The 144,179-nt window shown below is 43.2% G+C and overlaps 2 protein-coding genes across 4 annotated transcripts in view; one reads left to right on the forward strand and one right to left on the reverse strand.

Annotated features, from left to right (window-relative positions):
• LOC135504324 (uncharacterized) overlaps positions 1 to 8,053 on the forward strand; it is a 96,104-nt gene extending 88,051 nt beyond the window's left edge. The window contains 4 exon segments of the mRNA XM_064922776.1: positions 1,488 to 1,649; positions 2,188 to 2,382; positions 5,527 to 5,576; positions 7,615 to 8,053. Of these exon segments, the coding sequence (XP_064778848.1) occupies positions 1,488 to 1,649; positions 2,188 to 2,382; positions 5,527 to 5,576; positions 7,615 to 8,037 (830 nt within the window). The 3' untranslated portion in view covers positions 8,038 to 8,053.
• Positions 8,054 to 23,283: 15,230 nt separating this feature from the next.
• On the reverse strand, positions 23,284 to 95,080 carry LOC135503855 (PDZ domain-containing protein 4-like). 3 transcript variants are annotated; one of them, XM_064922024.1, is made up of 11 exons: positions 94,615 to 95,080; positions 62,811 to 62,861; positions 60,258 to 60,595; positions 59,116 to 59,206; positions 55,666 to 55,764; positions 54,630 to 54,692; positions 52,157 to 52,258; positions 45,502 to 45,647; positions 43,701 to 44,735; positions 27,508 to 28,033; positions 23,284 to 24,369 (listed from the first exon to the last, which is right to left on the reverse strand). In XM_064922024.1, the coding sequence occupies exons 1-11, from the start codon at positions 94,654 to 94,656 to the stop codon at positions 23,881 to 23,883; spliced, it is 2,982 nt and encodes a 993-aa protein (XP_064778096.1). In that variant the 5' UTR covers positions 94,657 to 95,080; the 3' UTR covers positions 23,284 to 23,880. The 3 variants fall into 3 exon arrangements, with proteins under 3 accessions (XP_064778096.1, XP_064778095.1, XP_064778094.1); XM_064922023.1 differs by having other exon boundaries at positions 27,517 to 28,033; positions 91,835 to 95,080; XM_064922022.1 differs by having other exon boundaries at positions 91,835 to 95,080.
• Positions 95,081 to 144,179: the final 49,099 nt, after the last annotated feature.

Genomic DNA, 144,179 nt, shown 5'->3' on the forward strand with positions numbered 1-144,179 from the left:
CCTACCTACCTACCTACCTACCTACCTACCTCCTACCTCCCTCCCTCCCTCCCTCCCTCCCTCCCTCCCTCCCTACCTACCTACCTCACCTACCTCCCTACCTCCCTCCCTCCCTCCCTCCCTCCCTCCCCTCCCTACCTCCCTACCTACCTACCTCCCTACCTCCCTCCCCCTCCCTCCCTCCCTCCCTCCCTCCCCTCCCTCCCTACCTCCCTCCCTCCCTCCCTCCTACCTCCCTACAGTACCTACCTACCTACAGTACCTACCTACCTCCCTACCTCCTACCCACCCTCCTCCCTACAGTCTCATCTGACCTACAGTACCTTTTTCCTACCTCCCTACCTCCCTCCCTCCCTCCCTCCATCTGACCAGAGTACCTTTTTCCTACCTCCCTCCCTCCCTCCCTACCTCCCTCCCTCCCTACCTACCTACCTACCTACCTACCTACCTACCTACCTACCTACCTACCTCCCTCCCTACCTACCTACCTACCTACCTACCTACCTACCTACCTCCCTACCTCCCTCCCTCTCTCCCTACCTGCCTACCTACCTACCTACCTATCCATCTATCCATCCATCCATGGGGCTTTATTGGAATGGGAAACATATGCTAACATGGCCAAAGCAAGTGAAGTAGATAATATACAAAAGTGAAATAAGCAATAAAAATGAACAGTAAACATTACACTCACATAATCTATCTATAAATACATCAGAGTATACATTAGTTGATCAGATCACAATAGAGGAGGTCATTCCTGTTCAATGATGTGAAAGTGAGACAATTGCAATTGTCCTAAGTCCCACTTTGTGGCACCTTACCACACAAGAGTAGTGATCAGGTTTAGGGTTTAGTGAATGATTTGTCCCAAATACAAGTTTAAATATTTAGGACTAACATATTCTTTGTCACTTATTCTGAAACTAAATGCAGCTCTTTGTTAAGTGGTGCAGTTATTTCAGTCGCTGTTGTAGCTGATCTGTATAGTGTTGAGTCATCTGCATACATAGACACACTGGCTTTACTCAAATGGCATGTCGTTAGTAAAGGTTGCCTAAACAGCTACCCTGGGGAATTCCTGATTTTACCTGGATTTTGTTGGAGAGGCTTCCATTAAAGAACACCGTCTGTGTTCTGTTAGACAGGTAACTCTTTATCCACAATATAGCAGGGGGTGTAAAGCCATAACACATACGTTTTTCCAGCAGCAGACTATGATCGATAATGTCAAAAGCTGGCATGTCGTTAGTAAAGATTGAAAAAAGTAATGGGCCTAAACAGCTACCCTGGGGAATTCCCGATTTTACCTGGATTTTGTTGGAGAGGCTTCCATTAAAGAACACCGTCTGTGTTCTGTTAGACAGGTAACTCTTTATCCACAATATAGCAGGGGGTGTAAAGCCATAACACATACGTTTTTCCAGCAGCAGACTATGATCGATAATGTCAAAAGCTGTACAGTATGTCTCCTCTCTCCCCTGTAGACTATCCCCACGGTATCCGTCTGACGTCAGCCAATCCTGGCGGGGAGAGGAAGGTTCTGATTGTATTAAATGCTCCAAGTCAGCAGGACAGAACACGCTTCACCTCCGACCTGAGAGAGAGCATCACTGAGGTGACAGAGATGGAGAAATACAGGGTGGAGTGTGAGTAGAACTATACTATACTATACTATACTTAACCAATAAGGCCCGAGGAGGTGTGGTAAATCGGCCAATATACCACATCTAAGGGCTGTTTGTTTTTTGTTTTTTTACGCAACGCAGAGTATTGGCCGCATCCCACAAACCCCCTAGGAGCCTTATTGCTGTTATAAACTGGTTACCAACGTAATTAGAGCAGTAAAAATGAAAGGTTTTGTCATACCCGTGGTATACGGTCTGATATGCCATGGCTTTCAGCCAATCAGAATTCAGGGCACAAATCACCAAGTTTATAATATACTAAAAGAGACTGAGGTGCAGGAGATGGAGAAAACATGCTACGATACTAGATAGACCTCATTGTTCCATTGGGGAAAACTAAGGGATAGTTTAATATACAAATATTGTGATAAGTAATCCCTTCACACTCTTATTCTCGACTGACTCCTTTCACGATTGTCTCTTCTCTCTCTCTCTTTCTCTGTCGCGCTCTTCCTCACACTCGTCTCTCTTTCCCTATTTCTCTCCTCCCCCTCTACAGCGGAGTTGGAGAAGCAGAAAGGGGTTGTGAGACCTGTTGTGGGCGGGGCTGGCGGTGGTGGTCTGGGCAGTGGCTTGAAGGGCGAGGTGGTGAATGGCACTCTGGGTAGACCCAGTCTGGATGACAGCTATGCTTCCGCAGACGGACTCAAACGTACCGCGCTCAGCTCATCACTGAGAGACCTATCAGACACAGGTACACTGATTTGACCTCATCCATTGGACAGACACACTGTTCAGTCATATTTATACAGTCACTGAGACAACCTTATGAGATGCTTTTCAGAAACTTTCAATTACTCATTTATTTTAACTCTGGTCTAGACATATACAGTGGCTTGCGAAAGTATTCACCCCCTTTGGCATTTTTCCTATTGTCTTTTTTTGGGGGGGGGTTTGTATCATTTCATTTACACAACAGGCCTACTTTGAAGATGAAAATATGTTTTATTGTGAAACAAATGAGCATTAAGACAAAAAAAACAGAAAACTTGAGTTTGCATAATTATTCCCCCCCCCCCCAGAGTCAATACTTTGTAGAGCCACCACTCTATAAGCTTGGCACATCTAGCCACTGGGATTTTTGGCCATTCGTCAAGGCAAAACTGATTCATTTCCTTCAAGTTGGATGGGTTCCGCTGGTGTACAGCAGTCTCTAAGTCATACCACAGATTCTCAATTGGATTGAGGTTTGCGCTTTGACTAGGCCATTCCAAGACATTTAAATGTTTCCCCTTAATAAACCACTCAAGTGTTGCTTTAGCAGTATGCTTAGGGTCATTGTCCTGCCGGAAGGTGAACCTCCGTCCCAGTCTCAAATCTCTGGAAGACTGAGACAGGTTTCTCTCTATTTAGCGCCATCAATCATTCCTTCAATTCTGACCAGTTTCCCTGCCGATGAAAAACATCCCCACAGCGTGATGCTGCCACCACCATGCTTCACTTTTATGGACGGGGTTCTCGGGGGGATGAGAGGTGTTGGGTTTGTGCCAGACATAGCGTTTTCCTTGATGGCCAAAAAGCTCAATTTTAGTCTCATCTGACCAGAGTACCTTCTTCCATATGTTTGGGGCGTCTCCCACATGCCTTTTGGTGAACACCAAACGTGTTTGCTTATTTTTTTCTAGAAGGAATGGCTTTTTTTCTGGCCACTTTCCGTAAAGCTCAGCTCTGTGGAGTGTACAGCTTAAAGTGGTCCTATGGACACATACTCCATTCTCCGCTGTGGAACTTTGCAGCTCCTTCATGGTCGTCTTTTGTCTCTTTGTTGCCTCTCTGATTAATGCCTACCTTGCCTGGTCCATGAGTTTTGGTAGGCGGCCCTCTCTTGACAGGTTTGTTGTGGTGACATATTCTTTCCATTTTTAAAATAATGGATTTAATGGTGCTCCGTGGGATGTTCAAAGTTTGGGATATTTTTTTTAAACCCAACCCTGATCTGTACTTCTCCACAACTTTGTCCCTGACCTGTTTAGAGAGCTCCTTGGTGTTCCTGGTGCTGCTTGCTTGGTGGTGCCCATTGCTTAATGGTGTTGCAGATTCTGGGGCCTTTCAGAACAGGTGTATATATACTGAGATCATGTGACAGATCATGTGACACACAGGTGGACTTTATTTAACTAATTATGTAATTGGTTGTACCAGATTTATTTCACCAGATCTTATTTTTATTTATACAGTTGAAGTCGGAAGTTTACACTTAGGTTGGAGACATTAAAACTAGTTTTTCAACAACTCCACAAATTTCTTGTTAACAAACTATAGTTTTGGCAAGTCGGTTAGGACATCTACTTCATGCATGATGCAAGTAATTTTTTCAACAATTGTTTACAGACAGATTATTTCACTTATAATTCACTCTATCACAATTCCAGTGGGTCAGACGTTTACATACACTAAGTTGACTGTGCCTTTAAACAGCTTGAAAAAAAAAAAAAATCCAGAAAATTATGTCATGGCTTTAGAAGCTTCTGATTGGCTAATTGACATCATTTGCGTCAATTGGAGGTGGACCTGTGGATGTATTTCAAGGCCTACCTTCAAAATCAGTGCCTCTTTGCTTGACATCATGGAAAATCAAAAGAAATCAGCCAAGACCTCAGAAAAACAATTGCAAGTCTGGTTCATCCTTGGAAGACATTTCTAAACACCTGAAACAATAGTACAGATATAAACACCATGCGAACACGCAGCCGTCATACCGCTCAGGACAGAGACGCGTTCTGTCTCCTAGAGATCATGTACTTCGGTGCAAAAAGTGCAAATCAATTCCTAAACAACATCAAAGGACCTTGTGAAGATGCTGAAGGAAACAGGTACAAAAGTGTCTATATCCACAGTAAAACGAGTCCGATATCGACATAGCCTGAGCAAGGAAGAAGCCACTGCTCCAAAATCGCCATAAAAAGCCAGACTACGGTTTGCAACTGCACATGGGGACAAAGATCATACTTTTTGGAGAAATGTCCTCTGGTCTGATGAAACAAAAATATAACTGTTTGGCCATAATGACCATCATTATGTTTGGAGGAAAAAGGGGGAGGCTTGCAAGCCGGAGAATACCATCCCAACCATGAAGCACGGGGGTGGCAACATCATGTTGTGGGGGTGCTTTGCTGCAGGAGGGACAGGTGCACTTCACAAAATAGATGGCATCATGAGGCAGGAAAATTATGTGGATATATTGAAGCCACTTCTCAACACATCAGTCAGGAAGTTAAAGCTTGGTCGCAAATGTGTCTTCCAAATGAACAATGATCCCAAGCATACTTCCAAAGTTGTGGCAAGGCCTGCTGTGCTGTGAGGGTTAATTATAGAACAGATCGTGATCAGGGCGAGAGCGCGAGAGAGAGACAGAGAGAGAGAGACAGAGAGAGAGACAGAGAGAGAGACAGAGAGAGAGAGAGAGAGAGACAGAGAGAGAGAGAGACAGATACAGTTAGAGACAGAGAGAGAGACAGACAGAGAGAGAGACAGACAGACACAGAGAGAGAGACAGAGAGAGAGAGAGAGAGAGAGAGACAGAGAGAGAGAGAGAGAGAGAGACAGACAGACAGAGACAGATAGAGAGAGACAGAGAGAGAGACAAAGAGAGACAGAGAGAGAGAGAGAGAGAGACAGAGAGAGAGAGAGAGAGAGAGAGAGAGAGAGAGAGAGAGAGAGAGAGAGAGAGAACGGGATGCTAAGGAGCTGTTTACTGTGTGGTGCTTTGTCTCTACCTGCTGTCCAACAGAAGTACTGTAGTTTAGAGAGAAATAGTTCCCTCTGATATAGAAACAACACGGCCCTAGCCAGCCGGCTACAGCAATACATGACTTTTCTTATTCCTTGCTGGGTGCAGGGAAGCGGGGCCGCCGAAACAGTGTTGGCTCCTTGGACAGCACAATGGAAGTAAGTCTGGTATAGACGGGGAAGGGGGACGGACGGATGGCTCTCATATCCCCCTTCCCCAAACTATAGTCTACTTCATTAAATGGCATGACGCTTCTGGATGTTTCTCAATACCCTGCATGGTACTATTCATTACTGGTTGATATCGTTGTGGATTGAAATGACCAAACATGCATGTGAGTGCCTCTCCAGTTGCTGGTAGGATTGCACTAAAATAGAATTCCAATAAACTCACAGTTTTGGTGATGCTACTCTGAAAATGTAGTGTACCAATCTACCAATTACCTCATGCTGGAAGAAGTAAAGCCTCCTTTAACGATTCACTTAACTAAAGTTAATATCTAAATTTGAAATGTTATAGACCACAAAATTCAAGAACAGATGACTCTATAATCAGAATGTGTAATGTGGCCTATTAATTAAACACTATGTTTCAAGTGAGAATTAGGCAGATGTAATGCAGAAAATGAAAGGAATTCTTGCCTCCTTCACGCATACTTAATTTTACTGTTGCAAAAACAATAGTGTGCAATTCCAGTAGTTAGCTACACCACTACATGGTAAAACAGTAGTGTGTAGTTCCAGTAGTTAGCTACACCGCTACATGGTAAAACAGTAGTGTGTAGTTCCAGTAGTTAGCTACACCGCTACATGGTAAAACAGTAGTGTGTAGTTCCAGTAGTTAGCTACACCGCTACATGGTAAAACAGTAGTTATGTAACTCCAGTAGTTAGCTACACCGCTACATGGTAAAACAGTAGTGTGTAGCTCCAGTAGTTAGCTACACCGCTACATGGTAAAACAGTAGTTATGTAGCCCCAGTAGTTAGCTACACCGCTACATGGTAAAACAGTAGTGTGTAGTTCCAGTAGTTAGCTACACCACAACATGGTAAAACAGTAGTGTGTAGTACCAGTAGTTAGCTACATGGTAAAACAGTAGTGCGGAGTTCCAGTAGTTAGCTACACCGCTACATGGTAAAACAGTAGTGTTTAGCTCCAGTAGTTAGCTACACCGCTACATGGTAAAACAGTAGTTATGTAGCTCCAGTAGTTAGCTACACCGCTACATGGTAAAACAGTAGTGTGTAGTTCCAGTAGTTAGCTACACCGCTACATGGTAAAACAGTAGTGTGTAGTTCCAGTAGTTAGCTACACCGCTACATGGTAAAACAGTAGTGTGTAGTTCCAGTAGTTAGCTACACCGCTACATGGTAAAACAGTAGTGTGGAGTTCCAGTAGTTAGCTACACCCCTACATGTTAAAACAGTAGTGTGTAGCTCAAGTAGTTAGCTACAACGCTACATGGCTAATCCCTGCCTTGATTTGAATTTAGTTCAACGACTACCAAGCTACTGCAAAATGGAGTTAAATTACACATTGAACTATTTGTTGTTCACTACTCCCCAACACTGTAAACTCATTGATGTAAAGTGGTCTGTTTCTATGTTTCCTAACAGGCTGTGCATGGAGCATGTTATGATAATTGCATGTGGATTTTGTTATTTAACAGGCGTCGTCAGTGTCTGTATGTGTGTGATCTATCCACATAATGATCAAGTACAAACAGTACTTTACTGACTCTCCTATCTTCTCTCTCCTCGTCTCCTCTCCTCTTCTTCCTCTTCTCTGTCTCATCTCTCGTCTCCTCTCCTCTCTCTCCCCCCCCTCCATTTCCTCCTCTCCACTCTCCCTTTCCCCTCTGTCTCCTCTTCTTCCTCTTCTCTGTATCATCTCTCCTCTCCTCTCCCTCCTCCCCCTGTCTCTTCCTATTTTCTCTCCCTCTTCCCCTCTGTCTCCTCTCTCTTCCTCCCTCCTCCCCCTGTCTCTTCCTATTTTCTCTCCCTCTTCCCCTCTGTCTCCTCTCTCTTCCTCCCTCATCCCCTCTGTCTTCTCCTCTCCTTTCTCCCCCTTCCCCTCTGTCTCCTCTCCCCTCTGTCTCCTCCTCTCCTCTCCCCCACTTCCCCCCTGGATCCTCTTTCCCCTCTCCTCCTCCCTCTGCCTCTCTCCTCCTCCCTCTTCCCCTCCTCTGTTTTCAGGGTTCCATCATTAGCAGTCCCAGGCCTCATCAGCGCCCCCACATGGCTGGAGGTGTAATGCCACCCGGCAGCTATGACATCCAAGACTACCGGCCTCACCGCCCCATCCTGAGCCCCGGAATGGGGGTGGGGGGTGGGCCGGGGCTAAATCACAATACCGCTACTGGGACGACGGCACTGGGTCCCAGCAGCGGAGACCGAGGGGGGACGGGAGCCCTGGTGAGCGGGTCTGGAGGGGGAGGGGGCAGTGGAGGCTCCTTCCTGGGTTCCCTGTTCGGGAGCAAGCGCGCCAGCACCAAGCCCCCTGGTCCACTCCCCCCTCTCCTCCCACCTGGGCTGCCACACTACCCTGCACCTGTCCCCCGCCCACCACTGGCGGCCCGCCCCCACACTCCCCCTCCTCCCTCACCCACTCCGACATAGGAGGACCCTCCAAAATCCAGGCCCTGCACGCCCAATATTGCTACAACAGTACCGCAGGGCAGCAGCCTCCTCCGCCCTACCACCACCATCACCGCTACCATGCCCAGGCAGGGCCCGCTCCCAGCCAGCCCTCCTCCACCGCCCAGGGGGCCCCTGGGCCTCATATCCTCCACAGGGGCCCCATGGTAGGGGTCCCCAAGAGGCCGGACCCCGGTCCCGCTCCCTCCCACCCCCAGCTCCAACAGCTGTCCCAGGTTCAGCTGGCCCAGCTGCAGCAGCATGGTGTACAGTGTGTACAGGGCCCCGGTCCTGTTCCCTCCCAGGGTCACGGAGGGTGCTATACCAACATGGGGGTTACTATGGGGGTAGGCTGCCCCACTCCACCCCTTTCACCTCACCCACCACGCTCCCCGGGGCCCGCACCCCTTACCCTCTACCACACATACTCCACACACAGTCGGGGAAGAGGAGGAGGAGGCGCCAAGCTCCCTCTTACTCTCTCACACTCGCAACCCCACCCTCACGCCCACACCCACGCCCCTCATCGTACCGCTCTTACCCACAACCACAGCCCCCATCCCGGCCTGTCCCTCAGCCCCCACCCCGGCCTGTCCCTCAGCCCCCATCCCGCTCAACACCCCAAGCACCAGACTCACTTCATCTTCGCTGCCCCGCCGCCCCTGACCCCCGTCGCCCGGCACATCCCCCAGGCCGCCGCCCACGGCCAATACCACCCTCAATACCCCCCGCTCTCCTCCATACCACCTCCCCCTTCACACTCCCCTTTACCCCCCCCTTCCTCCCCCAATACCCCACTTACCCCTATCTCCCCTTACACCCACCCCCTCCAGCACCAGGGAGGGCAGCAGGGGTCTGGCGGGGGCAACAGCAGCACGGGGTCGGGCAGCACCACCAGCTCCAAGTCCAAGCCTATCAACCGCATCAGCACGGTGGTGTGAGTGTCAGGAGACGCAACAACCCTCCCAGACACCAGGGGGCACCGCTCGTCAGACTGAGGTCGACAGACCAGGACAACTACAGGTTTAAGAGTGGCCACGCCCAGATCATCCAATATGGCCGCCGGCGCTCTGGGAGAGGCAGGAGGCGGTACTTGCTCAGGCTGTGTTACTTCCACCTCCGGTTCCCTCACAGATTCACATTCAGGTAGAGAGGAAGACATGAATGTCAGCTGCAGGATAATAAACTTCTTAACTGTTTGACCGAGAGGAAATTCCCCCTCTTTGGGCCGTCACAGGCAGGGCTACACCACCACGAGACCATGAGCCTCATGTCTTCTACACTTACACACTGAAGAGGGAGAGGATGACTAGTCAGCTGTTAGAAGAGAGAGGAAGACACTGACACACAGAAACTCCACAGACCGATCTGCATGAAGATATTCACATACGGTACCGAGGTTGATGAAACCTGGTGAACCAGGAAGTGGACTGGAAGTGGATTGGTGAATCAGGAAGTGACATGGCCAGTGTCTGCCTTCTTACATCTTAAAATCTCCATGTTGTTGTTGTTGTTGTGTAATAAAACAGACGTGTGTACTTTCAGTCTGGTTTCATAGACTAGACGTAATAAAGTGAACGTATATCCGGGACACTCAAATTAGTATGATACGTTATGTTTGGTATGGTTACATAAGACAGAAGGTTACTTAAAAGACATGAACGAAATAAGGGTAATTGGTCAGGTGGATGGGTTTTTAACTAACCCTAAACCTTAACCATTTTAGCTAACCCTAACCCTTAACCATTTTAGCTAACCCTAACCTTAACCATTTTAGCTAACCCTAAACCTTAACCATTTTAGCTAACCCTAACCTTAACCATTTTAGCTAACCCTAACCTTAAACATTTTAGCAAACCCTAACCTTAACCATTTTAGCTAACCCAAACCTTAACCATTTTTAGCTAACCCTAACCTTAACCATTTTAGCTAACCCTAACCTTAAACATTTTAGCAAACCCTAACCTTAACCATTTTAGCTAACCCAAACCTTAACCATTTAACTAACCCTAACCGTTAACCATTTTAGCTAACCCTAAACCTTAACCATTTTAGCTAACCCTAACCCTTACCTAACCCTTAACCATTTTAGCTAACCCTAACCTTAACCATTTTAGCTAACCCTAACCCTTAACCTTAACCTCAAAACAAAATTACGCATTTCTATGTTTTGTAGTAAAAAAGTGTTTTCAATGGCATCATCGGTGTGCATCGTGTGATTTTTAACCAATTAAGAGTTGGCATTGCCTACTAATTGTTAACAAATTGGTTGATGATGTCATTAGAAACACTTTAACCCTTAGCCTAGCTAACATTAGCCACCTAGCTAATTATTACATAGGTTGATGTTGGGTTGGTGCTGGAGAGGTCCCTTTAACCCTTAGCCTAGCTAACGTTAGCCACCTAGCTAAGTATTACATAGGTTGATGTTGGGTTGGTGCTGCAGAGGTCCCTTTAACCCTTAGCATAGCTAACATTAGCCACCTAGCTAATTATTACATAGGTTGATGTTGGGTTGGTGCTGGAGAGGTCCCTTTAACCCTTAGCATAGCTAACATTAGCCACCTAGCTAATTATTACATAGGTTAATGTTGGGTTGGTGCTGGAGAGGTCCCTTTAATCCTTAGCATAGCTAACGTTAGCCACCGAGCTAATTATTAGAGAGATTGACGTTGGGTTGGTGCTGGAGAGGTCCCTTTAACCCTTAGCATAGCTAACATTAGCCACCTAGCTAAGTATTACATAGGTTGATGTTGGGGTGCTTCTGGAGAGGTACCATTAGCCACCTAGCTAACGTTAGCCACAACTAATAGGAATTTGTAACATATCATACCTTTAGCAAATTCTTTACATATTGTAAATTTGCAAATTCACAACATATTGTACGTTTTTTGCTTATTCACAAACTATCATGCAAATTGTAATTTGTAACATATCATACAAAATGGTGACGGACATCCACAAATTAATAAATACCATATGAAACGTAACATATCATACTAAATGGAGTGTCTCGGATTTTACGTACAGAATAATATGAAATACTCTTGAGACCAGGTTGGTTGAGATCAAGATCACAGGTCAAGTCGAATGTTTTGTTACCAACGAAACAAAGTGGCAAAATGAAGAGAAACGCAACATATGCAGAAAGGTGTAAGAATTGACATTTTTTGTTGTTGTAAAGATATGTAGGTTTGTAAAGAGTAAGGCTCGAGAAGTGTGTGAAAAGACCACCAGTGTGTTACTTGTTGACACTAGTGTGAATATGGCCAGCAGGGTTACTAACACACACACACATATATATATATATATATATATATATATATATATATATATATATATATATATATGTATATGTGTATATATATATATATGTATATGTATATGTGTATATATATGTATATATATATGTATACATATGTGTATATATATGTGTATATAGGTATATATATATGTGTATATAGGTATATATATATGTGTGTATATATATGTGTATTTATACATGTGTATATATATATATATATGTGTGTATATATATATATATATATATATATATATATATATATATATAATAGAGCATGTGAAACACTAGCATCATTCCAGGTATGTACCGATGTAAACCTTTGATGGACAGATTGTTTTGCCTTCACTCCCCGCTGTGTTGTCGAGCCAGCAAGGCCAGAGTCACGTCTACAGTTCCAGCATCATTAGGCCGGGGTTAAATCCCATCGTGCTTTGCCGGCAATGTTCTTGCGTTCGCTAAGACTGCATTAACAGTAAATCGCATATGTTGGCTCAATCGGAAATTACCTACCTTTTAAAAAGGGCACTTTAGCAACCTTTAAATGGAACCTAGCCACCTTTAAATGGAACCTAGCCACCTTTAAATGGAACCTAGCCACCTTTAAATGGAACCTAGCCACCTTTAAACGGAACCTAGCAACCTTTAAACGGAACCTAGCCACCTTTAAATGGAACCTAGCCACCTTTAAATGGAACCTAGCCACCTTTAAATGGAACCTAGCAACCTTTAAATGGAACCTAGCTACCTTTAAATGGAACCTAGCCACCTTTAAATGGAACCTAGCCACCTTTAAATGGAACCTAGCCACCTTTAAATGGAACCTAGCCACCTTTAAATGGAACCTAGCCACCTTTAAATGGAACCTAGTCACCTTTAAATGGAACCTAGCCACATTTAAATGGCGAAGGGATTGAATCCTGTGGGATTGAATCCCTAAGTCCACTGATTAGTAGCTGGAGTGTCACGTCATAAACCTTCCCCAATGAGTGTTAGTGTTAGTGGTGATTAGTGTTACTTCATAAAAACCTCCCCAATCACTCGGGACATGACAAAAGATGAAATGACCAGTAGAACTATCAAATATTTGTGCAGTATTTTCTTTGAATATTACTTTGGTACGGTGGAATAAGCCAACCAATCACATAACAGTTTTAATTAATTGTATTGGAAGTTTGTGAATAACTACTATCCACAATCATTAGACTTTAATGTAAATGACTATATATTCTTATATACATTTGATTGTACTTAAAACATGTGCAGTGCAATTTTGTCCTTGGCTATCTGAATATTACGTTTACACACTGACAATTAGCAATTGACATGGAATAACACATAAGTAGCAGTTTATGTATAGACTGTAGTTTTCAAACACAAAAAAACAATGCAATGAAGTCAGAATATGTAGTATAAGTATATTACTGTATATTACTATATTACTGTAAAATACTGTCAAAACAATCCTTATTCATGCATTAGCTCCCTCAATACTTTCACTAATTATATTAAAAAACTATTGTTAGTCAATGAAAATGTAACATTTTACACTTTATTTTATTTCATTTCCACGAATTGCTATGATTACTATATATTTTTTTACAATGCACCCAAGAAAAACTGCAAATCTCGAAAATGTTTTCCTTCTCAATATATATTGGTATTTTAACTAACACTTTCTGTTTACTGTATAAAACAGGCTGCTTATAAATATCTATTTTTGGAGCAAAACAAATATAATCAAACATTATGTCCACAGGTCCTCCTCTTAGAAGAACCTCTTAGACAGAGATCGTACTTGAGAAGAAACAAGTTCTCCTCTTAGACAGAGATCGTACTTGATAAGAAACAAGTCTTCCTCTTAGAAGATCCTCTTAGACAGAGATCGTACTTGAGAAGAAACAAGTTCTCCTCTTAGACAGAGATCGTACTTGAGAAGAAACAAGTCCTCCTCTTAGAAGAACCTCTTAGACAGAGATCGTACTTGAGAAGAAACAAGTTCTCCTCTTAGACAGAGATCGTACTTGATAAGAAACAAGTCCTCCTCTTCGAAGATCCTCTTAGACAGAGATCGTACTTCATAAGAAACAAGTTCTCCTCTTAGACAGAGATCGTACTTGAGAAGAAACAAGTTCTCCTCTTAGAAGAACCTCTTAGACAGAGATCGTACTTGATAAGAAACAAGTCCTCCTCTTCGAAGATCCTCTTAGACAGAGATCGTACTTGATAAGAAACAAGTCCTCCTCTTCGAAGATCCTCTTAGACAGAGATCGCACTTGAGAAGGTTTTCGTGGTAGATGAAAGAATTGTTAGGATTATCTACGACGACAATGAAGATTCCTACTAATGCTACTATTGCTATTGTTGGTGTGCGTGTAACAGCTACTGCTAATACCGTTAACTATTGTTTTGTGCTAGTGTTTTTTTTTAAATGTTGTATTGTGTTTTAAGATGCGATTTGTTTATTTGGTTGGTCAGGTAACCAATGGAACTTTTGGGCCATGTTCAGTTGCCAAACGTTATTGAATGTCGCAGATAGAAATGCCATTCATAGAGCCGCCATGATGCCTTATTCCACATACAATATCAGAGAGGCATTTGTCTGTTCTACATAGCATTATTTATATCTGAACGTTCCAGAACGTTGCATACTGTTGTCTGAACGCTCCCTGTATTTGATGTCGGTGTACAGTTACTCACTAGCCAGAGGCACTAATACCCGCTTGCTAAGTAACCTACAGTAGGTGATCGTATTAAATAACTGGACTAACACACAACACACACACACACACACACACACACACACACACACACACACACACACACACACACACACACACACACACACACACACACACACATACACACACACACATACACACACACACACACACACACACACACACACACACACACACACACACACACACACACACACACACACACACACACACACACACACACACACACACACACACACACACACACACACACACACAGCATCTCCTTAGTGTGGAGGTGTTGCTTCGGTCATACATTTTGTAGTTTTGCACACAGGCCATCCGTTAGTGCCTCTCGTCCAATCCCTCTGCAGTCCCGCCCCTGTTCCTGAATCCCTGCATCCCATTGGTCTCACTCTGCACCCCCACCCTCACTACCCTCTCCCGCTTTCTGATTGGCTGGCCCAGGGTTGACTGAGACTCTGTTCTATATCACAGCCTTTCATCTAAGACTGCTCTGACCCCCTCCACCCCCCTGCTGCACTTCAATGCATCCTGGCATTACACCCTCTTTACACCAGATGCTGTCATGTTCTGTGGGGAGGCTTATGTAAGATATAGGAAGGAGAGAGGGATAGAGGGATGGAGACTAGAGATCAAGAGACCATGGATCTAGGTTTTAAGTGGTCATTGTATTGATGTCTCTCTCTCTCTGAACAGAAATTAAACGTCTTCTCTATATGATATTGTGATTCCTGCATGTCTCACTGAATGGAGCTGTTTTACAAACATAATATCTATTAATAATAATAATACATTTACACAGGAAATGGACTGTAATTACTACGTGTCTGTAACTACACAGGAAATGGACTGTAATTACTAGGTGTCTGTAACTACACAGGAAATGGACAAATAGACATGTAATGTTGTGTATATCTCGAGGGAGGAGAGGAGAGGGGACGAGGATTGTAAAAGTCAACCGGAGAAGGCATTGTTTTAAAAATATCTATGTATTTTTGCTGTATATACATACAGTATGAATTTTGGTTTCAAATGAAAATGCAGATATATATATATATATTAAAAAAAGTGAATATTTATTGCTCTTATAATATAAAACCTGTTCTTGCTGTTGGAAAAATATAATGTTTGTGTTTTAATTTGTAATATCTGTAAAGAAACAATGGTATGTACATGAAAGGTGTGGAAAAGAGGACCAACCATGGCACGTATATAATACATGTGGAACAGACGACCCAATGGTTACCGCTTGTCATATGGTCCTTCAACATGGATTTGATTTTCAAGTTACTATTTTACAGACCAAGTGATGGGGGTTATGTATCTGTGACTGATATATTAACAGACCAAGTGATTTATTTATTAATTTATTTCACCTTTATTTAACCAGGTAGGCTAGTTGAGAACACCTTTATTTAACCAGGTAGGCTAGTTGAGAACACCTTTATTTAACCAGGTAGGCCAGTTGAGAACACCTTTATTTAACCAGGTAGGCCAGTTGAGAACACCTTTATTTAACCAGGTAGGCTAGTTGAGAACACCTTTATTTAACCAGGTAGGCCAGTTGAGAACACCTTTATTTAACCAGGTAGGCTAGTTGAGAACACCTTTATTTAACCAAGTAGGCCAGTTGAGAACAAGTTCTCATTTACAACTGCAACCTGGCCAAGATAAAGCAAAGCAGTTCGACACATACAACAACACAGAGTTACACATGGAGTAAAACAAACATACAGTCAATAATACAGTATCAACAAGTCTATACGATGTGAGCAAATGAGGTGAGATAAGGGAGGTAAAGGCAAAAAAAGGCCATGGTGGCAAAGTAAATACAATATATAAGTGTCAGGACCCGGTTACGAACCTGGGTCTCCGGAGTGAGAAACAGTCACTTAACCAACTGAGCCACGAATAGTCAGCAGAACCCAGAAGATGAGGCAGACACAGCAGTACTTAAGACGGTGTATTTAATAAAGTAAAAAGGAGAAGTCCTTCAATACAAAAATGGCAAATCCAAAAGGTGGTAGGAATAGCACAAAAAAGCCTCAAGAGATACTCAAAAACAGAATTCCACAAGAGCATCCACCGGAATCGACAAGAATACACAGAACACTAGGGCTGGGTGCTAACATACAAACACAGAGCACAGAACTGAGGGAAACTAAGGGTTTAAATACAATCAGGGGAAACGAGGCACAGGTGCAAATAATAATGGGGAACATGGGAAAAAACATAAGGTCAAAAAGCACAATGGGGGCATCTAGTGACCAAAACCCGGAACAACCCTGGCCAAATCCTGACATATAAGTAAAACACTGGAATGGTTGATTTGCAGTGGAAGAATGTGGAAAGTAGAAATAAAAATAATGGGGTGCAGAGGAGCAAAATAAATAAATAAATAAAATAAATACAGTAGGGAAAGAGGTAGTTGTTTGGGCTAAATTATAGGTGGGCTATGTACAGGTGCAGTAATCTGTGAGCTGCTCTGACAGCTGGTGCTTGAAGCTAGTGAGGGAGATAAGTGTTTTCAGTTTCAGATATTTTTGTAGTTCGATCCAGTCATTGGCAGCAGAGAACTGGAAGGAGAGGCGGCCAAAGAAAGAATTAGTTTTGGGGGTGACCAGAGAGATATACCTGCTGGAGCGCGCGCTACAGGTGGGTGCAGCTCAGGTGAACAACGAGCTGAGATAAGGGGGGACTTTACCTAGCAGGGTCTTGTAGATGACATGGAGCCAGTGGGTTTGGCGACGAGTATGAAGCGAGGGCCAGCCAACGAGAGCGTACAGGTCGCAGTGGTGGGTAGTATATGGGGCTTTGGTGACACAATGGATTGCACTGTGACAGACTGCATCCAATTTGTTGAGTAGGGTATTGGAGGCTATTTTGTAAATGACATCGCCGAAGTCGAGGATTGGTAGGATGGTCAGTTTTACAAGGGTATGTTTGGCAGCATGAGTGAAGGATGCTTTGTTGCGAAATAGGAAGCCAATTCTAGATTTAACTTTGGATTGGAGATGTTTGATGTGGGTCTGGAATGAGAGTTTAGAGTCTAACCAGACACCTAGGTATTTGTAGTTGTCCACATATTCTAAGTCAGAGCCGTCCAGAGTAGTGATGCTGGACGGGCGGGCAGGCAGGTGCAGGCAGCGATCGGTTGAAGAGCATGCATTTAGTTTTACTTGCATTTAAGAGCAGTTGGAGGTCACGGAAGGAGTGTTGTATGGCATTGAAGCTCATCTGGAGGGTTGTTAACACAGTGTCCAAAGAAGGGGCAGATGTATACAGAATGGTGTCGTCTGCGTAGAGGTGGATCAGAGAATCACCAGCAGCCAGAGCGACATCATTGATGTATACAGAGAAGAGAGTCGGCCCAAGAAATGATGGAGGGCTATTTATCTGTGACTGATATTAACAGACCAAGTGATGGAGGTTATTTATCTGTGACTGATATATTAACAGACCAAGTGATGGAGGGTTATGTATCTGTGACTGATATATTAACAGACCAAGTGATGGAGGGTTATTTATCTGTGACTGATATATTAACAGACCAAGTGATGGAGGGTTATTTATCTGTGACTGATATGTTAACAGACCAAGTGATGGAGGTTATTTATCTGTGACTGATATTAACAGACCAAGTGATGGAGGTTATTTATCTGTGACTGATATTAACAGACCAAGTGATGGAGGGCTATTTATCTGTGACTGATATATTAACAGACCAAGTGATGGAGGTTATTTATCTGTGACTGATATTAACAGACCAAGTGATGGAGGTTATTTATCTGTGACTGATATATTAACAGACCAAGTGATGGAGGTTATTTATCTGTGACTGATATATTAACAGACCAAGTGATGGAGGTTATTTATCTGTGACTGATATATTAACAGACCAAGTGATGGAGGTTATTTATCTGTGACTGATATATTAACAGACCAAGTGATGGAGGTTATTTATCTGTGACTGATATATTAACAGACCAAGTGATGGAGGTTATTTATCTGTGACTGATATATTAACAGACCAAGTGATGGAGGGCTATTTATCTGTGACTGATATTAACAGACCAAGTGATGGAGGGTTATTTATCTGTGACTGATATATTAACAGACCAAGTGATGGAGGGCTATTTATCTGTGACTGATATATTAACAGACCAAGTGATGGAGGTTATTTATCTGTGACTGATATATTAACAGACCAAGTGATGGAGGGCTATTTATCTGTGACTGATATTAACAGACCAACTGATGGAGGTTATTTATCTGTGACTGATATTAACAGACCAAGTGATGGAGGGCTATTTATCTGTGACTGATATTAACAGACCAACTGATGGAGGTTATTTATCTGTGAGGCGATTGTAAAATGCATTTCTAGAATCCTCTGTTACTTTACGTGGACTAGTAGAACAATATAATGTATTTTAATCCTGACTGGTTCTCTTTCCAAGCTGTCTACCAAATCAAGCGTCAGCCTCTTCATTAGGACATTGGGATTGACATTAAAGTCTCAGTACACGGTTACAACTACTGTATAATGTTGATATAATGGATGGTCGGTCCTTGGCGTCCGTAGCTCTGTCTATGAATTCTGAGAGTGGTTATATTTTCTCTGAGACCCACATCGTTTTACCAAAACAAACAAAAGAGACGGGGTCACCACTTTGTTATTGTTTTTAATGAAGGATTCTAGTTTAAAAATACACAATAAACCCACCCCAAAAACAACAAGCATATCTTCAGAACAACAAAGCTGGGTGTGTCGTGCTGCACATCATATGGGTCGGCAGGGTAGCCTAGTGGTTAGAACATTGGACTAGGAACCGGAAGGTTGCGAGTTCAAACCCCCGAGCTGACAAGGTACAAATCTGTCGTTCTGCCCCTGAACTGGCAGTTAACCCACTGTTCCCAGGCCGTCATTGAAAATAAGAATTTGTTCTTAAATGACTTGCCTGGTTAAATAAAGGTAAAAAATGAATTCTGAGAGTGGTTATATTTTCTCTGAGACTCACATCGTTTTACCAAAAAAAACAAAAGAGACGGGGTCACCACTTTGTTATTGTTTTTAATGAAGGATTCTAGTTTAAAAATACACAATAAACCCACCCCAAAAACAACAAGCATATCTTCAGAACGACAAAGCTGGGTGTGTCGTGCTGCACATCATATACTTTTAAACAATTCGTATTCATCAACCGTTGTTACGGACATGGAGGTTTTGATCAACAAACGAATCACCATGTACGTACTTATTGTAGTAAAAGGAAAGCTATATTTGCACTGAGCAGACACTGATGTGGACAGTGATGTCCACAGGAAACATTGAGGGCGAGATTCGATCTGATCTGCTTTGTCAATAATAGAGGCGGTCGGATTGAATCCTGCCCTGACGGATTAATTGATTGAATTTATTTGACAATTTGTAAAGCACACATATATATATATATATAAGCTCCAGCCTGTTACGCCTCCACAGAGAATTTAAGAAAATCATCAACACAATAAAGCTTAGGAGTATTTCCATTGGAGTCCTTGTGGTCCTAACGACTACTGCAGCCCTACCGCAGCCCTACCGCAGTCCTACCGCAGCTCTACCGCAGCCCTACCGCAGCCCTACCGCTGCCCTACCGCAGCCCTACCGCAGCTCTACCGCAGCCCTACCGCTGCCCTACCGCTGCCCTACCGCAGCCCTACCGCAGCCCTACCGCTGCCCTACCGCAGCCCTACCGCAGCCCTACCGCAGCCCTACCGCAGCCCTACTGCAGCCCTACCGCTGCCCTACCGCAGCCACCCTGGCAGCTCCTACAACCCCATCCCTGTGTGCAAACAGGTGAATGACTGATGAAACGTCTTTTAAGTTTTTCTCTCCCCTCTTTCTGTCTCTCTCTCGCTCGCTCACACACACACACACACACACACACACACACACACACACACACACACACACACACACACACACACACACACACACACACACACACACACACACACACACACACACACACACACACACACACACAAAATAAATACAACAAAAATATTCTGGTAAATAGAATACATTCTTACTTCTGTACGGTTCCATTTTTTTCCAAAACGGTGTAAGTACTTTGCTACATCAAACGACCCTTCTCCTATTAGCTGTTTGAGAGCAGTCAACTGGAATAGACCAGGCACTGCAGTCAGCATCCCAAATGGCACCATATTCCCTTCATAGGGCACTACTTTAGACCCTATTCCCTTCATAGGGCACTACTTTAGACCCTATTCCCTTTATAGTGCACTACTTTAGACCCTATTCCCTTTATAGTGCACTACTTTAGACCCTATTCTCTTTATAGTGCACTACTTTAGACCATATTCCCTTTATAGTGCACTACTTTAGACCATATTCCCTTCATAGTGCACTACTTTAGACCATATTCCCTTCATAGGGCACTACTTTAGACCCTATTCCCTTTATAGTGCACTACTTCAGACCATATTCCCTTCATAGGGCACTACTTTAGACCCTATTCCCTTTATAGTGCACTACTTTAGACCATATTCCCTTCATAGGGCACTACTTTAGACCCTATTCTCTTTATAGTGCACTACTTTAGACCCTATTCCCTTCATAGGGCACTACTTTAGACCCTATTCACTATATAGTGCACTACTTTAGACCCTATTCCCTATATAGTGCACTACTTTATACCCTATTCCCTTTATAGTGCACTACTTTAGACCCTATTCCCTTTATAGTGCACTACCTTAGACCCTATTCCCTATATAGTGCACTACTTTAGACCCTATTCACTATATAGTGCGCTACTTTAGACCCTATTCCCTTCATAGGGCACTACTTTAGACCCTATTCCCTTTATGATGCCCTACTTTAGACCCTATTCCCTTCATAGGGCACTACTTTAGACCCTATTCCCTTCATAGTGGGGCGGCAGGGTAGCCTAGAAGGTTGCAAGTTCAAACCCCCGAGCTGACAAGGTACAAATCTGTCGTTCTGCCCCTGAACAGGCAGTTAACCCACTGTTCCCAGGCCGTCATTGAAAATAAGTATGTGTTCTTAACTGACTTGCCTGGTTAAATAAAGGTAAAATTAAAAAGTGTACTAGTATACTACTTTAGACCATATTCCATTTGTAGTGCACTACTTTAGACGAGGACCCCATATGAAATAGGGTGTAACTGTAGAAGGAAAATGCTGTAATAAAAATGAAATATAATTGTTCCCCTGTTCAGACTGAACTGGGTTGTCATCTCTTTACTGCTGCCCACTGGGCACAGACTTTTCACAACGTCTATTCCACGTTGGTTCAACCACATTTCACTGGGCACAGACTTCAATTCAATGTCTATTCCACGTTGGTTCGACAACATTTCATTGAAACAATGTTGATTCAACAAGTGTGTGCTTTCTCTGTGCCATTATTTCAGTCAGGTTGTGCTTTTCTTTTGTCTCTCTCTGTCTGTCTCTGTCTCTCTCTCTCTCTCTCTGTCTCTCTCTGTCTCTCTCTCGCTCTGTCTCCCTCTCTGTCTCTCTTTTCTCTTGCTCTCTCTCTCTCTTTCTCTCTCTCTATGTCTTGCTCTCTCACTCTTCCTCTCTCTATTGCTCTCTCCCACTCTTTCTCTCTCTCTGTCTTGTTCTCTCTCTCTCACTCTTTCTCTTGCTCTCTCACTTTCGCTTTCTCGCTCTCCATCTCTCTCTTGCCTCTCTATTGAGCACATCTCTGTCTTTCTCTCTCCATCCCTCTTTAGCTTTCTCTCTCTTTCTCTGTGTCTTACTGACCCTTAATACAGAATACTCATTACACCAAAGCTTGTAACTCCCTCCACTGTAGAATTCTCCTCATCTCCTCATCTCCTCCTCTCGCTCGTTTCCTCATCTCCCCATCTCCTCCTCTCGCTCATCTCCTCCTCTACGCCTCTCGCTCGTCTCCTTCTCATCTCCCCCTCTCTTCCTCTCGCTCATCTCCTCTCGCTCATCTCCTCCTCTCCTCCTCTTTCTCATCTCCTCATCTCCTCCTCCCATCCTCTCCTCATCTCCTCCTCTCACTCATCTCCTCCTCTCGCTCATCTCCTCCTTTCGCTCATCTCCTCCTCTCCTTTTCTCGCTCATCTCCTCCTCTCGCTCATCTCCTCCTCTCCTTTCCTCCTTTCGCTCATCTCCTCCTCTCCTTTCCTCCTTTCACTCATCTCCTCTCCTATCCTCCTTTCGCTCATCTCCTCCTCTCCTCACCTCCTCCTCTCCTCCTCTCGCTCATCTCCTCCTCATCTCCTGATCTCCTCCTCTCGCCCATCTCCTCCTCACCTCCTCATCTCCTCCTCCTCCTCCTCATCTCCTGATCTCCTCCTCTCGCCCATCTCCTCCTCTCGCTCATCTCCTCATCTCCTCCTCCTCCATCCCTCTCCTCCTCTCGCCCATCTCCTCCTCATCCTCCTCATCTCCTCCTCTCCTCCTCATCTCCTGATCTCCTCCTCCTCGCTCATCTCCTCCTCCTCGCCCATCTCCTCCTCACCTCCTCATCTCCTCCTCCTCTCCTCCTCTCGCTCATCTCCTCCTCTCCTCCTCATCTCCTGATCTCCTCCTCTCGCTCATCTCCTCCCTCATCTCCTCATTTCCTCTCTCCATTGGTTCCCTCTCCTCCTCATCTCCTCATCTCCTCTCTCCATTGGTTCCCTCTCCTCCTCATCTCCTGATCTCCTCCTCTCGCTCATCTCCTCCTCATCTCCTCATTTCCTCTCTTCATTGTTTCCCTCTCCTCCTCATCTCCTCATCTCCTCTCTCCATTGGTTCCCTCTCCTCCTCATCTCCTCCTCTCCTCCTCATCTCCTGATCTCCTCCTTGTTTCCCTCGCCTCATCTCCTCCTCCTCCTCCTCCCTCTCTCATCTCCTCATCTCCTCCTCATCTCCTCCTCTCCTCCTCATCTCCTCCTCTCCTCCTCATCTCCCCATCTCCTCATCTCCTCATCTCCTCTCTCCATTGGTTCCCTCTCTCCTCATCTCCTCCTCCATCTCGCCCATCTCCTCCTCATCTCCTCATCTCCTCATCTCCTCTCTCCTAATAAGACAATATCATTTCACACCGTTTTCTCTTTACATACATCAGTAAAATGGGTTTCTGGGATTCATTAAAAAAAAGTTAATTAAAACAGAAAGCAGCTGACAACACTTTACACTTTCTATAAGCTGAATAAACAGTGTTTATTCCATACTATCGCCAGGAAGACTTAAAGTCTCCTATAAAAATCACGATAGTCATCTTCATATCTCTCCATCTCTAGTAATTAATACATTTTCTGTGGATGAATCACATGTTGACCCACAGTATGTTTACAATGCGTACATGATTTACAGTGTAAATCCCTTTCTCTTCCCGCCCAGTCTTCTTTCGTCCTCTTTAAACAAGGTTATTTCTCATTCAATTCTACCGTTTAGCTGCTGATGCTGTTCTTCGCTCTGTCCATATTATGTCAACTCTTTCTGTTTGTTGTCCTGCATCTCCTCTTGGGTTAGATTTATTTACATCCTTCTCCCTCTCCTCTCTTCTCCCATCCCTCCATCACACCGTAGTAACAGAGCTGGGGGTTGTAGACCCTCTCCTCTCCTCTTCTCTCTCCTCCCATCCCTCCATCACACCGTAGTAACAGAGCTGGGGGGTGTAGACCCTCTCCTCTCCTCTTCTCTCTCCTCCCATCCCTCCATCACACCGTAGTAACAGAGCTGGGGGTTGTAGACCCTCTCCTCTCCTCTTCTCTTCTCCTCCCATCCCTCCATCACACCGTAGTAACAGAGAGAAGAGAATTATACACCTTCTTTCCATCCGGTGACCTGGATCCATGAGCGAGTAGTTCCTGGATGGTGACCCAGTTATCCAGGATCCTCTTGTTCCTCTTCTTCATGAACTTCTTCTGGCTGAGGGCCAGGATACTAGGACTACCACCTGTCTCCCCCTGCAGGCCTGGAGGTCCTCCTGTAGCCTTCCCGTCCACAGTTCCCTCCTGTAGGTCTCTGTCTCCTTTCAGGTAGTCCAGCCGGCTCTGCATCATGAACTCACGGCGCTGCCGGTGCTCCCTGGCCCTCAGCAGCTGTTGTTTACGCTCCTCCTTCGACCAATAACGTCCCTGCTTCATCTCGCTGACCGCGTCGTCGTCTGTCGTCATGCCGCTGCGCTCTTCTCTGATCTTAATGGCCCGGGCTTTAAGGAGGCGGTCCCTCACTGGTCGCTTGGCAACGTAGCGCGTCCCGTCGCTACGGATCTTCACCTTACGGATAAGATAACATAATATGGTGGATCAAGGCTATGGCAAAAGCAGGGAACATGCTTACAATTCCCAAAGATATAAATTAATTGCACCATGTAAGACATATAGAATCAACAACTATCAATAAATAATGACAGGTAACACTTTACTTGACACCCAGCGGTGTCAGCTCACATAACTTGTCCTAACCTGTCATAATAGCTGACATAACTTGTCCTAACCTGTCATAATAGCAGACATAACTTGTCATAAACTGTCATAATAGCTGACATAACTGGTCATAACCTGTCATAATAGCAGACATAACTGGTCATAATAGCAGACATAACTTGTCATAACCTGTCATAATTGCTGACATAACTGTCATAATAGCAGACATAACTTGTCATAACCTGTCATAATTGCTGACATAACTGGTCATAATAGCTGACACAACTGGTCATAAAAGCTGACATAGCTTGTCATAAACAGTCATAATAGCTGACATAACTTGTCATAATATGTCATAATAGCAGACATAACTTGTCATAATAGCAGACATAACTGCTCATAACCTGTTATAATAGCTGACATAACTGGTCATAATAGCAGACATAACTGGCCATAATAGCTGACATAACTGGTCATAATAGCAGACATAACTGGTCATAATAGCTGACATAACTTGTCATAACATGTCATAATAGCTGACATAACTTGTCATAATAGCAGACATAACTTGTCATAATAGCTGACATAACCTGTCATAATCTGTCATAATAGCAGACATAACTGGTCATAATAGCTGAAATAACTGGTCATAATAGCTGACATAACTTTTCATAACCTGTCATAATAGCTGACATAACTTGTCTTATTCTGTCATAATAGCTGACATAACTTGTCTTATTCTGTCATAATAGCTGACATAACTTGTCATAAACTGTCATAATAGCAGACATGACTTGTCATAATAGCAGACATAACTTGTCATAACCTGTCATAATAGCTGACATAACTGGTCATAATAGCTGAAATAACTGGTCATAATAGCTGACATAACTTTTCATAACCTGTCATAATAGCTGACATAACTTGTCTTATTCTGTCATAATAGCTGACATAACTTGTCTTATTCTGTCATAATAGCTGACATAACTTGTCATAACCTGTCATAATAGCAGACATGACTTGTCATAATAGCAGACATAACTTGTCATAACCTGTCATAATAGCTGACATAACTGGTCATAATAGCAGACATAACTGGTCATAATAGCTGACATAACTTGTCATAATATGTCATAATAGCAGACATAACTTGTCATAATAGCTGACATAACTGGTCATAATATGTGACATAATGCTGTATGACTGTGTCATAATGCTGTATGACTGTATTATAATGCTAAACTGTCATAATAGACTAAACTGTCATAATAGCTGACATAACTTGTCATAACCTGTCATAATAGCTGACATAACTTGTCATATTCTGTCATAATAGCTGACATAACTTGTCTTATTCTGTCATAATAGCTGACATAACTGGTCATAAACTGTCATAATAGCTGACATAACTTGTCATAACCTGTCATAATAGCAGACATGACTTGTCATAATAGCAGACATATCTTGTCATAACCTGTCATAATAGCTGACATAACCTGTCATAATAGCTGACATAACTGGTCATAATAGCAGACATAACTGGTCATAATAGCTGACATAACTTGTCATAATATGTCATAATAGCAGACATAACTTGTCATAATAGCTGACATAACTTGTCATAACTTGTCATAATAGCAGACATAACTGGTCATAATATGTGACATAATGCTGTATGACTGTGTCATAATGCTGTATGACTGTATTATAATGCTAAACTGTCATAATAGACTAAACTGTCATAATAGCTGACATAACTTGTCATAACCTGTCATAATAGCTGACATAACTTGTCATAACCTGTCATAATAGCTGACATAACTTGTCATAACCTGTCATAATAGCTGACATAACTTGTCATAATATGTCATAATAGCTGACATAACTTGTCATAACCTGTCATAATAGCTGACATAACTTGTCATAACCTGTCATAATAGCTGACATAACTTGTCATAATATGTCATAATAGCAGAAATAACTTGTCATAATCATAATAGCTGACCTAACTGGTCATAACCTGTCATAATAGCTGACCTAACTGGTCATAACCTGTCATAATAGCTGACATAACTGGTCATAACTTGTCATAATAGCAGACATAACTTGTCATAACCTGTCATAATAGCTGACATAACTTGTCATAACCTGTCATAATAGCTGACATAACTTGTCATAACCTGTCATAATAGCTGACATAACTTGTCATAACCTGTCATAATAGCTGACATAACTTGTCATAATATGTCATAATAGCAGAAATAACTTGTCATAATAGCTGACCTAACTGGTCATAACCTGTCATAATAGCTGACCTAACTGGTCATAACCTGTCATAATAGCTGACATAACTGGTCATAACTTGTCATAATAGCAGACATAACTGGTCATAATATGTGACATAATGCTGTATGACTGTGTCATAATGCTGTATGACTGTGTCATAATGTGTATTACTGTGACATAATGCTGTATGACTGTGACATAATGCTGTATGACTGTATTATAATGCTGTATGACTGTGTCATAATGTGTATTTTCTTAGGCTAAGTAGAGTGATTCAGGATGGTCATAATGCTTGTATTTTGTGCCAGGTATTTAAAATATGATGGGGGGGGGGGACATGACTGTAAACATAATTCCTGACAACAACAACATACAAAGGACTTCAGAAACAAACCTTAAAACCAAAGGAAACCTCTTGGCTGGGAAAAATACATTTGAATAAATGTGGGTTTTGACAATCTTATGCAGGTATCTTTTAACCAGCCATAAAATAGCGCAATACATGTCACAACAGGTGTCAATATATAGGTCACAATGGTCTTATGACCATATTATAACAGGTTATGACATCCGTTATGACATGGTTAAGACCATGTCATAACGTATTATAAAACTGAGTGTCAAGTAAAGTGTTACCAATAATAAAATCTCAAATATGAACATTTTATGAAGGCCTTTCCTGCTGCATGGTAAATATAAAACCTGCAGAACCTTCCACCCCATGCGAGGTGCAGCCGGGCCCGGCTGCAGAGGGAGGTGTAGGGGGAGGCCGGGGTGGCTGTCCTGGGCCTCGGTGCTGTCTGCTGGGGCACCACTAACACTCCTGGGACTGGCCTGACCACTGCTGCCCGCTGCAGCCCCTCTCTCGCCTAGACCCATCCCCGGGACCACGGCTCGGTCTACAGAGTCCAGGGAGTCGATCCGGAACTCCGGGTCGCTCGACGGCAGCTGCATGCATCTCTGGTAGGGTTTCGGTGCCGGAGGCTTGTTGCCTTGGCGACGCCGGGTGAAGTATGGGCTGGACTCTGCGGTTGGAGCCCCTGACCTGTCGTGGTGTGTGGGGTTAGTTCTGGGGGCCTTCCGTGGGGGTGTTGTGGTTGTTCCTCCATCAGCTATCCCCCTCTGCGATGATGACCCCACCCCCACAACGTTCTCCCCCCGGGTCAGAGACCAGAATTTTGGATGGACGGGGCTTGTGCTGGCGTTGGTCATTTGGATCTGGTACTTCCTGCATGAAAGAAAGAAAGAATACTCTCTCATAGGGAGATTTTCTTTGCAAAAATAGAGGTGTTCCTGTGTTAAGAAAACAAGGACGTTTTAACCAGCCTACTGATTTACAGGACATTACACAGCACAAGACAGACAAGACTTCTACAGCGTATACAGAATCAACACAGTATCTATACAGTATCTATAGATTATCTATACAGAATCAACACAGTATCTATGCAGAATCAACACAGTATCTATACAGAATCAACACAGTATCTATACAGAATCAACACAGTATCTATACAGTATCTATAGATTATCTATACAGAATCAACACAGTATCTATACAGAATCAACACAGTATCTATACAGAATCAACACAGTATCTATACAGAATCAACACAGTATCTATACAGTATCTATACAGAATCAACACAGTATCTATACAGAATCAACACAGTATCTATACAGAATCAATACAGTATCAATACAGTATCTATACAGTATCTATACAGTATCAACACAGTATCTATACAGTATCTATACAGAATCAACACAGTATCTATACAGTATCTATACAGAATCAACACAGTATCTATACAGTATCTATACAGAATCAACACAGTATCTATACAGTATCTATACAGAATCAACACAGTATCTATACAGTATCTATACAGAATCAACACAGTATCTATACAGTATCTATACAGAATCAACACAGTATCTATACAGAATCAACACAGTATCTATACAGTATCTATACAGAATCAACACAGTATCTATACAGTATCTATACAGAATCAACACAGTATCTATACAGTATCTATACAGAATCAACACAGTATCTATACAGAATCAACACAGTATCTATACAGTATCTATACCGAATCAACAAAGTATCTATACAGTATCTATACAGAATCAACACAGTATCTATACAGAATCAGCGCAGTATCTATACAGTATCTATACAGAATCAACACAGTATCTATACAGTATCTATACAGAATCAACACAGTATCTATACAGAATCAACACAGTATCTATACAGTATCTATACAGAATCAACACAGTATCTATACAGTATCTATACAGAATCAACACAGTATCTATACAGAATCAACACAGTATCTATACAGTATCAACACAGTATCTATACAGTATCTATACAGAATCAACACAGTATATATACAGTATCTATACAGAATCAATACAGTATCTATACAGTATCTATACAGAATCAACACAGTATCTATACAGTATCTATACAGAATCAATACAGTATCTATACAGTATCTATACAGTATCTATACAGAATCAACACAGTATCTATACAGTATATATACAGAATCAATACAGTATCTATACAGTATCTATACAGAATCAATACAGTATCTATACAGTATCTATACAGAATCAACACAGTATCTATACAGTATCTATACAGAATCAACACAGTATCTATACAGAATCTATACAGTATCTATACAGAATCAACACAGTATCTATACAGTATCTTTACAGAATCAATACAGTATCTATACAGTATCTATACAGTATCTAAACAGAATCAACACAGTATCTATACAGTATCTAAACAGAATCAACACAGTATCTATACAGTATCTATACAGAATCAACACAGTATCTATACAGTATCCATACAGAATCAACACAGTATCTATACAGAATCAACACAGTATCTATACAGAATCAACACAGTATCTGTACAGTATCTATACAGAATCAACACAGTATCTATACAGTATCTATACAGAATCAATACAGTATCTATACAGTATCTTTACAGAATCAACACAGTATCTATACAGTATCTAAACAGAATCAAAACAGTATCTATACAGTATCTATACAGAATCAACACAGTATCTATACAGTATCTATACAGAATCAACACAGTATCTATACAGAATCAACACAGTATCTATACAGTATCTATACAGAATCAACACTGTATCTATACAGTATCTATACAGAATCAACACAGTATCTATACAGTATCTATACAGAATCAACACAGTATCTATACATAATCCATACAGAATCAACACAGTATCTATACAGTATCTATACAGAATCAACACAGTATCTATACAGTATCTATACAGAATCAACACAGTATCTATACAGAATCAACACAGTATCTATACAGAATCAACACAGTATCTATACAGAATCAACAAAGTATCTATACAGTATCTATACAGAATCAACACAGTATCTATACAGTATCTATACAGAATCAACACAGTATCTATACAGAATCAATACAGTATCAATACAGTATCTATACAGAATCAACACAGAATCAACACAGTATCTATACAGTATCTATACAGAATCAATACAGTATCTATACAGTATCTATACAGAATCAAAACAGTATCTATACAGTATCTATACAGAATCAACACAGTATCTATACAGAATCAACACAGTATCTATACAGTATCTATACAGAATCAATACAGTATCTATACAGAATCAATACAGTATCTATACAGTATCTATACAGAATCAACACAGTATCTATACAGTATCTATACAGAATCAATACAGTATCTATACAGTATATATACAGTATCTATACAGAATCAATACAGAATCAACACAGTATCTATACAGTATCTATACAGAATCAACACAGTATCTATACAGTATCTATACAGAATCTATACAGTATCTATACAGAATCAACACAGTATCTATACAGTATCTATACAGAATCAATACTGTATCTATACAGTATCTTTACAGAATCAACACAGTATCTATACAGTATCTAAACAGAATCAACACAGTATCTATACAGTATCTATACAGAATCAACACAGTATCTATACAGAATCAACACAGTATCTATACAGTATCTATACAGAATCTATACAGTATCTATACAGAATCAACACAGTATCTATACAGTATCTATACAGAATCAATACAGTATCTATACAGTATCTTTACAGAATCAACACAGTATCTATACAGTATCTAAACAGAATCAACACAGTATCTATACAGTATCTATACAGAATCAACACAGTATCTATACAGAATCAACACAGTATCTATACAGTATCTATACAGAATCAACACAGTATCTATACAGAATCAACACAGTATCTATACAGAATCAACACAGTATCTATACAGTATCTATACAGAATCAACACAGTATCTATACAGTATCTATACAGAATCAATACAGTATCTATACAGTATCTTTACAGAATCAACACAGTATCTATACAGTATCTAAACAGAATCAAAACAGTATCTATACAGTATCTATACAGAATCAACACAGTATCTATACAGTATCTATACAGAATCAACACAGTATCTATACAGAATCTATACAGAATCAACACAGTATCTATACAGTATCTATACAGAATCAACACAGTATCTATACAGTATCCATACAGAATCAACACAGTATCTATACAGTATCTATACAGAATCAACACAGTATCTATACAGTATCTATACAGAATCAACACAGTATCTATACAGAATCAACACAGTATCTATACAGAATCAACAAAGTATCTATACAGTATCTATACAGAATCAACACAGTATCTATACAGTATCTATACAGAATCAACACAGTATCTATACAGAATCAATACAGTATCAATACAGTATCTATACAGAATCAACACAGAATCAACACAGTATCTATACAGTATCTATACAGAATCAACACAGTATCTATACAGTATCTATACAGAATCAACACAGTATCTATACAGAATCAACACAGTATCTATACAGTATCTATACCGAATCAACAAAGTATCTATACAGTATCTATACAGAATCAACACAGTATCTATACAGAATCAGCGCAGTATCTATACAGTATCTATACAGAATCAACACAGTATCTATACAGTATCTATACAGAATCAACACAGTATCTATACAGAATCAACACAGTATCTATACAGTATCTATACAGAATCAACACAGTATCTATACAGTATCTATACAGAATCAACACAGTATCTATACAGAATCAACACAGTATCTATACAGTATCAACACAGTATCTATACAGTATCTATACAGAATCAACACAGTATATATACAGTATCTATACAGAATCAATACAGTATCTATACAGTATCTATACAGAATCAACACAGTATCTATACAGTATCTATACAGAATCAATACAGTATCTATACTTAGTATCTATACAGTATCTATACAGAATCAACACAGTATCTATACAGTATATATACAGAATCAATACAGTATCTATACAGTATCTATACAGAATCAATACAGTATCTATACAGTATCTATACAGAATCAACACAGTATCTATACAGTATCTATACAGAATCAACACAGTATCTATACAGTATCTATACAGAATCAACACAGTATCTATACAGTATCTATACAGAATCTATACAGTATCTATACAGAATCAACACAGTATCTATACAGTATCTTTACAGAATCAATACAGTATCTATACAGTATCTATACAGTATCTAAACAGAATCAACACAGTATCTATACAGTATCTAAACAGAATCAACACAGTATCTATACAGTATCTATACAGAATCAACACAGTATCTATACAGTATCCATACAGAATCAACACAGTATCTATACAGAATCAACACAGTATCTATACAGAATCAACACAGTATCTGTACAGTATCTATACAGAATCAACACAGTATCTATACAGTATCTATACAGAATCAATACAGTATCTATACAGTATCTTTACAGAATCAACACAGTATCTATACAGTATCTAAACAGAATCAAAACAGTATCTATACAGTATCTATACAGAATCAACACAGTATCTATACAGTATCTATACAGAATCAACACAGTATCTATACAGAATCAACACAGTATCTATACAGTATCTATACAGAATCAACACTGTATCTATACAGTATCTATATAGAATCAACACAGTATCTATACAGTATCTATACAGAATCAACACAGTATCTATACATAATCCATACAGAATCAACACAGTATCTATACAGTATCTATACAGAATCAACACAGTATCTATACAGTATCTATACAGAATCAACACAGTATCTATACAGAATCAACACAGTATCTATACAGAATCAACACAGTATCTATACAGAATCAACAAAGTATCTATACAGTATCTATACAGAATCAACACAGTATCTATACAGTATCTATACAGAATCAACACAGTATCTATACAGAATCAATACAGTATCAATACAGTATCTATACAGAATCAACACAGAATCAACACAGTATCTATACAGTATCTATACAGAATCAATACAGTATCTATACAGTATCTATACAGAATCAAAACAGTATCTATACAGTATCTATACAGAATCAACACAGTATCTATACAGAATCAACACAGTATCTATACAGTATCTATACAGAATCAATACAGTATCTATACAGAATCAATACAGTATCTATACAGTATCTATACAGAATCAACACAGTATCTATACAGTATCTATACAGAATCAATACAGTATCTATACAGTATATATACAGTATCTATACAGAATCAATACAGAATCAACACAGTATCTATACAGTATCTATACAGAATCAACACAGTATCTATACAGTATCTATACAGAATCTATACAGTATCTATACAGAATCAACACAGTATCTATACAGTATCTATACAGAATCAATACTGTATCTATACAGTATCTTTACAGAATCAACACAGTATCTATACAGTATCTAAACAGAATCAACACAGTATCTATACAGTATCTATACAGAATCAACACAGTATCTATACAGAATCAACACAGTATCTATACAGTATCTATACAGAATCTATACAGTATCTATACAGAATCAACACAGTATCTATACAGTATCTATACAGAATCAATACAGTATCTATACAGTATCTTTACAGAATCAACACAGTATCTATACAGTATCTAAACAGAATCAACACAGTATCTATACAGTATCTATACAGAATCAACACAGTATCTATACAGAATCAACACAGTATCTATACAGTATCTATACAGAATCAACACAGTATCTATACAGAATCAACACAGTATCTATACAGAATCAACACAGTATCTATACAGTATCTATACAGAATCAACACAGTATCTATACAGTATCTATACAGAATCAATACAGTATCTATACAGTATCTTTACAGAATCAACACAGTATCTATACAGTATCTAAACAGAATCAAAACAGTATCTATACAGTATCTATACAGAATCAACACAGTATCTATACAGTATCTATACAGAATCAACACAGTATCTATACAGAATCTATACAGAATCAACACAGTATCTATACAGTATCTATACAGAATCAACACAGTATCTATACAGTATCCATACAGAATCAACACAGTATCTATACAGTATCTATACAGAATCAACACAGTATCTATACAGTATCTATACAGAATCAACACAGTATCTATACAGAATCAACACAGTATCTATACAGAATCAACAAAGTATCTATACAGTATCTATACAGAATCAACACAGTATCTATACAGTATCTATACAGAATCAACACAGTATCTATACAGAATCAATACAGTATCAATACAGTATCTATACAGAATCAACACAGAATCAACACAGTATCTATACAGTATCTATACAGAATCAATACAGTATCTATACAGTATCTATACAGAATCAAAACAGTATCTATACAGTATCTATACAGAATCAACACAGTATCTATACAGAATCAACACAGTATCTATACAGTATCTATACAGAATCAACACAGTATCTATACAGAATCTATACAGAATCAACACAGTATCTATACAGTATCTATACAGAATCAACACAGTATCTATACAGTATCTATACAGAATCAACACAGTATCTATACAGAATCAACACAGTATCTATACAGTATCTATACAGAATCAACACAGTATCTATACAGAATCAACACAGTATCTATACAGTATCTATACAGAATCAATACAGTATCTATACAGTATCTTTACAGAATCAACACAGTATCTATACAGTATCTAAACAGAATCAAAACAGTATCTATACAGTATCTATACAGAATCAACACAGTATCTATACAGTATCTATACAGAATCAACACAGTATCTATACAGAATCTATACAGAATCAACACAGTATCTATACAGTATCTATACAGAATCAACACAGTATCTATACAGTATCCATACAGAATCAACACAGTATCTATACAGTATCTATACAGAATCAACACAGTATCTATACAGTATCTATACAGAATCAACACAGTATCTATACAGAATCAACACAGTATCTATACAGAATCAACAAAGTATCTATACAGTATCTATACAGAATCAACACAGTATCTATACAGTATCTATACAGAATCAACACAGTATCTATACAGAATCAATACAGTATCAATACAGTATCTATACAGAATCAACACAGAATCAACACAGTATCTATACAGTATCTATACAGAATCAATACAGTATCTATACAGTATCTATACAGAATCAAAACAGTATCTATACAGTATCTATACAGAATCAACACAGTATCTATACAGAATCAACACAGTATCTATACAGTATCTATACAGAATCAACACAGTATCTATACAGAATCTATACAGAATCAACACAGTATCTATACAGTATCTATACAGAATCAACACAGTATCTATACAGTATCTATACAGAATCAACACAGTATCTATACAGAATCAACACAGTATCTATACAGTATCTATACAGAATCAACACAGTATCTATACAGAATCAACACAGTATCTATACAGTATCTATACAGAATCAACAAAGTATCTATACAGTATCTATAAAGAATCAACACAGTATCTATACAGAATCAATACAGTATCAATACAGTATCTATACAGAATCAACACAGAATCAACACAGTATCTATACAGTATCTATACAGAATCAATACAGTATCTATACAGTATCTATACAGAATCAAAACAGTATCTATACAGTATCTATACAGAATCAACACAGTATCTATACAGTATCTATACAGAATCAATACAGTATCTATACAGTATCTATACAGAATCAATACAGTATCTATACAGAATCAACACAGTATCTATACAGTATCTATACAGAATCAATACAGTATCTACACAGTATATATACAGTATCTATACAGAATCAATACAGAATCAACACAGTATCTATACAGTATCTATACAGAATCAACACAGTATCTATACAGTATCTATACAGAATCTATACAGTATCTATACAGAATCAACACAGTATCTATACAGTATCTATGCAGAATCAATACAGTATCTATACAGTATCTTTACAGAATCATCACAGTATCTATACAGTATCTAAACAGAATCAACACAGTATCTATACAGTATCTATACAGAATCAACACAGTATCTATACAGAATCAACACAGTATCTATTCAGTATCTATACAGAATCAACACAGTATCTATACAGAATCAACACAGTATCTATACAGTATCTATACAGAATCAACACAGTATCTATACAGTATCTGTACAGAATCAATACAGTATCTATACAGTATCTTTACAGAATCAACACAGTATCTATACAGTATCTAAACAGAATCAAAACAGTATCTATACAGTATCTATACAGAATCAACACAGTATCTATACAGTATCTATACAGAATCAACACAGTATCTATACAGTATCTATACAGAATCAACACTGTATCTATACAGTATCTATACAGAATCAACACAGTTTCTATACAGTATCTATACAGAATCAACACAGTATCTATACAGAATCAACACAGTATCTATACAGTATCTATACAGAATCAACACAGTATCTATACAGAATCTATACAGAATCAACACAGTATATATACAGTATCTATACAGAATCAACACAGTATCTATACAGTATCTATACAAAATCAACACAGTATCTATACAGTATCTATACAGAATCAATACAGTATCTATACAGTATCTATACAGAATCAACACAGTATCTATACAGTATCTAAACAGAATCAACACAGTATCTAAACAGAATCAACACAGTATCTATACAGTATCTATACAGAATCAACACAGTATCTATACAGAATCAACACAGTATCTATACAGTATCTATACAGTATCTATACAGTATCTATACAGTATCTATACAGAATCAACACAGTATCTATACAGTATCTAAACAGAATCAACACAGTATCTATACAGTATCTATACAGAATCAATACAGTATCTATACAGTATCTATACAGAATCAATACAGTATCTATACAGTATCTATACAGAATCAACACAGTATCTATACAGTATCTAAACAGAATCAACACAGTATCTATACAGTATTTTTACAGAATCAACACAGTATCTATACAGTATCTAAACAGAATCAACACAGTATCTATACAGAATCAACACAGTATCTATACAGTATCTATACAGAATCAACACAGTATCTATACAGAATCACCACAGTATCTATACAGTATCTATACAGAATCAACACAGTATCTATACAGTATCTATACAGAATCAATACAGTATCTATACAGTATCTTTACAGAATCAACACAGTATCTATACAGTATCCATACAGAATCAACACAGTATCTATACAGAATCAACACAGTATCTATACAGAATCAACACAGTATCTGTACAGTATCTATACAGAATCAACACAGTATCTATACAGTATCTATACAGAATCAATACAGTATCTATACAGTATCTTTACAGAATCAACACAGTATCTATACAGTATCTAAACAGAATCAAAACAGTATCTATACAGTATCTATACAGAATCAACACAGTATCTATACAGTATCTATACAGAATCAACACAGTATCTATACAGAATCAACACAGTATCTATACAGTATCTATACAGAATCAACACTGTATCTATACAGTATCTATACAGAATCAACACAGTATCTATACAGTATCTATACAGAATCAACACAGTATCTATACATAATCCATACAGAATCAACACAGTATCTATACAGTATCTATACAGAATCAACACAGTATCTATACAGTATCTATACAGAATCAACACAGTATCTATACAGAATCAACACAGTATCTATACAGAATCAACACAGTATCTATACAGAATCAACAAAGTATCTATACAGTATCTATACAGAATCAACACAGTATCTATACAGTATCTATACAGAATCAACACAGTATCTATACAGAATCAATACAGTATCAATACAGTATCTATACAGAATCAACACAGAATCAACACAGTATCTATACAGTATCTATACAGAATCAATACAGTATCTATACAGTATCTATACAGAATCAAAACAGTATCTATACAGTATCTATACAGAATCAACACAGTATCTATACAGAATCAACACAGTATCTATACAGTATCTATACAGAATCAATACAGTATCTATACAGAATCAATACAGTATCTATACAGTATCTATACAGAATCAACACAGTATCTATACAGTATCTATACAGAATCAATACAGTATCTATACAGTATATATACAGTATCTATACAGAATCAATACAGAATCAACACAGTATCTATACAGTATCTATACAGAATCAACACAGTATCTATACAGTATCTATACAGAATCTATACAGTATCTATACAGAATCAACACAGTATCTATACAGTATCTATACAGAATCAATACTGTATCTATACAGTATCTTTACAGAATCAACACAGTATCTATACAGTATCTAAACAGAATCAACACAGTATCTATACAGTATCTATACAGAATCAACACAGTATCTATACAGAATCAACACAGTATCTATACAGTATCTATACAGAATCTATACAGTATCTATACAGAATCAACACAGTATCTATACAGTATCTATACAGAATCAATACAGTATCTATACAGTATCTTTACAGAATCAACACAGTATCTATACAGTATCTAAACAGAATCAACACAGTATCTATACAGTATCTATACAGAATCAACACAGTATCTATACAGAATCAACACAGTATCTATACAGTATCTATACAGAATCAACACAGTATCTATACAGAATCAACACAGTATCTATACAGAATCAACACAGTATCTATACAGTATCTTTACAGAATCAACACAGTATCTATACAGTATCTAAACAGAATCAAAACAGTATCTATACAGTATCTATACAGAATCAACACAGTATCTATACAGTATCTATACAGAATCAACACAGTATCTATACAGAATCTATACAGAATCAACACAGTATCTATACAGTATCTATACAGAATCAACACAGTATCTATACAGTATCCATACAGAATCAACACAGTATCTATACAGTATCTATACAGAATCAACACAGTATCTATACAGTATCTATACAGAATCAACACAGTATCTATACAGAATCAACACAGTATCTATACAGAATCAACAAAGTATCTATACAGTATCTATACAGAATCAACACAGTATCTATACAGTATCTATACAGAATCAACACAGTATCTATACAGAATCAATACAGTATCAATACAGTATCTATACAGAATCAACACAGAATCAACACAGTATCTATACAGTATCTATACAGAATCAATACAGTATCTATACAGTATCTATACAGAATCAAAACAGTATCTATACAGTATCTATACAGAATCAACACAGTATCTATACAGAATCAACACAGTATCTATACAGTATCTATACAGAATCAACACAGTATCTATACAGAATCTATACAGAATCAACACAGTATCTATACAGTATCTATACAGAATCAACACAGTATCTATACAGTATCTATACAGAATCAACACAGTATCTATACAGAATCAACACAGTATCTATACAGTATCTATACAGAATCAACACAGTATCTATACAGAATCAACACAGTATCTATACAGTATCTATACAGAATCAACAAAGTATCTATACAGTATCTATAAAGAATCAACACAGTATCTATACAGAATCAATACAGTATCAATACAGTATCTATACAGAATCAACACAGAATCAACACAGTATCTATACAGTATCTATACAGAATCAATACAGTATCTATACAGTATCTATACAGAATCAAAACAGTATCTATACAGTATCTATACAGAATCAACACAGTATCTATACAGTATCTATACAGAATCAATACAGTATCTATACAGTATCTATACAGAATCAATACAGTATCTATACAGAATCAACACAGTATCTATACAGTATCTATACAGAATCAATACAGTATCTACACAGTATATATACAGTATCTATACAGAATCAATACAGAATCAACACAGTATCTATACAGTATCTATACAGAATCAACACAGTATCTATACAGTATCTATACAGAATCTATACAGTATCTATACAGAATCAACACAGTATCTATACAGTATCTATGCAGAATCAATACAGTATCTATACAGTATCTTTACAGAATCATCACAGTATCTATACAGTATCTAAACAGAATCAACACAGTATCTATACAGTATCTATACAGAATCAACACAGTATCTATACAGAATCAACACAGTATCTATTCAGTATCTATACAGAATCAACACAGTATCTATACAGAATCAACACAGTATCTATACAGTATCTATACAGAATCAACACAGTATCTATACAGTATCTGTACAGAATCAATACAGTATCTATACAGTATCTTTACAGAATCAACACAGTATCTATACAGTATCTAAACAGAATCAAAACAGTATCTATACAGTATCTATACAGAATCAACACAGTATCTATACAGTATCTATACAGAATCAACACAGTATCTATACAGTATCTATACAGAATCAACACTGTATCTATACAGTATCTATACAGAATCAACACAGTTTCTATACAGTATCTATACAGAATCAACACAGTATCTATACAGAATCAACACAGTATCTATACAGTATCTATACAGAATCAACACAGTATCTATACAGAATCTATACAGAATCAACACAGTATATATACAGTATCTATACAGAATCAACACAGTATCTATACAGTATCTATACAAAATCAACACAGTATCTATACAGTATCTATACAGAATCAATACAGTATCTATACAGTATCTATACAGAATCAACACAGTATCTATACAGTATCTAAACAGAATCAACACAGTATCTAAACAGAATCAACACAGTATCTATACAGTATCTATACAGAATCAACACAGTATCTATACAGAATCAACACAGTATCTATACAGTATCTATACAGTATCTATACAGTATCTATACAGTATCTATACAGAATCAACACAGTATCTATACAGTATCTAAACAGAATCAACACAGTATCTATACAGTATCTATACAGAATCAATACAGTATCTATACAGTATATATACAGAATCAATACAGTATCTATACAGTATCTATACAGAATCAACACAGTATCTATACAGTATCTAAACAGAATCAACACAGTATCTATACAGTATTTTTACAGAATCAACACAGTATCTATACAGTATCTAAACAGAATCAACACAGTATCTATACAGAATCAACACAGTATCTATACAGTATCTATACAGAATCAACACAGTATCTATACAGAATCACCACAGTATCTATACAGTATCTATACAGAATCAACACAGTATCTATACAGTATCTATACAGAATCAATACAGTATCTATACAGTATCTTTACAGAATCAACACAGTATCTATACAGTATCTAAACAGAATCAACACAGTATCTATACAGTATCTATACAGAATCAACACAGTATCTATACAGTATCTATACAGAATCAACACAGTATCTATACAGTATCTATACAGAATCAACACAGTATCTATACAGTATCTATACAGAATCAACACTGTATCTATACAGTATCTATACAGAATCAACACAGTATCTATACAGGATCAACACAGTATCTATACAGTATCTATACAGAATCAACACAGTATCTATACAGTATCTATACAGAACCAACACAGTATCTATACAGAATCTATACAGAATCAACACAGTATCTATACAGTATCTATACAGAATCAATACAGTATCTATACAGTATCTATACAGAATCAACACAGTATCTATACAGTATCTAAACAGAATCAACACAGTATCTATACAGTATCTAAACAGAATCAACACAGTATCTATACAGTATCTATACAGAATCAACACAGTATCTATACAGTATCTATACAGAATCAATACAGTATCTATACAGTATCTATACAGAATCAACACAGTATCTATACAGTATCTAAACAGAATCAACACAGTATCTATACAGTATCTATACAGAATCAATACAGTATCTATACAGTATCTATACAGAATCAACACAGTATCTATACAGTATCTATACAGAATCTATAGATTATCTATACGGTATCTATATATGATCTATACAGTATGTATAGATGATCTATACAGTATCATTAGATGATCTATACAGTATATATACAGTATCTATAGATGATCTATACAGTATATATATAGATGATCTATATATTATCTATAGATTATCTACACAGTATATACAGTATCAATTGATGATCTATGCAGAATCTATACAGTATCTATAGATTATCTATACAGTATCTATAGATGATCTATACAGTATCTATACAGTATCTATATATTATCTACACAGTATATACAGCATCAATAGATGATCTTTACAGCATCTATACAGTATCAATAGATTATCTATACAGCATCTATACATTATCAATAGAGTATCTATAGATGATCTACACAGCCTATATACGGTATCTATACAGTATTCATAGATTATCTATATAGTTTATATAGAGTATCTATACAGCATCTATAGATTATCTACACAGTATATATACAAGTATCTATAGATTATCTACACAGCACATATACAGTATCTATACAGTATTTATAGAAAATCTATATCGTATATATAGAGTATCTATACAGCATCTATAGAGTTTCTATACAGTATCTATAGATTATCTACACAGTATATATACGGTATCTATACAGCATTTATAGATTATCTATACAATATCTATACAGTATTTATAGATTATCTACACAGTATATATAAAGTATATATAGAGTATATACACTGTATCTATAGATTATCTACACAGCATATATATACAGTATCTATACAGTACATACAGAGTATCTATACAGTTTCTATAGATTATCTACACAGTATCTATACAGTATATATACTTTATCTATAGAGTATCTACACAGCATCAATACAGCATCTATGCAGTATCTATTTGTTAACTACACAATATCTATACAGTATCTACAGAGTATCTACACAGTATCTATACAGTGTCTACACCATATCTATAGAGTGTCTACACAGTATATACACAGTATATATAATGTATCTACACAGTATCTGTACAGTATCTACACAGCATCAATACAGCATCTATGCAGTATCTATAGATTAACTACCCAATATGTATACAGTATCTACAGAGTATCTACACAGTATCTATACAGTGTCTACACCATATCTATAGAGTGTCTACACAGTATATACACAGTATCTACACAGTATCTATACAGTATCTAGACAGTAGCTATACAGTATCTCACAAGACATTACCTGTAGCTGTTGGGAGAGAAGGAACCATTCAGACTACCATGTCCTCCTTTCTCCCATCCCCGCCTAGACCCGACCTTGTCGGCCCCGTCTCGGCTGTGTCTGTTGGGGGTGTCCCCTCCTCTACCCTCTTCCTGGATGGACAGGGACAGAGGGAGTAACTCGGTGCTGACCAGAGGGGTGGTCCTGCAGCTCTCTCCCCCTGTGTTGTAGGCGCTGGTGCTGTCTTTGTCCTGGTCTGGGTCTGGGTCGGATCTCTCCCGCTCAGGGAGCTCATTGATGTCCGATAGCTTGCGGTGGAGCTCGTTGGCGGGTTCTGGGTCTGTGTCGTGGTCGGGTGCGGGTTCAGAACCAGTGGGTGGGGCTCCACGGCCAACAACGTCCTCCTCCAGAAGCCACGCCTTCATGCATCGTTCTCTCAGCTGTTGCATCTTCTGCACTCTCAGGATGTTGCGGCACTTAAACTCTAGATGACGTAGTTCCTCCTCTAACAACGCCATCTTGTGTTGCGTCATGCTCTCGTGGCAGTTTACATCGACTTTTGGGTCACTCCCCCCTTCACCCTCACACATCTCACCCTCTTCCTCCTCCTCCTCAGTCCCTGATCTTCCTCCCTGGCTTCTCTCAGCAAGCTTCCTGTTCCTTTCAAACTGACACCGGATCTCTAGTAGCTCCCTGTACCTCTCGCACTCTTCCTCAGTCAGACCCGGCATCATCATCATCATCATCAGTGGGTCGGGTACGTACACCCCCAACCCCAAACCTGTCCCCAAACCCCCTCCCAGTCCCTTTCCTCCATACAGCCCCACCCTTGGCTGGGAGTCATTACTGAGGTGGATCTCTTGGAGGTGGGGCGAGGGGGACGAGGGTGTATTCCCAGGTCTGAACTTCCTCATGCTGCCTGGGGTGTTGGTTGTGTTGGTGTTTGGGGCACTGGTCTGGTCCTGGTCCTCTCCCAGCAGGTCATGTTCAGAGGACTCAGCGTTGTGGGTGCTTTCGTCTGTACGGCCCACGCCACTGTCCAGCTCCTGACTGTTACTGGGGAGATGACCAGTATCATAAACAGTATCTATCCAGTATCTACAGCATTTACAGTCTGTTCACAGTATCTACAGAGTATTTGTACAGTAGCTAAACGCTGTTACTGAAGAGAAGAGAAGAAGCAGTAAGCAAATAGCCTGGAGAGGCAGCTTGATGTACACCCCCTGGACAGGACGCTAAGTCTGACACAGGGGAGAGAAGCAGTTTTAGGGCTATAGCAGCTAAGCTAGCCACTGATGGGCCACTGAGGGGCCGCCAGTAGTTGCCAGTCGGCCGCGAACTTTGCCGGAGGCAGGCTGCTAGTGGGTCATTAGACGCTCGCTAGCTGGGTTAAGGTTAGGGTCTAGTGGGCTACTACATGTGGTTTAGTCTGTTCTCTGCCAAGGTTGGCTAGAATGAGTAGACGATACTGAGTGGAGTTCAAAAAGTACTTGCACTTAAAACCATGTACAAAAAAAAAATAATACATCTATACAATATTTTTCTATATTTAATTGCACTGTACTTGACTATTGAACACAGAACAACCACTGGTGCAAAAGAAATGTGCAAACATAGAGGTAAGGTTTCGTCTGTATTTCGTCACCAGTGAAATACTAGTGATTTAAACATCCCCCCCCTCATCTAATGTTAATTGGGATCTAACATGGCCGCCGTAGTATCATGGCCGCCGTAGAATGTTGGAGTGTCATGTAAATGCGTCATAATGCAGAAACGTCAAAGTTCCGACTGTGTAAATACATGGCTCTGAAGCTGTACCAACCTGAGAGTAGTCAGACTAAGGATGTGGGTGGGGGTGTGTGGCCCCTCTCTGTAGAGGCTGGGCAGGTGGCAGGTGTGGAGGGCCTCAACATTCATGCTGAGAGGTATCTCCATATCCATCTCCTCTGGGCCCACCTGGTGCTCGTTCTGGGTGAAGGAATGGTTGGTTGAGTTTTTCAAGTTTTTCAAGGACACCAGCGTTGTGGTTGAAGTGTGTTTGTTTCAAAAGATGGCAAATGGCAAAAGTTGAGTAACGTCATTGATTGTTGAAGGAGAAGAGCGACGAAAGAACATAGGATGAAAATGAGAAATGTTCATAACACAACAAAGGTCATACGTATACGTTATTTTTAGTTCAACACAATTTTTATTTTATTTTAAAAACACTAGATGGCAACATAATCATTTGACATCCATATGTTATATTTCCTGAAGTTAGATTATGTTATTTGAAATGTAAAATAAATATGGATCTTGATATTGAGCAATTCAACTACAACGTTTTAGCTTTTTGTATTGGGTTATTGATTTATTTGAAAGATAATTTAATGTAATTTAAATGAAATGTCACATAGAGCAGAGCATAGAGTTTTGTCTCTTTTTCATGTTCCTCAGAATCAGAATTAGTATCAGAATACAGGAGTACCAGTATATTTACACTAGTACAGTATATAGTATACAGTATATTTACACTAGTAAAGTATATAGTATACAGTATATTTACACTAGTACCAGTATACAGTATATTTACACTAGTAAAGTATATAGTATACAGTATATTTACACTAGTACAGTATATAGTATACAGTATATTTACACTAGTACAGTATATAGTATACAGTATATTTACACTAGTACCAGTATACAGTATATTTACACTAGTACCAGTATACAGTATATTTACACTAGTAAAGTATATAGTATACAGTATATTTACACTAGTACAGTATATAGTATACAGTATATTTACACTAGTACCAGTATACAGTATATTTACACTAGTACAGTATATAGTATACAGTATATTTACACTAGTACCAGTATACAGTATATTTACACTAGTACAGTATATAGTATACAGTATATTTACACTAGTACCAGTATACAGTATATTTACACTAGTACAGTATATAGTATACAGTATATTTACACTAGTACAGTATATAGTATACAGTATATTTACACTAGTACAGTATATAGTATACAGTATATTTACACTAGTACCAGTATACAGTATATTTACACTAGTACCAGTATACAGTATATTTACACTAGTACAGTATATAGTATACAGTATATTTACACTAGTACCAGTATACAGTATATTTACACTAGTACCAGTATACAGTATATTTACACTAGTAAAGTATATAGTATACAGTATATTTACACTAGTACCAGTATACAGTATATTTACACTAGTACCAGTATACAGTATATTTACACTAGTACAGTATATAGTATACAGTATATTTACACTAGTACCAGTATACAGTATATTTACACTAGTACAGTATATAGTATACAGTATATTTACACTAGTACCAGTATACAGTATATTTACACTAGTACAGTATATAGTATACAGTATATTTACACTAGTACAGTATATAGTATACAGTATATTTACACTAGTACAGTATATAGTATATTTACACTAGTACCAGTATACAGTATATTTACACTAGTAAAGTATATAGTATACAGTATATTTACACTAGTACCAGTATACAGTATATTTACACTAGTACAGTATATAGTATACAGTATATTTACACTAGTACCAGTATACAGTATATTTACACTAGTACCAGTATACAGTATATTTACACTAGTAAAGTATATAGTATACAGTATATTTACACTAGTACCAGTATACAGTATATTTACACTAGTACCAGTATACAGTATATTTACACTAGTACAGTATATAGTATACAGTATATTTACACTAGTACCAGTATACAGTATATTTACACTAGTACATTATATAGTATACAGTATATTTACACTAGTACCAGTATACAGTATATTTACACTAGTACAGTATATAGTATACAGTATATTTACACTAGTACAGTATATAGTATACAGTATATTTACACTAGTACAGTATATAGTATACAGTATATTTACACTAGTACCAGTATACAGTATATTTACACTAGTACCAGTATACAGTATATTTACACTAGTACAGTATATAGTATACAGTATATTTACACTAGTACCAGTATACAGTATATTTACACTAGTACCAGTATACAGTATATTTACACTAGTAAAGTATATAGTATACAGTATATTTACACTAGTACCAGTATACAGTATATTTACACTAGTAAAGTATATAGTATACAGTATATTTACACTAGTACCAGTATACAGTATATTTACACTAGTACAGTATATAGTATACAGTATATTTACACTAGTACCAGTATACAGTATATTTACACTAGTACAGTATATAGTATACAGTATATTTACACTAGTACAGTATATAGTATACAGTATATTTACACTAGTACAGTATATAGTATACAGTATATTTACACTAGTACCAGTATACAGTATATTTACACTAGTACCAGTATACAGTATATTTACACTAGTACAGTATATAGTATACAGTATATTTACACTAGTACCAGTATACAGTATATTTACACTAGTACCAGTATACAGTATATTTACACTAGTAAAGTATATAGTATACAGTATATTTACACTAGTACCAGTATACAGTATATTTACACTAGTACCAGTATACAGTATATTTACACTAGTACCAGCATACAGTATATTTACACTAGTACCAGCATACAGTATATTTACACTAGTACCAGCATACAGTATATTTACACTAGTACCAGTATACAGTATATTTACACTAGTACCAGCATACAGTATATTTACACTAGTACCAGCATACAGTATATTTACACTAGTACCAGTATACAGTATATTTACACTAGTACCAGCATACAGTATATTTACACTAGTACCAGCATACAGTATATTTACACTAGTACCAGTATACAGTATATTTACACTAGTACCAGTATACAGTATATTTACACTAGTACCAGCATACAGTATATTTACACTAGTACCAGTATACAGTATATTTACACTAGTACCAGCATACAGTATATTTACACTAGTACCAGCATACAGTATATTTACACTAGTACAGTATATAGTATACAGTATATTTACACTAGTACCAGCATACAGTATATTTACACTAGTACCAGTATACAGTATATTTACACTAGTACCAGTATACAGTATATTTACACTAGTACCAGTATACAATATATTTACACTAGTAAAGTATATAGTATACAGTATATTTACACTAGTACCAGTATACAGTATATTTACACTAGTACCAGTATACAGTATATTTACACTAGTACCAGTATACAGTATATTTACACTAGTAAAGTATATAGTATACAGTATATTTACACTAGTACCAGTATACAGTATATTTACACTAGTACCAGTATACAGTATATTTACACTAGTACCAGCATACAGTATATTTACACTAGTACCAGCATACAGTATATTTACACTAGTACCAGCATACAGTATATTTACACTAGTACCAGTATACAGTATATTTACACTAGTACCAGCATACAGTATATTTACACTAGTACCAGCATACAGTATATTTACACTAGTACCAGTATACAGTATATTTACACTAGTACCAGCATACAGTATATTTACACTAGTACCAGCATACAGTATATTTACACTAGTACCAGTATACAGTATATTTACACTAGTACCAGTATACAGTATATTTACACTAGTACCAGCATACAGTATATTTACACTAGTACCAGTATACAGTATATTTACACTAGTACCAGTATACAGTATATTTACACTAGTACCAGCATACAGTATATTTACACTAGTACCAGCATACAGTATATTTACACTAGTACCAGTATACAGTATATTTACACTAGTACCAGCATACAGTATATTTACACTAGTACCAGTATACAGTATATTTACACTAGTACCAGCATACAGTATATTTACACTAGTACCAGCATACAGTATATTTACACTAGTACAGTATATAGTATACAGTATATTTACACTAGTACCAGCATAGAGTATATTTACCCTAGTACCAGTATACAGTATATTTACACTAGTAAAGTATATAGTATACAGTATATTTACACTAGTACCAGTATACAGTATATTTACACTAGTACCAGTATACAGTATATTTACACTAGTACCAGTATACAGTATATTTACACTAGTAAAGTATATAGTATACAGTATATTTACACTAGTACCAGTATACAGTATATTTACACTAGTACCAGTATACAGTATATTTACACTAGTACCAGCATACAGTATATTTACACTAGTACCAGCATACAGTATATTTACACTAGTACCAGCATACAGTATATTTACACTAGTACCAGTATACAGTATATTTACACTAGTACCAGCATACAGTATATTTACACTAGTACCAGCATACAGTATATTTACACTAGTACCAGTATACAGTATATTTACACTAGTACCAGCATACAGTATATTTACACTAGTACCAGCATACAGTATATTTACACTAGTACCAGTATACAGTATATTTACACTAGTACCAGTATACAGTATATTTACACTAGTACCAGCATACAGTATATTTACACTAGTACCAGTATACAGTATATTTACACTAGTACCAGTATACAGTATATTTACACTAGTACCAGCATACAGTATATTTACACTAGTACCAGCATACAGTATATTTACACTAGTACCAGTATATTTACACTAGTACCAGTATACAGTATATTTACACTAGTACCAGTATACAGTATATTTACACTAGTACCAGTATACAGTATATTTACACTAGTACAGTATATACTATACAGTATATTTACACTAGTACCAGTATACAGTATATTTACACTAGTACCAGTATACAGTATATTTACACTAGTACAGTATACAGTATATTTACATTAGTACCAGTATACAGTATATTTACACTAGTACCAGTATACAGTATATTTACACATACACTAGTACCAGCATACAGTATATTTACACTAGTACCAGCATACAGTATATTTACCCTAGTAGCAGTATACAGTATATTTAGAATGGTATCAGTACACATTGTATTCAGACTTGTACATTATAACCCCCCAAATCCTAATTGAATCACTATTAGCGAGACGACATAATGACATATAATATGGTAAGGTAGTGGTATTGATGTGGTGTGTGTGTGTGTGTGTGTGTGTGTGTGTGTGCGTGTGTGTGTGCTGTGTGTCTGCATGCTGGGTTACTGATGTGTGCGTGCATGCGTGCGTGCGTGTGTGCGTGCGTGTGTGTGTGCTGTGTGTCTGCATGCTGGGTGACTGTGTGTGTGTCTGTGTGAATATATAGCTGTGACCTTGAAGCAACAAAAATGGGACGTTGTAGATAAACCTGTCTCCTCCTCCTTCTACATTTCCTCTCTATCTCATCCCTCCACGCTTCCCTCTCCCTCTCTCCATCACCCATTCACCTGTCTCCTCCTCCTCCTCCTTAATTTCCTCTCTATCTCATCCCTCCACGCTTCCCTCTCCCTCTCTCCATCACCCATTCACCTGTCTCCTCCTCCTCCTCCTACATTTCCTCTCTATCTCATCCCTCCACGCTTCCCTCTCCCTCTCTCTATCACCCATTCACCTGTCTCTTCAATATTTCCTCCCTCCGTCCTATACCCCTACCCTTCTTTATTCAATTCTAGAATATAATTTCTAGATTATTTAGTATGGTTTGTTATCTATTTGTTGTGGAGATCTGATAGTAGAAATGTCACTCTTTTCTACATTTTGCCATGGCGAAAGATTTACCGTGGCCTATCAGCTATATGTATTGTATGCCGTAAAGACTGTGTGTGTGGCTGTAAGAGAGAGAGAGTGTCTGTTTGTTTATTTGCAGACTCTTATTATAGGCTCTTAATTTGAGAAACATTTCCTGTAGCTACATAAAATGTGAATTATAATGTGGATTATAAATATATATATTTTTTAAATCAAATTGGAAATTACTTTAAGCGTTTTTAAAACTCAAAACACACTACATTTGTACAATAGAATGTATTATTAATGAGAAAAACATTTAATATTGACTTTCATATTTGCGTCATTTATGTGCAAAGTTGGCTGGATGTCCTTTGGGTGGTGGACCATTCATGATACACACGGGAAACTGTTGAACGCGACAAACTCTGACATAAATAAGGGATTCATAGCTTTCACCTGGTCAGTCTATCTCATGGAAACAGCAGGTGTTCTTAATGTATTCCAGCACCTAACAACATTTTAAAAAATCCCCACAATCCTTCTCCCAAACAACCTCTAACATGCTTCTTCAAGCCAGATATGAGCTAGTGATCTAAGGATTTGTGTGGCAGTAAAATGTGTGTGTGTGTGTTTGTGTGTGTGTGTGTGTGTGTGTGTGTGTGTGTGTGTGTGTGTGTGTGTGTGTGTGTGTGTGTGTGTGTGTGTGTGTGTGTGTGTGTGTGTGTGTGTGTGTGTGTGTGTGTGTGTGTGTGTGTGTGTGTGTGTGTGTGTGTGTGTGTGTGTGTGTACCTCTATGTCGGGTCTGGCCAGCAGCAGTGAGAAGTTGATGCTGTCCTCTCTGGTCAAAATGGCCACCGCCTCTTCTCTGTTCTGGATATCAATACCATTTATCTAGTGTGAAACAAGAAGACATTATAGACTGTTCTGGATATCAATACCATTTATCTAGTGGGAAACAGGAAGACATTATAGACTGTTCTGGATATCAATAACATTTATCTACTGGGGTAGCAGTACTGAGTCAATGATAACATGGCTACATACCTGGGGTACAAGTACTGAGTCAATGTGCAGGGGTACGAGGTAATAACATGGCTACATACCTGGGGTACAAGTACTGAGTCAATGTGCAGGGGTACGAGGTAATAACATGGCTACATACCTGGGGTACAAGTACTGAGTCAATGTGCAGGGGTACGAGGTAATAACATGGCTACATACCTGGGGTACCAGTACTGAGTCAATGTGCAGGGGTACGAGGTAATAACATGGCTACATACCTGGGGTACAAGTACTGAGTCAATGTGCAGGGGTACGAGGTAATAACATGGCTACATACCTGGGGTACCAGTACTGAGTCAATCTGCAGTGGTACGAGGTAATAACATGGCTACATACCTGGGGTACCAGTACTGAGTCAATCTGCAGGGGTACGAGGTAATAACATGGCTACATACCTGGGGTACCAGTACTGAGTCAATCTGAAGGGGTACGAGGTAATAACATGGCTACATACCTGGGGTACCAGTACTGAGTCAATCTGCAGGGGTACGAGGTAATAACATGGCTACATACCTGGGGTACCAGTACTGAGTCAATCTGAAGGGGTACGAGGTAATAACATGGCTACATACCTGGGGTACATGTACTGAGTCAATGTGCAGGGGTACGAGGTAATAACATGGCTACATACCTGGGGTACATGTACTGAGTCAATGTGCAGGGGTACGAGGTAATAACATGGCTACATACCTGGGGTACAGGTACTGAGTCAATGTGCAGGGGTACGAGGTAATAACATGGCGACATACCCGGGGTACCAGTACTGAATCCATGTGCAGGGGTACAAGGTAATTGAGGTAGATATGTACATATGCGCTATATACAAAGGTATGTGGACACCCCTTGAAATGAGTGGATTTTGCTATATCAGCCACATCTGTTGCTGGCATTTGTATAAAATCCAGGACACAGATATGCCCTCTCCATAGACAAACATTGGCAGTAGATTGGCCTTACTGAAGAGCTCAGTGACATTCAATGTGGCACCGTCATAGGATGCCACCTTTCAAACAAGTCAGTTCATCCAATTTCTGCCCTGCTAGAGCTGCCCCGATCAACAGTAAGTTCTGTTATTGGTGGGGCCTTGCTAATAAACTCGCTCAACGAATCAGCGTATTCATCAATGTTGTTGTCTGAGGCTATCCAGAAATATCCCAGTCCACGTGATTGAAGTAATCTTCGAGCATGGAATCAGATTGGTCGGACCAGCGTTGAACAGACCTGAGCATGGGCGTTTCCTGTTTTAGTTTCTGTCTATAGGCTGGGAGCAACAACATGGAGTTGTGGTCATATTTACTGAGAGGAGGGCGAGGGGGGGGGGGGCTTTGTATGCGTCACGGAACTTTGAGTAGCAGTGTTCCAGAATGCTGCCAGCCAGGGTCGCGCATTCGATATGCTGAAAAGATTTAAGGAGCCTTGTTTTCAGATTAGCCTTGTTAAAATCCCCAGCTACAATTAATGCAACCTCAGGATATGTGGTTTCCAGTTTACATAGAGTCCAATGAAGTTCTTTCAGGGCCGTCGAGGTGTCTGCTTGGGGGGTGGATATACACGGCTGTGATATTGATCGAAGAGAATTGTCTTGGTAGATAATGCGGTCTGCATTTGATTGTAATGGAATTCTAGGTCAGGTGAACAAAGGGACTTGACGTCTCATTAATCGTAAGGCCTTTTTCTTTCGAGAAAGATGCTTGTTTCTTTTCGGCGCGAGGCGTGAAGAAACCAGCTGGCTGTACCGACTCCGATAGCGTGTCTGGAGTGAGCCATGTTTCCGTGAAACAAAGAACGTTACAATCTCTGATGTCTCTCTGGGAAGGCTACCCTTGCACAGATTTCGTCTTCCTTGTCAAGAGACTGGACATTGACGAGTAGTATGCTCGAGAGCGGGTAGAGTACCGGGTGGTTTGGAACAAGAAACCAACATCAGTAACCATGGTGATATGGAACAGTGATTGGCCATTATTTTCAACTCCCTGACAGGCAGCTCACAGAGACTTTTATTGTGTTGAGTCAAAGTTGCGTCATCCTTCGTTCCATCTCCTCTATTTTTAGGCAGAACTGTCAGCCTGTCACTGGGGCACTCTCTCACCGCCCAGTAACTGTACAGAAAGTGGCTAAAGCTCTACTAGAGATTGGAAGTGAAGTGAATTGGCCTACTTTGTCGGGTGGGTGGCGTGTGTGTGTGTGCGTGTTGCCCTACCTGCAGAATTCTGTCTCCCTCACGGATACGTCCGTTCTTTGCTGCTATACTGTTGGGATTGACCTGAAGAGAAGAGATGAGTTATGGGCCAATGTAGTACACTAGTGTCAAGGATTAGTACCAGATCTTTGTTTTTCTATATTTTAATTGGTCTTGGTCACAACATGGTCTTGGTCACAACATGGTCTTGGTCTTGGTCACAACATGGTCTTGGTCTCAACATGGTCGTGGTCTCAACATGGTCTTGGTCTCAACATGGTCTTGACATGGTCTTGGTCTCAACATGGTCTTGGGCTCATCATGGTCTTAACATGGTCTTGGTCTCAACATGGTCTTGGTCTCATCATGGTCTTAACATGGTCTTGGTCTCAACATGGTCTTGGTCGTGGTCTCAACATGGTCTTGTCTCATCATGGGTCCTGTGTGGCTCAGTCGGTAGAGCATGGCGCTTGCAACGCCAAGCGTCGTGGGTTCGATTCCCGCTGGGGCCACCCATATGTAAAAGTAGTGGCTCCAGCCGACTTGTAAGTCGCTTTGGACAAAAGCGTCTGCTAAATGGGATATATATATATCATGGTCTTAACATGGTCTTGGTCACAACATGGTCTTGGTCGTGGTCTCAACATGGTCTTGGTCTCATCATGGTCTTAACATGGTCTTGGTCTCAACATGGTCTTGGTCTCATCATGGTCTTAACATGGTCTTGGTCTCATCATGGTCTTAACATGGTCGTGGTCTCAACATGGTCATGGTCTTAACATGGTCTTGGTCTCAACATGGTCTTGGTCTCATCATGGTCTCAACATGGTCTTGGTCTCAACATGGTCTGGTCTCAACATGGTCTTGGTCTCATCATGGTCTTCACATGGTCTTGGTCTTAACATGGTCTTGGTCTCATCATGGTCTTAACATAGTCTTTGTCTCAACATGGTCTTGGTCCCAACATGGTCTTGGGCTCAACATGGTCTTCATACACTGGGTCTCTAAAGGTCTCTAATCTCTAGTTAATACATATGCTGCTGGCCTTTTTTCTCACCTCTCCTACATATATTCCCAGGTCCTCCTCATCATCTGTACAGTAACACACTGTCAACCCCAGCTTGTCATGTTGACTGGACTTATACAGTTCCACCTCCTAAAGAAAAGGAGGGAGAGAGAGACAGGAAGAGAGAGGAAGAGGAGTGAGAAAGAGAGAGAGAGAAGAGAAGATTAGAGAGATGAAGGAAAAGATGGAAAAGGAGAGGGAGGAGAAAATAGGAGAGAGAGTACGAGAGAGAAGGAGGGAGAGAGAGAGAGAGAGAGAGAAGGAAGGAGAGAGAGAAGGAGGGAGAGAGAGAGAGAGAGAGAGGAAGGAGAGAGAGAAGGAAGGAGAGAGAGAAGGAGAGAGAAGGAGGGAGAGAGAGAGAGAAGGAAGGAGAGAGAGAAGGAGAGAGAGAGAGTAAGAGAGAGAAGGAGGGAGAGAGAGAAGGAGAGAGAGAGAGTAAGAGAGAGAAAGAGGGAGAGAGAGAGAAGGAAGGAGGGAGAGAGAGAGAGAGAAGGAAGGAGAGAGAGAAGGAGAGAGAGAGAGAGTAAGAGAGAGAAGGAGGGAGAGAGAAAGAAGGAAGGAGGGAGAGAGAGAGAGAGGAATGAGAGAGAGAAGGAGATAGAGAGAGTAAGAGAGAGGAGGGAGAGAGAGAGAGCAAAGGAAGGAGAGAGAAGGAGAGAGAGAGTAAAAGAAGAGGGAGAGAAAGTACAAAAGAGAAGGAGGGGGAGAGAGCGTATGAGAGAGAAGGGGGAGAGAGAGAGAGTAAGAGAGGAGGGAGAGAGAGAGAGTAAGAGGGAGAATAAGTGAGAGAGAGAGAGAGAGAGCAAGAGAGAAAAAAGGGAGAGAGAGGGAGAGAGTAAGAGAGTAAGAGAGAGAAGGGGAGAGAGAGAGAGAGAGAGAGTGAGAGAGAGCAAGAGAGAAAAAAGGGAGAGGGAGAGAGTAAGAGAGTAAGAGAGAGGAGAGAGAGAGGGAGAGAGAGAGTAATAGAGAGAAGGAGAAAAAGAGAGAGAGTAATAGAGAGTAAGAGAGAGGAGGGAGAGATGGAGAGAGAGTAATAGAGAGAAGGAGAGCGAGAGAGAGGGAGAGAGAGAGAGTAATAGAGAGGAGGGAGGAAGAGGAAGGGAGAGAGCAAAAAAACAACATTTGTTTGCGATTCTCACAAATGACTGCCAGTGTCATACTGTGCTGTATAGTATACACCCTAGAGTACAGAGACCAATGCTGCTGAAAAACAGAAATAATAAGCATTCTTCTCAAACTGCCGTAGTTTTCTAGCTCTGGGTGCAACGAGCCGACTGAATCTAAAATATCAGAGTCATTTCCATTTCATTGGACTTCAGCCCATTTGGATCAATTCCATTTCATTTGCATTCATGCCCTAAAAACAAATCTTAGATACTGTATCTGCCGGTTCCATTACAAATTCTATTGCGCTTCTCTTGGTGTTTCCAGCTAATTTGTAAGTGAGAGACAGATGGAGGAGGCAGCCTCTTGACACATTACACTGCACCTATTCAGTGTACAATCTTTGTATTTTATTTGTTGTTGTTGACTAAATCAAGTGGCAGAGCAGAGATTTAATCAATGAAGGCTGTGAGTTCACACAGTCTTATTGGAAGGAGAAGCCTTGTATTATAGTAAGCTGCCCTATGGGTGTTTCACAACCGGCCTTGGATTGGGAGTCCCATAGGGCGGCGCAAAATTGGCCCAACGTTATCCGGGTTAGGGTTTGGCCCGGGGGGTAGGCCGTCATTGTAAAATAAGAATTTGTTCTTAACCGACTTGCCTAGTTAAAGAATAATAAATAAATAATATAATAATAAATAATAAAGAATAATAAACTAAATTAAAATAGTACTTTAGAATGCGGTACATTTTAAAGGGATACTTCAAGGGTTTTGGTAATGAAGTCCTTTATCTACTTCCTTAAAGAGTCAGATAAACTTGTGGACACCATTTTTATGTCTCTGCATGCGGTTTGAAGGAAGATGCTAAGTAACGTTAGCGCAATTGATTATTAGCGTTAATGCAATGCCTTGATGTCTCATGGGAACAGTTAGCATGCTAGTTGTTCCTGTAGACTTCCACTCATTGCGCTAACACCAATTAGCAGAAACTACCTCTGACTTCCGTCATAGTGACGTAAAAATTATTATCCACGAATTAATCCGACTCTGGAGAAGTAGATGGAGAGCAGTGCCAAAATTCCTTTACAGTGGAGGTCCACACCTCGAGGTCTGGAGATCTACAGTACTGGGTGTGCAGGCTTTCATTCCAGCCCTGCAGTATAACACACTTGATTCAGCTAATTATGATCCAGAGTGGTCCTTATCGTGATCGTTGATTATATGGGCCAGGTGTGTTAGTGATAGGCAGGGATGGAAATTAAGCTGTTTCGTTACAATGACTTCTCCATCTGTAGTCTTCTTTTGGAACAGCATAAGATAACTGCTTCTGTTACATCTAGAGCATGATCGTGAGAAGCTAGAGCATGATCGTGAGAAGCTAGAGCATGATCATGAGAAGCAAGAGCATGATCGTGAGAAGTTAGAGCATGATCGTGAGAAGCTAGAGCATGATCGTGAGAAGCTGGAGCATGATCGTGAGAAGCTAGAGCATGATCGTGAGAAGCTAGAGCATGATCGTGAGAAGCTAGAGCATGATCGTGAGAAGCTAGAGCATGATCGTGAGAAGCTAGAGCATGATCGTGAGAAGCTAGAGCATGATCGTGAGAAGCTAGAGCATGATCGTGAGAAGCTAGAGCATGATCGTGAGAAGCTAGAGCATAATCGTGAGAAGCTGGAGCATGATCGTGAGAAGCTAGAGCATGATCGTGAGAAGCTAGAGCATGATCGTGAGAAGCTAGAGCATGATCGTGAGAAGCTAGAGCATGATAGTGAGAAGCTGGAGCATGATCGTGAGAAGCTAGAGCATGATAGTGAGAAGCTAGAGCATAATCGTGAGAAGCTAGAGCATTAGGTTTATCTAAACAGTAGAGTTTTATTTAGGTTTATCGAAACTGTATTTTATATAGGTTTATCTAAACAGTAGAGTTTCAATTAGGTTTATCTAAAGAATAGAGTTTCAATTAGGTTTATCTAAACAGTAGCGTTCCAATTAGGTTTATCTAAACAGTAGAGTTTCAATTAGGTTTATCTAAACAGTGGAGTTTCAATTAGGTTTATCTAATCAGTAGAGTTTCAAATAGGTTTATCTAAACAGTAGAGTTTCATTTAGGTTTATCTAAACAGTAGAGTTTAATTTAGGTTTATCTAATCAGTAGAGTTTTATTGAGGTTTATCTAAACAGTAGAGTTTCATTTAGGTTTATCTAAACGGTAAAGTTGTATATAGTTAAATCTAAATCTAAACAGTAGAGTTTTATATAGTTATATGAACGGTAGAGTTGTATATATTTAAATCTAAATGGTAGAAGTTGATACAGCTACAGTATATCTCATACCTCGTACTCCAGTTCCTCTTGTCTGTCCACTTCGTGGTGAGCTATGTCAAAGTAGTCGTTGGGATCGTTGTACTCGTGATCGTAGGTACAGCTGTGGAGAGACAGACGTAATGGTGTTAAAGGGCTCTGAACACTACTATTGTCAGCACTGTAGGTTATACTCTAGTGAATGCACTGTATTCTCAGAGAAGATGCTGTAAGTTAGGGTTTGTTTAACTGTTCAGCCCGCGGTGTCCCTGCTGAGGGGAATTCTGTTGGGGTCTCAACTTGTTGAGGGTAAGAATAGTAAAATAAACAAAGGTGTCATTTGGATTTTTTATTTGGTTGTGCATTAGTAGTTTGCTCTTTTGATGTCGGTCACTGAAAGTCACTCAATTTACGTCAGCGAACAACTTATAGAAGTTGGTTTAGCCAGCGAGCTAATTATGGTCAACCGAGCAAAATCTGGATCGCATCATGAGTAATCGTTTTCGGATTCAAGATGATTGATTACAGACAGACAGACAGACGGACAGACAGACAGACAGACAGACAGACAGACAGACAGACAGACAGACAGACAGACAGACAGACAGACAGACAGACAGACAGACAGACAGACAGACAGACAGACAGTATTTCATTTGCCTATGGATGTACGGACATATTCTCAGACAAGACGATAAGGTTGCAGGCATGTACTTCATTCAATGTACTGTGTACAACTCATTCAGTACATAAAGCTGTGGTACTACAAATGTACTTACAACTCATTCAGTACATAAAGCTGAGATACTACAAATGTACTTACAACTCATTCAGTACATAAAGCTGAGATACTACAAATGTACTTACAACTCATTCAGTACATAAAGCTGAGATACTACACATGTACTTACAACTCATTCAGTACATAAAGCTGAGATACTACACATGTACTTACAACTCATTCAGTACATAAAGCTGAGGTACTACAAATGTACTTACAACTCATTCAGTACATAAAGCTGAGATACTACAAATGTACTTACAACTCATTCAGTACATAAAGCTGAGATACTACAAATGTACTTACAACTTATTCAGTACATAAAGCTGAGATACTACAAATGTACTTACAACTCATTCAGTACATAAAGCTGAGGTACTACACATGTACTTACAACTCATTCAGTAGATAAGGGTCCATGAGGTGAGGCAGTGGAGGAGAGGGTGGTGGTTGCGTGGGTGAGGAGCCGCCATGGGGTTGGTGGTGGGTTGACCTCCCCACGGTCAGAATATTCTGGAAGCTAATGTCAGTCTGAGTGCAGTTATCCACACAGTCTGGGATGGACACCAGCCCCATGGTGCCTACATTACCCAGGGTACCCCCTGGCCCCAAGGTGCCACCATTACTCCGGTAGCCTCTACACCCCACCACCTGCAGCAGCAAAGGACCCTGGGAGTTAGAGTTTGGAGAATTTCTATCCTGGGGCAGCTGAGATGGTCTCCTTCCTTTGACCTGGAGAGACAGGGAGGGGGGGGCTCACATGTTACTTTGCCCGGGAACCATAAGCAGCGTCTGTGGTCCCTAAGCCATGAGCAGTAGTGTCTACGGTCCCTAAGCCATGAGTAGTGTCTACGGTCCCTAAAGCCATGAGCAGTAGTGTCTACGGTCCCTAAGCCATGAGCAGTGTCTACGGTCCCTAAGCCATGAGCAGTAGTGTCTACGGTCCCTAAGCCATGAGCAGTAGTGTCTACAGTCCCTAAGCCATGAGCAGTAGTGTCTACGGTCCCTAAGCCATGAGCAGTAGTGTCTACAGTCCCTAAGCCATGAGCAGTAGTGTCTACGGTCCCTAAAGCAATGTGCAGTAGTGTCTACGGTCCCTAAGCCATGAGCAGTAGTGTCTACGGTCCCTACAGCCATGAGCAGTAGTGTCTACGGTCCCTAAGCCATGAGCAGTAGTGTCTACGGTCCCTACAGCCATGAGCAGTAGTGTCTACTGTCCCTAAGCCATGAGCAGTAGTGTCTACGGTCCCTAAGCCATGAGCAGTGTCTACGGTCCCTAAAGCCATGAGCAGTAGTGTCTACGGTCCCTAAAGCCATGAGCAGTAGTGTCTACGGTCCCTAAAGCCATGAGCAGTAGTGTCTAAGGTCCCTAAAGCCATGAGCAGTAGTGTCTACGGTCCCTAAGCCATGAGCAGTGTCTACGGTCCCTAAAGCCATGAGTAGTGTCTACGGTCCCTAAAGCCATGAGCAGTGTCTACGGTCCCTAAAGCCATGAGCAGTAGTGTCTACGGTCCCTAAGCCATGAGCAGTGTCTACGGTCCCTAAAGCCATGAGCAGTATTGTCTACGGTCCCTAAAGCCATGAGCAGCAGTGTCTACGGTCCCTAAAGCCATGAGTAGTGTCTACGGTCCCTAAAGCCATGAGCAGTGTCTACGGTCCCTAAAGCCATGAGCAGTGTCTACGGTCCCTAAAGCCATGAGCAGTGTCTAGTGTCTGTCTACGGTCCCTAAAGCCATGAGCAGTGTCTACGGTCCCTAAAGCCATGAGCAATGTCTACGGTCCCTAAAGCCATGAGCAGTGTCTATGGTCCCTAAAGCCATGAGTAGTGTCTACATCCCTAAAGCCATGAGCAGTGTCTACGGTCCCTAAAGCCATGAGTAGTGTCTACATCCCTAAAGCCATGAGCAGTGTCTAAGGTCCCTAAAGCCATGAGCAGTGTCTACGGTCCCTAAAGCCATGAGCAGTGTCTAAGGTCCCTAAAGCCATGAGCAGTGTCTACGGTCCCTAAAGCCATGAGCAGTGTCTACGGTCCCTAAAGCCATGAGCAGTGTCTACGGTCCCTAAAGCCATGAGCAGTGTCTACGGTCCCTAAAGCCATGAGCAGTGTCTATGGTCCCTAAAGCCATGAGCAGTGTCTACGGTTCCTAAAGCCATGAGCAGTGTCTATGGTCCCTAAAGCCATGAGCAGTGTCTACGGTCCCTAAAGCCATGAGCAGTGTCTATGGTCCCTAAAGCCATGAGCAGTGTCTACGGTCCCTAAAGCCATGAGCAGTGTCTATGGTCCCTAAAGCCATGAGCAGTGTCTACGGTCCCTAAAGCCATGAGCAGTGTCTACGGTCCCTAAAGCCATGAGCAGTGTCTACGGTCCCTAAAGCCATGAGCAGTGTCTACGGTCCCTAAAGCCATGAGCAGTGTCTACGGTCCCTAAAGCCATGAGCAGTGTCTAAGGTCCCTAAAGCCATGAGCAGTGTCTACATCCCTAAAGCCATGAGCAGTGTCTACGGTCCCTAAAGCCATGAGCAGTGTCCACATCCCTAAAGCCATGAGCAGTGTCTACATCCCTAAAGCCATGAGCAGTGTCTATGGTCCCTAAAGCCATGAGCAGTGTCTACAGTCCCTAAATCATGTTCGCATATTTAAATGAGAGAATATTCCAGGAACATTAAATGGTTCTAATTCAGAGTGTTAAACAACACTGCAGCCGAAAGAGGACGCCTATGTGATGTGGCCCTTGTCATCCACAAGATTGAGTTTGTTCTTTGAGCTTTAGCCTAGGCATGATCTCAGGGAGCTAACTCAAGTCTTGATAGAAGCATAGTTGTACAATGAAACATGTTGAATTCATGCACATCAACAACAACAAAAAACACGAATGTAGCTTTTAGAATAGATAGAAAACTGGTGTGGATTTTGAAGATGATTAGTTAGAGTTGTGTTGAATTCCCACCTTGTTGCAATTTCCATCAATAGGTCTCAGTGTCCCATTTACGTAGCCCTTCTGTTGGTAGAGAGAGAGAAGACATGTCATTGAGGGTTAGGGATAGGGCTGTGTTTAAAGGGTTGGTATGTGTGATGTACCTAGACAATAGAAAAGAACGGGATGAGATAGGGGGGGGGGGACACTGGAAAATATAGACTAATAGCGTACCGGTATTTGTGTTAAAATTATAAATATTTTCTGCTGAAACAATAAGAATCATATACAGTGCCTTGCGAAAGTATTCGGCCCCCTTGAACTTTCATTTAGGTCAACATTGGATCATTCAGAGATCCTCACTGAACTTCTGGAGAGAGTTTGCTGCACTGAAAGTAAAGGGGTTGAATAATTTTGCACGCCCAATTTTTCAGTTTTTGATTTGTTAAAAAAGTTTGAAATATCCAATAAATGTCGTTCCACTTCATGATTGTGTCCCACTTGTTGTTGATTCTTCACAAAAAAATACAGTTTTATATCTTTATGTTTGAAGCCTGAAATGTGGCAAAAGGTCGCAAAGTTCAAGGGGGCCGAATACTTTCGCAAGGCGCTATATATTTAAAGGACTATATATTTAAAGGACAGGCATAATAAGCTTTTGGTTTGTTATTTCCCTGGAGGAAACCGGATGACATCATGAATCGAATGAATCCATGATTTATTTAGCGTGTAGTCTACACTCCATAGGCGCCGAGCTGTGCTCACCATGCCCCATAGATAACTGGCTCACATCTCACACACATGGAGAATCTTGCAGGAACGGTGGGATTCATTTGGTTAATTATGTTATGTGTGTGTGTGCTTGCGCGAGCGTGTGTGTTTGCGTGCGTATATGTGTGTATGTACGAGTGTATAGACATTAGTGGTGATATCCTGACTTTCTGTGGCCACTAAAAATCTCACGGCACGTATCGTAATAGTAGGGTGAGAGTTACCAGTTAACCCCGGTGTGCTGGCTATGTTCCCAGCCTTGCCCTCATACCATCATGGTCACCGAATCATCCCCAGCTTCCAATTGGCTCATTCCTCCCCCTTCCTCTCCCCGGCCATTCTCCCCTCGGCAGCCTTTTGTGCCACAACCCATCGGCACCATGGGGCACTCTGTTCACAACGTTGACATCAGCAAAACCTCTCGCCCACACACCGCCATTCACGCTGTCTGCCATCTTTCCGGGTAGAGTTGAAACAGGATTAATCTGAGAAGAGCACACTGAAGTCGGTTACTAAGGCCGAAATGCAGTCAGGTCAAGACCATGGTGAGGACGACGAGCACGCAGCATGAGATCTTTCCTGTGATGGTTTCTGACAGTTTTGGCCATGTGGTTGGTCTCAGATAATCCCGCAGGTGAAGAAGCCGGCTGTAAAAGTCCTGGGCTGGCATGTGGTCTGCAGTTGTGAGGCCGGTTGGATGTGCGGCACAATTCTCTTAAACGACGTTGGAGGTGGCATATGGTAGAGAAATGAACATTACATTTTAGAGTGGCCTTTTATTGTCCCCAGCACAAGGTGCACCAGTGTAATGATCATGCTGTTTAATCAGCTTCTTGATATGCCGCAAAAGTCAGGTGGATGGATTATGTTGGCTAGAGGAGAAATGCTCACTGATTATGGATGTAAACAAATTTCTTCACAAAAATGTAGAGAAAAAAGCTTTTGTGCGTATCGAAAATGTAAGGGATCTTCTTTTTTTTCAGCACATGAAACACTGGACCAACATTTTCCATTATATTTATGTTCAGTATATAAAGAATGTTCCCAAAACTGTACCCTCAAATATCAGGGGAAAATTATGTGGTAACATTGCAAAAACTTTCTCGTTCCCGAGAATAGCTGGGCACTCCTGTCCTGTCTAGTGTAGTGACTATCCGCTGATTCCCACACCTCAATGACTATTCGCTGATTCCCACACCTCAATGACTATCCGCTGATTCCCACACCTCAATGACTATTCGCTGATTCCCACACCTCAATGACTATTCGCTGATTCCCACACCTCAATGACTATTCGCTGATTCCCAGACCTCAATGACTATCCTCTGATTCCCAGACCTCAATGACTATCCTCTGATTCCCACACCTCAATGACTATCCTCTGATTCCCACACCTCAATGACTATTCGCTGATTCCCACACCTCAATGACTATTCGCTGATTCCCACACCTCAATGACTATCCGCTGATTCCCACACCTCAATGACTATTCGCTGATTCCCACACCTCAATGACTATTCGCTGATTCCCAGACCTCAATGACTATCCTCTGATTCCCAGACCTCAATGACTATCCTCTGATTCCCACACCTCAATGACTATCCGCTGATTCCCACACCTCAATGACTATCCTCTGATTCCCACACCTCAATGACTATCCGCTGATTCCCACACCTCAATGACTATTCGCTGATTCCCACACCTCAATGACTATCCGCTGATTCCCACACCTCAATGACTATCCGCTGATTCCCACACCTCAATGACTATCCGCTGATTCCCACACCTCAATGACTATCCGCTGATTCCCACACCTCAATGACTACTCACTGATTCCCACACCTCAATGACTACTCACTGATTCCCACACCTCAATGACTACTCACTGATTCCCACACCTCAATGACTACTCACTGATTCCCACACCTCAATGACTATTCACTGATTCCCACACCTCAATGACTACTCACTGATTCCCACATCCCATTGGCTATTCACGGATTACCATAACTCATTGACTATTCACTGTACCCAATCATTGCACATTTCTATCCTTGTTCCCATCCTCCATCTCCCTGTACCATTCTCTCTCTCTGTCTCTCCCTCTAGCTATCCCCATCACCCCCTCATTTTTTCATCACGGCTGAGAGGACTCAATCAAAGCCTCATGAACCTCAAAACCTTCTGCTAAGGATGTTTATCTCTCACAAATCCCCCCTCCCCTCCCCTCCCCTCCCCTCCCCTCCCCTCCCCTCCCCTCCCCCTCCCCCTCCCCTCCCCTCCCCCTCCCCTCCCCTCCCCTCCACCCTCTCTATCCCTAGATTGACCCCTCACCCCCATCATTCCTCCGCTCCCCAATCCTCCCCTCCCCTCTCTCTATCCCTAGATTGACCCCTCACCCCCAACATTCCTCCGCTCCCCAATCCCCCCCTTCCCCCCCTCCCCTCTCCTCCCCTCCCCTCCCCTCTCTCTATCCCTAGATTGACCCCTCACCCCCATCATTCCTCCGCTCCCCAATCCACTCAGTCCCGTAATGGGTGTCAAACCAGGCTAATGTAACTCTCTGATGGATCAGATACCAGGCTAGTTTCTTTATCATCTGCTGTGTTAAGCCCTTACAGCATAGTTAGGTGAGTCTATGGGGACACCAGAGACTAGATCCAGTGATTGGTCCTCACAGCATACCTTGGTGAGTCTATGGGGACACCAGAGACTAGATCCAGTGATTGGTCCTCACAGCATAGTTAGGTGAGTCTATGGGGACACCAGAGACTAGATCCAGTGATTGGTCCTCACAGCATACCTTGGTGAGTCTATGGGGACACCAGAGACTGGATCCAGTGATTGGTCCTCACAGCATACCTTGGTGAGTCTATGGGGACACCAGAGACTGGATCCAGTGATTGGTCCTCACAGCATACCTTGGTGAGTCTATGGGGACACCAGAGACTGGATCCAGTGATTGGTCCTCACAGCATACATAGGTGAGTCTATGGGGACAACAGAGACTGGATCCAGTGATTGGTCCTCACAGCATACCTTGGTGAGTCTATGGGGACACCAGAGACTGGATCCAGTGATTGGTCCTCACAGCATAGTTAGGTGAGTCTATGGGGACACCAGAGACTAGATCCAGTGATTGGTCCTCACAGCATAGTTAGGTGAGTCTATGGGGACACCAGAGACTAGATCCAGTGATTGGTCATCACAGCATACCTTGGTGAGTCTATGGGGACACCAGAGACTGGATCCAGATTATTATCAATCAATTTTAATGACTAGTGCACGTGTATTGCTTAATGTGAAAACAGTGTAATATACAGTAATTTACTGTACATTAGCGTACTAAACTCAAAGGAACATGTGTCTTACATTTGTTGCTATTGGATAAAATGATTGTTAAAATAACTAGGTTTGGTAAGATATGACTAGGTCGTGTTTTTGGTGGCGATTAAATGGATGTAGTCATTATATTTCACTGATATTTTGGTTCAGCGGTTGGTTGTGTTGCGAAACATTTCTACAAACAAAATGAACAACGAAAGGTTTGGATTATCAGATTTGAGCTTTATTTACTATGTTTTCTGAAAATTCCCCCACATTCATGTGAAAATAGTACCAACATTTTACTTGACCATTATTTAACTAGGCAAGTCAGTTAAGAACAAACTCTTATTTTCAATAACGGCCTAAGAACAGTGGGTTAACTACCTGTTCAGGGGCAGAACGACAGATTTGTACTTGTCAGCTCGGGGGATATGAACTTGCAACAGTTGCTAGTCCACTGCTCTAACCACTAGGCTACCCTGCCACCCCTACAATCTAACCACTAGTCTACCCTGACTCCCTACACTCTAACCACTAAATATATATATAGCCCAATTAGCAGACGCTTTTGTCCAAAGCGACTTACAAGTCGGCTGGGGCCACTACCTTTACATATGGGTGGCCCCAGCGGGAATCGAACCCACGACGCTTGGCGTTGCAAGCGCCATGCTCTACCGACTGAGCCACACTCTACACACTCTACACCCCTACACTCTAACAACTAGGCTACACTGCCACCACTACACTCTAACCACTAGGCTACCCTGACTCCCTACACTCTAACCACGAGTCTACCCTGACTCCCTACACTCTAACCACTAGGATACCTGCATCCCCTACACTCTAACCACTAGGCTACCCTGACTCTCTACACTCTAACCACTAGGATACTTGCCGCCCCTACACTCTAACCACTAGGCTACCCTGCCTCCCCTACACTCTAACCACAAGGCTACCCTGACTCCCTACACTCTAACCACTAGGCTACCATGACGCCCTACACTCTATCCTCTAGGCTACCCTGACTCCCTACACTCTAACCACTAGGCTACCCTGACTCCCTACACTCTAACCACTAGGCTACCCTGACTCCCTACACTCTAACCACTAGGCTACCCTGCCTCCCCTACACTCTAACCACTAGGCTACCCTGACTCCCTACACTCTAACCACGAGTCTACCCTGACTCCCTACACTCTTACCACTAGGATACCTGCCACCCCTACACTCTAACCACTAGGATACCCTGACTCTCTACACTCTAACCACTAGGATACCTGCCCCCCTACACTCTAACCACTAGGCTACCCTGACTCTCTACACTCTAACCACTAGGATACTTGCCACCCCTACACTCTAACCACAAGGCTACCCTGACTCCCTACACTCTAACTACTAGGCTACCCTGACTCCCTACACTCTAACCACTAGGCTACACTGACTCCCTACACTCTAACCACTAGGCTACCCTGACTCCCTACACTCTAACCACTAGGCTAACCTGACTCCCTACACTCTAACCACTAGGCTACCCTGACTCCCTACACTCTAACCACTAGGCTACACGGCCAACCCTACACTCTAACCACTAGGCTACCCTAACTCCCTACACTCTAACCATTAGTCTACCCTGACTCCCTACACTCTAACCACTAGGATACATGCCACCCCTACACTCTAACCACTAGGATACCCTGACTCTCTACACTCTAACCACTAGGATACCTGCCCCCCCTACACTCTAACCACAAGGCTACCCTGACTCCCTACACTCTAACCACTAGGCTACCCTGACTCCATACACTCTAACCACTAGGCTACCCTGCCGCCCCTACACTCTAACCACTAGGCTACCCTGACTCCCTACAATCTAACCACTAGGATACCTGCCACCCCTACACTCTAACCACTAGGCTACCCTGCCTCCCCTACACTCTAACCACAAGGCTACCCTGACTCCCTACACTCTAACCACTAGGCTACCATGACTCCCTACACTCTAACCACTAAGCTACACTGACTCCCTACACTCTAACCACAAGGCTACACTGACTCCCTACACTCTAACCACTAGGATACCTGCTGCCCCTACACTCTAACCACTAGGCTACCTGCCACCCCTACACTCTAACCACTAGGCTAACCTGACTCCCTACACTCTAACCACTAGACTACCCTGACTCCCTACACTCTAACCACTAGGCTACCCTGACTCTCTACACTCTAACCACTAGGATACTTGCCGCCCCTACACTCTAACCACTAGGCTACCCTGCCTCCCCTACACTCTAACCACAATCCTACCCTGACTCCCTACACTCTAACCACTAGGCTACCCTGACTCCCTACACTCTAACCTCTAGGCTACCCTGACTCCCTACACTCTAACCACTAGGCTACCCTGACTCCCTATACTCTAACCACTAGGCTACCCTGCCTCCCCTACACTCGAACCACTAGGCTACCCTGCCTCCCCTACACTCTAACCACTAGGATATCCTGCCTCCCTCTACACTCTAACCACTAGGCTACCCTGACTCCCTACACTCTAACCACTAGGCTAACCCTGCCGCCCCTACACTCTAACCACTAGGCTACCCTGACTCCCTACAATCTAACCACTAGGATACCTGCCAACCCTACACTCTAACCACTAGGCTACCCTGCCTCCCCTACACTCTAACCACAAGGCTACCCTGACTCCCTACCCTCTAACCACTAGGCTACCATGACTCCCTACACTCTAACCACTAAGCTACACTGACTCCCTACACTCTAACCACTAGGCTACACTGACTCCCTACACTCTAACCACTAGGATACCTGCCGCCCCTACACTCTAACCACTAGGCTACCTGCCACCCCTACACTCTAACCACTAGGCTAACCTGACTCCCTACACTCTAACCACTAGGCTACCCTGACTCTCAACAATCTAACCACTAGGATACTTGCCGCCCCTACACTCTAACCACTAGGCTACGCTGCCTACACTACACTCTAACCACAAGGCTACCCTGACTCCCTACACTCTAACCACTAGGCTACCCTGACTCCCTACACTCTAACCTCTAGGCTACCCTGACTCCCTACACTCTAACCACTAGGCTACCCTGACTCCCTATACTCTAACCACTAGGCTACCCTGCCTCCCCTACACTCTAACCACTAGGCTACCCTGCCTCCCCTACACTCTAACCACTAGGCTACCCTGACTCCCTACACTCTAACCACTAGGCTACCCTGCCTCCCCTACACTCTAACCACTAGGCTACCCTGACTCCATACACTCTAACCACTAGGCTACCTTGCCTCCCCTACACTCTAACCACTAGGCTACCCTGACTACCTACACTCTAACCACTAGGCTACCCTGACTCCCTACACTCTAACCACTAGGCTACATTGCCACCCCTACACTCTAACCACTAGGATACCCTGACTCCCTACACTCTAACCACTAGGATACCTGCCCCCCCTACACTCTAACCACTAGGCTACCCTGACTCTCTACACTCTAACCACTAGGATACTTGCCGCACCTACACTCTAACCACAAGGCTACCCTGACTCCCTACACTCTAACCACTAGGCTACTCTGACTCCCAACACTCTAACCACTAGGCTACCCTGACTCCCTACACTCTAACCACTAGGCTACCCTGACTCCCTACACTCTAACCACTAGGCTACCCTGCCTCCCCTACATTCTAAACACTAGGCTACCCTGACTCCCTAAACTCTAACCACTAGGCTACCCTGCCTCCCCTACACTCTAACCACTAGGCTACCCTGACTCCATACACTCTAACCACTAGGCTACCCTGCCTCCCCTACACTCTAAACACTAGGCTACCCTCACTACCTACACTCTAACCACTAGGCTACCCTGACTCCCAACACTCTAACCACTAGGCTACCCTGACTCCCTACAATCTAACCACTAGGCTAACCTGACTCCCTACACTCTAACCACTAGGCTACCCTGCCTCCCCTACACTCTAACAACTAGGCTACACTGCCACCACTACACTCTAACCACTAGGCTACCCTGACTCCCTACACTCTAACCACGAGTCTACCCTGACTCCCTACACTCTAACCACTAGGATACCTGCCACCCCTACACTCTAACCACTAGGATACCCTGACTCTCTACACTCTAACCACTAGGATACCTGCATCCCCTACACTCTAACCACTAGGCTACCCTGACTCTCTACACTCTAACCACTAGGATACTTGCCGCCCCTACACTCTAACCACTAGGCTACCCTGCCTCCCCTACACTCTAACCACAAGGCTACCCTGACTCCCTACACTCTAACCACTAGGCTACCATGACACCCTACACTCTATCCTCTAGGCTACCCTGACTCCCTACACTCTAACCACTAGGCTACCCTGACTCCCTACACTCTAACCACTAGGCTACCCTGCCTCCCCTACACTCTAACCACTAGGCTACCCTGACTCCATACACTCTAACCACTAGGATACCTGCCACCCCTACACTCTAACCACTAGGATACCCTGACTCTCTACACTCTAACCACTAGGATACCTGCCCCCCTACACTCTAACCACTAGGCTACCCTGACTCTCTACACTCTAACCACTAGGATACTTGCCACCCCTACACTCTAACCACAAGGCTACCCTGACTCCCTACACTCTAACTACTAGGCTACCCTGACTCCCTACACTCTAACCACTAGGCTACACTGACTCCCTACACTCTAACCACTAGGCTACCCTGACTCCCTACACTCTAACCACTAGGCTAACCTGACTCCCTACACTCTAACCACTAGGCTACCCTGACTCCCTACACTCTAACCACTAGGCTACACTGCCAACCCTACACTCTAACCACATGGCTACCCTGACTCCCTACACTCTAACCACTAGGCTACCCTAACTCCCTACACTCTAACCATTAGTCTACCCTGACTCCCTACACTCTAACCACTAGGATACATGCCACCCCTACACTCTAACCACTAGGATACCCTGACTCTCTACACTCTAACCACTAGGATACCTGCCCCCCCTACACTCTAACCACAAGGCTACCCTGACTCCCTACACTCTAACCACTAGGCTACCCTGACTTCATACACTCTAACCACTAGGCTACCCTGCCTCCCCTACACTCTAACCACTAGGCTACCCTGACTACCTACACTCTAACCACTAGGATACCTGCCAACCCTACACTCTAACCACTAGGCTACCCTGACTCCCTACACTCTAACCACTAGGCTACCCTGCCGCCCCTACACTCTAACCACTAGGCTACCCTGACTCCCTACACTCTAACCACTAGGCTACCCTGCCGCCCCTACACTCTAACAACTAGGCTACCCTGACTCCCTACACTCTAACCACTAGGATACCTACCGTCCCTACACTCTAACCACTAGGCTACTCTGACTCCCTACACTCTAACCACTAGGCTACTTTGACTCCCTACACTCTAACCACTAAGCTACCCTGCCGCCCCTACACTCTAACCACTAGGCTACCTGCCACCCCTACACTCTAGCCACTAGGCTACCCTGACTCCCTACATTCTAACCACTAGGATACCTACCGTACCTACACTCTAACCACTAGGATATCCTGCCTCCCTCTACACTCTAACCACTAGGCTACCTGCCACTCCTACACTCTAACCACTAGGCTAACCTGACTCCCTACACTCTAACCACTAGACTACCCTGACTCCCTACACTCTAAACACTAGGCTACCCTGACTCTCTACACTCTAACCACTAGGATACTTGCCGCCCCTACACTCTAACCACTAGGCTACCCTGCCTCCCCTACACTCTAACCACAATCCTACCCTGACTCCCTACACTCTAACCACTAGGCTACCCTGACTCCCTACACTCTAACCTCTAGGCTACCCTGACTCCCTACACTCTAACCACTAGGCTACCCTGACTCCCTATACTCTAACCACTAGGCTACCCTGCCTCCCCTACACTCTAACCACTAGGCTACCCTGCCTCCCCTACACTCTAACCACTAGGATATCCTGCCTCCCTCTACACTCTAACCACTAGGCTACCCTGACTCCCTACACTCTAACCACTAGGCTACCCTGCCGCTCCTACACTCTAACCACTAGGCTACCCTGACTCCCTACAATCTAACCACTAGGATACCTGCCACCCCTACACTCTAACCACTAGGCTACCCTGCCTCCCCTACACTCTAACCACAAGGCTACCCTGACTCCCTACACTCTAACCACTAGGCTACCATGACTCCCTACACTCTAACCACTAAGCTACACTGACTCCCTACACTCTAACCACTACGCTACACTGACTCCCTACACTCTAACCACTAGGATACCTGCCGCCCCTACACTCTAACCACTAGGCTACCTGCCACCCCTACACTCTAACCACTAGGCTAACCTGACTCCCTACACTCTAACCACTAGACTACCCTGACTCCCTACACTCTAACCACTAGGCTACCCTGACTCTCTACACTCTAACCACTAGGATACTTGCCGCCCCTACACTCTAACCACTAGGCTACCCTGCCTCCCCTACACTCTAACCACAAGGCTACCCTGACTCCCTACACTCTAACCACTAGGCTACCCTGACTCCCTACACTCTAACCTCTAGGCTACCCTGACTCCCTACACTCTAACCACTAGGCTACCCTAACTCCCTATACTCTAACCACTAGGCTACCCTGCCTCCCCTACACTCTAACCACTAGGCTACCCTGCCTCCCCTACACTCTAACCACTAGGCTACCCTGACTCCCTACACTCTAACCACTAGGCTACCCTGCCTCCCCTACACTCTAACCACTAGGCTACCCTGACTCCATACACTCTAACCACTAGACTACCCTGCCTCCCCTACACTCTAACCACTAGGCTACCCTGACTACCTACACTCTAACCACTAGGCTACCCTGACTCCCTACACTCTAACCACTAGGCTACACTGCCACCCCTACACTCTAACCACTAGGATACCCTGACTCCCTACACTCTAACCACTAGGATACCTGCCCCCTACACTCTAACCACTAGGCTACCCTGACTCTCTACACTCTAACCACTAGGATACTTGCCGCACCTACACTCTAACCACAAGGCTACCCTGACTCCCTACACTCTAACCACTAGGCTACCCTGACTCCCAACACTCTAACCACTAGGCTACCCTGACTCCCTACACTCTAACCACTAGGCTACCCTGACTCCCTACACTCTAACCACTAGGCTACCCTGCCTCCCCTACACTCTAAACACTAGGCTACCCTGACTCCCTACACTCTAACCACTAGGCTACCCTGCCTCCCCCTACACTCTAACCACTAGGCTACCCTGACTCCATACACTCTAACCAATAGGCTACCCTGCCTCCCCTACACTCTAACCACTAGGCTACCCTGACTCCCAACACTCTAACCACTAGGCTACCCTGACTCCCTACAATCTAACCAATAGGCTACCCTGACTCCCTACACTCTAACCACTAGGCTACCCTGCCTCCCCTACACTCTAACAACTAGGCTACACTGCCACCACTACACTCTAACCACTAGGCTACCCTGACTCCCTACACTCTAACCACGAGTCTACCCTGACTCCCTACACTCTAACCACTAGGATACCTGCCACCCCTACACTCTAACCACTAGGATACCCTGACTCTCTACACTCTAACCACTAGGATACCTGCATCCCCTACACTCTAACCACTAGGCTACCCTGACTCTCTACACTCTAACCACTAGGATACTTGCCGCCCCTACACTCTAACCACTAGGCTACCCTGCCTCCCCTACAATCTAACCACAAGGCTACCCTGACTCCCTACACTCTAACCACTAGGCTACCCTGACTTCATACACTCTAACCACTAGGCTACCCTGCCTCCCCGACACTCTAACCACTAGGCTACCCTGACTACCTACACTCTAACCACTAGGATACCTGCCCCCCCTACACTCTAACCACTAGGCTACCCTGACTCCCTACACTCTAACCACTAGGCTACCCTGCCGCCCCTACACTCTAACCACTAGGCTACCCTGACTCCCTACACTCTAACCACTAGGCTACCCTGCCGCCCCTACACTCAAACAACTAGGCTACCCTGACTCCCTACACTCTAACCACTAGGATACCTACCGTCCCTACACTCTAACCACTAGGCTACTCTGACTCCCTACACTCTAACCACTAGGCTACTTTGACTCCCTACACTCTAACCACTAAGCTACCCTGCCGCCCCTACACTCTAACCACTAGGCTACCTGCCACCCCTACACTCTAGCCACTAGGCTACCCTGACTCCCTACATTCTAACCACTAGGATACCTACCGTCCCTACACTCTAACCACTAGGATATCCTGCCTCCCTCTACACTCTAACCACTAGGCTACCTGCCACCCCTACACTCTAACCACTAGGCTAACCTGACTCCCTACACTCTAACCACTAGACTACCCTGACTCCCTACACTCTAAACACTAGGCTACCCTGACTCCCTACACTCTAACCACTAGGCTACCCTGCCGCTCCTACACTCTAACCACTAGGCTACCCTGACTCCCTACAATCTAACCACTAGGATACCTGCCACCCCTACACTCCAACCACTAGGCTACCCTGCCTCCCCTACACTCTAACCACAAGGCTACCCTGACTCCCTACACTCTAACCACTAGGCTACCATGACTCCCTACACTCTAACCACTAAGCTACTCTGACTCCCTACACTCTAACCACTAGGCTACCATGACTCCCTACACTCTAACCTCTAGGCTACCCTGACTCCCTACACTCTAACCACTAGGCTACCCTAACTCCCTATACTCTAACCACTAGGCTACCCTGCCTCCCCTACACTCTAACCACTAGGCTACCCTGCCTCCCCTACACTCTAACCACTAGGCTACCCTGACTCCCTACACTCTAACCACTAGGCTACCCTGCCTCCCCTACACTCTAACCACTAGGCTACCCTGACTCCCTACACTCTAACCACTAGGCTACCCTGCCTCCCCTACACTCTAACCACAAGGCTACCCTGACTCCCTACACTCTAACCACTAGGCTACCCTGCCTCCCCTACACTCTAACCACTAGGCTACCCTGACTCCTACACTCTAACCACTAGGCTACCCTGCCTCCCCTACACTCTAACCACAAGGCTACCCTGACTCCCTACACTCTAACCACTAGGCTACCCTGACTCCCTACACTCTAACCTCTAGGCTACCCTGACTCCCTACACTCTAACCACTAGGCTACCCTAACTCCCTATACTCTAACCACTAGGCTACCCTGCCTCCCCTACACTCTAACCACTAGGCTACCCTGCCTCCCCTACACTCTAACCACTAGGCTACCCTGACTCCCTACACTCTAACCACTAGGCTACCCTGCCTCCCCTACACTCTAACCACTAGGCTACCCTGACTCCATACACTCTAACCACTAGGCTACCCTGCCTCCCCTACACTCTAACCACTAGGCTACCCTGACTACCTACACTCTAACCACTAGGCTACCCTGACTCCCTACACTCTAACCACTAGGCTACACTGCCACCCCTACACTCTAACCACTAGGATACCCTGACTCCCTACACTCTAACCACTAGGATACCTGCCCCCCCTACACTCTAACCACTAGGCTACCCTGACTCTCTACACTCTAACCACTAGGATACTTGCCGCACCTACACTCTAACCACAAGGCTACCCTGACTCCCTACACTCTAACCACTAGGCTACCCTGACTCCCAACACTCTAACCACTAGGCTACCCTGACTCCCTACACTCTAACCACTAGGCTACCCTGACTCCCTACACTCTAACCACTAGGCTACCCTGCCTCCCCTACACTCTAAACACTAGGCTACCCTGACTCCCTACACTCTAACCACTAGGCTACCCTGCCTCCCCTACACTCTAACCACTAGGCTACCCTGACTCCATACACTCTAACCAATAGGCTACCCTGCCTCCCCTACACTCTAACCACTAGGCTACCCTGACTCCCAACACTCTAACCACTAGGCTACCCTGACTCCCTACAATCTAACCAATAGGCTACCCTGACTCCCTACACTCTAACCACTAGGCTACCCTGCCTCCCCTACACTCTAACAACTAGGCTACACTGCCACCACTACACTCTAACCACTAGGCTACCCTGACTCCCTACACTCTAACCACGAGTCTACCCTGACTCCCTACACTCTAACCACTAGGATACCTGCCACCCCTACACTCTAACCACTAGGATACCCTGACTCTCTACACTCTAACCACTAGGATACCTGCATCCCCTACACTCTAACCACTAGGCTACCCTGACTCTCTACACTCTAACCACTAGGATACTTGCCGCCCCTACACTCTAACCACTGGGCTACCCTGCCTCCCCTACACTCTAACCACAAGGCTACCCTGACTCCCTACACTCTAACCACTAGGCTACCATGACGCCCTACACTCTATCCTCTAGGCTACCCTGACTCCCTACACTCTAACCACAAGGCTACCCTGACTCCCTACACTCTAACCACTAGGCTACCCTGCCTCCCCTACACTCTAACCACTAGGCTACCCTGACTCCATACACTCTAACCACTAGGCTACCCTGCCTCCCCTACACTCTAACCACTAGGCTACCCTGACTACCTACACTCTAACCACTAGGCTACCCTGACTCCCTACACTCTAACCACGAGTCTACCCTGACTCCCTACACTCTAACCACTAGGATACCTGCCACCCCTACACTCTAACCACTAGGATACCCTGACTCTCTACACTCTAACCACTAGGATACCTGCCCCTCTACACTCTAACCACTAGGCTACCCTGACTCTCTACACTCTAACCACTAGGATACTTGCCACCCCTACACTCTAACCACAAGGCTACCCTGACTCCCTACACTCTAACTACTAGGCTACCCTGACTCCCTACACTCTAACCACTAGGCTACACTGACTCCCTACACTCTAACCACTAGGCTACCCTGACTCCCTACACTCTAACCACTAGGCTAACCTGACTCCCTACACTCTAACCACTAGGCTACCCTGACTCCCTACACTCTAACCACTAGGCTACACTGCCACCCCTACACTCTAACCACATGGCTACCCTGACTCCCTACACTCTAACCACTAGGCTACCCTAACTCCCTACACTCTAACCATTAGTCTACCCTGACTCCCTACACTCTAACCACTAGGATACATGCCACCCCTACACTCTAACCACTAGGATACCCTGACTCTCTACACTCTAACCACTAGGATACCTGCCCCCCCTACACTCTAAACACAAGGCTACCCTGACTCCCTACACTCTAACCACTAGGCTACCCTGACTCCATACACTCTAACCACTAGGCTACCCTGCCTCCGCTACACTCTAACCACTAGGCTACCCTGACTACCTACAATCTAACCACTAGGCTACCCTGACTCCCTACACTCTAACCACGAGTCTACCCTGACTCCCTACACTCTAACCACTAGGATACCTGCCACCCCTACACTCTAACCACTAGGATACCCTGACTCTCTACACTCTAACCACTAGGATACCTGCCCCCCCTACACTCTAACCACAAGGCTACCCTGACTCCCTACACTCTAACTACTAGGCTACCCTGACTCCCTACACTCTAACCACTAGGCTACACTGACTCCCTACACTCTAACCACTAGGCTACCCTGACTCCCTACACTCTAACCACTAGGCTAACCTGACTCCCTACACTCTAACCACTAGGCTACCCTGACTCCCTACACTCTAACCACTAGGCTACACTGCCACCCCTACACTCTAACCACTAGGCTACCCTGGCTCCCTACACTCTAACCACTAGGCTACACTGCCACCCCTACACTCTAACCACTAGGCTACCCTGACTCCCTACACTCTAACCACTAGGCTACCCTGACTCCCTACACTCTAACCACTAGGCTACCCTGCCTCCCCTACACTCTAAACACTAGGCTACCCTGACTCCCTACACTCTAACCACTAGGCTACCCTGACTACCTACACTCTAACCACTAGGCTACCCTGACTCCCTACACTCTAACCACTAGGCTGCACTGCCACCCCTACACTCTAACCACTAAGCTACCCTGCCGCCCCATAGTGATTAACAATGTGTCATTGTAAAATAGTTAATGGCTTGGGTTGGTCGGTGTTTCCTTCTGTGTATTTGAGTTTGTGAGTAGCGAGTGCGTGTGTGTGAGTGTGTGTGTGTGTGTGTGTGTGTGTGTGTGTGTGTGTGTGTCTGTGTGCGTGTGTGTGTGTGTGTGTGTGCGTGCGTGCATGCGTGTGTGTGTGTGTGTGGGTGTGGGTGTGGAAGGTCTGTGTGTGCCTGTGTGTGCATGTATTTTCATTACCTTGTCTCTCTGTGTTAGTGTGTGTGTGCCTGTGTGTGTGTTTTCATTACTGTGTCTCTCTGCGTGTCAGTGTGAGGAAGCATTGCCTTGTCTAATGACCCCAGTTGCCTTGACAACGGCATCCCATTGAGACAAATCTGACAGATACAGAGAGAGAGGGAGTCAATGATAGAGGGAGACAGGGAGAATGGGAGAGAGTGAGAGAGGGAGAGAAGGAGAATGGGAGAGAGGGAGAGAAGGAAACAGGGAGAGGAGACAGGGAGACAGGGAGAATGGGAGAGAGTGAGAGAAGGAGATGGGGAGACAGGGGGAGGAGACAGGGAGACAGGAAGAATGGGAGAATGGGAGAGAGGGAGAGAAGGAGAATGGGAGAGAGGGAGACAGGGAGAATGGGAGAGAGGGAGACACGGAGAATGGGAGAGAGGGAGACAGGGAGAATGGGAGAGAGGGAGAGAAGGAGATGGGGAGACAGGGAGAGAAGGAAACAGGGAGAAGAGACAGGGAGACAGGAAGAATGGGAGAGAGGGAGACAGGGAGATAAGGAGAGAAGGAGACAGGGAGAGGAGACAGGGAGACAGGGAAAAAGGAAGAGAGGGAGACAGAGAAAGAGAGCCTGACTGCTAGCCAGACACACAGAGTGGGCGTAGTGTGAAAGATTAATAATGATGGAATGGTCCAGTCTGGTTTAATGGTTTTTTATTTATTTAACAAGGCAAGTCAGTTAAGATCAAATTCTTATTTACAGTGATGGCCTAGGAACAGTGTGTTAACTGCCTTGTTAAGGAGCAGAATGACAGATTTGTACCTTGTCAGTTCGGGGATTTAATCTTGCAACTTTACGGTTACTAGTCCAACGCTCTGACAACCAGGCTTCCCGCTGGTTCATTCAAACGGCTCCTGTCTGGTTTAATGGTTCATTCATATGGCACCTGTCTGGTTAAATGATTCATTCAAACGGCTCCTGTCTGGTTTAATGGTTCATTCAAACGGCTCCTGTCTGGATTAATGGTTCATTCAAACGGCTCCTGTCTGGTTAAATGATTCATTCAAATGGCTCCAGTCTGGTTAAATGGTTCATTCAAACGGCTGCTTTCTGGTTAAATGGTTCATAAAACGGCTCCAGTCTGGTTAAATGGTTCATTCATACGGCTCCAGTCTGGTTAAATAGTTCTTACAAATGGCTCCAGTCTGGTTAAATGGTTCATTCAAATGGCTCCAGTCTGGTTAAATGGTTCATTCAAATGGCTCCAGTCTGGTTAAGTGGTTCATTCATACGACTCCAGTCTGGTTAAATGGTTCATTCATACGGCTCCAGTCTGGTTAAATGGTTCATTCATACGACTCCAGTCTGTTTAAATGGTACATTCATACGGCTCCAGTCTGGTTAAATGGTTCATTCATACGGCTCCAGTCTGGTTAAATGGTTCATTCAAATGGCTCCTGTCTGGTTTAGTGGTTCATTCAAACAGCTCCAGTCTGGTTAAATGGTTCATTCAAATGGCTCCAGTCTGGTTAAATGGTTCATTCATACGGCTCCAGTCTGGTTAAATGGTTCATTCAAATGGCTCCTGTCTGGTTTAGTGGTTCATTCAAACGGCTCCTGTCTGGTTTAATGGTTCATTCAAACGGCTCCAGTCTGGTTAAATGGTTCATTCAAACGGCTCCAGTCTGGTTAAATGGTTCATTCATACGGCTCCAGTCTGTTTTAATCACTTCCCCACTGGACATAGTGTTTAGATTAATGTTGTTTCCACATCATTTCAATGAAATGACATTGAACCAACATGAACATCGAAGTGACGTCTTTGCCCAGTCATCCAACTACCTCATCCCCATACTGTACATAGCCCATCTGTAAACAGCCCATCTGTAAACAGCCCATCTAACTACCTCATCCCCTATCTGTAAACAGCCCATCTAACTACCTCATCCCCTATCTGTAAACAGCCCATCCAACTACCTCATCCCCTATCTGTAAACAGCCCATCCAACTACCTCATCCCCTATCTGTAAACAGCCCATCTACCTACCTCATGCCCTATCTGTAAACAGCCCATCTAACTACCTAATCCCCTATCTGTAAACAGCCCATCTACCTACCTCATGCCCTATCTGTAAACAGCCCATCTAACTACCTAATCCCCTATCTGTAAACAGCCCATCTAACTACCTCATCCCCTATCTGTAAACAGCCCATCCAACTACCTCATCCCCTATCTGTAAACAGCCCATCTACCTACCTCATGCCCTATCTGTAAACAGCCCATCCAACTACCTCATCCCCTATCTGTAAACAGCCCATCCAACTACCTCATCCCCTATCTGTAAACAGCCCATCCAACTACCTCATCCCCTATCTGTAAACAGCCCATCCAACTACCTCATCCCCATACTGTATTTATTTATTTATCTTGCTCCTTTGCACCCCAGTATCTCTACTTGCACATTCATCTTCTGGACATCTACCAATCCAGTGTTTAATTGCTATATTGTAAATTACTTTGCCACCATGGCTTATTTATGGCCTTACCTCCCTTATTTGACCTAGTTTGCACACACTGTATATAGACTTTTTCTACTGTATTATTGACTGTATGTTTGTTTTACTCCATGTGTAACTCTGTGTTGTTGTTTGTCGCAGTTGTAAATGAGAACTTGTTCTCAACTACCTTACCTGGTTAAACGAAGGTGAAATTAAATAAATAAATAAATACAAAATAAATAAATAAATACATAAATAAATTAATAAATAAATAAATAATAAATAATAAATAATACATAAATACATAATAAATAAACAATACATAAATAATAAATAAATACATTATTAATTCATGAAAATAAATAAATGAATAAAATGGGTCAGAACGGCAATATTTCCCTGGGAATCATTATCAAACTTCCATGAAGCCAAAACACTGGATTCTGCTCTTCAACAACATAGAAGATATTTGTGTACCTTACCTGGTTAAACAAAGGTGAAATTAAATAAATAAATAAATACTAAATAAATAAATAATACATAAATACTTAATAAATAAACAATAAATAAATAATAAATAAATACATTATTAATTCATTAAATAAATAAATGGATAAAATGGGTCAGTACGGCAATATTTCCCTGGGAATCATTATCAAACTTCCATGAAGCCAAAACACTGGATTCTGCTCTTCAATTACAGAGAAGATATGTTTGTACCTTACCTGGTTAAACAAAGGTGAAATTAAATAAATAAATAAAACAAAATAAATAAATAAATGAATAAATAAATAAATAATAAATAAATACATAATAAAAAAATAAAATAAAATACATAAATACATTATTAATTCATTAAATAAATAAATTAATAAAATGGGTCAGAACGGCAATATTTCCCTGGGAATCATTATCAAACTTCAATGAAGCCAAAATACTGGATTCTGCTCTTCAATTACATAGAATACAATACCTGGTTAAACAAAGGTGAAATTAAATAAATAAATAAATACTAAATAAATAAATAAATAATAAATAAATAAATAATACATAAATACATGATAAATAAACAATAAATAAATAAATAAATATATTATTAATTCATTAAATAAATAAATGAATAAAATGGGTCAGAACGGCAATATTTCCCTGGGAATCATTATCAAACCTCCATGAAGCCAAAACACTGGATTCAGCTCTTCAATTACAGAGAAGATATTTTTTGTACTAAGTTATCTCTACTGTGGAACATACAGTCTTTTGATTCATCTACTGTGGAACATACAGTCTTTTTATTCATCTACTGTGGTATATACTGTGTTTTGATTAATCTACTGTGGTATATACTGTGTTTTGATGAATCTACTGTGGTATATATTGTGTTTTGATTCATCTACTGTGGTATATACTGTGTTTTGATTAATCTACTGTGGTATATACTGTGTTTTGATGAATCTACTGTGGTATATATTGTGTTTTGATTCATCTACTGTGGTATATACTGTGTTTTGATTCATCTACTGTGGTATATACTGTGTTTTGATTCATCTACTGTGGTATCTACTGTGTTTTGATTCATCTACTGTGGTATATACTGTGTTTTGATTCATCTACTGTGGTATATACTGTGTTTTGATTCATGTACTGTGGTATATACTGTGTTTTGATTCATCTACTGTGGTATATATTGTGTTTTGATTCATCTACTGTGGTATATACTGTGTTTTGATTCATCTACTGTGGTATATACTGTGTTTTGATTCATCTACTGTGGTATATACTGTGTTTTGATTCATCTACTGTGGTATATACTGTGTTTTGATTAATCTACTGTGGTATATACTGTGTTTTGATGAATCTACTGTGGTATATATTGTGTTTTGATTCATCTACTGTGGTATATACTGTGTTTTAATTCATCTACTGTGGTATATACTGTGTTTTGATTCATCTACTGTGGTATCTACTGTGTTTTGATTCATCTACTGTGGTATATACTGTGTTTTGATTCATCTACTGTGGTATATACTGTGTTTTGATTCATGTACTGTGGTATATACTGTGTTTTGATTCATCTACTGTGGTATATACTGTGTTTTGATTCATCTACTGTGGTATATACTGTGTTTTGATTCATCTACTGTGGTATATACTGTGTTTTGATTCATCTACTGTGGTATATACTGTGTTTTGATTCATCTACTGTGGAATATACTGTGTTTTAATTCATCTACTGTGGAACATACAGTGTTTTGATTAATCTACTGTGGGAACATACAGTGTTTTGATTAATCTACTGTGGAATATAGTGTTTTGATTCAAATCTACTGTGGTATATACTGTGTTTTGACACAGCGTCTGAAATGACTCAACACTTAACAAAGACCTGCAATTAGTTTCAGCATGGGTGGCAAGGAATAAGTTAGTCCTACATTTTTCTAAAACTAAAATCACTGTATTTATTATTTTTTATTTAACCTTTCTTTAAAAGGGCAAAGTCAGTTAAGAACAAATTCTTATTTACAATAACAGCCTACCAAGAGGTAAGAATATATATATTTTTAAATAAATACAGGACAAAACACACATCACAACAAGAGAGACAACACTACATAAAGAGAGACCTAACACAACAACATAGCAAGGCAGCAACACATGATAAAACAGCATGGTAGCATCACAACATGACAACAACATGGTAGCAACACATGGCAGCAGAACAACATGACAACAACATTGTAGTAACACAACGTGGTAGCAGCACAAAACATGGTACAAACATTATTGGGCAAAGTCAACGACACACAGGGCAAGAAGGTGGAGACAACAATACATTATGCAAAGCAGCCACAACTGTCAGTAAGAGTGTCTATGATTGAGTCTTTGAATGCAGAGATGGAGATAAAACTGTCCAGTTTGAGTGTTTGTTGCAGCTCGTTCCAGTCGCTAGCTGCAGCGAACTGAAAAGACGAGCGACCCAGGGATGTGTGTGCTTTAGGGACCTTTAACAGAATGTGACTGGCAGAACGGGTGTTGTATGTGGAGGAGGAGGGCTGCAGTAGATATCTCAGATAGGGGGGAGTGAGGCCTAAAAGGGTTTTATAAATAAGCATCAACCAGTGGGTCTTGTGACGGGTATACAGAGATGACCAGTTGACAGAGGAGTATAGAGTGCAGTGACGTGTCCTATAAGAAGCATTAGTGGCTAATCTGATGGCCGAATGGTAAAGAACATTTAGCCGCTCGAGAGCACCCTTACCTGCCGATCTATAAATTACTACTCCGTAATCTAGCATGGGTAGGATGGTCATCTGAATCAGGGTTAGTTTGGCAGCTGAGGTGAAAGAGGAGCGATTACAATAGAGAAAACCAAGTCTAGATTTAACTTTACCCTGCAGCTTTGATATGTGCTGAGAGAATAGACAGTGTACCGTCTAGCCATACCCCCAAGTACTTGTATGTGGTGACTACATCACGTTCTAAACCCTAAGAGTTAGTAATCACACCTGTGGGGAGAGGGGCATTCTTCTTACCAAGCCACATGACCTTCGTTTTGGAAGTGTTCAGAACAAGGTTAAGGGTAGAGACAGCTTGTTGGACACTAAGAAAGCTTTGTTGTAGGGCATTTAACCCAAAATCCGGGTAGGGGCCAGCTGAGTATAAGACTGTATCATCTGCATATAAACGGACGAGAGAGCCTCCTACTGCCTGAGCTATGTTGATGTCAATTGAGAAGAGCGTGGGGGCTAGGATTGAGCCTTGGGGTACTCCCTTGGTGACAGGCAGTGAATGAGACAACATATTTTCTAACTTTATACACTGCACTCTTTGAGAGAAGTAGTTAGCAAATCAGGCCAAAGACCCCTCAGAGACACCAATACTCATTAGCAGGCCCATAGGAATGGAATGGTCTACCGTATCAAAAGCTTTAGCCAAGTCAACAAAAATAGCAGCACAACTTTGCATAGAATCACGGGCAATGGTGACATCATTGAGGACCTTTAAGGTTGCAGTGACACATACATAACCTGAGTGGAAACCAGATTGCATACCCGAGATAATACTATAGACATCAAGAAAGACAGTCAGTTGATTATTGACAGGTTAAACAGGTCAGCGATAGGCTTGGAGATGATGGGGGGCAGCAACCTTAAAGAAGAAAGGAGAGACAGGCTTGGAGATGATGGGGGGCAGCAACCTTAAAGAAGAAAGGAGAGACAGGTTAAAAGGTCAGAGATAGGCTTGGTGATGATAGGGGCAGCAACCTTAAAGAAGAAAGGAGAGACAGGTTAAAAAGGTCAGAGATAGGCTTGGAGATGATGGGGGGCAGCAACCTTAAAGAACAAAGGAGAGACAGGTTAAAAAGGTCAGAGATAGGCTTGGTGATGATAGGGGCAGCAACCTTAAAGAAGAAAGGAGAAACAGGTTAAAACAGTCAGAGATAGGCTTGGTGATGATGGGGGCAGCAACCTTAAAGAAGAAAGGAGAGACAGGTTAAAAAGGTCAGAGATAGGGCTTGGTGATGATAGGGGCAGCAACCTTAAAGAAGAAAGGAGAGACAGGTTGAAAAGGTCAGAGATAGGCTTGGTGATGATGGGGGGCAGCAACCTTAAAGAAGAAAGGAGAGACAGGTTAAAACGGTCAGAGATAGGCTTGGAGATGATGGGGGGCAGCAACCTTAAAGAAGAAAGGAGAGACAGGTTAAAAAGGTCAGAGATAGGCTTGGTGATGATAGGGGCAGCAACCTTAAAGAAGAAAGGGTCTAAACCATCTGACCCAGATGTTGTTTTGGGGTCAAGTTTCAGAGTTCTTTTATCACCTCACACTCAGTGACCACCTGCAAGGAGAAACTTTGTTGATGGCCAGGATAAAAAGAAGGAGAAGCATCAGGGATAGTCACATTAGAAGGGGTAGGAGATGAGGAAATGTTGGACAGTCAAGGAGGCATGGCTGAGTCAAATAGGAATCCTGACTTAATGAAGTGGTGATTAAAGAGCTCAGCCATGTGCTCCTTGTCAGTAACAACCACATCATCAACATTACGGGACATGGGCAGCTGTGAGGAGGAGGGTTTATTCTCCAGGTCTATAACTGTTTTCCAGAACTTATTGGGTTAGACCCACAGAGAGAGAACTGAGCTTTAAAGTAACTAACTTTGACCTTCCAGATAGCCTGACTGCACTTATTTCTCATTTGCCTGAATGAGAGCCAGTCAGCCTGAGTATGCGTGTGCCGAGCCTTTCGCCAAATGGTATCCTTGAGGTGCGGCAGGGTAGCCTAGTGGTTAGAGAGTTGGACTAGTAATCGGAAGGTTGCAAGTTCAAACCCCGGAGCTGACAAGGTACAAATCTGTCCAGGAAGAGTAGCTGCTGCCTTGACAGGAACTAATGGGGATCCATAATAAACCCCAGGAAGTGTAGCTGCTGCCTTGACAGGAACTAATGGGGATCCATAATAAACCCCAGGAAGAGTAGCTGCTGCCTTGACAGGAACTAATGGGCATCCATAATAAACCCCAGGAAGAGTAGCTGCTGCCTTGGCAGGAACTAATGGGGATCCATAATAAACCCCAGGAAGAGTAGCTGCTGCCTTGACAGGAACTAATGGGGATCCATAATAAACCCCAGGAAGAGTAGCTGCTGCCTTGGCAGGAACTAATGGGGATCCATAATAAACCCCAGGAAGAGTAGCTGCTGCCTTGGCAGGAACTAATGGGGATCCATAATAAACCCCAGGAAGAGTAGCTGCTGCCTTGACAGGAACTAATGGGGATCCATAATAAACCCCAGGAAGAGTAGCTGCTGCCTTGGCAGGAACTAATGGGGATCCATAATAAACCCCAGGAAGAGTAGCTGCTGCCTTGGCAGGAACTAATGGGGATCCATAATAAACCCAGGAAGAGTAGCTGCTGCCTTGGCAGGAACTAACGGGGATCCATAATAAACCCCAGGAAGAGTAGCTGCTGCCTTGGCAGGAACTAACGGGGATCCATAATAAACACAAATACACATATGACACCAATATTGATGAATATTTGCACATCAGCTGGAGGTAGATAACACACTTCATGAGAACCACATACCAGGTTTTAAATGTTAGCATTTTAATTTTCGGACTATTTTCTTTACCCACGAAGCGCAAATTCTAGACCTTGGATGAAAACAAGACTATAATGTCATTAAAGTCACACAAGATGATAAAAAAAAAAATTGGTATTGGCAACATTTGAAGGTGCAACCATTTTTACAAAATGTATAATTTATCGCTCTCACATGCTTATTTCTGTCCATTGAGAACCGACGATGTGCGACCTTTTTGTAGCATTTCTGACAATGCTAATATATTTGTTTTAACGCGAAGCTCAGAGTTCTAACTCAGGTTCCTCAGTCATACGAGCCGATATTCACATCATAAGAAGGAATTCCCCTCGACCACATGGCTACCATAGAATTCTGTAGTGATACAGGACAATGACCCAACAGGATGTTGGGAACAGGAAGTTGACCCTCCAGGCTAAGGGCTATTAGACCAAGACGTAGAGTGATAGTGTGCTGCATCAAATGACCCGGACTCCACAATCACCCGACCTCAAACGAATTGAGATGGTTTGGGATGATACAGACCGCAGAGTGAAAGAAAAGCAGCCAACAAGTGCTCATCATAATGTGGGAACTCCTTCAAGCATTCCAGGTGAAGCTGGTTGAGAGAATGCCAAGAATGTGCAAAGCTCTCCCTAAGGCAAAGGGTCTCTATTTGAAGAAAACTCAAATATAATATATATTTTGATTTGTTACTACATGATTTCGTATGTGTTGTTTCATAGTTTTGATGTCTTCACTATTATTCTACAAAGTACAAAATTGTAAAAAAAACTTGAATGAGTAGGTGTGTCCAAACTTTCGACTGGTACTGTACATATCTATCTAAAATACTTCGTACCTCTGGACGTCTGGACATTGATCTTGTACTAGCGCTCCCTGTAAAGTCTACGTCTATTTGTAGATAAATGTGTCTGTTGTAAATCAAAATGTGATTTGAATTGTGTCAGGATGGCAGTGTTGCTGTGGGGGTTACAGAAGCAGCCATCTGTGGGGAGGACTGAGGAGTAGCCCCAGGCTGCTAGGTGCAATAATACACACACACACACACACACACACACACACACACACACACACACACACACACACACACACACACACACACACACAAGGAAACCTCATACAGTGGGATCTGGAGTGTTATGATCCTCGCCCAGATCAATCACCACACACATTTCTATAATGAATGAGGCTGTAAGGGGGTGTGAAGGAGGGGGAGGAGGGGAAGGACAAGGGGAGATGGGGGAGGAGGAGAGAGGGGGGGGACAGGGGGAGAGGGAGAGAGGGGGAGGACAGGGGGAGATGGGGGAGGAGGACAAGGGAAAGAGCGGGGGAGATGGGGGAGGACGGGGGAGAGGGGAGAGGGGGAGGACAGGGGGAGAGGGGGGGAGGACAGGGGGAGAGGGAGAGAGGGGGAGGACAGGGGGAAAAGGAGAGAGGGGGGGAGGACAGGGGAGAGGGAGAGAGGAGGGTAGGTCGGGAGAGAGGGGGGGGCAGGGGAGAGAGGGGGGTCAATGGGGGAGAGGGAGAGGGGGAGGACAGGGGGAGAGGGAGAGAGGGGGAGCACAGGGGGAGAAGGAGAGAGGGGGAGGACAGGGGAGAGGGAGAGAGGAGGGTAGGTCGGGAGAGAGGGGGGGGCAGGGGAGAGAGGGGGTGGTGGATGGAGGAGAGGGAGAGGGGGAGGACAGGGGAGAGAGGGGGAGGACAGGGGAGAGAGGGGGGGAGGACAGGGGAGAGAGGGGGGAGGGGCAGGGCAGAGAGAGGGGGGGAGAGGGGGGGGAGGGGAGAGAGGGGGGGGGAGGACAGGGGAGAGAGGGGGGGGGTGGATGGGGGAGAGGGAGAGGGGGAGGACAGGGGGAGGGGGGAGAGGGGGGGGGTGATCAGGGGACGGGGGATGGGGGAGAGGGGGAGGACAGGCGAGAGAGGGGGGACTGCATTTAAAGTGATCAACACAATAGACTACTGCATTTAAAGTGATCAACACAATAGACTACTGCATTGAACCATTAAGGGCAATGTCCACGCCCCTGCGGAAATCTTATTAGCATAATGAAAAAATCCCCATAAACAAATATGTCAGTTTAAGCTATCAGTTTTTACATTGGATGTGTATCAATACTGCACACTTCCTCATCTGTGGTGAAAGGTGACAGAGCTAGAGTGTGTCAGACCATGAGACGTCCTGAAACCCGGTCTTCGCAACAAAATCCTCAACACGGGGGGCTCTCAGTGGTGCTCAGTGCTCAGTCCAAAGGAGGTGATTGTTGACTACAGGAAAAGGAGGACAGAACACGACCCCATTCTAATTGATGGGGCTGTAGTGGAGCAGGTTGAGAGCTTCGAGTGTCCACATTACCAACAAACTAACATGGTCCAAGCACAACCAAGACATTGTGAAGAGGGAGCGACAAAACCTATTCCCCCTCAGGAGACTGAAAAGATTTGGCTTGGGCCCTCAGATCCTCAAAAGATCCTCAACGGATTTTACAGCTGCACCATCGAGAGCCTCCTGACGGGTTGCATCACTGCTTGGTATGGAAACTGCTCGGCCTCCGACCGCAAGGCACTACAGAGGGTAGTGAGAACAGCCCACTACATCACTGGGGCCAAGCTTCCTGCCATCCAGGACCTCTATACCAGGCGGTGTCAGAGGAAGGCCCTAAAAACTGTCAATGACACCAGCCACCAGAGACATAGACTGTTCTCTCTGCTACTGCACTGCGAGCGGTACCGGAGCGCCAAGTCTAGGTCCAAGAGGCTCCTCAACAGCTTCTACCCCCAAGCCATAAGACTCCTGAACAGAGAATCAAATGGCTGCCCAGACTCTTAGCCCCTCCCCCCTCCCTACGCTGCTGCTACTATAATCTATGCATAGCCACTTTAATAACCCTACCTGCATATACATAATCACCTCGACACCGGTGCCCCCGAACATTGACACTTTGACTCTGTACCGGTTACCCACTGTATGTAGCCCCACTATTGCTCTTTTACTGCTCTTGAAGTATTTGTATTATTTGTATTCCTTATCTATTACTTTTCTTAAAACTGCATTGTTGGTTAAAGGGCTTGTAAGTCAGCATTTCACTGTCAGGTGAATACCTGCTGTATTCGGTGATGACTAGGGGAAGGGGAAAAGCGACTATGCGTAGATAATTAAGCATCATGTTAAACACTATTATTACACACAGAATAGCTCCAACTTACTATGTGACTTGTTAATTAATGAAATGTTTACTCCAGAACTTGATTGAGTATTCAATGACACATGGGGTTGAATACATATTGCCTCGAAACATTTCAGCTTTTCATTTTTAATGAATTTGTTTAAAAAATATATATATATTCCACTTTGGCATTATGAGGTGAGACAAAATCTAAATTTATTGCATTTTAAATTCAGGCTGTAACACAAACAAAATGGGGTAAGTGTGAATACTTCCTGCCATTGAAATGAAAAAGTAATTGACAACATAATAACCTTAACCAGAGGAATCAATAGTCTAATTAGCTGCTCTGCACTATGGATGAGCAGGGCCTACTGTGATACAACGTGGTGTTTTCGTGGTGCTATTCATAAATATTGATAGTTAACATGTCTCTGAAAATGATTCTTGACACCTTTGTAAAAAAAATTAAAAATCATATCCCATTAAAATGGACTACGATCGGAAAATCATCAATCAAATGCCTCTCCCTGGAAACATTGATCTGAGTTGCCCCAATGTGGCTGTGTAGAAGATGCATTAAAGTCCCCGTAGAATAACTGGCTGAAGCAAGCAGATATACAGTACATCACACGCTTCTAGAGAAAGAGATAGATATGAAGGGGTCATGAACCTTTGGAGAGCAGGGTTGGGGTCAGAACCAGTTAACTGAATTGACCCCAGCCCTGGTGGGGTGAGGTGAGCAGAAGGGGGGGGGGGGTAGAGGTTCTCACCTGGAACATAACTTTGTACTGTTGCTCCGGCCGGTTCACCACACACATGTTACACCCCATCCTGACTCTGGTCCTGGATCTGGTTCTGACTCTAGTCCTGGATCTGGTTCTGACTCTAGTCCTGGATCTGGTTCTGACTCTAGTCCTGGATCCGGTTCTGACTCCGGTTCTGGATCTGGTTCTGACTCTAGTCCTGGATCTGGTTCTGACTCTGGTCCTGGATCTGGTTCTGACTCTAGTCCTGGATCTGGTTCTGACTCTGGTCCTGGATCTGGTTCTGACTCTAGTCCTGGATCTGGTTCTGACTCTAGTCCTGGATCCGGTTCTGGATCCGGTTCTGGATCCGGTTCTGACTCTAGTCCTGGATCTGGTTCTGACTCTAGTCCTGGATCCGGTTCTGGATCTGGTTCTGACTCTAGTCCTGGATCCGGTTCTGACTCCGGTTCTGGATCTGGTCCTGACTCCGGTTTGGATCTGGTCCTGACTCTGGTTCTGACTCTAGTCCTGGATCCGGTTCTGACTCTGGTTCTGACTCTAGTCCTGGATCCGGTTCTGACGCTGGTTCTGACTCTAATCCTGGATCTGGTCCTGACTCCAGTTCTGGATCTGGTTCTGACTCTAGTCCTGGGTCTGGTTCTGACTCTAGTCCTGGATCTGGTTCTGACTCTAGTCCTGGATCTGGTTCTGACTCTAGTCCTGAGTCTGGATCTGACTCTAGTCCTGGATCCAGTTCTGACTCTGGTTCTGACTCTAGCCCTGGATCTGGTCCTGACTCCGGTTCTGGATCTGGTCCTGGATCTGTTCCTGGATCTGGTCCTGACTTTGGTCCCGACTCCGGTCCTGAATCTTGTCCTCCTAGCTCTGATGTTTTCGGGTCTCAATCACCGTGTTGTGTACAGACTCCGTAGGTTAGTTTATTTTATGTGCCAATGATGAGGATCCACTGTGGTGCACAGAGCTGACTCAACTGTCCTCGAGCCTCAGACACTGTGTCCTCTTTAGTTCAATGACATTTCAGTGATGAGGATCTCTTTCAGAGATGGGAAATGGTGAGACAATCATATCCATCACCCATTCATTAGTGGATATTTCAAAAGAATCCCTCCTCGAAGGGAGACATGTTTAGCAAAGTACCAAAGTTTCTCTCAGCTTTTCGTTCAGCTTCTTCAATTTCAGTTCAGCTTCTGAGCTTTTCGTTCAGCTTCTGAGCTTTTCGTTCAGCTTCTGAGCTTTTCGTTCAGCTTCTGAGCTTTTCATTCAGCCTCTGGGATTTTCAAGGCAAAAACAAGAACTTGCCAACTTCCACACGTGTTCATGTGTATTTGAGCTCAGGCATGAGAACAGATTTTATTTTGGTGTAAAATGTTGTTAAATAAAATGTACGGATTGAGATGGGAGAACAGAGGAATGAAATGCTTGTATTTTATTTTATCAAATATTCTACTGTAACAGATCACACAAGCAAAATACATTAAATCTCACTGTTCTCCTCAGGGAATATTTTTCAATTTATAACAATAACATTTTCATGTATTTCTCTGGCTCTGGGAAGTAAAACAAAGCGCAGAAGAAACTATAGTGTACCCATATATATATATATATATGTATAGATAATTAAGGAGAGACTGCTTTGCATTCACTTCCAGAGAGATATCTGCTCCTCCTGGTGAATTTCCTCAACGACGAGCCTCCATCATCAAAGCTGAAAGCAGAAGGCTTCTCCCCAGAGAGGGAATAGCACTGTGTGAACATTACCCAACCCACTGTATCTCCCCTGGGGAGAGTCATTATTATCTCACTCCCACTCACTACCACTACCCACTGTTAACGCTCTGTCTGTCTGTCTGTCTGTCTGTCTGTCTGTCTGTCTGTCTGTCTGTCTGTCTGTCTGCCTGCCTGTCTGCCTGCCTGTCTGTCTGTCTCTCTCTGTCTGTCTGTCTGTCTGTCTGTCTGTCTGTCTGTCTGTCTGTCTGCCTGCCTGTCTGCCTGCCTGTCTCTCTCTGTCTGCCTGTCTGTCTGTCTGTCTGTCTGTCTGTCTGTCTGCCTGTCTGTCTGTCTGTCTGTCTGTCTGTCTGTCTGTCTGTCTGTCTGCCTGTCTGTCTGCCTGTCTGTCTGTCTGTCTGGCTGCCTGTCTATCTGTCTATCTGTGGTTACGAGGAAGAGAACAGCCCTATGATGTATTCTGGTCTTTATTACGTTACTATCAGATACCCAGATAAAGGCCTTACAACTTCTATCTCATTCTTCTGTTCCTCTTATGGACGTTTTAATAGTGTATATATATATATATATTCTGCACCTGTGTGGATGTAAACAACGCAAATGGAACATGTAGAACGTCACATAAATGAAATGTTGTGTTGACAGTCAGGTATCCCTGATGTGTCAGAGGTCAAATGGTGGCGCTCCACTGTCCCTCCGTCTCCTTTCATTGTGTCTTAAAGGCTCAAGCCTGAAGGGCTGTTAGTGATCGAGTGTTTCTTCAGGAACTGTCAGAGTTTCAATGTGTTTTCTCTGTATTTTTTTTTGTGTATACCACAACAACAAAAAACAGCCATCGTTTGTCGAGACATTTCGGGCCTATTCCTTTATGTATGTGCTGAATCTTCAAATCTGACCAGTGTGAACACATCTCTTACCTAGCCTTTAATATAAGGATTCATGGCTAACTTGTACAGCCCTAGTCACACTTACAGAATATGTTAGTAAATTAAAGATGGGGATGATGAAAGAGAGGACAGAAAATAAACGCACGAGGCAACAAAAAACAAGTTAATTACCACACTGAAACCATCAGATGAATTAGATGTGTAGGAATCCATATCTCCTGTCTCTTCCTCTTCAGTCAATACGAAAGGTTGATCAAAACTCCACCTTAGAAAAGGGGTTGTAGTCACGATGAGGGGACCGAGTGAGACCGATTCCCCTTTCCTGTTTTCTCTTCTTGATGTCTGGAAGGTTATTCCAAGGGATTAGCAACCCTCCCGCGACGTCTGACTCCGAGGATCCTGCTAGGCAACGCTGTAGTTCACCGCATCCATACAGACACACCAGCTGAATCACTGAATCCCTCAACCAGCTGAATCACTGAATCCCTCGACAAGCTGAATCACTGAATCCCTCGACAAGCTGAATCACTGAATCCCTCGACAAGCTAAATCACTGAATCCATCTACCAGCTGAATCACTGAATACATCTACCAGCTGAATCACTGAATACATCTACCAGCTGAATCACTGAATACATCTACCTGCTGAATCACTGAATACATCTACCAGCTGAATCACTGAATACATCTACCAGCTGAATCACTGAATACATCTACCAGCTGAATCACTGAATCCATCTACAAGCTGAATCACTGAATACATCTACCAGCTGAATCACTGAATCCATCTACCAGCTGAATCACTGAATCCATCTACCAGCTGAATCACTGAATACATCTACCAGCTGAATCACTGAATACATCTACCAGCTGAATCACTGAATCCATCTACCAGCTGAATCACTGAATCCATCTACCAGCTGAATCACTGAATCCATCTACCAGCTGAATCACTGAATACATCTACCAGCTGAATCACTGAATACATCTACCAGCTGAATCAATTAATCCATCTACCAGCTGAATCACGGAATCCATCTACCAGCTGAATCACTGAATCCATCTACCAGCTGAATCACGGAATCCATCTACCAGCTGAATCACTGAATCCATCTACCAGCTGAATCACTGAATACATCTACCAGCTGAATCACTGAATACATCTACCAGCTGAATCACTGAATACATCTACCAGCTGAATCACTGAATACATCTACCAGCTGAATCACTGAATACATCTACCAGCTGAATCAATGAATCCATCTACCAGCTGAATCACGGAATCCATCTACCAGCTGAATCACTGAATACATCTACCAGCTGAATCACTGAATACATCTACCAGCTGAATCACTGAATCCATCTACCAGCTGAATCACTGAATCCATCTACCAGCTGAATCACTGAATACATCTACCAGCTGAATCACTGAATACATCTACCAGCTGAATCACTGAATACATCTACCAGCTGAATCACTGAATCCATCTACCAGCTGAATCACTGAATCCATCTACCAGCTGAATCACTGAATCCATCTACCAGCTGAATCACTGAATACATCTACCAGCTGAATCACTGAATACATCTACCAGCTGAATCACTGAATACATCTACCAGCCAAATCACTGAATCCATCTACCAGCTGAATCACTGAATCCATCTACCAGCTGAATCACAGAATCCATCTACCAGCCGAATCACTGAATACATCTACCAGCTGAATCACTGAATCCCTCGACAAGCTGAATCACTGAATCCATCTACCAGCTGAATCACTGAATCCATCTACCAGCTGAATCACTGAATCCATCTACCAGCTGAATCACTGAATCCATCTACCAGCTGAATCACTGAATCCATCTACCAGCCAGGACTGTGATTCACTGAGTCCTACCAGGGCACAGACACCATAGTCCACCGTAGTCCAAAAAGCAGTGAAGAGTATCCTTTCCTTTCAGGTTTGTCACAGACGTTTCCCTTGGCTGTGTGCTGCTATAAACGTGCTCCCTCTCTGGTCCTGAATGGCTGGCTGATACAGATGTCTCTAGCTGTGTTGTAGCTCACTGCTCCTTCTCTGGTCCTGCACCACTGATTCTCAATACAAAGGATGTGAAGCTGGAGCTGTGGCTTGTGCTGTGAAGCTGGCGCTGTGAAGCTGGCGCTGTGAAGCTGGAGCTGTGGCTGCAGCAGTAGAGGTGTTCTCGTGTTCCTCCTCCTCTTTCCTTCAGTGTATTAAAACTGTAGCTCATCCTGTTCTGCTCTGCTCTGGTCTATTCTGTTCTGGTCTTCTCTATCCTGTTCTGCTCTCATCTATTCTGTTCTGCTCTCATCTATTCTGTTCTGCTCTCATCTATTCTGTTCTGGTCTTCTCTATTCTGTTCTGGTCTTCTCTATTCTGTTCTGCTCTCATCTATTCTGTTCTGCTCTCATCTATTCTGTTCTGCTCTCATCTATTCTGTTCTGGTCTTCTCTATTCTGTTCTGGTCTTCTCTATTCTGTTCTGCTCTCATCTATTCTGTTCTGGTCTTCTCTATTCTGTTCTGCTCTGCTCCAGAGCTGCAGGCTGAGATACTGTAGTACGCAGGCAAAGCTGCGCAGCAGCGGAAGCCGATATCCAGCAGCCACAATACATTTTCCCTCCATTCTGCTGCCTCCCTCCCTCCCTCCCTCCCTCCCTCCCCCTCCCTCCCTCCCTCCCTCCCTCCCTCCCTCCCTCCCTCCCACGGTTTCTTTCACCATGTCCTCATTTGCATCTCCGTTCTGCCTCCTCCCCTGTCCTGAATACTCTCTGTCTCTCTCCATTCTGTCTCCTCCCCTGTCCTGAATACTCTCTGTCTCTCTCCATTCTGTCTCCTCCCCTGTCCTGCAAACTCTCTGTCTCTCTCCGTTCCATCTCCTCCCCTGTCTTGCATACTCGCTGTCTCTCTCCGTTCTGTCTCCTTCCCTGTCCTGCAAACTCTCTGTCTCTCTCCGTTCCGTCTCCTCCCCTGTCCTGAATACTCTCTGTCTCTCTCCGTTCTGTCTCCTCCCCTATCCTGCATACTCTCTGTCTCTCTCAGTTCTGTCTCCTCCCCGGTATCTCTGTTGAACAACTGTTCTTCATCACATGTTTGTGTCAGACTAACACAGATTAAGTGGTTTGTTTTTGGAGGAGAGCATTAAACAGTTTGGACGGAGGGAGGGAGGGAGGGAGGGAGGGAGGGAGGGAGGGAGGGAGGGAGGGAGGGAGGGAGGGAGGGAGGGAGGGAGGGAGGGAGGGAGGGAGGGAGGGAGGGAGGGAGAAAAGCAACAGAATGAATACCAAATCAAATCCAGCTATCTGAGCCATATAAAAACAGTTTAATGACAGTTGGCTGTAAAGAACAACCAGACAGAGCACAGCATAGTACATCATGTTGATAATCTGATAGAAAAACCAGACAGAGCACAGCATAGTACATCATGTTGATAATCTCATAGAAAAACCAGACAGAGCACAGCATAGTACATCATGTTGATAATCTCATAGAAAAACCAGACAGAGCACAGCATAGTACATCATGTTGATAATCTCATAGAAAAACCAGACAGAGCATAGCATAGTACATCATGTTGATAATCTCATAGAAAAACCAGACAGAGCACAGCATAGTACATCATGTTGATAATCTCATAGAACAACCAGACAGAGCACAGCATAGTACATCATGTTGATAATCTGATAGAAAAACCAGACAGAGCACAGCATAGTACATCATGTTGATAATCTCATAGAAAAACCAGACAGAGCACAGCATAGTACATCATGTTGATAATCTCATAGAAAAACCAGACAGAGCACAGCATAGTGCATCATGTTGATAATCTCATAGAAACATTAATTACATCTGCAGTGTTTTGCATTCATTACACTATTGTTAACCCATTCCTCTGAGTAATGTGAACCAGCACCCAGAGTGGGGTCTCTGCAACCAGCACCCAGAGTGGGGTCTCTGCAACCAGCACCCAATGTGGTGTCCTTTCAGAGTGGGGTCTCTGCAACCAGCACCCAATGTGGTGTCCTTGCAGAGTGGGGTCTCTGCAACCAGCACCCAATGTGGTGTCCTTTCAGAGTGGGGTCCCTGCAACCAGCACCCAATGTGGTGTCCTTTCAGAGTGGGGTCTCTGCAACCAGCACCCAATGTGGTGTCCTTTCAGAGTGGGGTCTCTGCAACCAGCACCCAATGTGGTGTCCTTTCAGAGTGGGGTCTCTGCAACCAGCACCCAATGTGGTGTCCTTTCAGAGTGGGGTCTCTGCAACCAGCACCCAATGTGTTGTCCTTTCAGAGTGGGGTCTCTGCAACCAGCACCCAATGTGTTGTCCTTTCAGAGTGGGGTCTCTGCAACCAGCACCCAGAGTGGGGTCTCTGCAACCAGCAACCAGAGTGGGGTCTCTGCAACCAGCACCCAATGTGTTGTCCTTTCAGAGTGGGGTCTCTGCAACCAGCACCCAATGTGTTGTCCTTTCAGAATGGGGTCTCTGCAACCAGGACCCAGAGTGGGGTCTCTGCAACCAGGACCCAATGTGGTGTCATTTCAGAGTGGGGTCTCTGCAACCAGCACCCAGAGTGGGGTCTCTGCAACCAGCACCCAGAGTGGGGTCTCTGCAACCAGCACCCAGTGTGTTGTCCTTTCAGAATGGGGTCTCTGCAACCAGGACCCAATGTGTTGTCCTTTCAGAATGGGGTCTCGGCAACCAGCACCCAATGTGGTGTCCTTTCAGAATGGGGTCTCTGCATCCGGCAACCAATGTGGTGTCCTTTCAGATTGCGGTCTCTGCAGGTATAGGATTCATATCCAAGTGCTTAAACAAAACTGTATAAGGGTGCTGTCCACAAGAACACAAGTATTACTAATGAATGAAAGCATGGACATGAGGATACACAATATACATATATACAGTTGTCTGAAGTTTACATACACTTTAGCCAAGTTGTAACGGCTGTTGGAAGGATAGGATCAAGGCGCAGCGTGGTGTGTTCATATTTATTTGTTGAACTGAACACTAATTACAAAAATAACAAGAGAATACAAGAGAATAAAGTCCCGTAAGGTGCAAACACTGATACGGAAAACAACTACCCACAAAAACCCTGTGGGGAAAAGATACCTAAGTATGGTTCCCAATCAGAGACAACGATAGACAGCTGTCCCTGATTGAGAACCATACCCGGCCAAAACAAAGAAATACAAAACATAGAAAAAGAACATAGAATGCCGACCCAAATCACACCCTGACCAACCCAAAAATAGAGTATTAAAAGTTCTCTATGGTCAGGGCGTGACACAAATACATTTAAACTCAGTTTTTCACAATTCCTGATATTTAATCATAGTACAAAGTCCCTCTCTTAGGTCAGTTGGGATCACCACTTTATTTACACAATAATAGTAGAGAGAATGATTTATTTCACCTTTTATTCAGCTTTTAGTTTACATACACTCAATTAGTATTTGGTAACATTGCCTTACAATTGTTTAACTTGGGTCAAACAGTTTGGGTAGCTTTCCACAAGCTTCCCACAATACGTTGGGTGAATTTTGGCCCATTCCTCCTGACAGAGCTGGTGTAACTGAGTCAGGTTTGTAGGCCTCGTTCCTTGCACACACTTTTTCAGTTCTGCCTACAAATGTTCTATAGGATTGAGGTCAAGGCTTTGTGATGGCCACTCCAATACCGTGACTTTGTTGTCCTTAAGCCATTTTGCCACAACTTTGGAAGTGTGCTTGGGGTCATTGTCCATTTGGAAGTCCCATTTGCGACCAAGCTTTAATTTCCTGACTGATGTCTTGAGATGTTGCTTCAATATATCCACATATTTTCCCATCTCATGATGCCATCTATTTTGTGAAGTGCACCAGTCCCTCCTGCAGCCAAGCACCCCCACAACATGATGCTGCCACCCCCACAACATGATGCTGCCACCCCCACAACATGATGCTGCCACCCCCGTGTTCCAAGGTTGGGATGGTGTTCTTCGGCTTGTAAGCCTCCCCCTTTTTCCTCCAAACATAACGATGGTCCTTATGGCCAAACAGTTCTATTATTATTTCATCAGACCAGAGGACATTTCTCCAAAAAGTACGATCTTTTTCCCCATGTGCAGTTGCAAACCGTAGTCTGGCTTTTTATTGCGGTTTTCATTGCTGAGCGGCCTTTCAGATTATGTCGATATAGGACTCGTTCTACTGTGGATATAGATACTTTTGTACCAGGTTCCTCCAGCATCTTCAGAAGGTCCTTTGCTGTTGTTCTGGGATTGATTTGCACATTTCATACCAAAGTACGTTCATCTCTAGGAGACAGAATGTGTCTCCTTCCTGAGCGGTATGACGGCTGCGTGGTCCCATGGTGTTTATACTTGCATACTATTGTTTGTACAGATGAACGTGGTACCCTCAGGCGTTTGGAAATTGCTCCCAAGGATGAACCAGACTTGTGGAGGTCTACAATTTCTTTGCTGAGGTCTTGGCTGATTTCTTTTGATTTTCCCATAATGTCAAGCAAAGAGGCACTGAGTTTGAAGGAGGGCCTTGAAATACATCCACAGGTATTCCTGCCAATTGACTCAAATGATGTCAATTAGCCTATCAGAATCTTCTAAAGCAATCCATCATTTTCTGGAATTTTCCAAGCTGTTTAAAGGCACAGGCAACTTAATGTATGTAAACTTTTGACCCACTGGAATTGTGATACAGTGAATTACAAGTGAAATAATCTGTCTGTAAACAATTGCTGGAAAATTATTTGTGTCCTGCACAAAGTAGATGTCCTAACCGACTTGCCAAAACTGTAGTTTGTTAATTAACAAGAAATTTGTGGAGTGGTTGAAAAACGAGTTTCAATGACTCCAACCTAAGTGTATGTAAACTTCTGACTTCAACTGTATATCTAATGTGATTACGACAATACACTCCCTGTCAAAGGTTTTATAACAGCTACTAATTCAAGGGTTTTTCTACATTGTAGAATAATAGTGAAGACATCAAAACAATGAAGTAACACATATGGAATCATGTAGTAAACAAAAAAGTATTAAACAAATCAAAATATATTTTATATTTGAGATTCTTGAAATAGGTTTGTGGAGGCCAGGTCATCTGATGCAGCACTCCATCACTCTTGTGTTGTGTCATTGTCCTGTTGAAAAACAAATGATAGTCCCACTAAGCCCAAACCAGATATGATGGTGTATCACTGCATAATGATGTGGTAGCCATGCTGGTTAAGTGTGCCTTGAAATCTAAATAAATCACAGACAGTGTCACCAGCAAAGCACCCCCACACCATAACACCACCTCCTCCATGCTTCACGGTGGGAAATACAAATGTGGAGATCATCCGCTCACCCACACCACGTCTCACAAAGTCACGGTGGTTGGATGCAAAAAAACAAAAACATATTTCCACCAGTCTATGCCCATTGCTCATGTTTCTTGGCCCAAGCAATTCTCTTATTATTATTATCCTTCACCGTGAGATTGGTGCCAGGTTTCCTCCAGACGTGACACTTGGTATTCAGGCCAAAGAGTGCAATCTTTTCTTCGGACCAGAGCATCTTGTTTCTCATGGTCTGATTACCAGAGTATTACTTTTAAGGTTTATTACAGCCTTTTATTACCAGGCAATTACTCCAAGGGGGTTTATTACTGTTATGTGGTTTAATACTTTTACTGAGTGATTACCAGTGGTTTATTACTTTTATTACTGTTTATTACTGGTTTATTACCACTCTACCATAAAGTGGTTTATTACCTGATTGGTTTATTACCAGCTGGTTTATTACAGAGATTACCAGTGGTTTATTACCAGTGGTTTATTACAGTGGTTTATTACCAGTGGTTTATTACCAGTGGTTTATTACCAGTGGTTTATTACCAGTGGTTTATACAGTGGTTTATTACCAGTGGTTTATTACAGTGGTTTATTACCAGTTGTTTATTACCAGTGGTTTATTACCAGTGGTTTATTACAGTGGTTTATTACCAGTGGTTTATTACCAGTGGTTTATTACCAGTGGTTTATTACAGTGGTTTATTACCAGTGGTTTATTACCAGTGGTTTATTACAGTGGTTTATTACCAGTGGTTTATTACCAGTGGTTTACTACAGTGGTTTATTACCAGTTTTTATTACAGTTGTTTATTACCAGTGGTTTACCAGGTTTATTACCAGTGGTTTATTACCATGGTTTATTACCAGTTACCAGTGGTTTATTACCAGTGGTTTATTACCAGTGGTTTATTACCAGTGGTTTATTACCAGTGGTTTATTACCAGTGGTTTATTACCAGTGGTTTATTACCAGTGGTTTATTACAGTGGTTTATTACCAGTGGTTTATTACCAGTTGTTTATTACCAGTGGTTTATTACCAGTGGTTTATTACCAGTTGTTTATTACCAGTTGTTTATTACCAGTGGTTTATTACAGTGGTTTATTACCAGTGGTTTATTTCAGTGGTTTATTACCAGTGGTTTATTACAGTGGTTTATTACCAGTGGTTTATTACCAGTTGTTTATTACCAGTGGTTTATTACCAGTGGTTTATTACAGTGGTTTATTACCAGTGGTTTAATACAGTGGTTTATTACCAGTGGTTTATTACCAGTGGTTTATTACCAGTGGTTTATTACAGTGGTTTATTACCAGTCTGGTTTATTACTGGTTTATTACTCCTCCCCCAGTTTTATTACACCAGTGGTTTTTACCAGTGGTTTATTACCAGTCTGGTTTATTACAGTCTGGTTTATTACCTCCCCCTTTTACCCTCTCTGGTGTTACTTGTTTATTCATACCCCAGTCCACACCAGTCCTTCACCCTCTTGTCTCCTCCTCCCTTCACCCTCTTGTCTCCTCCTCCTCCTCCTTCACCATCTCTCTCTTGTCTCCCTCCCTCCCCTCTCTCCCTTCACCACCTCTTGACTCCTCCTCCCTTCCCCCTCCAACCTCCTTTTGTCTCCTCCCTTCACAGGTCTCTTCACCCTCTCTTGTCTCCTCTCCTTCCTTCACCCTCTTGAATTCACCCTCACCCTCTCTTGTCTCCTCCTCCCTTCACCCTCTCTTGTCTCCTCCTCCCTTCACCCTCTCTTGTCTCCTCCTCCCTTCACCCTCTCTTGTCTCCTCCTCCCTTCACCCTCTCTTGTCTCCTCCCTCCTTCACTCTCTCTTGTGTCCTCCTCCCTTCACCCTCTCTTGTGTCCTCCCCCTTCACGTCCCCAATTACAGAAAGTATTACACCTCCCTCCTCTTGTCTCCCTCCCCCTTCACCCTCTCTTGTCTCCTCCCCCTTCACCCTCTCCTCCTCCTCCCTTCACCCTCTTGTCTCCTCCCTCCTTCACTCTCTCTTGTGTCCTCCTCCCTTCACCCTCTCTTGTGTCCTCCCCCTTCACGTCTCCTCCTCCTTCACCCTGTTGTCTCCTCCCCCTTCACCCTCTCTTGTCTCCTGTGTGTTACATCTCCTCTCTCCCCATCAGAGAAGGGCAGTGAATCAAAGAAAGGATTAGTAACTGGGAGCCAAGAGAAATGTCTCTGCACGGTCCCACACACACACACACACACACACACACACACACACACACACACACACACACACACACACACACACACAAGTGGTAGAAAGCATTCACATGGACACACACACACACACATACACACAAAATCATATCTGTGTGAAACTATTTGTTATTCATACCCCACTCTGTCAAAGCAAACACACACACACACACACACACACACACACACACACACACACTATCGATGTAACGGTGGATTTGGAGCCAGCAACTGCATGTAAAAGTTGGTTTTTTCGTTATTTCTCTGTAAAATACCGCCTATTACGGAACAAAATTTGGCTCACCATTTTTTTGCCGGAAAGATTGAGAGAAATGTTGCATTCTCCCGTAAGGATTCTCCAAGCAATACATTCATACATAAAAGATATTCAGACAATCAAATGACAGAGAAAGATTACATATCAGAAGTCCTTTTGAACATTCGGACAGGTATAATTAATAACAATAATTTCCCTGCTGTATTTTAAGCCATATTCAAAACTGAATTCAAGCCAGATAGTATACATTATTGAAATGGTAATAGTTTCATTAATTGACTTTGCAACGTTATTTGCTAGCCTGGGCTCAGAGCAGCCCAGCTATGGCACGAATTGGCTAGCTGGCTAACTCTTTGTGATAACATAGACACTCAACATACTTATTTGTGTTTAATTATCTCAGCCAAAATGTGATTCAAGGCAGATGAACTATCTAACAGGCTTGCATTCAGATCGACTACAAACGTTAATTTTGTTGCGTCAAACCCAATCTCTCCACCTCCACCTTAGCTAGTCTTTGGCCATATTTAAAATGTAGATGGTATTAGTCCCATCACAAAGTGTCCAGGCAATGTTGTTCTGCACTAAATTAACTGATGTTGCAGCATCTTAGCCAGATTTTTCCTCACAATTTTTTAAAATGAATCTACAATTTAGCTATTGAAATCTAAGTGGCCGAAGATGATGATGTTACCAATTACAGAAAGTATTACGTTAACCAAAACATTAAAAAAAATCCTTATTTTCACACAAGTAACCATAGCAACAGGATTAATAATACAATCATCGGTACTATTCATATCTATTCATATGACCCTACTGGTCTCCTCCCCCCTTCACCATCTCTTGTCTCCTCCCCAATTCACCCTACTACTCTTTAGCACAAACAAACAAGAAAATGAAAACAAGATGATTCACTTTAAATGGTAATGGCGAATCACACATTGTTAAATGTGGTAGTAAAATGTTGTCTGTATTTACATCCATCTCAGTCCAATCAACATAGACTGCTATAGTAGATGGAGAGGTTACAAGAGAAAAGAGTTGGGGGATCTGTAGCTTATCAAACCAGATAGTTATTAGAATCAGGTGGACTAGATTAGGGTTGGAGAAAACCTACAAGACAGTTACTCTCCAGTATCAGATCCCCTTGAGGGTGGGGCTTAAGCTGCATCCCTGTCTCACCCCACAACCCTGTGTGAAGAAATGTGTGTGTTCTTTTCCAATTTTAACCGCACACTTATTGTTTGTGTACATGGATTTTATAATGTCGTATGTTTTACCCCCAACACCACTTTCCATCAGTTTGTATAGCAGACTCTCATGCCAAATTGAGTCGAAGGCTTTTTTGAAATCAACAAGCATGAGAAGACTTTGCCTTTGTTTTGGTTTGTTTGGTTGTCAGTTAGGGTGTGCAGGGTGAATACATGGTCTGTTGTACGGTAATTTGGTAAAAAGACAATTTGACATTTGCTCAGTACATTGTTTTCATTGAGTAAATGTACGCGTCTGCTCTTAATGATAATGCAGAGGATTTTAGGTTACTCTTGACGCATATCCCTGGTAGTTATTGGGGTCAAATGTGTCTCCACTTTTGTGGATTGGGGTGATCAGTCCTTGGTTCCAAATATTGGGGAAGATGCCAGAGCTAAGGATGATGTTAAAGAGTTTGATCGGGTAAGACATATATGATCAGGTAAGACAGTTATGATAGGGTAAGATAGATATGATAGGGTAAGATAGATATGATAGGGTAAGACAGATATGATAGGGTAAGATAGATATGATAGGGTAAGATAGATATGATAGGGAAAGATAGATAAGATCGGGTAAGATAGATATGATAGGGTAAGACAGATATGATCGTCTGAGATAGATATGATAGTATAAGACAGATATGATCGGGTAAGATAGATATGCTAGAGTAAGATAGATAAGATAGCTTACCCTATCAAATCTATCTTACCCTATGTCATGACGAGGCCCTGTCTGGGTGTAGATCGTGGCTTCCTCCTCTCTCACTCTCTCCTACACCCAGGTTCTGTTATCTCAGGTCGTAAATTGCTTGGTAAGACTCACTTCCCCTTTTCATGCAGTGAGAGAGACCACAGAGTGAACAAAGGATTTTACTTGGCCGAACTCCTAAATCCCCAAAATGGGAAACTGAAACTATATGTCCACTTGTGAGAATGTGAGAAGGGTCCGTGGACACTTAAGGGACAGTTATGTTGAGTGTGTTTCATTTGGTGACCTCACGAAGGACAGGAAACAGACGCAACTATGTCTCTGAACGTGTACATTTCTCCATTACGGTGTTTGCATATAATTCTTGTATAAAATGAATGAGTAAAGGTGAAATAATTTGTGAAATGATGTAATGTGATGTTAATCTTTAATTTGAAGAGAATTGTATTCCCTGTAAAGTTGAACTAGTCATTGGCCCCGCCCCTGTGAGCAGAGACATGATCTGGATCGCCTTTTCTGTTACGAACAAAAGCCCCTCCTAAGAAAATCCTCTTCAGACTAAGCAAACCAACAGCGTGAGCTGTGATTACGAATACTTAAGACCAACGCATACCTCGATTAGTAAACAGAGGTGGCACAGGTTCGAGTAGCAAGACTATAAAACCATACCACTTGGAGCGTTGGCTACGAGGCTGGAACTCTGAGACTGTCGATCCCTACAGAATAAGAGCAAATCTTAGATACTAATTACTAGTCTGCAGCTAGAAATTATGTAAACCTGGGATGTGAAGACTGACAACCGCCGAAACATCTATTCTATGAGAACATTTCTGAATGGTACTCTGAAGTATCCATCCAAACCACTAAATACTACTTCAGGGAAACAGAAAGAGAGAGAGAGAGACTCGTATGAACTCTCCAGCAGACAGACCGGAATCCAACAGAGAAGACAACAATGACATACACCGTAAATATGTACTTGCAATTATTCTCGAATGAGTGGCCGTTTATGTGCAAAGGATTAGCATTTCAATGTCTATGATTATAGACTGTGTAATGAATGCATTTAGTTTTTCCTGCTCTGTCTCAGTCCACACCCCCTTCCTTTTGATGCTGACAAGTCCTGTTCGTTCCTAATTCTCATTCGCTATTGAATTTCCTGTCATTTCTGGCTTCAGACATAAGCACATTTTCCCATTTTTCAATTGTTGCATTAATATATATATATATATAAATATTAATAATAAAAAAAAATATATATATGAAACTAATTGTCATTCCCACTACTCGACTACATCAAACCCACATATTTTCTCCTCTGTCTGTACTAGAGTGTTTGGCCGACCTTCCCAGACATCCCCCAGCCAGACAGTGTGTGTGTATCAGGATGTATTGACAGCTGTGTGTTGTGGGATTGCTGGCTGTCTGGCTACCCAACAGGCTTAGAGGCAGAACCCTGACACAACCCTACTCCCACACTGATCTGCAGATACAACCCTGCTCCCACACACAACCAATGGCTGGTGGGAACAGAAAGGAAACAACCAATGGCTGGTGGGAACAGAAAGGAAACAACCAATGGCTGGTGGGAACAGAAAGGAAACAACCAATGGCTGGTGGGAACAGAAAGGAAACAGTAAACATTACTGAAGGAGGAGAAGTGAATCGAGGACAGAGAAGATAAATAATGATAGAGGGCATTCGGCCCAAATGCCCATAGGACACTTTTCCCTCATTTATAGGGCCCTTGTCTATAGTAGTGCACTATATCGGGAATAGGGCTCTGGTCTAAAGTAGTACACTATATAGGGAATAGGGCTCTGGTGTAAAGTAGTGCACTATATAGGGAATAGAGCTCTGGTCTAAAGTAGTGCACTATATATGGAATAGGGCCCTTGTCTATAGTAGTGCACTATATATGGAATAGGTCTCTGGTCTAAAGTAGTGCACTATATAGGGAATAGGGCTCTGGTCTAAAGTAGTGCACTATATAGGGAATAGGGCTCTGGTCTAAAGTAGTGCACTATATAGGGAATAGGGCTCTGGTCTATAGTAGTACCACTATATAGGGAATAGGGCTCTGGTCTATAGTAGTACCACTATATAGGGAATAGGGCCCTTGTCTATAGTAGTGCACTATATATGGAATAGGGCTCTGATCTATAGTAGTGAACTATATAGGGAATAGGGCTCTGGTCTATAGTAGTACCACTATATAGGGAATAGGGCCCTTGTCTATAGTAGTGCACTATATATGGAATAGGGCTCTGGTCTAAAGTAGTGCACTATATAAGAAATAGGGCTCTGGTCTAAAGTAGTGCACTATATAGGGAATAGGGCTCTGGTCTAAAGTAGTACACTATATAGGGAATAGGGCTCTGGTCTAATATAGTGCACTATATATGGAATAGGGCTCTGGTCTAAAGTAGTACACTATATAGGGAATAGGGCTCTGGTCTAAAGTAGTACACTATATAGGGAATAGTGCTCTGATCAAAAGTAGTGCACTATATAAGGAAAATGGCTCTGGTCTAATGTAGTGCACTATATAGGGAATAGGGCTCTGGTCTATAGTAGTACCACTATATATGGAATAGGGCTCTGGTCTAAAGTAGTACACTATATAGGGAATAGGGCTCTGGTCTATAGTAGTACACTATATAGGGAATAGGGCCCTGGTCTATAGTAGTACCACTATATAGGGAATAGGGCTCTGGTCTATAGTAGTACACTATATAGGGAATAGGGCCCTGGTCTATAGTAGTACCACTATATAGGGAATAGGGCCCTGGTCTATAGTAGTACCACTATATAGGGAATAGGGCCCTTGTCTATAGTAGTACCACTATATAGGGAATAGGGCCCTGGTCTATAGTAGTACCACTATATAGGGAATAGGGCCCTTGTCTATAGTAGTACCACTATATAGGGAATAGGGCCCTGGTCTATAGTAGTGCACTATATAGGGAATAGGGCTCTGGTCTAAAGTAGTGCACTATATAGGGAATAGGGCTCTGGTCTAATGTAGTGCACTATATAGGGAATAGGGCTCTGGTCTATAGTAGTACCACTATATATGGAATAGAGCTCTGGTCTAAAGTAGTGCACTATATAGGGAATAGGGCTCTGGTCTAAAGTAGTGCACTATATAGGGAATAGGGCTCTGGTCTAATGTAGTGCACTGTATATGGAATAGAGCTCTGGTCTAAAGTAGTGCACTATATAGGGAATAGGGCTCTGGTCTAAAGTAGTGCACTATATAGGGAATAGGGCTCTGGTCTAATGTAGTGCACTATATAGGGAATAGGGCTCTGGTCTAAAGTAGTGCACTATATAGGGAATAGGGCTCTGGTCTAATGTAGTGCACTATATAGGGAATAGGGCTCTGGTCTATAGTAGTACCACTATATATGGAATAGAGCTCTGGTCTAAAGTAGTGCACTATATAGGGAATAGGGCTCTGGTCTAAAGTAGTGCACTATATAGGGAATAGGGCTCTGGTCTAATGTAGTGCACTATATAGGGAATAGGGCTCTGGTCTAAAGTAGTGCACTATATAGGGAATAGGGCTCTGGTCTAATGTAGTGCACTATATAGGGAATAGGGCTCTGGTCTATAGTAGTACCACTATATATGGAATAGAGCTCTGGTCTAAAGTAGTGCACTATATAGGGAATAGGGCTCTGGTCTAATGTAGTGCACTATATAGGGAATAGGGCTCTGGTCTATAGTAGTACCACTATATATGGAATAGAGCTCTGGTCTAAAGTAGTGCACTATATATGGAATAGGGCTCTGGTCTAATATAGTGCACTATATAGGGAATAGGGCTCTGGTCTAATATAGTGCACTATATATGGAATAGGGCTCTGGTCTAAAGTAGTACACTATATAGGGAATAGGGCTCTTGTCTAAAGTAGTACACTATATAGGGAATAGTGCTCTGATCAAAAGTAGTGCACTATATAAGGAAAATGGCTCTGGTCTAATGTAGTGCACTATATAGGGAATAGGGCTCTGGTCTATAGTAGTACCACTATATATGGAATAGGGCTCTGGTCTAAAGTAGTACACTATATAGGGAATAGGGCTCTGGTCTATAGTAGTACACTATATAGGGAATAGTGCTCTGATCAAAAGTAGTGCACTATATAAGGAAAAGGGCTCTGGTCTAATGTAGTGCACTATATAGGGAATAGGGCTCTGGTCTATAGTAGTACCACTATATATGGAATAGGGCTCTGGTCTAAAGTAGTACACTATATAGGGAATAGGGCTCTGGTCTATAGTAGTACACTATATAGGGAATAGTGCTCTGATCAAAAGTAGTGCACTATATAAGGAAAAGGGCTCTGGTCTAATGTAGTGCACTATATAGGGAATAGGGCTCTGGTCTATAGTAGTACCACTATATATGGAATAGGGCTCTGGTCTAAAGTAGTACACTATATAGGGAATAGGGCTCTGGTCTAATGTAGTGCACTATATAGGGAATAGGGCTCTGGTCTAAAGTAGTGCACTATATAGGGAATAGGGCTCTGGTCTATAGTAGTACCACTATATAGGGAATAGGGCTCTGGTCTAAAGTAGTACACTATATAGGGAATATGGCTCTGGTCTATAGTAGTGCACTATATAGGGAATAGGGCTCTGGTCTATAGTAGTACACTATATAGGGAATAGTGCTCTGATCAAAAGTAGTGCACTATATAAGGAAAAGGGCTCTGGTCTAATGTAGTGCACTATATAGGGAATAGGGCTCTGGTCTAATGTAGTGCACTATATAGGGAATAGGGCTCTGGTCTATAGTAGTACCACTATATATGGAATAGGGCTCTGGTCTAAAGTAGTACACTATATAGGGAATAGGGCTCTGGTCTATAGTAGTGCACTATATAGGGAATAGTGCTCTGATCAAAAGTAGTGCACTATATAAGGAAAAGGGCTCTGGTCTAATGTAGTACACTATATAGGGAATAGGGCTCTGGACTAATGTAATGCCCTGCATAGGGAACAGGGCACCATTTGGGACAGTATTGTCACATCAATATATTAAGTCAGTCGTCCATCTGTACCTGATTCATCATCAGAATTTTTTTTTCTAAGGACACATTAACATGTCGTCATTATTGAAAACACCAGAGAGACAGAGAGAATACACTGAAGGAGAAATGACAGTGGGACAGAGTCAAGTCAAACAGCAATAAGGAGTCCAGAGAGACAGTAAGGGTCTCTACCGTGGCCCTGAAGGGCAAAGCAGCTTTTAAAATTTAGTGACAGCAGAGAGAAGTCAGGCGTGACAATCAGTTCATGTGTAAACAGCATGCTACAATGGGGACTCACAAGTCTGGAGGCTTTAGATGGTTTCAGATGGAGACGGATGTGACTAGCAATTACAGAGGGTAGACACTGTTGCCTACGGTGAAGAGACAGGCTGTGGAAACAGTAGGAGATGACAGTAGTTAAGGAGGTGTGAGAGAGGGGGTGAGGGGGTAGAGGAGGTGTGAGAGAGGGGGTGAGGGTGTGGAGGGGGTGTGAGAGAGGGGGTGACGGGGTGGAGGAGGTGTGAGAGAGGGGGTGAGGGGTTGAAGAGGTGTGAGAGAAGGGGTGAGGGTGTGGAGGGGGTGTGAGAGAAGGGGTGAGGGTGTGGAGGGGGTGTGGGAGAGGGGTGAGGAGGTGGAGGTGGTGTGAGAGAGGGGGTGAGGGTGTTGAGGAGGTGTGAGAAAGGGGTGAGGGGGTAGAGGAGGTGTGAGAGAGGGGGTGAGGATGTTGAGGAGGTGTGAGAGAGGGGGTGAGGGAGTTGAAGAGGTATGAGAGAAGGGGTGAGGGTGTGGAGGGGGTGTGAGAGAGGGGTGAGGAGGTGGAGGTGGTGTGAGAGAGAGGGTGAGGGTGTTGAGGAGGTGTGAGAAAGGGGGTGAGGGTGTGGAGGGGGTGTGAGAGAGGGGGTGACGGGGTGGAGGAGGTGTGAGAGAGGGGGTGAGGGGGTTGAAGAGGTGTGAGAGAAGGGGTGAGGGTGTGGAGGGGGTGTGAGAGAGGGGTGAGGAGGTGGAGGGGGTGTGAGAGAGAGGGTTATAATTTTCCCCGTACTGGAGAGATACTGAGAGAACAGTGGTTATTATGGGGCTGGAGAGAGAGAGAGAGAGAGAGAGAGACTGAGAGGATAGTAGTTATTATGGGGCTGGAGAGAGAGAGAGAGAGAGATACTGAGAGGATAGTGGTTATTATGGGGCTGGAGAGAGAGAGAGAGAGAGAGAGAGAGACTGAGAGGATAGTAGTTATTATGGGGCTGATAGAGAGAGAGAGAGAGAGAGAGAGAGAGAGAGAGAGAGAGAGAGAGAGAGAGAGAGAGAGAGAGAGAGGACAGTAGTTATTATGGGGCTGATAGAGAGAGAGAGAGAGAGAGAGAGAGAGAGAGAGAGAGAGAGAGAGAGAGAGAGAGAGAGAGAGAGAGAGGACAGTAGTTATTATGGGGCTGGAGAGAGAGAGAGAGAGAGAGGATAGTGGTTATTATGGGGCTGGAGAGAGAGAGAGAGAGAGAGAGAGAGGACAGTTATTATTATGGGGCTGATAGAGAGAGAGAGAGACTGAGAGGATAGTGGTTATTATGGGGCTGGAGAGAGAGAGAGAGAGAGAGAGAGACTGAGAGGATAGTGGTTATTATGGGGCTGATAGAGAGAGAGAGAGACTGAGAGGATAGTGGTTATTATGGGGCTGGAGAGAGAGAGAGAGAGAGAGAGAGAGAGGACAGTAGTTATTATGGGGCTGATAGAGAGAGAGAGAGAGAGAGAGAGAGAGAGAGAGAGAGAGAGAGAGAGAGAGAGAGAGAGAGAGAGAGGACAGTAGTTATTATGGGGCTGGAGAGAGAGAGAGAGAGAGAGAGGATAGTGGTTATTATGGGGCTGGAGAGAGAGAGAGAGAGAGAGAGAGAGAGGACAGTAGTTATTATGGGGCTGATAGAGAGAGAGAGAGACTGAGAGGATAGTGGTTATTATGGGGCTGGAGAGAGAGAGAGAGACAGAGAGAGACTGAGAGGATAGTGGTTATTATGGGGCTGATAGAGAGAGAGAGAGACTGAGAGGATAGTGGTTATTATGGGGCTGGAGAGAGAGAGAGAGAGAGAGAGAGAGGACAGTAGTTATTATGGGGCTGATAGAGAGAGAGAGAGACTGAGAGGATAGTGGTTATTATGGGGCTGGAGAGAGAGAGAGAGAGAGAGAGAGAGGACAGTAGTTATTATGGGGCTGATAGAGAGAGAGAGAGACTGAGAGGATAGTGGTTATTATGGGGCTGGAGAGAGAGAGAGAGAGAGAGAGAGAGAGGACAGTAGTTATTATGGGGCTGATAGAGAGAGAGAGAGACTGAGAGGATAGTGGTTATTATGGGGATGGAGAGAGAGAGAGAGAGAGAGAGAGACTGAGAGGATAGTGGTTATTATGGGGCTGGAGAGAGAGAGAGACTGAGAGGACAGTAGTTATTATGGGGCTGAGAGAGAGAGAGAGACAGAGAGAACCAAAAATATAGAGACCCGGAAAACCTGAGTATACGCCTTCACTATGGTGAATCACTAAAACAGTACAGAAATACATTACGGAAAAAGAAGGAACAGCATGTCAGAAATCAGCTCAATGTAATTGAAGAATCCATAGACTCTAACCACTTCTGGGAAAATTGGAAAACACTAAACAAACAACAAAACGAAGAATTATCTATCCAAATGGAGATGTATGAGAAAACCACTTCTCCAATCTTTTTGGCTCTATAACAAAGACGAAAGATCAAAAACATATACATGATCAAGTACAGATCTTAGAATCCAATCTCCAATTACATTGAATGAGTTACAGGACAAAATAAAAACCCTCCAACCCAAAAAGGCCTGCAGTGTTGATGGTATCCTCAATGAAATGATCAAATATACAGACAACAAAATCCAATTGGCTATACTCAATCTCTTTAACATCATCCTTAGCTCTGGCATCTTCCCCAATATTTGGAACCAAGGACTGATCACCCCAATCCACAAAAGTGGAGACACATTTGACCCCAATAACTACCAGGGATATGCGTCAACAGTAACCTTGGGAAAATCCTCTGCATTATCATTAAGAGCAGACTCGTACATTTCCTCAGTGAAAACAATGTACTGAGTAAATGTCAAATTGTCTTTTTACCAAATTCCCGTACAACAGACCATGTATTCACCCTGCACACCCTAATTGACAACCAAACAAACCAAAACAAAGGCAAAGTCTTCTCATGCTTTGTTGATTTCAAAAAAGCCTTCGACTCAATTTGGCATGAGAGTCTGCTATACAAACTGATGGAAAGTGGTGTTGGGGGTAAAACATACGACATTATAAAATCCATGTACACAAACAATAAGTGTGCGGTTAAAATTGAAAAAAAAAAACACAGACATTTCTTCACACAGGGTCGTGGGGTGAGACAGGGATGCAGCTTAAGCCCCACCCTCTTCAACATATATATCAACGAATTGCTTCTGTCACCAACCGAGTGCCTACAGCAGCACCTAGATCTTCTGCACAGATTCTGTCAGACCTGGGCCCTGACAGTAAATCTCAGTAAGACCAAAATAATGGTGTTCCAAAAAAGGTTCAGTCACCAGGACCACAAATACAAATTCCATCTAGACACTGTTGCCCTAGAGCACACAAAAAACTATACATACCTTGGCCTAAACATCAGCGCCACAGGTAACTTCCACAAAGCTGTGAACGATCTGAGAGACAAGGCAAGAAGGGCATTTTATGCTATCAAAAGCAACATAAATTTCAACATACCAATTAGGATTTGGCAAAAAAATACTTGAATCAGTCATAGAGCCCATTGCCCTTTATGGTTGTGAGGTCTGGGGTCTGCTCACCAACCAAGACTTCACAAAATGGGACAAACACCAAATTGAGACTCTGCACGCAGAGAGAGAGACAGAGGACAGTAGTTATTTTGGGGCTGGAGAGAGAGAGAGAGAGAGAGAGAGAGAGAGAGAGAGAGAGAGAGAGAGAGAGAGGGACAGTAGTTATTTTGGGGCTGGAGAGAGAGAGAGACAGAGGACAGTAGTTATTTTGGGGCTGGAGAGAGAGAGAGAGAGAGACAGAGGACAGTAGTTATTTTGGGGCTGGAGAGAGAGAGAGAGACAGAGGACAGTAATTATTTTGGGGCTGAGAGAGAGAGGTAGTGACGAGGCAAGTGGAGACTGCAGGGGAGGAGGACACTTCATGACTACTTTCCCCCTCCGAGTCAAATACACACTGCTTCCACCCAAAAATACACACTGCTTCCACCCAAAAACACACACTGCTTCCACCCAAAACGGATTTGTGCTGGAGACAAAAAGGCATAACTGGAGAAACTGGGGAAAGAGTCTCTGCACACTTCCAGTAAAATATAAGTAGAGTCGCCAATCAGCCAGACAGTGACGATGCCTTATCGTTGATGAGCAGTGGACTGGTCTATGTCCCTTGGTGATTGACTTTATTATTCTGGTCCTGCCTCAGTAGAGAAACAGACTGTCTGGCTACGTTCCACACAAAGAGCAGATGGACTGTCTGGATAAAGTGTTCAGCAGTAGAGCATCTGCAGATGGACTGTCTGGATAAGGTGTTCAGCAGTAGAGCATCTGCAGATGGACCGTCTGGATAAGGTGTTCAGCAGTAGAGCATCTGCAGATGGACCGTCTGGATAAGGTGTTCAGCAGTAGAGCATCTGCAGATGGACCGTCTGGATAAGGTGTTCAGCAGTAGAGCATCTGCAGATGGACCGTCTGGATAAGCTGTTCAGCAGTAGAGCATCTGCAGATGGACCGTCTGGATAAGGTGTTCAGCAGTAGAGCATCTGCAGATGGACCGTCTGGATAAGGTGTTCAGCAGTAGAGCATCTGCAGATGGACCGTCTGGATAAAGTGTGGCCTCTCTCTTTCTCTCCCTTTTTCTCTCTCTGTCCCTCTCCCCATCTCCCTCCTCACACACTCTCTCTCACAATTAAATGTAAAGACAAACATCTAGCTCTGTCACCGTTCACCGCAGATGTCCCATGTCCCATAGTCTAACAAACATTGCTCTAGCTCTCTCACCGTTCACCGCAGATGTCCCGTGTCCCATAGTCTAACAAACATCGCTCTAGCTCTGTCACCGTTCACCACAGATGTCCCATAGTCTAACAAACATCGCTCTAGCTCTCTCACCGTTCACCGCAGATGTCCCATAGTCTAACAAACATCGCTCGAGCTCTGTCACCGTTCACCGCAGATGTCCCATAGTCTAACAAACATCGCTCGAGCTCTGTCACCGTTCACTGCAGATGTCCCATAGTCTAACAAACATCGCTCGAGCTCTGTCACCGTTCACCGCAGATGTCCCATAGTCTAACAAACATCGCTCGAGCTCTGTCACCGTTCACCGCAGATGTCCCATAGTCTAACAAACATCGCTCTTGCTCTGTCACCGTTCACCGCAGATGTCCCGTGTCCCATAGTCTAACAAACATCGCTCTAGCTCTGTCACCGTTCACCACAGATGTCCCATAGTCTAACAAACAATTTCAATTCAATTCAATTCAAGGGGCTTTATTGGCATGGGTAACATGTGTTAACATTGCCAAAGCAAGTAAGGTAGATAATATATAAAGTGAAATAAACAATAAAAATTAACAGTTATTAAAAATTAACAGTTATTAAAAATTATCGCTCTAGCTCTCTCACCGTTCACCGCAGATGTCCCATAGTCTAACAAGCATCGCTCGAGCTCTGTCACCGTTCACCGCAGATGTCCCATAGTCTAACAAACATCGCTCGAGCTCTGTCACCGTTCACCGCAGATGCGGAAGTGCGACATTGATGGACGCGATGGATTGAGACAAATATATATATTTCTAGCTTAAACTGACAGATTTCTTACAGCTTAAAAAAACTTATACTAATTAAATCTCCGCAGTGGCGATAACATCAACTCCAGGGGGTTAATGAAAAGTACAACTCCTTTCATCCCAGCGTCCCACATATTTCTTGAAATTTCTCTGGTGAATGATTTGATTTCTCTCTAGACAAAAGGTGCAATCAAAATGGAATCCAAGTAATTAAACCAACTTTGGGCAATTAGTTGTTTATTTACCACATTTTTACCATAAAACACTACCGGGGGGGGGTGTTTGCAGGGAGATTGAGGGAGACTGGGGATGATTGGGGTAGTGTGGGAGAGACAACAGTGCTTATTGGGGGAATATTGAGAGTTGGGAGACCGAGGGAGAGCAGGACAGAGTGGAGACCAGGACAGAGTGGAGACCAGGACAGAGTGGAGACCAGGACAGGGTGGAGACCAGGACAGAGTGGAGACCAGGACAGGGTGGAGACCAGGACAGAGTGGAGACCAGGACAGAGTGGAGACCAGGACAGGGTGGAGACCAGGACAGAGTGGAGACCAGGACAGGGTGGAGACCAGGACAGGGTGGAGACCAGGACAGAGTGGAGACCAGGAGAGAGTGGAGACCAGGACAGGGTGGAGACCAGGACAGAGTGGAGACCAGGACAGAGTGGAGACCAGGACAGAGTGGAGACCAGGACAGAGTGGAGACCAGGACAGAGTAGAGAACAGGACAGAGTAGAGAACAGGACAGAGTGGAGACCAGGACAGAGTAGAGAACAGGACTGAATAGAGAACAGGACAGATTGTAGTAGAGCAGAACATTAAATGGGGAATCTCTCTCTCTTTCTCTCTGTACTCGTGTACTATCGCAGAGAGAAGGAAATGATATGATGTGACAATGAGAGAGATTGAATGGGATGTTGGACTAAATCTAGATAAAGCAATAATGGGAATTCAGAGAGCAGGCTGACATCAACTAGATGGAGAGAGGGGGAGAGAGAGAGAGAGAGAGAGAGAGAGAGAGAGAGAGAGAGAGAGAGAGAGAGAGAGAGAGAGAGAGGAGAGAGAGACAGAGAGAGAGAGAGAGAGAGAGGAGAGGAGAGAGAGAGGAGAGGAGAGAGAGAGAAAGGAGAGAGAGGGGAGAGAGAGAGGAGAGGAGAGAGAGGAGAGAGAGCGAGAGAGAGGGAGAGAGGAGAGAGAGGGAGAGGAGAGAGAGAGAGAGAGAGAGAGAAGAAGGGGTGAAGAAGAGGGAGAGAGAGAACTAAGGGGGAGAGAGAGGAGAGGGAGGAGAGAGAGAGAGAGAGAGAGAGGGGGAGAGAGAGAGAGATAGAGAGGGGGAGAGAGAGAGAGAGAGAGAGAGAGAGAGAGAGAGGGAAAGGAGAGAGAGGGAGAGAGAGGAGAGAGAGAGGAGAGGGAGGAGAGAGAGAGAGAGAGAGAGAGAGAGAGAGGAGAGAGGGAGAGAGAAGGGAGAGAGAGGAGAGAGAGAGAGAGAGAGAGAGAGAGAGAGAGAGAGAGAGAGAGAGAGAGAGAGAGAGAGGGAGAGAGAGAGAGAGAGAGAGAGAGAGAGAGAGAGAGAGAGAGAGGAGAGAGAGGGAGAGAGAGAGAGAGAGAGAGGAGAGAGGAGAGAGAGACAGAGGAGAGAGAGAGAGAGAGAGAGAGAGAGGAGAGGAGAGGAGAGGAGAGGAGAGAGGAGAGGAGAGGAGAGGAGAGGAGAGAGAGAGAGACAGAGAGGAGAGGAGAGAGAGAGGAGAGAGCGAGAGAGAGGAGAGCGAGATGGAGACTAAAGTATTTCTATGAATGCAGCTGGGGAGAAGTGCAGGGTAAACGTTGATATGCTTGACAATGCCCTCATTCAGTTTGGCCAAGACTATATTAATCAGCTCTACTGTTCCTCAACACACTGCAGTATCCAAATACAGTGTGTGAATATCAAACCTCTGTATTCTACACTGCAGTATCCAAATACACTTGGTGAATGTCAAATCACAAAAGTTTGCATTTAGCTTCATGAGAGGTAAACCGAGGATAAGATTGTCAACGGACATGTTTAATCTTGATGTCACGTGTACGCAGGGAGTCAGGGAGCAGAGAGTCAGAAAGCAGAGAGTCAGAAAGCAGAGAGTCAGAAAGCAGAGAGTCAGGGAGCAGAGAGTCAGAAAGCAGAGAGTCAGGGAGCAGGGAGACAGGAAGCAGAGAGTCAGGGAGCAGAGAGTCAGGAAGCAGAGAGTCAGAGAGCAGAGAGACAGGAAGCAGAGAGACAGGAAGCAGAGAGTCAGAAAGCAGAGAGTCAGGGAACAGAGAGTCAGAAAGCAGAGAGTCAGAAAGCAGAGAGTCAGGGAGCAGAGAGTCAGAGCGCAGAGAGTCAGAAAGCAGAGAGTCAGGGAACAGAGAGTCAGGGAGCAGAGAGTCAGGGAGCAGAGAGTCAGAAAGCAGAGAGTCAGAAAGCAGAGAGTCAGGGAGCAGGGAGACAGGAAGCAGAGAGTCAGGGAGCAGAGAGTCAGGAAGCAGAGAGTCAGAGAGCAGAGAGACAGGAAGCAGAGAGACAGGAAGCAGAGAGTCAGAAAGCAGAGAGTCAGGGAACAGAGAGTCAGAAAGCAGAGAGTCAGAAAGCAGAGAGTCAGGGAGCAGAGAGACAGGAAGCAGAGAGTCAGAAAGCAGAGAGTCAGGGAACAGAGAGTCAGGGAGCAGAGAGTCAGAAAGCAGAGAGTCAGAAAGCAGAGAGTCAGGGAACAGAGAGTCAGGGAGCAGAGAGTCAGGGAGCAGAGAGTCAGAAAGCAGAGAGTCAGAAAGCAGAGAGTCAGGGAACAGAGAGTCAGGGAGCAGAGAGTCAGGGAGCAGAGAGTCATGGAGTCAGGGAGTAGGGAGCAGGGAGTCGGGGAGCAGGGAGTCGGGGAGGAGAGAGTCAGAAAGCAGAGAGTAAATAAGCAGAGAGTCAGGGAGCAGGGAGACAGGGAGTAGAGAGTCAGGGAGCAGGGAGACAGGGAGTAGAGAGTCAGGGAGCAGGGTGTCAGGGAGCAGAGAGTCAGTAAGCAGAGAATCAGGAAGCAGAGAGTCAGAAAGCAGAGAGTCAGAAAGCAGAGAGTCAGAAAGCAGAGAGTCAGAAAGCAGAGAGTCAGGGAACAGAGAGTCAGGGAGCAGAGAGTCAGGGAGCAGGGAGCAGGGAGTCAGGGAGCAGGGAGTCGGGGAGCAGGGAGTCGGGGAGGAGAGAGTTATGAACAGAGAGTCAGGGAGTAGGAGTCAGGCAGTAGGGAGTCAGGGAGCAGGGAGTTAGGGATACCATAAGCGGGGAGTCAGCGAGCAGAGAGTCAGGGAGCAGAGAGTCATAAAGCAGAGAGTCATAAAGCAGAGAGTCAGAAAGCAGAGAGTCAGGGAGCAGACAGTCAGGGAGCAGAGAGACAGGAAGCAGAAAGTCAAGGAGCAGAGAGTCAGGAAGCAGAGAGTCAGAAAGCAGAGAGTCAAGGAGTCCGTAAGCAGAGAGTCAGGGAGCAGAGAGTCAGGTAGCAGAGAGTCAGGAAGCAGAGAGTCAAGGCGTCCGTAAGCAGAGAGTCGGGGAGCAGAGAGTCATGGAGTCAGGGAGCAGGGAGAAGGGAGTCAGGGAGTCAGGGAGCAGGGAGTCAGGGAGGAGAGAGTCAAAGAGTCCGTAAGCAGAGAGTCAGGGAGCAGAGAGTCAGGTAGCAAAGAGTCAGAAAGCAGAGAGTCGGGGAGTCCGTAAGCAGAGAGTCAGGTAGCAGAGAGTCAGGGAACAGAGAGTCAGGGAGCAGAGAGTCAGGGAGCAGAGAGTCATGGAGTCAGGGAGTAGGGAGCAGAGAGTCATGGAGTCAGGGAGTAGGGAGCAGGGAGTCAGGGAGTCAGGGAGTCAGGGAGTCAGGGAGCAGGGAGTTGGGGAGCAGGGAGTCAGGGAACAGAGAGTCAGGGAGCAGGGAGTCAGGGAGGAGAGAGTCAGGGAGCAGAGAGTCAGGGAGCAGGGTGTCAGAAAGCAGAGAGTCAGAAAGCAGAGAGTCAGGAAGCAGAGAGTCAAGGAGTCCGTAAGCAGAGAGTCAGGGAGCAGAGAGTCAGGAGGTAGAGAGTCATGGAGTCTGTAAGCAGAGAGTCAGGGAGCAGAAAGTCAGGCAGCAGAGAGGCAGAAAGCAGAGAGTCAGAGAGCAGAGAGTCAGGGAACACAGAGTTAGGGAGCAGAGAGTCAGGAAGCAGAGAGGCATGGAGTCAGGGAGCAGGGAGCAGGGAGTCAGGGAGCAGGGAGCAGGGAGCAGGGAGTCAGGGAGCAGGGAGTCAGGGAGCAGGGTTTCAGGGAGTAGAGAGTCAAGGAGTCCGTAAGCAGAGAGTCAGGGAGCAGAGAGTCATGGAGTCAGGGAGCAGGGAGCAGGGAGTCAGGGAGTCAGGGAGCAGGGAGTCAGGGAGCAGAGTTTCAGAAAGCAGAGAGTCAGAAAACAGAGAGTTAGGGAGCAGAGAGTCAGGAAGCAGAGAGTCAGAAAGCAGAGAGTCAGGGAGCAGAGAGTCAGAAAGCAGAGAGTCGGAAAGCAGAGAGTCAGGGAACAGAGAGTCAGGAAGCACAGAGTCAAGGAGTCCGTAAGCAGAGAGTCAGGGAGAAGAGAGTCAGGAGGCAGAGAGTCATGGAGTCTGTAAGCAGAGAGTCAGGGAGCAGGGAGTCAGGGAGCAGAGAGTCAGAAAGCAGAGAGTCAGAAAGCAGAGAGTCAGAGAGCAGAGAGTCAGGGAACACAGAGTCAGGGAGCAGAGAGTCAGGAAGCAGAGAGTCAAGGAGTCCGTTAGCAGAGAGTCAGGGAGCAGAAAGAGGCAGCAGAGAGTCATGGAGTCAGGGAGCAGGGAGCAGGGAGTCGGGGTGCAGGGAGTCAGGGAGCAGGGAGTCAGTGGGGAGAGAGTTAGGGAGCAGGGAGTCAGGGAGCAGAGAGTCAGGAAGCAGAGAGTCAGAAAGCAGAGAGTCAGAAAGCAGAGAGTCAGGGAGCAGACAGTCAGGGAGCAGAGAGACAGGGAGCAGAGAGACAGGAAGCAGAAAGTCAAGGAGCAGAGAGTCAGGAAGCAGAGAGTCAGAAAGCAGAGAGTCAAGGAGTCCGTAAGCAGAGAGTCAGGGAGCAGAGAGTCAGGTAGCAGAGAGTCAGGAAGCAGAGAGTCAAGGCGTCCGTAAGCAGAGAGTCAGGGAGCAGAGAGTCATGGAGTCAGGGAGCAGGGAGAAGGGAGTCAGGGAGTCAGGGAGCAGGGAGTCAGGGAGGAGAGAGTCAAGGAGTCCGTAAGCAGAGAGTCAGAAGAGAGTCATGGAGTCAGGGAGCAGGGAGCAGGGAGTCGGGGTGCAGGGAGTCAGGGAGCAGGGAGTCCGTGGGGAGAGAGTTAGGGAGCAGGGAGTCAGGGAGCAGAGAGTCAGGAAGCAGAGAGTCAATGAGTCCGTAAGCAGGGAGTCAAGGAGCAGGGAGTGTGAAAGCAGAGAGTCAGGAAGCAGGGAGTCGGGGAGTCAGGAAGTAAGAATGCAGGGAGTCAGGGAGCAGAGAGTCAGGGAGCAGAGAGTCAGGGAGCAGAGAGTCACGGAGCAGAGAATCAGGGAGAAGAGAGTCATGGAGTCCGTAAGCAGGGAGTCAGGGAGCAGAGAGTCAGGGAGCAGAGAAATAGAGAGTCAGGAAGCAAAAATGAAGGGATTCAGGGAGAAGAGAGTCAGGGAGAAGAGAGTCAGGGAGCAGAGAGTCAGGGAGTCAGGGAGAAGAGAGTCAGGGAGAAGAGAGTCAGTGAGAAGAGAGTCAGGAGTCAGGGAGTCAAGAAGCAGGGAGTCAGACAGTCAGGAAGCAAGAATGTAGGGAGTCAGGGAGCAGATAGTCAGGGAGCAGAGATTCAGGGAGTCCATATGCAGGTAGTCAGGAAGTTGGGAATTCAGGAAGTAGAGTGTTAGGGAACAGAGAGTCAGGAAGTCAGGGAGCAGGGAGTCAGGGAGCAGAGAGTCAGGGAACAGACAGTGAGGGAGCAGAGAGTCAGGGAGGAGGGAGTCAGGAAGAAGGTGCAGAAGGAAAGTTTAATAACCATGATGAAAGGCAAAGGAACAAAACATGGACTGCGTACTGAACATGGAACCAAATCAATACTGCCTGAAGACTGAGGCTAAAAAAAGGTGAGGGAATCAAGGTAGAGATGAAGTCCAGGTCGTAATATGTCTGGACTTCATATATAATACAATACAATAACACATAATGATATGGAGCAGGTGGTTCGTTGCCCGTATACGCCGAGCGATGAAGAGGGGGAGCGGGAGTGATTCCCAGTGTTTATGGAAACAAGTCTGTCGGGATTGGCCAGTGTCCCCAAAAGGGGATCAGATCAATAATAAATCAACAACATTATCCAGACAACCTCCCCATCTCTACTACCTGTGGCAAACCTCTTCAAGGTTAGGAGCGTTTGTCACAAACTAAGTGGTAAACTGTCACCAAATCACCCAAGAATGAGAGTTCTTTCGAACAGGACAGTACCTGTGTGTTTGTTTCTTCGTCCTGGTCCACCCAGGCCGTAGGCGAGGTCAAGGATAGCAGGGTTCGGTACACGAATTGGGTTCTCGGTAGGTCCAGGTCCAAACGCCAACAGGTAAGTCCAAAACAGTCCAGTTCATACACGGTAAATCCAGCCAATCTCTATTGTCTCTTTCTCTATTGTTCATAGATCCTTCCAGCACTCTCTTCTCCTCTTCCTGGTTTTTCTTGACCCTTTATCTGTGGGTTGGCTCCACCTTCTGAGGGTTCCCATTGCTCCTGGGACTTGTAGTTTTGGTGGTCGGCCATTTTGTGATCTGTAGTTCTGACAGGGGTGGCCATTTTAGTGATCAGGCAGAGCCCGTTTATTAATTCTGCTCTCACATATCTGCCATTTACCACTCGACCCCCTTCTTTGCCACATACCTTTAAAAACACGTGTCTATGTGAATACCTACAAGATACTGTGTTGCGCTATGTTTTCTCAATGAAAAAGATCAACTACAGGGAACTACTACTAGGAGACCCGAGAAATGGATAATTCAATATGTAATTGTGGTTAAACTTCACCACAACCATTCATTTCCATACTGACTGTTTGTGTTTACCACATCAATCACCGGCTTCATTAATACATGCATTGACGACGTCGTCCCCACAGTGACCGTACAAACATTTCCCAACCAGAAGCCATGGATTACAGGCAACATCCGCACCCAAGCTAAAGGCTAGAGCTGCCACTTTTCAAGGATTGGGACACTAACCCAGACACATAAGGAATCCCGCTATGCCCTCAGGCGAACCATCAAACAGGCAAAACGTCAATACAGGACTCAGATCAAATCCTACTACACCGGCTCTGACGCTCGTTGGATGTGGCAGGGCTTGCAAAGTATCACAGATTACATAGGGAAACCCTGCCATGAGCTGCCCAGTGACACAAGCCTACCAGATGAGTTAACTTTTTATGGCTGCAGGGGCAGTATTGAGTAGCTTGGATGAAAAGGTGCCCATTGTAAACGGCCAGCTCCTCAGTCTCAGTTGCTAATATATGCATATTATTATTAGTATTGGATAGAAAAAACTCTAAGGTTTCCAAAACTGTCAAAATATTGTCTGTGAGTATAACAGAACTGATATTGCAGTCGAAACCCTGAGGAAAATCAAAACAGGAAGTGGCTTCTATTTTGAAAACTCCAGGTTCCATAGCCTCCCTTTGCTGGATATAAAGGGATATGAACCAGATTCCTTTTCCTATTGCTTCCTCAAGGTGTCAACAGTCTTCAGACATAGTTTCAGGCTTTTATTTTGAAAAATGAGCCAGAATGATAACATCGCGTCAAGTGGTCACATGAGTTTGGATTCGTATTGCTTTTCCCTCTCCTACTGTGAAAGACATTTGCGGTTGATATATTATCGATTATATGTATTTTTTAAACTTGAGGATTGATTACAAAAAACGTTTGACATGTTTCTGTCGACACTATGGAAACTATTTGGAATTTGTCTGCGTTGTCGTGACCGCTCTTTCCTGTGGATTTCTGAACATAACGCAACAAGCAAACGGGGGTATTTTGGAACTAAAAATAATATTTATGGAACAAAAGGAACATTTGTTGTGTAACTGGGAGTCTCGTGAGTGCAAGCATCCGAAGATCATCAAAGGTAAACGATTAATTTGATTGCTTTTCTGATTTTCGTGACCAAGATTCCTGATTCTAAGTGTACTTAATGTTTTGTTGTGGGATCGATAAATTTACACAAACGCTTGGATTGCTTTCAAAATCTGACACAACAGCTAGATGAACAAAAGGCTAAACTGTGTCATCCTATAGTGCACTTGTGATTTCATGAATATAAATATTTGTAGTAATATTTATTGAATGTAAATGTAGCGCTATGCTATTCAGCGGTTGTTGATGACACTTATCCCGATAGGGGGATTACAGCCATAACAAGTTAATTGCCTTCTATGTCCGCTTCGAGACAAGCAACACTGAACAATGAGTGAGAGTACCAGCTGTTCCAGATGACTGTGTGATCTTGCTGTCCGTAGCTGATGTGGGCAAGAGCTTTAAACAGGATAACATTCACAAGTCCGCAGGTCAAGACGGATTACCAGGACGAGTACTCAGAGCATGCGCTGACCAACTGGGATCTTCACTGAAATGTTCAAACTCTTCCTGACGCAGTTGGTAATACGTGTTTCAAGCAGACCAACATGGTCCCTGTGCCCAAGAACGCCTAGGTAACCTGTCTAAAGGACTTATGCCCGTAGCACTCACATCTGTAGTCATAAAATGCTTTGAAAGGCTGGTCATGGCTCACATCAACATCATAATCCCAGACACCCAGGACCAAATCCAATTCACAAACCTCCCCAACAGATCCTTGTATGACGCAATCTCCATTGTACTCCACACTGCCCTTTCCCACTTAAACAAAAGGAACAGCTACGTGAGAATGCTGTTCATTGACTACAGCTCAGTATTCAACACCATAGTTCCATCAAAACTCATCACTAAACTAAGTTCCCTGGGACTGAACACCTCTCTCTGCAACTGGATCCTGGACTTCCTGACAGGCCGCCCCGAGGTGGTGAGGGTAGGCAACAACACATCCTACACACTGACCCTCAACACTGGAGCCCCTCAGGGGTGCGTACTTAGTCCCCTCCTGTATTCTCTGTTCACCCAAGACTGCATTGTCGCGCAGGACTCCAACACCATCATTTAGTTTACTGACAACACAACGGTGGTTAGCCTGATCACCGACGACAATGAGACAGGCTGTAGGGAGGGGGTCAGAGACCTGGCAGTGTGGTGCCAGGACAACAACCTCTACCTCAATGTGATCAAGACAAAGGAGCTGATTGTGGACTACAGGAAATGGAGGGCCGAGCACGACCCCATTCACATTGACAGGGCTGTAGTGAAGCAGGTCGAGAGCTCTGTTCTTTTTTGTCCACATCACTAAGGATCTATCATTGCCCAAACACACCAACACATTTGTGAAGAGGGCACGACAGCACCTCTACCCGCTCAGGAGGCTGAAAAGATTTGGCATGGGTCCTCAGATCCTCAAAAAAGTTCTACAGCTGCACCATCGTGAGCATCTTGACTAACTGCATCACCGCTTGGTATGGCAACCACTTGGCATCCGACCGAAAGGCGATACAGAGGGTAGTGCCGATGGCCCAGTACATTGCTGGGACAGAGCTCCCTACCATCCAGGATCTGTATAACAGGCGGTACCTCAACACGAGGAGGAAGACCCCTCAAAAATGTAAAAGACTCCAGTCATCTAAGCCACAGACTTAGACAGAAGTCTGGAACCAACAGGACCCTGAACTGCTTCTACCCCCAAGCTATAAGATTGATAAAAAAGGCTGCTAAATAGCTAATCAAATGGCTGCCTGGAATACCTGCATTGATAATTTTTGTACACACACAGATATTACATACAGCCACACGCACGCAGATACGCACGCAAGCACACAGCTGCAACTGTCTTTTATCTATCTTGTTGCCAAGTCACTTTGCCCTACATGCACAATACATAGCTATTTTAATTACCTCATACCCCTGCACATCGGCCTGGTTATTACCTCATACCCCTGCACATCGACCTGTAATTACCTCATACCCCTGCACATCGACCTGTAATTACCTCATACCCCTGCACATCGACCTGTAATTACCTCATACCCCTGCACATCGACCTGTAATTACCTCATACCCCTGCACATCGACCTGTAATTACCTCATACCCCTGCACATCGACCTGTAATTACCTCATACCACTGCACATCGACCTGTAATTACCTCATACCCCTGCACATCGACCTGTAATTACCTCATACCCCTGCACATTGAACTGTAATTACATGTAATTACCTCATACCCCTGCACATCCACCTGTAATTACCTCATACCCCTGCCCTTCGACCTGTAATTACCTCATACCCCTGCACATCCACCTGTAATTACCTCATACCCCTGCACATCCACCTGTAATTACCTCATACCCCTGTACATCCACCTGTAATTACCTCATACCCCTGCACATCCACCTGTAATTACATCATACCCCTGCACATCCACCTGTAATTACCTCATACCCCTGCACATCCACCTGTAATTACCTCATACCCCTGCACATCCACCTGTAATTACCTCATACCCCTGCACATCCACCTGTAATTACCTCATACCCCTGCACATCCACCTGTAATTACCTCATACCCCTGCACATCCACCTGTAATTACCTCATACCCCTGCACATCCACCTGTAATTACCTCATACCCCTGCACATCGACCTGGTAACGATACTCTCTGTATATAGCCATGTCATTTTCTACTCCCTGTTTATAGCCACGTTATTTTATACCTCCTGTATACAGTTGTGTTATTTTTACTCAAATCAAGATTTTTTGTTCAAATCCCCGAGCTGACAAGGTACAACTTAACCCACTGTTCCTAGGCCGTCATTGACAATATGAATTTGTTCTTAACTGACTTGTTAAATAAAGGTACAAAAAATAAAACATATTCATTATTCACTGTGCATTTATTCCCTGTGTCACTTCCTGTTTTTGATCATATCTTTGTCTTACCTTGAAACCTGCATTGTTGGAAATGGGCCCGTCAGGAAGCATTTCACCATTACACCTGTTGTCTTCAAAGCTTGTGACAGATACAATTTGATTTGATTTTATAGTAGCTTTGATACCACAGGAGGTTGGTGGCACCTAAATTGAGGATGACTGGGCTCGTGGTAATGACTGGAGTGGAATACGTGGAATGTCATCAAACACATGGTTTCCATTGGCTCCGTTCCGGCCATTATTATGAGCCCATCCTCCCCTCAGCTGCCTCATGAGTTTAATACAGAGCTGGAGGAGGAGATTCCCAGGCTGTGATGCTGTAAGTTTCCACTGCCATCTACTGGGGGAATGTGGCAACTGCAAACAGTCATCTATTTTCCCTCGTAACATTGTGTGAGTTTTGTAATGCTTAATTCAAGGACCACCCCCGCAGGAAGTTGCCTCCACTGTTTTGATGTGGAATCCTGTCCTAATGAGGAAATGCACATTTAGGTTCCACCGCCGAAAGAATGACGGAGGCCATGTATTCACAAATTGGGTGGGGGAATTTCCACGTGGAATTGGTAAACAACAACAAATAGGTCACTGACAGCTGTCAGTATCGCTAGCTAGCATGCTAACCCTATCTAGCTAGCTAGCTATTTTGCTAACCCAGAGAGAAAGATAGAGGACTCATCCTTTGCATCTGCGCCATTAACACGCCTGTGAAAGCATGGCGCAATTGAGGCTATCTCCATTTTAAAGTAGTCTATTTTCTTCTTAACGATTGGCTGATCCCTCCTGATGACTCAATCAAGAAGGGAGCAGCCAATGGAGATGGATGGCCCTTTTAGCCAATAGGGGCCTCTATCATTCTCTATGTGCTAATTTCATCTAGTTAGCTAGCTAATGTCATCTTTATTTATTTTTTGTTACTATACTGTGTTCGAAAGATTAACCAGCTGTCTCTGTGACTGGTTCTGGAGCTAGATTTCATGGAGAAAACTTATCCACAGATGCAACTACTGACCTGTCTTTGACTTCGCCGTCTGTTTTTATCTCCAAAATATGTGGGAATTTTCCATAAATTGCAACCGCAAATCCGCCATAGAAATAGTTAGAAAGAATAAGACGAAGCTCCGGTACTATGGATAACTATTGGCATATGACTGATATTTGTTTTTCTACGTTGTAATGGACACGGTGCAGCCTTTGGTAGGTCGGCTGTCGGAAGGCTTGGTTCTCATGGTCCTCACAGGGGCAGGGAAAACGATAGGCTGCAGTGGCTTTTGCTCATGATGATGCACGTTGCAAATGACACGTAACAAGAAGTTCCTTGACATTTTCATTATGCGGATAGACACACGTGGTTTAGTAGCTAATGTTACAAATAATAATAATAATAATAATAATATAAATAAATAAATGGAGTGAAGCAAAATAGATTTGCACAAAGTGGGGCAGTTCGGATTTGTAACTTCAAGCCCAAATATATCCTACTTCTACTAAAACGATGACTTATTTACTTAAATTGTTGAGCAACATCGTAGGTAAGCTCTGGCCTGTCGTCTTTCAGGCCTGTCGTCTCCACTTACTTGGAGTTGTTGGTTCTGTGGGTCGGGGAGGATGGGGCACCAGTATCCTCCTCCTGAATCCTCCTCACGATGGCTGCAGAAGCTGGGGTCCTCGGGACATGTTGCCTCCTCTGGATTTAAGGTCTTACCAATGCCTTTCCCAGCTCCTCGAGATAGAGACATGTCCTCTGGAGCTTCCTTCTGTTCCAATCTGGGTTCAACGCCATCCAGATGACAAACACGTTGTTGGCAGAGATGTCTGTAGCCAGTCACCAGCTTGTCTAAATTGATACCCCTCGTTTTGTGACATTGTAATCCATTATGAATTCTGTTTTTTTGATTTTCCTGGCCACAGATTCATCAGTACCACATTGTTGCCTTTCTTTGGCATGTAGGACACTAGGGACGTGTCGGCCGTGAACACAAACTTAGAGGAATTGATAGGCCTGTTCTGTGTGTTCAACAGCTGAGGTGGGAGCTCTGGCTTGTTTTTTCATACTGATCCTACCATCATCAGCTTCCTCTTGAGGAGCTCCTGTCCCAGCTTGTGCAAAGTTAAAAAGTGATTTCATGTGATGTTGTGGCCATTGAGTCCCTGTGTCACGTCCAGGACAACCCTCATCCCTTGGTTCTTCTCATGGGCTCCTCCAATCTGGCTTCCCTGTATACACTTATGAGTTCCACGCATATGGTGAAGCAGCCTCACAGGCAGCAGCATCACAGGCAGCCCTGATCTTGATTCCATATTTTGCGGGTCTAGACGGTATGTACTGCCTGAAGGGGCAGTGACCCCTAAATGGCATAAGCTGCTCATCAACAGTAACGTTGGGCCCAGGGTTGTAAAACAGGGAAGGGGAAGGTGGTCCAGCAACCTGTCCCAAACTGACCTGATTGCAGCTAGCTGGTCTCTCTGCACTGACCTGATAGCAGCTAGCTTGTCTCTCTGCACTGACCTGATTGCAGCTAGCTTGTCTCTCTGCACTGACCTGATTGCAGCTAGCTTGTCTCTCTGTACTGACCTGATAGAAGCTATCTTGTCTCTCTGCACTGACCTGATAGCAGCTAGCTTGTCTCTCTGCACTGACCTGATTGCAGCTAGCTTGTCTCTCTGCACTGACCTGATAGCAGCTAGCTTGTCTCTCTGCACTGACCTGATTGCAGCTAGCTTGTCTCTCTGCACTGACCTGATAGCAGCTATCTTGTCTCTCTGCACTGACCTGATTGCAGCTTAGCTTGTCTCTCTGCACTGACCTGATAGCAGCTATCTTGTCTCTATGCACTGACCTGATTGCAGCTAGCTTGTCTCTCTGCACTGACCTGATAGCAGCTATCTTGTCTCTCTGCACTGACCTGATTGCAGCTAGCTTGTCTCTCTGCACTGACCTGATTGCAGCTAGCTTGTCTCTCTGCACTGACCTGATAGCAGCTATCTTGTCTCTCTGCACTGACCTGATAGCAGCTAGCTTGTCTCTCTGCACTGACCTGATAGCAGCTAGCTTGTCTCTCTGCACTGACCTGATTGCAGCTAGCTTGTCTCTCTGCACTGACCTGATAGCAGCTAGCTTGTCTCTCTGCACTGACCTGATTGCAGCTAGCTTGTCTCTCTGCACTGACCTGATTGCAGCTAGCTTGTCTCTCTGCACTGACCTGATTGCAGTTAGCTTGTCTCTCTGTACTGACCTGATTGCAGCTAGCTTGTCTCTCTGCACTGACCTGATAGCAGCTAGCTTGTCTCTCTGCACTGACCTGATAGCAGCTAGCTTGTCTCTCTGCACTGACCTGATTGCAGCGAGCTTGGCTCTCTGCACTGACCTGATAGCAGCTAGCTTGTCTCACTACACTGACCTGATAGCAGCTAGCTTGTCTCTCTGCACTGACCTGATTGCAGCTAGCTTGTCTCTCTGCACTGAACAGATTGCAGCGAGCTTGTCTCATGGTACAGAGCGGCATAGGCAAGATGCCGTAGATGGTATCGAGTACAGTATATACATATGAGATTCCCCATCGGTTCTGAAAACACCAGCAAGGATTAGAACCCCAAAATTTGCATGTTAATGAGTTTGGTCCATCTCCTTCCATCTCCCTCCAATAACACGCCTTCCCTCCAATTTAATGCAGTCCAGAATGATTGTCTGGATGGTGTCTGGGATGAACAGTTGAAAAGAAAACTTTCCTGTACATGAGTATCCACCATCCGCATCGGCCCTGGTTGCATCCTTATCACATTGGCAGCCATGTTGGGTGGCTCATTCCTTGGGCAAGAAGACCATTCAATTTCACATTTTTCTTTACATCTATATTTCTCCTCCTGCAGGCTGCTGATGAGCTGGTTGCTGACGGGCTGGTCCTGGGGCTGGCTTGAGGGTCAATCTCATCCTCTTCTTCCAACTCACTGTCAGACTCCAAATTGACAGAGACATGATTCCCATATTCGGAAAGTGGAAGACGCTCCTTCCACATTAGTTTATCTCTCTGCAGAAATGATTTCTAAAGGCCTCTGAGCAGAGATGAGTTTTGCTCAGACTGATTGATTATAGTAAGGAGCCACACATGCAAAGCTATGCGTGTGTTGGTGTCCCTCCCTTAATTAACACCTGGCTGGGGTACAGTGTGGGAAAATGCTGACTTTTTACAACGTATCGAAATAATGTATTGTAATAACATTGTGCATGTACCTGCAAGACATTGTGTAGTTTCACTACAAAGGGAAAAGAGTGAGCGAAAAGCGGGAGACAGACAGACAGGCAGGGAGACAGACAGACAGGCAGGGAGACAGACAGACAGTTTCTTGGTGCTATGATGAAACAGCAGGTCCAGAGAGGAGGAAGACAGAGTGAAAGCACACAGCAAACCTTTTTTTTTGTAAAATGTTTATTTGTTTTCACTTACACACATACTTTTCCACACTTTTATTACCCTCGGGTCCAGTGGACCTAAACACCACATATGTAATATAAATGTGTAGGTGGGTGCACAGTGTGCACTCAATGAAAATGTCTTATTTTACATGTTCTTCAAGCATCTAGGTAGACCAGACCCAGCTGGTAATGCATTGGTGGCTATGGGAGAACCAACCCCCTTAAGAAGACTGAAACAGGTCATTTTATTTAATAGTAAATGGCCTGAGTGTGTGACATACCATTTCCCACAATGAGCAGTAGGCTGCTTCATTTCAATTCATTTATCCACCATCTTTTTGGTGAGACTGAATCTAGCTCTCAAACAAGTGTCTGTTCAGATGGAATGTCTGTCTCCTCTTGGTTGTGTTATCGGAGCCATATATATAGATACAGTTAAATATGTCACAATGCCTGAAATGGACATGGAACAAAGTCCTTCAAAGCATTTGGTTGAACATGTTATGACCCCCTCTGTTCAAAAAAAAATACACAATCTAACACTTAACACAGTATGTATTTCTACCATGTTGACTTTGTGTTATATTTAAATAAAGTGAAAAAGTGACAGAAACAATTTAAAGAACCATTGAAAATAACAGGTGAAACAACTACCATGTGTCACTACTGATTATCATTCTAACTACCATGTCTCACTACTGATTGTCATTCTAACTACCATGTCTCACTACTGATTGTCATTCTAACTACCATGTCTCACTACTGATTGTCATTCTAACTACCATGTTTCACTACTGATTATCATTCTAACTACCAGGTTTCACTACTGATTATCATTCTAACTACCAGGTTTCACTACTGATTGTCATTCTAACTACCAGGTTTCACTACTGGTTATCATTCTAACTACCAGGTTTCACCTCTGATTGTCATTCTAACTACCAGGTTTCACTACTGATTTTCATGCTAACTACCAGGTTTCACTACTGATTCACTACTGATTATCATTCTAACTACCATGTCTCACTACTGATTATCATACTAACTACCAGGTTTCACTTCTGATTGTCATTCTAACTACCAGGTTTCACTACTGATTGTCATTCTAACTACCAGGTTTCACTACTGATTGACATTCTAACTACCATGTTTCACTACTGATTGTCATTCTAACTGCCATGTTTCACTACTGATTGTCATTCTAACTGCCATGTTTCACTACTGATTGTCATTCTAACTGCCATGTTTCACTACTGATTGTAATTCTAACTACCAGGTTTCACTACTGATTGTCATTCTAACTGCCATGTTTCACTACTGATTGCATTCTAACTACCAGGTTTCACTACTGATTGTCATTCTAACTACCAGGTTTCACTACTGATTGTCATTCTAACTACCAGGTTTCACTACTGATTGTCATTCTAACTACCAGGTTTCACTACTGATTGTCATTCTAACTACCATGTTTCACTACTGATTATCATTCTAACTATCATGTCTCACTACTGATTGTCATTCTAACTACCATGTCTCACTACTGATTGTCATTCTAACTACCATGTCTCACTACTGATTGTCATTCTAACTACCATGTTTCACTACTGATTATCATTCTAACTACCAGGTTTCACTACTGATTATCATTCTAACTACCAGGTTTCACTACTGATTATCATTCTAACTACCAGGTTTCACCTCTGATTGTCATTCTAACTACCAGGTTTCACTACTGATTTGCATGCTAACTACCAGGTTTCACTACTGATTATCATTCTAACTACCATGTCTCACTACTGATTATCATACTAACTACCAGGTTTCACTTCTGATTGTCATTCTAACTACCAGGTTTCACTACTGATTGTCATTCTAACTACCAGGTTTCACTACTGATTGACATTCTAACTACCATGTTTCACTACTGATTGTCATTCTAACTGCCATGTTTCACTACTGATTGGCATTCTAACTGCCATATTTCACTACTGATTGTAATTCTAACTACCAGGTTTCACTACTGATTGTCATTCTAACTACCAGGTTTCACTACTGATTGTCATTCTAACTACCAGGTTTCACTACTGATTGTCATTCTAACTACCAGGTTTCACTACTGATTGTCATTCTAACTACCATGTTTCACTACTGATAGTCATTCTAACTACCATGTTTCACTACTGATTGTCATTCTAACTACCATGTTTCACTACTGATTGTCATTCTAACTGCCATGTTTCACTACTGATTGTCATTCTAACTGCCATGTTTCACTACTGATTGTCATTCTAACTGCCATGTTTCACTACTGATTGTCATTCTAACTGCCATGTTTCACTACTGATTGTCATTCTAACTACCAGGTTTCACTACTGATTGTCATTCTAACTGCCATGTTTCACTACTGATTGTCATTCTAACTACCAGGTTTCACTACTGATTGTCATTCTAACTGCCATGTTTCACTACTGATTGTCATTCTAACTACCATGTTTCACTACTGATTGTCATTATAACTACCAGGTTTCACTACTGATTGTCATTCTAACTACCAGGTTTCACTACTGATTGTCATTCTAACTACCAGGTTTCACTACTGATTGTCATTCTAACTACCATGTTTCACTACTGATTGTCATTCTAACTTGTCAGGACCCGGTTTCAAACCTGGGTCTCCGGAGTGAGAAACAGTCACTTAACCAACTGAGCCACGAATAGACAGCAGAACCCAGAAGATGAGGCAGACACAGCAGTACTTAAGACGGTGTATTTAATAAAGAAAAAATCCTAAAATGCAAAAAATGGCAAATCCAAAAGGTGGTAGGAAAAACACAAAAAGACCTCAAAAGAAACTCACCAAAAAATAAACAAAAACAAAAAACAGAATACCACAAGAACTTCACCCGGAATCGACAAGAGTACACAGAACACTAGGGCAGGGTGCTAACATACAAACACAGAGCACAGAACTGAGGGAAACAAAGGGTTTAAATACAATCAGGGGAAAACGAGACGCAGGTGCAAATAATAATGGGGATCAAGGGAAAAACATAGGGACAAAAAGCACAATGGGGACATCTACTGACCAAAACCCGGAACAACCCTGGCCAAATCCTGACAGAATCCCCCTAGGAACGGCTCCTGACGTTCCTACCAGCTCTCTCAGGGTGGAGGGCCCTGAACTGACGAATGAGGTCAGGGTCCAGGATGTCTTTGGCAGGAACCCAGGAGCGCTCCTCAGGACCGTAGCCTTCCCAGTCCACCAGATACTGCCAGGACCGCTGCACCCGGCGGGAATCCAGTATCCGGTGGACGGTATAAGCCGGCTGGCCTCCAATGACACGAGGCGGAGGGGAGGTCTGTCTGCCGGGACAAGGGAGAAAAAACAACAGGTTTTAACAATGACACATGAAATGTGGGATTAATCTTAAGGGATCTGGGTAAGTGTAGGCGATAAGAAACTGGGTTAACTCTCCTGGCAACCTTGAAGGGACCAATGTATTTTTGGACAGCTTGCGAGACTCCACCCGTAGAGGTAAGTCTCTTGTGGAGAGCCAGACTCTCTGGCCGGGGCGCAGGGTAGGCCCGGGACGGCGACGTCTGTTGGCTTGTTGTTGATACCTCTGTGAGGAACGCATCAGATTAAGACGGGTCTTCCTCCACATAAGCCGACAGCGTCTGACGAACCTCAAGGCTGAAGGCACTCTGACTTCTGCCTCCTGGTCCGGGAACAATGGAGGAGCATAGCCAAACTGACACTCGTGCGGGGACATACCAGTGGAGGAGGAGCGCAAGGTGTTGTGCGCGTATTCGGCCCAAACAATAAAGGATGACCATGTGGACGGGTTGTCACGAGTCATACATCGGAGGGTGGTTTCCAGCTCTTGATTCATCCTCTCTGTTTGGCCGTTGGACTCCGGATGGTACCCTGAAGATAGACTGGCAGAAGCCCCCATGAGTTGGCAGAAGGCCTTCCAAAACCTTGAGGCGAACTGGGGACCTCTGTCAGAAACCACATCTTGAGGAATGCCGAAGACTCGGAACACATGATTAATTACCAACTCAGCCGTTTCCTTGGCAGAAGGTAACTTAGTCAGAGGGACGAACCTGGCCGCCTTTGAAAACCTGTCGATTATGACTAGGATAGTAGTATTGCCATGGGATGGAGGAAGTCCAGTAATAAAGTCCAATGAGATATGGGACCAGGGTCTGTGGGGAACAGGTAAAGGGTGAAGGAGTCCTTGAGGGCGGAGGTGAGAAGATTTGTCCTGGCAGCACACGGGGCAGGCATTGACGAAAGTGGCAACGTCTTCTCTTATGGTAGGCCACCAGAACTTACGCTGGATGAACTCCAAGGTGCGACCTACGCCCGGATGACAGGTGAGGCGAGAGGAGTGCCCCCACAGAAGGACCTGAGTCCTCACTGCCTTGGGGACAAACAACCGATTGGCAGGGCCTCCTTTAGGGTCCGGGTTCGCTAGCTTGAGCACGTCTCACGGTATCCTCAACTTGCCACGAGATCGGAGCCACAATCTTAGCAGCAGGAAGGACAGGCATGTCCGTGTCATCTCGAATGGCAGGAGCGTAGACTCGGGACAGGGCATCCGGTTTGAGATTCTTCGACCCGGGCCGATAGGTGAGGATAAACTGGAATCGATTGAAGAAAAGAGACCATCTAGCTTGTCTAGAGTTCAATCGCTTCGCCTGCTGGATATACTCCAGATTTTTGTGGTCCGTAAGCACTTGAAACGGGTGAGAAGCCCCTCGAGCCAGTGTCTCCATTCCTTCAATGCCATCTTAACCGCTAGGAGTTCACGATCCCCCACATCGTAGTTCCTCTCAGTCGGGGTAAGCCGGTGTGAGAAGAAAGCGCACGGATGAAGCTTCTTGTCTTCACCCCTCTGAGACAGGACAGCTCCAACACCAACCTCTGATGCGTCTACCTCCACCACAAATGGTTCATCCGTAGTCGGTAGTATCAGGATGGGAGCAGAGAGGACGCGCTGCTTGAGTCCTTGGAAGGCCGTCTCAGCTTCTCTTCCCCACAAAAACCTTGCATTGCCACCTTTGGTTAAAGCTGAGAGAGGAGCTGCCACCAAACTGAAGTTCTTGATGAACTTGCGGTAAAAGTTTGTGAAGCCCAGGAAACGCTGAACATCCTTAACGGATTTGGGGGTGGGCCAATCCGCTACCGCCCCTACCTTCCTAGGGTCCATTTGAACTCGACCGGGTTCCACTACAAATCCCAGGAATTGTACTCGGGATGAATGGAATTCACATTTTTCCGGCTTAACGTATAGATGGCTGTCCAGGAGGCGTTTGAGTACTTGTCTGACATGCTTAGTGTGTTCTTGAAGGGAGCTCGAAAAGATGAGGATGTCATCCAAGTAAACGAACACAAATATGTTAAGCATATCCCTAAGCACATCGTTTATGAGCGCTTGGAACACCGCTGGGGCGTTGGTCAGGCCGAAGGGCATCACCAAGTATTCATAGTGACCAGTAGGCGTGTTGAAAGCGGTCTTCCACTCGTCACCAGGTCTGATCCGCACAAGATGGTATGCGTTCCGCAGGTCGAGCTTAGTGAAAACAACTGCTTCCTGGAGCAGCTCGAAGGCTGTGGCCATAAGGGGTAGCGGGTAACGGTTACGGACGGTTATGTCATTGAGTCCCCGGTAGTCGATGCAAGGACGTAATCCACCATCTTTCTTGGCCACAAAGAAAAACCCTGCTCCCGCCGGGAGGTTGATGGACGCATGAGGCCTGCTTCCAGAGAGTCCTTGATGTAGGTATCCATAGCAGCTCGTTCGGGTGGAGATAGGGAAAAGATCCGACCCCTGGGGGGCAAGTGCCCGGAAACAGGTCGATGGGGCAATCGTAAGATCTATGGGGTGGTAGCATGGTGGCCCTCTGTTTGCTAAACACCAGTTTGAGGTCATGGTAACACTCGGGAACTCGGGTCAGGTCGATGGATTCTAAAGACTTGGGAGTAGAACTCGGGAATTCTGGAAAATACAAGTAGCTTGGCACGTAGGACCCCACTGCTTGATAGTGCCCACAGACCAGTCGATGTGAGGGTTATGGCTGTGAAGCCAGGGGTATCCAAGGACGAGAGGGAACTCGGAACAGGAGATCAAATGAAAGTTCATCAATTCCTGGTGTTGTGAAACTGAAAGTCTCAAGGAGGTAGTGACATGAGTGACAAGTCCAGATCCCAAAGGGCTTCCATCCAATGTAGTAACCCTCATGGGGTCACTTAGAGGTTCAGAGGGAACGCCATTCTCCTTCGCCCAGACACCATCCATGAAGTTACCTGCGGCTCCAGAGTCTACCAAGGCTTGAAGGTGAAGCTTGTGGTTGTCCCAGGAGAGGGTGACTGGAATGAGCAGACGGGAGTTGGACGGATGGGAGGAGGTTATGTTTCCCGTTACAGTTCCCCCGGTCTGTACGGGACAGAGCGTTTCCCTGGAGCCCGGGACACGTGGAACGGAAATGGCCCGGTTTGCCGCAATATAGACAGCGTCGCTCCCTCATCCGGCGGTCTCTCTCAGCCTGGGAGATGCGTCCAATCTGCATGGGTTCCGGTGGAGCCAGCGATGATAAAGGTGGGGACTCGGAGCTGGGACTGATAGGGGCTAGAGGTCTACGGTTGAGTTCTCTCTCTCTCAGACGCTGGTCAATGCGTGAGGCCAACTTGATCAGGGACTCGAGATTGTCCGGTGGTTCCCGAGTGGCCAGTTCATCTTGGATAGTGTCGGAAAGGCCTTTCAGAAAGCACACCGTGAGCGCCTCGTTGTTCCAGCCACTCGCTGCTGCCACCGTGCGAAACTGGATGGCATAGTCCGTCACGCTGCGCCAACCTTGATGGAGAGTCAGGAGCTGTTTGGCTGAGTCAGAACCACTGCTTGGGCCTTGAAACACTCGTTTGAATTCCTCAGCAAAGACAGAGTAGCTGGCACAGCAGGAACTATGGGCATCCCACACAGCAGTAGCCCAGGCCAGGGCTTTTTCCGACAGCAGGGTGATGATATATGCAATCTTAGACCGGTCGGTGGGAAAAGACGAGGGTTGCAGCTCGAAGGAGAGAGAACATTGAGTGAGAAAGCCTTTACAAGCACTTGGATCACCTGAGAACCGTTGGGGAGGTGGAAGACGAGGTTCAGCCAGGGGGTTAACTGCCATGGGTACGTGAACCTGAGGTACTGGAACGGAAACTGTTGCCGGGGTAAGTCGATCAGATATTTGCTTAATGGAAGTCAGCATCTCCGACAGAAGATGAGAATGTCTAGCCATTAAGGCCTCTTGCTGAACCAGGGCGGCTTCGTGGCGTTGGACAGTCTCCTGGTGGTGGGACAGCGTGGCAAAAAGGTCCTGGGAACTGGCTGCCTCTGGGTTCATTTTTGGCTCTGTGTTTCTGTCAGGACCCGGTTTCGAACCTGGGTCTCCGGAGTGAGAAACAGTCACTTAACCAACTGAGCCACGAATAGACAGCAGAACCCAGAAGATGAGGCAGACACAGCAGTACTTAAGACGGTGTATTTAATAAAGAAAAAATCCTAAAATGCAAAAAATGGCAAATCCAAAAGGTGGTAGGAAAAACACAAAAAGACCTCAAAAGAAACTCATCAAAAAATAAACAAAAACAAAAAACCGAATACCACAAGAACTTCACCCGGAATCGACAAGAGTACACAGAACACTAGGGCAGGGTGCTAACATACAAACACAGAGCACAGAACTGAGGGAAACAAAGGGTTTAAATACAATCAGGGGAAACGAGACACAGGTGCAAATAATAATGGGGATCAAGGGAAAAACATAGGGACAAAAAGCACAATGGGGACATCTACTGACCAAAACCCGGAACAACCCTGGCCAAATCCTGACATAACTACCATGTTTCACTACTGATTGTCATTCTAACTACCATGTTTCACTACTGATTGTCATTCTAACTGCCATGTTTCACTACTGATTGTCATTCTAACTGCCATGTTTCACTACTGATTGTCATTCTAACTGCCATGTTTCACTACTGATTGTCATTCTAACTACCAGGTTTCACTACTGACTGTCATTCTAACTGCCATGTTTCACTACTGATTGTCATTCTAACTACCAGGTTTCACTACTGATTGTCATTCTAACTACCAGGTTTCACTACTGATTGTCATTCTAACTACCAGGTTTCACTACTGATTGTCATTCTAACTGCCATGTTTCACTACTGATTGTCATTCTAACTACCAGGTTTCACTACTGATTGTCATTCTAACTACCAGGTTTCACTACTGATTGTCATTATAACTACCAGGTTTCACTACTGATTGTCATTCTAACTGCCATGTTTCACTACTGATTGTCATTCTAACTACCAGGTTTCACTACTGATTGTCATTCTAACTACCAGGTTTCACTACTGATTGTCATTCTAACTACCAGGTTTCACTACTGATTGTCATTCTAACTACCATGTTTCACTACTGATTGTCATTCTAACTACCATGTTTCACTACTGATTGTCATTCTAACTACCAGGTTTCACTACTGATTGTCATTCTAACTACCAGGTTTCACTACTGATTGTAATTCTAACTACCATGTTTCACTACTGATTGTCATTCTAACTACCATGTTTCACTACTGATTGTCATTCTAACTACCATGTTTCACTACTGATTGTCATTCTAACTGCCATGTTTCACTACTGATTGTCATTCTAACTGCCATGTTTCACTACTGATTGTCGTTCTAACTAACAGGTTTCACTACTGACTGTCATTCTAACTGCCATGTTTCACTACTGATTGTCATTCTAACTACCAGGTTTCACTACTGATTGTCATTCTAACTGCCATGTTTCACTACTGATTGTCATTCTAACTACCATGTTTCACTACTGATTGTCATTCTAACTACCAGGTTTCACTACTGATTGTCATTCTAACTACCAGGTTTCACTACTGATTGTCATTCTAACTACCATGTTTCACTACTGATTGTCATTCTAACTACCATGTTTCACTACTGATTGTCATTCTAACTACCATGTTTCACTACTGATTGTCATTCTAACTGCCATGTTTCACTACTGATTGTCATTCTAACTGCCATGTTTCACTACTGATTGTCATTCTAACTGCCATGTTTCACTACTGATTGTCATTCTAACTGCCATGTTTCACTACTGATTGTCATTCTAACTGCCATGTTTCACTACTGATTGTCATTCTAACTACCAGGTTTCACTACTGATTGTCATTCTAACTGCCATGTTTCACTACTGATTGTCATTCTAACTGCCATGTTTCACTACTGATTGTCATTCTAACTACCAGGTTTCACTACTGATTGTCATTCTAACTACCAGGTTTCACTACTGATTGTCATTCTAACTGCCATGTTTCACTACTGATTGTCATTCTAACTGCCATGTTTCACTACTGATTGTCATTCTAACTACCATGTTTCACTACTGATTGTCATTCTAACTGCCATGTTTCACTACTGATTGTCATTCTAACTACCATGTTTCACTACTGATTGTCATTCTAACTACCATGTTTCACTACTGATTGTCATTCTAACTGCCATGTTTCACTACTGATTGTCAGAGGTTTTTCAACAGTTCCCCCCCCTCTTTTACGCTGCTGCTACTCTCTGTTTATCATATATGCATAGTCACGTTAACTATACAATAATTTACATACAACCTCAATTAGCTCGACGAATTGGTGCCTGTATACAACCTCACTACTGTATATAGCCTCTATACTGTATATAGCCTCTCTACTGTATATAGCCTCTCTACTGTATATAGCCCCTCTACTGTATATAGCCTCTATACTGTATATAGCCTCTCTACTGTATAGAGCCTCTCTACTGTATATAGCCTCTTTACTGTATATAGCCTCACTACTGTATATAGCCTCACTACTGTTATAGCCTCTCTACTGTTATAGTCTCTCTAATGTTTATAGCCTCTCTACTCTTATAGCCTCTCTACTGTATATGGCCTCACTACTGTATATAGCCTTACTCCTTTATATAACCTCTCTACTGTATATAGCCTCTCTACTGTATAGAGCCTCTCTAATGTTATAGCCTCTCTCCTGTATACAGCCTCTCTACTGTATATAGCCTCTCTACTGTATTTAACCTCTCTACTGTATATAACCTCTATACTCTATAGAGCCTCTCTACTGTATAGGGCCTCTCTACTGTATAGAGCCTCTCTACTGTATATAGCCTCTCTACTGTATAGAGCCTCTACTGTATATTGACTCTCTACTGTATATAGCCTCTCTACTGTATATAGCCTCTCTCCTGTATACAGCCTCTCTACTGTATACAGCCTTTCTACTGTATATAGCCTCTCTACTGTATATAACCTCTCTACTGTATATAGCCTCTCTACTGTATATAGCCTCTTTACTGTATATAGCCTCTATACTGTATATAGCCTCTCTACTGTATATAGCTTCTCTACTGTATATAGCCTCTCTACTGTATAGAGCCTCTCTACTGTATATAGCCTCTCTACTGTATATAGCCTCTCTACTGTATAGAGCCTCTCTACTGTATATAGCTTCTCTACTGTATATAGCCTCTCTACTGTACAGAGCCTCTATACTGTACATTGCCTCTCTACTGTACATAGCCTCTCTACTGTACATAGCCTCTCTACTGTATATAGCTTCTCTACTGTATATAGCCTCTCTACCGTGTAGAGCCTCTCTACTGTACATAGCCTCTCTACTGTATAGAGCCTCTCTACTGTACATAGCCTCTCTACTGTATAGAGCCTCTCTACTGGTATAGCCTCTCTACTGTATATAGCCTCTCTACTGTATATAACCTCTCTACTGTATACAACCTCTCTACTGTATATAACCTCTCTACTGTATAGGGCCTCTCTACTGTATAGAGCCTCTCCTCTGTATATAGCCTCTCTACTGTATAGAGCCTCTACTGTATATAGTCTCTCTACTGTATATAGCCTCTCTACTATATATAGCCTCTCTCCTGTATACAGCCTCTGTCCTGTATAGAGCCTCTCTACTGTATAGAGCCTCTCTACTGTACATGGTCTCTCTACTGTACATAGCCTCTCTACTGTATATCGCCTCTCTACTGTATAGAGCCTCTCTACTGTATAGAGCCTCTCTACTGTTATAGCCTCTCTACTGTATATCGCCTCTCTACTGTATAGAGCCTCTCTACTGTATAGAGCCTCTCTACTGTTATAGCCTCTCTACTGTATATAGCCTCTCTACTGTATAGAGCCTCTCTACTGTATACAGCCTCTCTACTGTATAGAGCCTCTCTACTGTATACAGCCTCTCTACTGTATATAGCCTCTCTACTGTATATAGCCTCTCTACTGTATAGAGCCTCTAACTGTATATAGAATCACTGTATATAGCCTGTGATGTACAGAGCCTCTATACTGTACATTTCACTACTGTACATAGGACAGACACTCTACTGATACATAGCCTCACACTGTATAGACTTCACTGTATATAGCCTCTCTACCGTGGAGAATCACACAGGACATAGC

This window comes from Oncorhynchus masou, chromosome 18 (assembly GCF_036934945.1).
Source record: "Oncorhynchus masou masou isolate Uvic2021 chromosome 18, UVic_Omas_1.1, whole genome shotgun sequence".
NCBI classification, from domain to species: domain Eukaryota; kingdom Metazoa; phylum Chordata; class Actinopteri; order Salmoniformes; family Salmonidae; genus Oncorhynchus; species Oncorhynchus masou.

Coding starts and splice junctions, on each gene's coding strand:
- LOC135503855 (XM_064922022.1), bottom strand. CDS start 91,894: ATGGGGTGTAACATGTGTGTGGTGAACCGGCCGGAGCAACAGTACAAA. Junction 59,207..60,257: donor CCTTATCTACTGAATGAGTT/GTAAGTACATGT, acceptor GTCTCTCCACAG/CTGTACCTACGATCACGAGT. Junction 44,736..45,501: donor CTTAGTCTGACTACTCTCAG/GTTGGTACAGCT, acceptor TCATCTCCCCAG/TAACAGTCAGGAGCTGGACA.